The sequence below is a fragment of the Lytechinus pictus genome, chromosome 7 (assembly GCF_037042905.1).
Source record: "Lytechinus pictus isolate F3 Inbred chromosome 7, Lp3.0, whole genome shotgun sequence".
In the NCBI taxonomy this organism is placed as follows: domain Eukaryota; kingdom Metazoa; phylum Echinodermata; class Echinoidea; order Temnopleuroida; family Toxopneustidae; genus Lytechinus; species Lytechinus pictus.
Genome location: NC_087251.1, coordinates 26,213,868 through 26,358,046, shown reverse-complemented (window position 1 = coordinate 26,358,046; position 144,179 = coordinate 26,213,868). Strand labels below are relative to the sequence as shown.

General features: G+C 35.0%; 4 protein-coding genes, 2 long non-coding RNA genes and 1 pseudogene across 8 annotated transcripts in view; 4 read left to right on the top strand and 3 right to left on the bottom strand.

The window, feature by feature from the left end:
- Window positions 1-5,843: 5,843 nt before the first annotated feature.
- LOC129264655 (uncharacterized) lies at window positions 5,844-26,077 on the top strand. Its single transcript, XM_054902570.2, has 3 exons — window positions 5,844-6,354; window positions 15,363-15,555; window positions 20,630-26,077. The coding sequence occupies exons 1-3, from the start codon at window positions 6,096-6,098 to the stop codon at window positions 20,778-20,780; spliced, it is 603 nt and encodes a 200-aa protein (XP_054758545.2). The 5' UTR covers window positions 5,844-6,095; the 3' UTR covers window positions 20,781-26,077.
- A 14,882-nt stretch (window positions 26,078-40,959) lies between these two features.
- On the top strand, window positions 40,960-64,209 carry LOC129265343 (WD repeat-containing protein 27-like). Of its 2 annotated transcripts, none has more exons than XM_064102356.1 (24): window positions 40,960-41,377; window positions 42,988-43,158; window positions 43,953-44,094; window positions 44,660-44,784; window positions 45,657-45,770; window positions 45,972-46,023; window positions 46,570-46,640; window positions 47,506-47,629; window positions 48,072-48,288; window positions 49,044-49,147; window positions 49,831-49,925; window positions 50,587-50,768; window positions 51,227-51,409; window positions 52,107-52,196; window positions 52,679-52,785; window positions 53,687-53,776; window positions 54,818-54,996; window positions 55,728-55,861; window positions 57,030-57,127; window positions 57,997-58,118; window positions 58,895-58,992; window positions 59,852-59,954; window positions 60,954-61,052; window positions 63,364-64,209. In XM_064102356.1, exons 2-24 carry the CDS (start codon window positions 43,018-43,020, stop codon window positions 63,412-63,414), a joined length of 2,721 nt encoding a protein of 906 aa, XP_063958426.1. In that variant the 5' UTR covers window positions 40,960-41,377; window positions 42,988-43,017; the 3' UTR covers window positions 63,415-64,209. The 2 variants fall into 2 exon arrangements, with proteins under 2 accessions (XP_063958426.1, XP_063958427.1); XM_064102357.1 differs by having other exon boundaries at window positions 40,985-41,377; window positions 42,994-43,158.
- A 4,256-nt stretch (window positions 64,210-68,465) lies between these two features.
- On the top strand, window positions 68,466-75,466 carry LOC129265874 (uncharacterized). The gene is made up of 2 exons (XR_010294147.1): window positions 68,466-68,707; window positions 72,777-75,466. It is a non-coding gene; the product is annotated as an uncharacterized LOC129265874 (long non-coding RNA).
- Window positions 75,467-84,162: 8,696 nt separating this feature from the next.
- Window positions 84,163-114,326, bottom strand: LOC135154746 (uncharacterized). Of its 2 annotated transcripts, none has more exons than XR_010294148.1 (9): window positions 114,110-114,320; window positions 108,280-108,552; window positions 106,371-106,534; window positions 99,270-99,440; window positions 98,623-98,954; window positions 94,951-95,041; window positions 94,096-94,265; window positions 86,768-86,933; window positions 84,163-86,321 (listed from the first exon to the last, which is right to left on the bottom strand). It is a non-coding gene; the product is annotated as an uncharacterized LOC135154746 (long non-coding RNA). The 2 variants fall into 2 exon arrangements; XR_010294149.1 differs by having other exon boundaries at window positions 84,554-86,321; window positions 86,768-86,930; window positions 106,371-106,507; window positions 108,292-108,528; window positions 114,110-114,326.
- On the top strand, window positions 99,835-102,602 carry LOC129265344 (uncharacterized; annotated as a pseudogene).
- Window positions 114,327-117,938: 3,612 nt separating the features above from the next.
- Window positions 117,939-130,294, bottom strand: LOC129265876 (calpain small subunit 2-like). The gene is made up of 10 exons (XM_064101430.1): window positions 130,178-130,294; window positions 129,954-129,990; window positions 129,059-129,133; window positions 127,960-128,017; window positions 126,684-126,742; window positions 125,930-125,998; window positions 125,022-125,100; window positions 124,065-124,181; window positions 121,124-121,176; window positions 117,939-119,843 (listed from the first exon to the last, which is right to left on the bottom strand). Exons 2-10 carry the CDS (start codon window positions 129,966-129,968, stop codon window positions 119,817-119,819), a joined length of 552 nt encoding a protein of 183 aa, XP_063957500.1. The 5' UTR covers window positions 129,969-129,990; window positions 130,178-130,294; the 3' UTR covers window positions 117,939-119,816.
- Window positions 130,295-133,195: 2,901 nt separating this feature from the next.
- The window catches only part of LOC129264656 (mdm2-binding protein-like), a 20,424-nt gene continuing 9,440 nt past the window's right edge, over window positions 133,196-144,179 (bottom strand). The window contains exons 9-16 of the mRNA XM_054902571.2: window positions 144,016-144,179; window positions 143,500-143,637; window positions 142,562-142,775; window positions 141,595-141,760; window positions 140,702-140,898; window positions 139,761-140,049; window positions 138,960-139,073; window positions 133,196-137,851 (exon numbers count right to left, since the gene is read on the bottom strand). The exon at window positions 144,016-144,179 is cut by the window's right edge and continues 133 nt beyond it. Coding sequence (XP_054758546.2) covers window positions 137,744-137,851; window positions 138,960-139,073; window positions 139,761-140,049; window positions 140,702-140,898; window positions 141,595-141,760; window positions 142,562-142,775; window positions 143,500-143,637; window positions 144,016-144,179 — 1,390 coding nt within the window. The 3' untranslated portion in view covers window positions 133,196-137,743. The remainder of the gene's footprint in view (window positions 137,852-138,959; window positions 139,074-139,760; window positions 140,050-140,701; window positions 140,899-141,594; window positions 141,761-142,561; window positions 142,776-143,499; window positions 143,638-144,015) is intronic.

The following is a 144,179-nucleotide window of genomic DNA, read 5'->3' as shown; positions in this document are numbered from 1 at the left end:
CATGAATTCTAGGTTTATCAATTATGTGTTTACTATCTCTGTACAAAGACTAAAAAAGAGGGGTACAGAGGTCGGTATTCAATGGACTAAAACACCGCATGAAATTCTATAAACCGTGTATTAAATTTATCTTTTATGCAATAAGTCATTGTGCATGTTTGATAATAACTCCTACCCCCTCCTCTACCCGTGTACCACACATCTCTCAGTATGCATTCATGCACACAATCGTTTTCATTCTCAAGCACATCATGCAAAATCTGGTAATTAATCAATACCATTATTACTATAGATTTTGTTCAGGGACCACCCACTCTTAGTAGGCAATCAGATATGTGAAATATTGAAGCTCAAACCTGCCTTGCAAACTTTTTTTTATGGGGTTTGTGAAACGTGACCCATTGACTACTAAATTCTGCATTCCTATCTAGGTTTTGTATTGGGTAGACAGTGGGGTAACCATACGCAGCATATCTCCCAATCATTTCTAATTTTCATTAAAGAATCTGAAGTTAGACAAGTCTGTGTTCTGCACACTCTCCTTTGGGAAATGTTGTTTCTTTCCTTTTGAACAAAATGATCCTACTTGCAATAAGAAAGATGGGTCCATATTCTAGACTTTATCAGGATTTGATCGTAGATCTCAGGGTTTCAGAATTTGAGATATTTTATCAGGATTTGATCATAGTTTGTGAGTAGTATAGTGTGCCCCAAGCAATCATTATCTCCATCTTCATCTGTGTTTTCAATTCCATACTATCATGTATTTAGCGTGTGAATCATATTATGACAACCTTAATCAAACTACTGGCCATGAGTCACCCATCGGAAAGAGAATGAAAGTGTGAACAAAATTTATGGAAAATATGAGTGTGAGCTATGACTTGTTGTCACAAGAGCTTTTGCCAGGGAAGTTGTTAAGTCAAGGGAATGCCCATGGAATAACAAAATTAGGGTATATAATACAAAAAATCACAGCCTGTAAGAAAAGTTTGGCATTTGTGTCAAACTATAAAGTGGAATTGGTATTACATTCTTCATTGGGCACTGTGAAGCTTGTTTCCTATTTTAGGGAATGCTTGTATAAGATGGAAAATATATTTAAATTAGGGGGGGGGGATGAATTCCATTATGTGATTTACAAAGTTTTGTTTATAATGCATTATGGTGTTATTTCTGTACATTTTTCTTAACACTATAAAGGGGGAAACAAGTTTTAATCTATATTTTGTAGCTTTTTTTAAGTTTGGCTTTCAGGAATAAACTATGGAAAAATTAAAAAAAGAAAGAAAATAAAGACAGAAAGATAAAAAGAAAGAATGCAATAACAATATATAGATATATAGGGACTACATGTATATCATGAGGTTAAGAGATACAATCCAAACGTGTAATGATTTACGATTGATTGAAACTTTTTATTTAAGGTTTTCCGTAGACCTCCAGTTACACTTAATTTTATAATTGATTGTGCCTTTTAGTGTGTAAAGGCCTTGCTCGGTAATTTCAAAACGCTTTAAATTCTTCATGTAATATTCAGAGAGAGCAAAACCCTAATGTGCCTTGACTGAACAACTGATCGGATGTAAAATTAAATGAATGAAAATATCACATGACAACCGTCTTCTATACATTCACAAAGAACTAGTTTTCCTGGCTAACTGAGTCATACTCCTGCCCCTTCCTAAACAACAACACTACTCCAAACCCACATTATTCCCTCAAGTTAGTTGAATTTGCCAACAAATCTGATTTAATCTTGCCTGCCAAAGGACAAGTTTCTCCATTCGAAGGTCTCCTGTTACATGAAAGAGTTGTTGACAGCTAAGAAAATATGAAGCAGGTCTAAACTGATAAAAACCTTTAATGGGTGATGTTAGTCATGGTGTGAAGATGTGTATTGGGTGATAACTTAAGATATTTATGTTTTTTGATGATGAGTTATTACCTGATGAGCAGGAAGGATTGGGGGCACTGGCAGTCCTGTAATGCGTGAATTCATTTTGATAACTTTAACATCTTTTGTGCATTGTATAGTGTGTACTGTAATGTAAACTTGAACTTGGTTATTCTTGTGGTGTGGCGAAATAGGTTATTTGCTGTAGTTTCCTTACTTTAAAAAAAAAATGTATTAAATGAATGAATACAAATAAGAATATTCAAGTAAATAGATGAAAATATTAATATATGAATTGATTAATTAATCAATAGGTTAAAGAATAATAAAGAAAATACATTGAGTGAAAATGATAAAGATAATAAACAAAGAAAGAACAAAAGTGCAACACTGTCTAACAACATGTACAGTAAGTATTAAAGAAAAAAATCCCACTTTCTTTGTCAAAACATTTCTTTATTCAGTCCCTTCTCCTAAGTAGTGGATATGTGACATCACAATTTATAAGACATCCACAACAACCTTGCAAGCTTTCTTGGAGATCATCACATGATCCCACCGCTTTGTGGTTACTTGAACCTTGGTGGAAATATTCTTCTCATTCAGAGTCATCGGGTTGATCTTTAGAACATGTGGTGATATTCAGGCATCTCTCAATGCTAACTGTAGACATGACATCTTGAGTCATACACAGAAAGGTTACAGAAAAAGAAGCCACCGTGCTCAGGGATTTACCGTTTAATTAGCTTAATTTGTTACTATGGAGATGAAATGGATTGGAGAAAATCATAGAGAGTTTAGAAATGGATAAATATAGAAAATGGCCAAAATTCTTTGAGCTGCATTTTGATTCCATGAACAAACTTCCTAAAGCCAGTATAATTGATTAGTATTTATGATATATCTATAACTATATTTTGATTGGGAACTGTAGCGATGTAATTAATTGGATGAATTTCTATATTACCTATAAAATAGATAATATAGAGAGATGAAGATATCATCCTGAGAGCTGCATTTTGATTAAAAAATAAAAATAAAATGCAAAGTCTTTAAAATTTATTTTGATTGGTAATTATGGTGATAAAAGTGACTTGGGGGGAAACTATAGATATAAATTCTTAAATCTACATTCTGATTTTAAAAATGAACATTATGAAGCCTGTGCATGATCTTTTTTTCTGGTTGCATTCACAGTGATTAAAACTCACTTAGCATCCTGAAATTATTTGGACTGCCACAAATGTAAAGACACATAAGATCTTTCAGGTAGAGACAGCCTTGAAGTTCTGTTTTCATTGTTTGTAGGGGATTGGCTCTAGACAAGGGATATCCAGTCTGATATCATAATAAAAGGATACTTGCGTGATAATCTTTGAGGATAAAGTTCCAGTTATCAAAGGTAACATCCAACATGTGGATAAATCACTTGACCATAATATTTAATTGAAATTTAAAAAGTGACTGAATTATTAATGAATTTTGTAAAACTTTTTTTTTTTCTAAGTTTTTTTATTTAAAAAAGATAGACATGTACAAGCATTCACAAACCAAAATATATCTAATACAATATAAAATAATCATAACACAGATAGGAATAATGACAAGAATAGTGCAGAGCCATGTCAGTGAAAATAATCGGTCATTGACTGAGAAAGATGAAGAACTATTATATACTGTTTGACTTACGTAATTGGAATTAATAGGGATTAAGGAGGTATAATAGCTCAGTCAGAGCGGGGATTTTGGATTCCAGTGATCTGAGTTTAATACCCACTTGGCTCGCCAGTGCCCTTTGGTAAGGTATTTATCCTCATTATTAGGTCCCTTGGAGAAAACCATAAGCATTTGGTCCTCGGGTTGCATACTTACAAAGCATTCATGCTTTCTCAGTAGTCAGGAAAATAACTGCATGGGAAATGAGCATAATATTGCATTATTTCCAGTTATGCTGAGATTCTGAAGATATCTTGATTGCACTTACAAATCTGGTTGGTTGACAGCAAATTTGTCAGTGAATACTGTGGAGAAGATTTTTCATGAAATTCTACCCAAGCCTAGACAAAGACCTGTCGCTAGGGGTGGTTATCACAAGTTCACACCTCAACACGGGGGAAGAGGGTCTAAACAATAATGAGGGGATATTGGCAGTCATTTACAGACAAGGATATAAGGGATTTTGGAGGTAGGCCATTGGACATGAAGCACTCTGTGCACTATGGGAGTCATCTGTGTGGTTGAGGAGATTTCTTGATGAAAGTGCTGCGTCACATTGGTCAAGCAATCTTGATCGTGCAGGAGCCTGTGTATGATGAGGATTGATATCCTTGTTTTACATGACCTGGGGCCCGTTGCAGAAAGAGTTGCGATCAAATGCAACTGAAAAAATCTTGCGCAACTTGATTTTCAGCCAATGAGGCACCCGTATTCGGGACTTGCTCTTGATAATTTGACTTGCGTTTAAACGCAACTCTTCTTGTAATAGGCCCCTGGACGTGTACCAGTGCCAAGTTTCACAAGAATGGTATTGCTCAGCTCTTGAGATAATCCCAAAAGTGATTTTTAACTTTGCGTACAGATTTAGGATGATATCAACCGGGATTACTGGTCTATGCGTAGCAATCTGAACCCATAAAGCATTTAGGAAGATTATCTCAAGAGCAATGAGAGTAAACTGACCTTTCTCATGTCAAATATAGGAAATTCTATTTTTTTATTTTTATTAATGTGCACAAAAAAGGTTACCAATCATGTGTAAAGTTGTGCATAACTTACAAACAGCTTTATGAAGTGCCCCCTAGGGTCATTCTCACTAGGTGTTAAAGTAATGAATGTAACTGTCTAGAAATAGGGGATTAGGTACGTGAGAGGGGTGTATCACATAGATCAAATAAAACCTCCCTATCCAGCTTAACATTTGAACTTGACTAATGGAAGGTAATTCATGGTAATTGGACTTTAGGAAGTGCAAATAAAGATTGCAGACTCTATGACCGTTAATAGAGGTGTCTTAATAGATGTCATACCTTTTTATTCTCCACAACATCCCTTGACGATGAGTAGTATGGTGCAGTTATAATAATTTAATAATTGAGGATATCTTTCTTATGTGTCAAATAACTTGAAACAATACAAGTCTGCTGGGAACAGAACCAATGAAGCAATTGAATGTGTCGATGTTGATGTGTATAGTAATGTAAGATTGTTAAAAGGATCGCTTTCATCACCAGTAAATACCAATACCAACCCCACCCCAAGTAAAAAAACATAAATAAAGACAGGTTGTAAGAACTTGCTATGATTAGTAAGCATGAAATATTTAGAATATGTCAATTTTTTGTATGTATTTTTTAAAGAAAACCTGCCTTTATTAATAATGAAACTAGAGGGGGGGGGGAGGTGGAGAGAGAAAAATATGAATAGCGATATTGGTCAATTTGAGAAATCAAAAACATGTGCTTCATGTCATCCATGATTACTAACCAGAAATATTTTTTGTTTAAAAACAACATGAGCTGTGGAAATGAGATTAAGTTGGTCATGATGAGACTATTAGCACGTAATTATCACGTCACTTGATTCTGGACCGAGGCCATTGATTCAATGACACAAGATCCATTTAATAGTTTTATCAAGGAGGCAATAGGGAAAGAACTCTGTCATAATTCAATCAGTGTTTGTTGTCCTGCTTTTGAGTGCTCTATTGCCCTGCTTTTACAACGGAACCCTGAGCCCTTGCCATGGAAGCAATAGATAATTTGTGGTAGACTTTTAACTGGGGGCATCCTGTGTGGAGTCGTGGTGGTAGAGCTCCCTCGTGTGGGGTCAGATGGTGAGGTTTTGTGCAGGGGAACGCAAACCCTGCCTGCATCGGTGAATGACTCACCCGGAGTGCACTTGTAACCACACGCGACGGTTAACTGGTGAATATCAGACCAGACAGCTCAAGCTTCGGCCTAGGATGCAGAGCTAACGAGTGCTGCGCAGCCATCGAGGGACGCTCGGATGTGATCGCCACCTCAGGACTCCCATGTTTCCTCTCTCTCTCGGACTCATGCATGATCCGCTGTGTTGTGTGCGGCTTAATAAAGACAACGACTAGGGGGAGGAGGGGAAAAAATAGCAGAATAGCAAGGGGAATTTGTCACCTGTCCTTGAGTTCTCTGGCTGGGACGTTGCGCCCGGTATTGGCATATCGATGAGAGAGTGTGCGTGTACGTGCCCACATATCTGCTGGCCTTGGTGCGTGTATAGGACGTATGGCCAGCGGGCTGAGATGCAGACTCTGGAAGACGAGGGATCGGTGGGTTGTGGACAGGCCACCTATTACCAGACCCAGGCTTTTGGCCGCTGGATCGCCAAGTGCGGCAACGCCACCATGAATTTCTTAATGGGATTATTCCAGCGCGGTTCCTACTACATTCCACATGATGAGGATTACTGCATCAGTAGAAAAAGTGAATATCTATTCCTTCTATAATATTCTGGTTTTGTGATGATTGATGATGGTAAATGGAATTAAGCCTTGAGGATTTCTTGAGTAATGTATGCATGACAGAAGTACATGTATGAAAAGGTAGAAGACAAGTAAAGGTAAAGTATGGAACATTTCTTTACATTTAGCCGGAAATGGTAACATAAATCAGACATTCTATTCGATCTTACGAAATTCTTAGTTCATGAATGTTTCAGTAAGTTGTAGTACTATTGCGGAAATGGTCATAATTCCCATGAGTTATGATTAGTCAGTACATATAAAACTTAGAACATGAGATGAAATTTCTATGAGTATAAGAAAACTGAAAAAGGAAGATGTTTGTTGCTTCAAATAATAGTGTAATGAAGTCATTTTTACAGCTATAATCAATTGAATGCATGTATTTGATGCACTAAAGTGTTTCTTTCATTAAGGAAGTTTCATATGGGCATTGGATGTATTAGTTAAAAAAATTCACATGCGAGATAATGATTAGGTATTTATATGCCATGGGTTGAAGCTAGGAATATGGCCAATGTGGGGATACTTTCTTCAATGCTGTTTTCAAGGAATTTGGATCATTGAATTGATATATTTTTAAAACAGATATTTGTAAAATTATGAATTTATGATTCAGAGATGATGCAAGAAGTACATTTTAAGAGATATTCTTTAGAAGGGGTTTTATAAAAAAAAAGCAATGGAAATAACTTTTCTTTACATTTTATAAGGTTTAAAAATATTATCTTCAACTCTTTCATTGGGAGTAGATTATAATTTGCGGATCCTAGAATTGTGGAAAGGCACTTTATTGTAATGCAAGTTACATCAATTAATCAGCAGAAATTATTGTAATGTAGGTTACATCAATTAATCAGCAGAAATTATTGTAATGCAAGTTACATCAATTAATCAGCAGAAATTATCATAATGCAAGTTCCATCAATTAATCGGCTAACTCAAGGTTCTATCAGTAGACATTCCTCAGCCTGAGTTTCAGGGCTCAATTAAGGAGAATGAAACAGTGATTTTCCTGTGTGAGGCAACCTATGTATTATGCAGTGCACGTTGCATAATATTCATTTCTCATAAAATTCTTTTCATCCTTGGTATTGGACAACACCTGTTACTGATAAGGAACCTGAATTAATTGTTTCAAATGTAACATGAATGCTGAAGACACTGGCTTTAAAATGAAACTCATGACAAATTTGCCAATGAATTCATTGTATATATCTCTAACAAAATCAAATTCATCCAGCTTGGAAGATGTGAAGTGTGAACGCTGTTCAGTCTCTTTAGCTGCATGTTTTCCTGAGTGAATCACGCGTTAAGGTTAGACCCGTTTGATCGATGGTTGGCCAAATTTAGCAAACATGGATAGAGAGAAAGAAAAAAATGCATCCTAGTCATCAGACGGTTGCAGTCTCTAGGGTGAGGAACAGAAGAGAGTTTTTCTTGAAGTTGGTAGGAACATGACTTTTTGAACTTGCTGAAGCCAGGGTACCTGAGAGTCACTGCCGTGACTCAAGATTCATGGAAAATGAATTGTATTTGTATATACACCATTTTCGCTTTAGGCATTAAGTCGCTGGAAATGCTGCAGTATCTGATATGCATATGAGATTACTGTATTTCTCTTTCTCTTGTTACTTCTGCAATGCTTCTTGAAAGTTTCAAGATGCCTTCCCTTGTTTTGATGTGTTGACACTGCAGGAAAATTTTTTGATTTTCCCCGCAAATAACACCTTACTCTCATAAGCTGCAAAATAGCCTCTGGATGTAGCTGTAAGGTTAAAACAAAATTTAATTTGAAATTACTAGTATAATTGTAACTTAACAATCTACATACACATTTGCCTTCATTTTTCTTGGTTTGGCACAATATGCCTCACACTCTTCTTTTCCATTGATGTCCATGGGAATATACATGCAGTTCCCCTTTTCCTCTGTTTATTCTTCAGTCTTTGGGGTCAGATGAAGACTAAGTAAACACTAATTGCAATTAAGCGTTGGTCATGGTTGGCCCGGTTGTCTCAAAATAGCTTCTTAACCAGTCCAAGCTGAGGTCAACCACAAAATTTCTTCTGAGCGTAATCAATTCCCCTGATGTCACCCATGATGATGATGCTGATGATGATGAGTCAAGGTTGACTCTACATCAGATAAAACTTAGTGAAACACCTTGTCAGTAATTTTCACCAACAAATTTGCCCTTGACCAATCAGATGCATGGATTTCAGTAGCTTATAACAGTTGTCAGTGACTATCTGTAACAAGAAGCTTCATGAATGCCCCCTTCATACGTTGATGACCGGTAGGTTGACCCACCTCTCTCTTGAAGGTCCATGATTGACTGGAGTGTATGGATATCCTGGTGGAGCAGGTGTTCTGTAGATTAAGACGTGGGCGAAGGGGAAGTCTACACCCTTTGACCCTAGTCTGCTGGGCAAACCCTTCACTCGAGTTAAGGGTCTGAATGTGCAGCCTACTCATGCCTTGTGTACTGAAGGCTCTCTCGCTTGGAACAGCAAGTTTTGTATGTGCTATTCTTTGCGTGGAGGCACACTTGTTGATCAAAGTTCCAATCAGGGTCTGTGCCTGCAGACTACTTTGACCCATGCCTTTTTCATTCATTTCATTTATTGTATTTGTTAAAACAGATAATCACTTGTTTATTTCCCATTTTTGCGATGTGGCACTTCTCTATTCATATCACTTCTGATGCATTTACTCAATGACCTCTAACCCATGGGAGTGATTAATTCATACAAACTCAATGTAAATAAATTATTTTGTGTTTTCAAAATGAATTTTAACTGTGCAAAATAGCTTTCATATAGGGTTTCGAGTTTTTGTGAATTATGTTATTCAAGTAGGAAGGACTTGACATTATTAGAACAACTCCATTCAAGACTTTTAACAGAAGTATTAACCTTGATCAAGTTTGAGCAAGCCTTTGTCTCCTTATGAATAAGCTGAGATATATTTGTTTATGATTGAGACGGTGCTAATTGACCAACTTTGAGGTGTCCAGACATGTTATGAAGGGAAGGAAGTAGTTTTCATTTGCTATTTGAGAAGTTGCAACTGTTGATTGCTCCAGCCGCTAGCCCAAATGCTGTCATCTGTCACTGCTCCTGCCTTCATAGTGCCTTTGATATCAGTGGCATTTGTACAGTTACATATGACTTCGGTTGTGAGCTGTTCATTAATACTTACAATATTATTCTTCTTTCTATAAGTATTAAACCAAAAGTTATGCTTGTGCTTTTATGGAGTGCCAGTTGTCAATTTATTCACCAAAAATAAATAATTTAGATTGTGCTGTGAAAATTTAGAAACGAAAGTAAAATGAAACACAGTATAATAAATCTTTAATTAAACAAATTTGAAAATGCATAAATCTTTCTTAAACCATTCATTTCTTGAATCTCTATAATATGCTTAAGATCTTTTCTAATAATGTGTATGTATCTGGTTAGGTGAAGGCATTATTTTGATAATTAGCACTATATTAAACTGATAAAGCTTGTAAGAAAGAGGGTCAGTCATCTGATTTTTATTTCAGGGTAGCTGATTTCAGGAAATACTATATATAGTTACCCTTAATTCAATCCATTCAAAGTCCTAGATGGCAAGATTTTCTTATTAATAGTGCTCTTTGCATGATGTAAAAATATTTTCTATTAAAAAAATGAAGGTCAAATTAAGTTATGGTATACAATATTTAAGGGTGAATGTACTTCGTGAATAGGGGTTTAAGCTCATATTCTTGTATTCTATTTCTGCAATGGAGATCATGTATTTCTTCATTTAGTTATCTTGCATTGTCATCTTTGTTAGTACTATTGACAAATTTAGCCATCAGAAGGTCCCAAGTCTTCTTTATGCTATTGGTTGATATTCCACTGCTGCATCAATGTCATTAATGAAAAGGTTGATAGTTTGATGGCAGTGGTTTGTATTCCCCTAGTGTCACTATAACACATTAATGAAAGAATCACTAGTTACTTCGATGCATTGTTTGGTATCCCACTGCTATTAGTAATGAATGAGTATCATTTGGGAAAATCACTCAAAATTATCCCACCGCTGCCACCATAACTGTAAGGGTAATGTCAGTAATGAGAGTGTACTAGTTACCTCAATGGTATTTGTCGGTACCCTGCTTCGCAAGGTTCTACGAGACAACATCCACTGTAACCACCTTGTTAATAATGAGATGATTACAAGTTCTTGATGGCATTGTCTAATATTGCACCAGTGCCACCATCTTAGTAATGAAACAGTTAATAGTTACTTTGATGGCATGGGTTCATTTTCCCCTGCTGCTTCCAGGCTAGCAATGAAAATGACACTAGTCATTTTGATAGCATGTGTTGACACCCCACTATTGTCACCTTATTAGCAATGAAAGAGTTACCTGTCATTGCAATAGCCTAGATTTGATCCTACCACACCCACCATGTCAGTAGTTTGTTGATTGCACTTCTGAAATACACTCTTAAATTAAAAAAAAAGTTGCTGGCACAAGAATAGATCACCTTGCTTTTCTATTTTTCATCTTTTCCACCCTAATTAAGGCTATTTTAATGTACCCAAGGATATCAGATTTAAGGAAGTTAACATAAAGTATTAGAAAAATCTGTGCCAGTATGAAAGTATGGGACAACATGTTCCAAGAATTCTACAATGTTTGATATACTTTTTGAAGTTTTCCCCTTTTCTGAATTTGGAATCTTTCAGTATAATGCAGAGATCTTGCAAAAGCTGGATTCCCTTTCTCTCCCCCCCCCCCCCTCTCTCCCAATCTCCATTTTGCCTTCATAAATCGGTTAAACCACAAAGAATCGAATATGGCTACCATCCAACTTTTGAAACAAACCCAAACATGACAGCAGTATCCTTTAAATAGTAACTAGATATCAACAGATAAAGAAGCTTTAGAAAAATGTTTTGTCTCAATATTTTTCAGGAAACTGTCTATTTCCGCCAGTTTGACTTCTGTGTTAGGAGACGCCATGCTAAACCAGTGTGTGATATCTTTCCAAAGAGATACTTTGGTGACCATTATCATTTGTACTTTAAGGGTTATTTCATTGGAGCTTAAATTAATCTCAAAGCTTTATCCTAATTTTCAGGCACCTAAAATTTGAATGAGGCTCCAGATATTTTAAACTAAAATGGACATTATATGCTTTCTGAAATTAAGAGATATATAAGGATGATCCTGTCCATAAGGTTATGCTGTTTATATATCCAGCAAATATTATTCTTTCCTTTATGTTGTGAAGTTATTCTGAGTAGTTATCAGAATGAGTTTGGACGTTGTCTTAACTTACAGATAAAACCTCACTTTTTAAATTTTCAGTAATGGATCTTTTGATTGTAATTGTATGAAGTTAAACTTATGCTATTTAATTTTTTTTTATGAGGGGGCTTATATTTTTCCAAGTTAGATCTTGACGGGATTTGATGATATTTTCAAAGAAAATAGGAGCCCCAACATACTTGTACTCCTAACACACAATGAAACATTCTAAATCTTCTTCATTTTCCCATTAGATTATCAAATGAATACGTTGTGTTTTGTAATTTAAAAGTTTGTTAGACTTATGCTTCTGTCTGTTATCTACCATCAAAGGTTTTGCTTAATCAGATTTTGTGAAAATTTGACAGCATTTTAAGGGACAGGGATGTTCCTCCAGAGATGTAAGCAAAAGGAAGAATACAATCTTTTCTTATAATCAGTTCCCTTTAAATGTAATTTAGAAGAGCTAGTGCATCTTGTTCAGTCCTTGCCTTCACATTCTTGCCAAGTCAGATCATGAGACAATTTAATGTTTTCAATCTAAGCAAGAGGAAACTGCAATCGCGAGCTATGTTCAGCGATCATGGAAGTAGTCAATGGAAAAGGGGATCTCCAGGGATCCTGTATTAAGCTTCACGTGAGCTTCTGCAGTCTTTTATCGCCAGGCAGGCTAACTTTCTAAAAATGTCTCGGCTTTTGTTTGGATGCCTAAATGTTACCCCCTTGAGAAATGTTGTGTGAGCAGCACATGAATATATCATAGGAATGTTTTGAATTTTTCCTTCAGGAACGTGTCTCTTTTCACCTTTACATGTTTTGATTTTTTTACTTCAGGAAATAAATCCCTTTTGGCTTTAGTTTATATCTTAAAAATGGCTATATTCTGGCAAAGTCCCCCCCCCCCAACCAACAAACAAACATACAAAACCACTCCCACAATATACTTTTTTTTATTTAATGTTTTTCATGTCTGAGTTATTCTAAAACTTATAGAAACCAAATGAAATAAAAAGAGGTGTAAATATTGAGGAATTTATCAAATTTTCTTGAAAAAATATGATAAGGGTTATAGTACATAACAACCAATATTGTTTAATCTTAATGCAAGGGAAAATTTGGGATGAGTCTATCAGTATTTCATCCAGCACAATAACACATACTAGTCATTTTCAAAGCTAGTTGTTACTTCCAAACACTGAATGAAATACCTCCCTGGTCTTGTGTTATGTTTATAAAAACCTTGCACTTGAACAATCAATCAGTTACAAGTATATAACACTGCATTTCCTCCTCCTTGAAGCTATTAGGTGATATGGTCACACTTCAAGGTATGAAATGTCGGCTAGCTTCACTGCGCAACTGAATGACATGTTAATGCTGGTCATGACTGAAGCAAGATATCAGTCTTGACCATGCATGCCTCCATGTGAAATTCCCATTTCCCTCAAGATATTTTGTCACCCAGTCTGTTGCCTATTTGAGGTCATCAAGTCCTATTAAATACTGGCTACCCGAACCATCGATCTGCTCTCTTGAGTTTGTTCGGGAAATTGGTCTGGGTTTAATTGAACTTTCAGATATCTCAATGTTTTTGCTTAAACTGGGAAGTACCAAAATAGAAATAATTTCACCTGCAATTTATTGAACCTGTGTGTAAGATTAAGAGGTGATGATATGACCTACATATCAGGATCATACTCTACATGCAGCTTTCAAATGCTGTATATTATATCAGTCTATTACGTTTCATTTTACGTCAAAAAAATCCATCCTGCAATCCTTAGACTTGTACAAAATATATATCATGTTCAAGTTTGCATGTCTGCTGAATTTTATTATGTGTTTACAAAAAGAATTCTGTAATTTCTGATATACTTTTCTATGGTACAAATTCACCCATCATATCTATCATAGAAAGGTTTTGCACATTTCCTTTGTGTGCACTTTGTTTTTGAGGGGGGGGGGCATTTGGTTTTCATTAGAATCTATTGCTCTTTGTTATGTTTGAAAATGGTTTGGTTTTGCTCAATCTAACAATGCATTTGAGTGTTTTACTTACAATATAGTTTTGCATGAATTATACTCTGATCTTGTTGCTCTGTTACTCTGCTGCTACTCTCCTTACCTATACTGAATTAAGCATGGTTAGTAGTTGATAGTTATATCGTTGTTGAGGTTGCAAGACCACATATTTCAAATTAATGGGGAAATTTCCTTTTTTATGACATAATCGATAATCTTGTCAGATGAGGTTTTGTCAAAATCCCAGATCTCTATCAAAATAATAATTTAAAAAAAGATGAAGTCACATTGCCATGTCAAAGGGAAGACCATCTAATCTGTTACAGTGTTGTTTTTGGCACCTTTGTTTTTTACAATCCTAAACATTTAGCCTTATTTGGATGCAAGATTTTGTCACACAAAGGCAATGTTTTACTTATTATTCCAGAGCTCTTTGCACTTTTTCAAATTGTTCTTTAAGACATTCAACTAAACCCCTCAAAAAAAGTTTGGAAATCTGTGTTTGGCCATTAATTTCTCCCAACTCCCAATTTCACACAATGCATATCTTACATCATTCAAAAGATCATTTAATTTTCTAAAAAATGAAAACATGCCTGTTATGATCATGCCGTCACGAAAAGAGTAGGATTCAAAAGTGTTGGATGAGGTCTGAATTGAAAAGCTGCAAAACGAGCAACAAAAGTTTGGAAATCTGACTTTGGCCATTAATTTCTCCCAACTCCCAGTTTTACACAATGTATATTTTACATCATTCAAAAGATCATTTAATTCTCTTTAAAATGAGATCATGCCATCACGAAAAGAGCAGGATTCAAAAGTGTTGGATGAGGTCTGAACTGAAAAGCTGCAAAACAAGCAGAAATAGTCATGAAGGGTCAATACAGAACATGATTCTTTTGTCTGTGTCAACATGGTCAATACAGATGAAAATCCATTCAAATCAAGCCCCTGCTTTATGGTTCTGTGAGATAACATGGTTTAAGTCGTGGTTTGAAATACCCATGCATGTTTGTTTGTTTGTTATGTGTTTGCTTGTGCAGAGGTGTGTTTGATTCCATGTTAATGTTGATGTTAAGGTGCATGAGAATAATTAAAAGAAACCGCTGAGAAATTCACTCATCACCACTGAAAAAAAAAAGTGACATTCAATATTGTGTCATTTTGCAACTTTTGACCTTGCCCCATATTTCAAGGCACTGCACCTCCATGTGAACGATAATCACATCATGTAGGGTATCATTTTAAAGAAAATTAAATTATATTAATTACACATTGATATTTACTAGAACCGATGTGGAATTATCGATCAAAGTCAAAACAAACCACTGAGAAACTCACTCATCACCAAGGAAAAAAGAACAGTGACCTCCAATATTGTGTCATTTTGCAACTTTTGAATTTTGACCTTGCCCCACATTTCAAGGCACAGCACCTCCATGTGAACCATAATCATATCATGTAGGGTATCATTTTAAAGAAAATTAAATGTTCTATTCATTGATATTAATTACACATTGATATTTAATAAAATCGAGGAGGGAGTATCGATCAAAGTCAGATTTCCAAACTTTTTTTGAGGAGTTTATTTCTCTTATTATTGTTTCAATATTTCAACTTTTCTGTTATCATTGTTTCTTTTTTTATCACAGGCATGGAGCAGTCCGCCTTCAAGTCCATATCCATCGACCACCTTGATGATGCTGATGATGCTATAGTTGGTGCTATCACCTTTGCAAACAATGCTGCCGTTGACAAGCGCATGAGCAAGAGCAGCGACTCTCTATCAGGAGGACTCACGCAAAGGAGATCACGGTCGACGAGTCTAGGGGAGAAAGACGCAGAGTATGTGTTTAGATTGTAAAATTTGATGAAAAAGTATTGGGGAACAGTTTCAAGCTGTTTTAGCCCATTTTTTATTTGTGTAATTGTAAACCTTTTACATATACTAATTTGATTTACAAGGTTTTATCTACCATTTTCATTTTTCTTTTCAATATCCAAATTATTCAAGGTTAATGTATATGTCATTTTATGGGAAAGATGAAGACAGAAAATTTTGAGCTTTCAAACTATTTTATGATAGGTGGAATTTCATTAGATAAATGATCCACTCCAAAGGATTTGGTCTTCAAGTTCCCTCAATATTTATTGTAATAGAAGAAAAACCCAGCTGAAACATCGTGGTGGACTGTTTATTTCTTATTCCTTCACTGCAATATTTTTTCCTTGTTTCATTTTTCACTTGATCTCTGTTTTCTTGAAGTGCTAATTTCTTATGAATCATAGATTTGTCGTGGGTGGATGACTTGATAACAGGGATTCAATGAGTACAGAGAACTCCAATGCTATTTCCTGTTGGAAAATATACAATTCTATTTACCCTGACATTCTGTTTCAAAATAACTAATACCAATGGTGCCTACATATTTTCTTTAGTCAAGGCTCTCTCTCTCTTTCTTGTATCTGCTTTACTTTGAAAGTGATCTTTAAACATATACGTCATCATAGACTTTTTTTTATAATTTTAAGATGACCTCCAGCAATGCAAATGTCATTACGACCTTGTACTTATGGGATTTCAAGTTTCATCTACTGTAGGGTATAATCAGTGGGAATTCAATCTAACCATGACTTTTAGAGTTGAATATTAAAGACTCATGTAAATTCATAAATTTGACAATGACCTGGTTATTGAAGATTGGATAGTACAATGTAGGTGTTTTCAAAGAACTGTTGACAGGAAGGAGTACTTATTCTTGAATATATCACATAATTATAAGCAATATGTTTTTCTTTTAAATCCTGCAAAATGTCACAGAAGTGAAGTACTGAATGAAAAGACAAGATTAATACGCACTCTTAAATATCTGTTGTTTCTAAAAGATTTCTTCCAGGTTCTGTGATTATTGATTTATTGCTGTCAGAATCTTGAAAATTTGGAAACGTCAATTCATAGCACTGCAATGAACTTCATAACAAAGACTGTTTGCACAAAGTACCCTCAATTTTTTTTTAGAAAAGGCTGTCACTATCTCTAAAGCCCTATTTCCCACTCTTCACCGTGGTGAGGTAAATGGGAACCCATTAGGAAGAATCTCACAAATGATTGTGGGCCTATTACAATAACCATGCTTAAGTTATAATAATATGCAGCACTTTTAGAAATTTTTTTTTATTATGTTTAATATTATCATCTTTATTATACAGTGTTTATCAAAAGATTTTACACTTATAAAAATCCTGTAAACTTATACATTTGTAATATCCTGAAGATTTTTCCATATTTTAACATTGGTACATATCCATTTAAGCAAATGACGGTATAACTGTCAACATTATTTTCGCTTGAGTGAGCACCACTTACTTTTGAAAAGTTAGTGAAAAATGATTTGCACAGAACTATGAAATAGTTTGTTTTTTTAATGCAAATAAAAGTAGACCTTAATCATGAAGAACATGTGGAATTTAGCTAGTAAAATTGTTTTGAAGATATCTTTTACCTTTTTTAACTTGTTTCCTTGCCCAAAACACTTCGAAGAGTACATTGCACCCCACCCCACTCCCCCACACACCGAGGCCATTGTGACATTATTTGCTTTACACTGAGCTGTGATTTACATGAAATGGCTTAGGCTTGATTTTTATTTTTGTTAATCATTGTCAAGCTTGGGAAAAGTGTGGAGAAACAAGTATTACCGGTAAATAAAAAATGAAATGTAAACCCACTTTAAAGGATAAAAACTTAGTGAAAAATGCTGGAGTTATGTCCTCAGATCCAGCTGGCACAAAAAGGGTAAAGGTTGTGCTTACTAAGTGTTGAAATTTCAATTTGGGTGGAAAAATTGTTACAAAATGCTTGAATGGTTTTATTTCAATTGACTAAAAGTGCAAGGGAAATGTATGAGAAATGTTTCGCTCAGTAAATTTGATTTCGCCCTTTCCCCTTGACACAGCGTGTAAAAAAGCATTTCTGCACAAACTGATTTCTGCGAGCTTTACAAAAATGGACAGTGCTCACTCAAGTGTAACATTCTTTTAAAACTTATACTTTCATTGGATAGATGAGACCCAAACACAAGAATATATGTGAAAAAATTACCCACATGTTTTATTTTTTTGAATTCCCAGGGCTTTTTCAAAGTGTAAACACTTTTTTTTTTATATGCACTGTAGTATTCAAATTTGAGTGAGGGAGGGGGGGGGGGCAAAGTTTGAGATGAATGACATGAAGGATAATTGCTTGAGCAGGGTGAAGGTTTGAGAATTATATTTCCGTTATCTGTAAATTCATCTTTTACAGGGGAAATTCGATTAAATACATAACTATGGTGTCAGGTGGGAAAGAGGTGATTTCCACACAAGATCTTTCTTTCCAGATTAATTAGTTGAAGTCATGTAAAATCTTTACTTAAAATTTTCAAGTAATTTAATTCAAACCCAACATCCTGGGTAATACATGTTGATGCAAAAGGCAGTTGAAGCCAAATAACTGAACTTAAAATTTACTTTGCCTCATATCATATCTGAAAATGGGAATCTTCAGATTTGTAAACTTACTTTTTTGCAGTTTGATATTTTGGTACCAAAATACTTACTCCAACCTACAGATTCTGAAAATCATAAGCCTAGTTGATTTAACTTAATGCCTATAAGCAAAATAACACGTCACCACCTCAAGGAAGACAACTTTGATTTCTAAAATATAACCTGAAGTTAAGTTAAAACCTTCTGTTTGTTGGAAATTATTTTCTCAAAATCACTCATTTTTAGTAAAGGCCTCTCAGTTGTCAACTCTCATTATTTTTATGCTTTTTATGCTTAACTTGCAAGTCATTATCAATTCTCATATATGATAATTCGAGCCTTTTTTACTGTCTTCTTATCTTTGAGCATGCATTGACATGTTCATGTACATACAAGTAATTTACACCACCTTTGCAGCTGTTCCCAAGCAGTTTGCCACTCAAGATAGCTTCGTTTGTGAATTAAGATGTCAATTAAGACACCCTCACTGTTCTCTGTAAATCCTCCTCACAGACGACTCCTCTTTGATGCGAATATTCAACTTCGCTGCATCTTTTACAAATCATTTGAAAGGTTAAATTATCAATTATGTGTCATATTTGCTGAACCAAGTGAGGAACTATTGCCAGAACCTGATCAGTTTGGATCTAATTAGCCTATTACTGCTTAATTTCTGATTAGTAGTGCTGTAATGATAGAACATGTGCTTCAAATGTTAAATACGATGTATTGAATAAGAATGCTAATGCTCCTATTGCCTTTATGAAGAAATTTAAGATCATGTTGAAAATTATTTTCTTATCACTTGCGCACATGTGTAGTCTAATAGAGTTAGAAAAGTCTGTGTGTCAGAGAAAGTAGAAGTATAAGTTAACTGAGAGGAAAGCAGTTGGAATGTTTTATTTGTTCTTTTAAGTTTTATTTTACTTTCCTCGACTGCTTTCTTGTAGTCTATATTTCTTCATCTGTTTGTCACTGTTCTTTTGTATGAGTAATTATTTCACCCTTTTTTCCTTCAACTTCTTTACAATGGTTTGCTTTATTTCTGTTGCCCAATATTTTTTTCTTATTTTACTTTCCCTTTCTGAAAATTTTCTTTCTCATGTTTCCCTTCTTCATTCCACTGCTGAGTCGAACTTCTTTCCTCCCCTTCTAGGGCATCTAATTTACAGTTTATATGCATTATGGAATTTAATGATTTAATTTATTTTAGCTGTTGTGAATTAACCTCCCTGGAATACAGGAATGTCTTCAAATGATTGACTAATTGCTCAAGACAGAAAGAAGTGGAAGGAGAAGGTGTCACAATGGCACAGGATTCTGCAACCCTCTCCTCAGAGGAAAAAATTCTAAATTGAATAAATGATGATCATGATATATGCTCAGTTAAGACCTCTCAATTTACCAAAAATATTCTTCTTATCTGCATTTCACACACTTTGACGTAAAAACCTTCAAACTTCCAGGAGTCGAGGCATGCATGTAGATCTTCATTCATTAACAAGATCTGCGTATTCTGTTTAATTTCATATGTCCCAGGCTATTAGTGTTCATTCGCCAAAGCAATACATTTGGTGGTTTAAATATAGAATACGAGGTGTTTGTAATCAATTTGTAGCACCCATATTTGACTCAACCTGGATTTGTCATGTAAAGCAGTAGTCTTGCTTCAAGGATGATACTCCCCACTGTGAATCAAAAATTGATTTAAGACTCAGGATATGATTTGGAGAGGCAAATTCGAAAGTAAAATGTAACCTGTCTTTCTTCAAGTCATGATTATTTAAGAGTAAAGTCCAGACATTAGAAATGAGGAAAAATCTTTGTTTTTTCTTTATTTTCAATCTTGAAGCTAGACTATAAACAACCTGGAAAAGATGCTCAAAAGATCCCCTATACATCCATGTTTATCCTGATAGGAAGGAAGAAATTATTCCCTCTGTGATTAAGACCCAATTCTGTTTGTTTTAGTAAAACTGATACTACTATTGATTGTTTGCAACCCTGAGTATACTGTAGATCAAGAAATGTGTATGCACCCTTTTTCTCCCCTTTCCCTCTGTATCTGTCTCTCAATTTCTTCCTTTTGTTCTCCATTCTATTTATTCTATTAATCTTCCCCCCCCCCTTTCCCTTTCTTTTCTCTCTCACTCTTTATCTCATCTTCTTTTTGCTTCTCACCAATGTCTTTATATTTTGCTCTCTTGCACTGATTTGATTCTATGTAGAGCTGAAAGATCTTTTTTATTCTGTTTACATTTTTTTTTTTTTTTCTAAGATTTCATTGTAACTTCATAATCCTCATATGAATAATTTCCAAATCTATACTGTAGTGCATTTGTGATTTGAAAATAATTACTTTCTTTCTTCTCTTGTTTGTTTTCTTTAACAGCAGTGCGTATGAAGAAGGACCTTCAGCAACATCAGCTCGGACAAAGAGTGAACTTGAAGTTGAACTCAGAAGACTGACACATCAATTAAATATGGTAAGGAAAGATGTGTTCCATGATTTATCTATTTTTTCAATGTCAATGCCATATTAGAAATAGGCATTTAAAGCAAGAGATTGTGAATCATTCATTGTTTAGTGTGGATGTATAAAAGAGGAAATATAGAAAGACAATATTTCTATTGACTTGAACTTGCTAAAAAGTCTGAAGTTCAACAAACTTGACTGAAATTACTCTTCAAAGGTGACTGTGAAAAAAGCTTTGACTGAGGCAAATTATAACTTGCATTACTTTATGCATGGTTGATTGAAAGAGAATTGGCATGAAAAATACTGAATCAGTTGTCAATATGAGAAAATTAAGCATTATATTGATAGAGGTTGTCTTCATCTCTCTCAAATTTAAACAACATAATGATATTCTTACGAATGTTCTAAGAAGGTGCATACATAATGAAGATGTTAGGAAATGATATATTATCTTTCTTCAAACACACATGAATGTACCATGCCAGGCCTTAATCCATCACCACCCACGTTCAAAATAGATCTAACATCATCTGGCGATGATCATTCTGGATTAGGATAACATTATCTCTATTGGGCTGTTGGCAAGCGTTAAGATGGGATTGAAACGTAGAGGTGAGGTAGAACATGAACATGAGCCCTATGGGTGTGGGTGTGAAGGGAAACCCAGGGACAGACGGTGTCAGCATGACTAATGGCAAACAGTAACAAAGGGAAGACCCTGACGGGTGTGTTCACATTCCATGTCAAAGTATGATTTAAAGAATGTTTTGTAACGCCTCTTATGATTGATCGTACACTTAAACATCAAGGAAATAAAAGTAAATATGTAGAAAAAAACAATGGAAAGCGGAGAAAGAATTTATAGCTAGAAACACAATCATCGAACTAAGCATTCCAGTTTAAGATTCTTGTAGAATGGTTAGTCTGACAACAACAAGAACATCAACAAGAGTTTTACAATTTTCATATGCTAAAATGTCCTGTTTATTGACTGGTATATTGATTGGTATTTCACAGACCATGGACATTAATAAAAGGTAAATTTATCATATAGCAACTTGCCATGGAGGTTCAAGAGATGATAACTTACAGTTTTAATAATATCATTTTCTTAATCAGTGGGTAAAATAGTGCTGGGTATTGATGCTGTACAGTTAAGAAATAGGAAGGGGCTGTAAGATCAACAGGAAACACTCTCCATTCCATTAGGAATGACAATTCCAATTACCAGTCTCAAAATGATTTCTTTAAAAAAGAATAGATCAAAATGATAGGAATAAAAGTCAATAAGCTTTGATATGTACTTCCTCCAGTGAGTCTTCAGTACATTAAAAAAAAGCAGAACCAAAAGAAAAACTGATATTACATATTTTCTTAGACACTTTTGAAAGTTGGCATACTTGTTTTAATGTAGTTTCCAGCATTTCTAGACAAACTATATAACTTAGAACCCAGAAAATTAGGCAATAAAGCACAGAACAATAGGATTAGTGAAACAAATCTTTTGTTCTTGGTCTCCTAGTATATGAGTGTTGTAAGAAAATGCTAACTGTGCTGGTACCTTTTGGTTCATGTGGTAACTCTATAGGAATGAAAGAAATTGGCAGTGAATGGGTTAAAAATCACAAATGAAGTTTCGGAAGAGTACTCCATCTCAGACGATGTTTCCTGGACGCTGTAGATGTAAAGCAGGTGCGGGGAATGTCTGTTGCCATGGCGTTACTTGTACATTCCAGATGCTTTCCGAAAGTAGGGCTAGCTCTCACCTCGACAGGAAAAACACTCATCTTCTATGCCAATCATCCTCTCAGCTGCTAATAGGTTTAGGGAAGGGTTTTAATGATTTATGATTGCTCCACATTTCAAAATGGAAATGTGTTTTTCTGATGCAATCGGTTACATAAACATGGATATGTGTGTTGTTGAATTACAACCCTTCAATTTAGATATTCCCTAAAAGTGAAATGATCTGAAAAATGATATTACGAGTATAAAGCAAACTGTATTTATTATTATAGCTGCTGTATGGGACTAAATATAATATTTTAAGAGCAACAACAAATAACATGATCATCATCACCAAAATGCAGGTAGAATATTTTTTGTTTGTGGAGTCCTTGTTGTCACATGACCAGATAGTATCACGTTAGGTGACCTTTAGCAAACCTCTGGTGACGGAAATAGATGTAGACTGATTTACTCTACCTGATTGGAACAAAAATAGAGAGCGAAGGCTTTGTTGTGAGTGGGTGTATTCTTTGAAATCTGTACATGTAGGAATGATCATATTCAAGGACTTGGGTGTCCTGGGGCTTGTTGCCGAAAGAATTTCAATCAAATGCAACTACAAAAAAAAAAGCAAGACAACTTTGTTTTCAACCAATAAGAATCACATGCTCGGGGCTTGGATTGAGTTTTGCTTGAGTGCATCTCTTTCTGGACTCCAGAGACGGGTTGCATTAAAAAAAAAACTCTGGCAATTTTTTTACCAGAGTTTTTAATGTGTTAAATGTCAATGGCTTTTTTAAAATGTTTTTTTATGCAACAGACTCCAGATCAGGGAGAGGGGTTGTGGTTGTCTTTTAGTTGTTAGAAAAAATATAATAAACCGTTAATTTTCTCTTTGAAAATAGAATAGAGAATTTGAAAAAGAAATGAAAATACAAAATGTACAAATATTTACTTGGAGTCACACACTTACTCAAAGAAAGCTTAGACAGAAATATTCATTATATGTGTCCTTTTATATTTTTGAAGCATGACAAGGAGGGGGAAAAGATATTTCCGAATGGGGAATACTTTTGCCTATAATAAATTTTATTTTTATTGCAGCAAAGTGATAAATTACAGGGCTTAATCGTTATTTTACTAGGGCCTTTTTCAAAATATTTTGGGGGTAATTGCCCTTTGCCCTTTTGTATCTTTTTTATGCAGATGACCACTCAAATGAATCATTACAGACTTTATTTAATGAAAGAAAAAGCCTAATAATGAACCAGAATTCAAAAACATCATTTTAATTTAATTGAGGTCATTGAACTTGGTTCAGAATACTTGTAAGTTAACCCTTTGCGTGCGACGGGCTTCCACAGAAGCCCAGCGAGTTGTTCACTTAGCTACGACGGGCTTCTACAGAAGCCGATATTTTTTTGGTCTAATTCGATGAAGTTTTTCAGCTTTTTCGTAATTGTTATGTACTAAAACCTCTGCCATTATTTTCTTTATAAACCTATTTCGATAACAGAATGAAAAAAATATACAGCTACGTGGGAAAAATCCCGAAAATAGGAAATCATTTCAACTTTACCCGATTTTTTCGTTGGATTCAGACGGGGACGAATAAATTTGGTGACGAGCACGTACGCGCGCGCAAAAGGCCTGATCACGTGACATGTTCGGATCACGTGATTTGATCCATATCGTACACCAACATCTTTTCTGCAAGATCGTCACGTAATAAGCTACGCGTTTATTCACCATTTCCGTCTTATTATTTGTTTCATCAAGGAGATTTCACTCTAGAATAATATCTCCTCGGTTTCATCGATTGATTGTATTTTCAGAAAAACAGAAAAGCTTGTACGAGAGTAATGTCTTAGTACTTTGAGCTGATCTCGGTACACTTTTGAACTTTTTCACTCCCCATAATATAATCATCTCTCTTCTTCTCATTATTTTTGTCTACTATTCTGTAAAAAAAAAAAAGAGAAAATAAAGCAGTTTAGCGCACCATTCATCTTATGCTGTTTTCAAAAGGAAAACGTCCATGTTTTTCATGATATCCGCACTACCCGAACAAAAGAAGGTTAGGGCGGCCACTCAAACAAAATCCTTCCGAAAAGAGCAGGATACAGATGGTCAACGCCCCGAACAAAAGGAAGATTAGTGTTTATCGAGAGGATGACTTATTGAATGCTTTTCGTACTTAGCAATACAAAAAGCTTTTATGAATACTTTTTTTTATTTCGACCAACATACCGGAACTAAAAACAACAAACTTTGTCTCATTTACCAACAACTCGTAGGTGCTTATGACATCCGTCAGTGATTCAAAGCGCTTCCCCTTGGTGATGATGCATATAAGGATGAAAGAAGAACCATTTAGGGAAATTGTAGAAAAAAATGTTCAGATGTCACGGAGAACGAGAGAGAATGAGAGACAGAAAATAAAAGGGTTAATAGACAAGTGCGCTTTGCTAAAATCCATGAATATCCACTTAAACGAATAACAACATGACTTTATTTTTGGTTATAGATTACTAAAAAAAATCCCACAACGTTTGTTTGTCGCAACTCGGTCCTCAGACCCTTGTCAAACTGATGACTTTTTTTTTATTATTCTTGTTTGACATACCCCTTCCCCCTCCAGATAGAAATGTTCTGACCTGCACTCTAATATTGCTTGTTTGTCTCCTCTCTCCGATTTTCTGGGGTTTTTTTCGCCAATTTCTTATTTTTTATTTAACCGGCGAAAAGCGTGGTAGAAAAGATTCATTTAGAAAAAAATCCGACCCACCCGTTTTTGTTCCCGTTACTGCAAACAAACATTTGGGTCGCTTACCCTGGTTAGCATCAAAACTGAAATATCTTATTTCTTACATAAAAAAAACAGGGGCCGCTGAGCGTTTTTGATAATGGAGGGGTTGAGCCGATAGTTGGAGGGAGTGCACCGGCTAAAAGAAAAATTACAAATTTATATAGACTTCGGATTTTTTGTACATGTTTGCTGAAGGGGAGAGGACTGAAACTTCCTACCAACTCCGCCGCTTCTGTACTATTAGATTGAACGATTAAAACGATAGAGGCAAAAGTGAATTATATTATAATACTAATAATAATGATATGCAACATTTATATAGCAATTATAATACAAATGTTTCTAAGCGCTGCATACTATTACTATTATGATTTGTTTTAATGATTTATTTATTACCATGATTATTTCATGTGGTTTTGGTTGTGAAATCAAGGAGACACATAAAAAATAGAACAAAACGAAAGAACAAATAAAAAACACTTTTAATTGCAGATGTTATAATTTATTCAAGAAAAAATAATTTCTCTTACTTTTAGTAGTTGCTAGCATGGCTCTTTTTGAGGGAAAAGTAAAATAAAGAAAGAAACGTAGAAAGTGACAAGGAGAGAGTCGGGAGGTATGATTTCAGACTTACAATTTTAGTCACTCGTACTCGTGTAACTTTGAAATAATTTCAGGATATTACAAATCGAATACTGGTGCGCAAACTTCAGGAAGAAAATTATTTTACTATTACAATAGCTGCGTGGCAAACTGAATTAATTGAGACATATAATTAACGAAAAAAAATCTCTTAGGAATACTGCTTTTCATATTACGACAATAACATTTAAACAATGTAAATGTCTACTTGTTTATTGACAAACCATGCAGGCGCTTAAAAATGGCAAGAACGTTTTCTTCTTGAGCATGACAGCACTTTATAAAAAAAGAAATACTTCCCCTTTTTGTATACGTTTCCTGAAGGGGAGGGGGGGGGGTGGACTCCCGCCTCCTACCAACTCCAACACCCCTGTACTGTTTTAATTGAACGATTAAAAAGAAAGAGACAAAAAGTGATACAAATTTTTCATAATTTATTTATTAATTTTGTTTTCGATTGTGAAAAAAACCAGAGCGGTTAAAAAATGAATAAAATGGAGGAACATAATAAAACACTTTTAATTTAGATGTTACAATTTCATTAGATGAAAATAATTTACTTTCTCTCATTGTGACGAACAGTAGTCGGTAGCATGGTTATTTTGGAGGGAAAAAGAAGATAAGAAAAATGAAACGTAGAACGAGACGAGGAGAGCGTTGGGAGGTATGATTTCAGATCCTCTATATAATTTGAAACTTATTTACACCCTTCACTCTTTGAAATTGCAATGGAAAACATATCGAATACTGGTATGTAATCTTCAGGAACAAAATTGTTTTTTTTTAATACAAACCATAATTTATGAAAAGATACCAAAGACGATATTTAGTGAAACGTTGAGGCCACCCTCTTGAAGCCCCCAAAAAATCACAAAATAGTTTCGGACTTTCGTTGCGCGGCATCATCATCGCACTTGCAAGGGAAAATTCGCGCTTTTTTGTTCATTCTGGAAAATAAAGGTATATGGTATGCTGTGATTTCACCCAAAACGGATTATCGTTGTAATTATACACTTTGCAAATGATCTCTCTACAAGGAGGTAAAGAGACAATTCATGAGTAGCGGGACAATAGGCAATGAAAAAAAGCACTAGAGCAGACAACAAAGCGGTATCGATCGAACCCGACCTGTCCGCGCGTGCTGATTGCCCTTACGCATTTTTGTACACAGTGCCTATTGACTTGGGGGAAAACGAAGCTTTTACAAAATAACACGACTTTTTCCTCATAAATTTCTTAACTATTCTGTTGATTTGAGAAGCGAAATCTGTATTTCTAGAAAGAAAAATGTCTGATCTTTCATCTTTACATTTACTAAAAATCCTGAAAATACATCAGTTTGGCGCAATTAGCAATTGATTGGGAAAACACCGCCACAGATCCAAATACCAGCAATGTACCAAAACGGCTCCGCCGCAGGGAGAGGTATCGGGATTCACGGGTCCGCACGCAAAGGGTTAAATATAAGTCATCAAACTCGTTCATTTGACGTAAGCATCCGTCTCCCATTTCATGGCTTAGCCTTGTTTTGATGCAAAGAAAATAATTCACATCAGGTCAGAGACCTCTATATACTAGCAATAATTAGCAAGAAAACATTTGAGTTTAACTGTTTTTATAGGAACCTGTTCACATGATGTGATTATGTGGATTGTTTTGATTCTTAGGGTTTCCAAGCATGCTCTTAATTTCTTCAGCTATGGAGATTTTGACCAAAATTGATCTGTGTACAGATTAGCCCCCCAAATGCCCTAAAGAGTCCTTGAAATTCCCATAGGATCTAATATAAAGTGAAATACAATGTAGCAAAAAGCTCAAAAAGTCGTCTCGGAAAGGAGTTTTTTTTCCCTGGTGTACATGGTACCTGTTCATATCACTTTAAAACTGAAGTCCCCATTTTTCTGTGGTACATGGAAATGGTGATTTGAACATTAAATTGAAGAGGTGCCAAATCAGTTTATCCTCACTCCATTTCTCAGCCCAAACCTTAGTTAAAAAACCTAATACCAAACATCAGCCTCATTGATTCAATCAACAATAAAATCTTCTGTAAGTTACTTGCCAGGAAGTTAATTTTGGAAAAATTTGTGTGAACATAACATGAGAAGGGTTTTGTATATAGAGACATGTCAAGTGTTTGTCATGGATGTTATACACCAAACCCAGTGTGATGGTAGGGCTAGGAACGATTGATGAGTGATTGAGAGGAAATGACGCTTGGAGGAAGAGAGAACATGAGTGTCGTAGGATTAGAAAAAAGGAGGGCATGTAGTATTGGGGAAAGTATGTCAATAAGGTTCAGGATTTCATAGAATTTTCCCCTCAGTATTATTATTTTTGTTGTTGTTGAAATTATTGAGTAATATTTTAATAGCGATGAGTTAGTGCTTGGATGTCAAAATCTGTTTGTCTTTGACCTCACTGCTTTTGGGAATTACTGGAACAAGTAAAAGGGTTACGAGTCTTTGGGATTTAGTATAAACTTTTACAGAATGAGTACTAGTACTTTCTGTTGAACCAAACATATCTCAGATAGGTAATTGAAAATTCTTGCCAAAATGTAGATTTAATGCTTTCTGTTTGTATTTATCAACTCTCTAATTATCGTGCATTAATTCTTATTATTTTTAGTTTTTTTTTAAACAATGAATTCCTTTGTTTTATAGTGCTAACAAGTTTATCAAGGTTGCTCAATTTCTCCAGGAATAATATGAAGGATGGCAAAACAACAATAGTTTGGCAGCTGTATACAGGCAGTTGTTTAATTAATTGAGGCGTTTGTAGGTTAACGTTTACCAGAACAATATCGTTTGTTGGCATGTATGTAGACTTTTTAATGCAGCTCACTTTAAGGTTTTTAGACTTTTTAATGTAGCTCACTTTAAGGTTGACAAAGTAAACAAACTTTGCACTAATTCATTAAGTGTAAATGAGTGTAGAATTTTTAGTATGTTTTGGATGTGTTATGAATTCACAAGGTAAAACACAACAATGCAAAAACACTATGTCAAATATAAAAGTAAGTTGTAAATGATAAGGATTAACGTTTGTATGGAGACCAAAATTTGGGTTTCCCTCAAATATTTCTCCTTTAAAATATGTGTAAAAGGTACCTGTCAATGAATTCCACCTGCTCATAAAGGCTATTTTTCTAAACATATCTAAGATGGTCTTTTCATTGTATTTTCATTTTAAAATACTCAATTTTTGCACATCTACCTCTCCCAAAATATGTTGACAGTACTACCCTGTCTCATTCAATAATATAAAGCTATTCAGATATCAGAATTGAAAGAGACAGATAAATGAATGACATACACATTTAAAGTCACTGTCAAGGATGAATCTAGACCAGTTGACCTGTTAGATAGTACTAAAATTGGTTTAACAGTTGTCATTTCACATTCTGTATCTGGGATATCTTTGTCATGATTAATTAGATGTTTTATAGACAGCTCCACCACTTGTTTTATTCAATTATGGGGCATCTTGTCATGAAAAAACTATTACTGTCTAAAAATATCTGTGACTTGAGTCTTCAGATATCTGCATCATTCACCAATGTAAACTAAAGTTCCTGTAAAGAGTTGTATGCCAATATTTTGTAGTTTAGTGGATAATCCTCTAGACATTAAGTATTGGGTTCACATCACACCTTAGCATCATATCCTTTAGCAAGGCAATCTATCTCCATTTGCCACTCTACCCAAGTGGAATAGCAAACTACCAGTTGCAGGGATTCAATCCTTGAAGTCCTTGTGCTTGAGAAGTGGCAACTGCACTGAATCCTAATTTAGTTCAGCACCTTAGGTTCATGGGAAATTTCTTTGACACTGTCCATCAAATACTGCAGGGGTGTAGTTCATTATCACAAGTTTATGACCGATTGTCAAGAGTGACAGCTCTACAAGATCATTTAATCAGTGTTTATAATCACTGAGGGTAGGACACACTGGGCTTGGAAGTGCTTAGATTTCCATGTATGGGGTTAAAAAGAGAAAAGCAGGGGAAATGACTGAAAGTGCTCTAAAGATCCTTTTAGTGGACATCTAATTCTTCGATGGTATCCATTTCGTGAAAGTCGGAAAGGGACAATTACATGATTCACATGGTGTTCAGCAGCATCACTTGCCATGTATGTTTTACTCATCACATCTTTAAATAAATGAAAATGTTGTGAAAGTAGGGCGAATCAAAAGTAGAAGGGTTGTCCTCAAAGATAGACAAAAGCATCTTACAAGGCGATGACAAGCAGAATCAACACCTCCATGTGACCGTGGAGTTGCCATGAGGATTGAAGAGCTCCTATTGTCTTAGATCCCATCTGTTCTTGTCTTACATATATGTCTGGACCTGTTAAGAACTACTCATCACTCTCTCCCTGTTAGTCCCCATTGGTAATCTCTTCACTAATCCTTCATCCCATGTGCCTGTGTTCCCCTGTTTATCCCCATGTCTGGATAACGAGGGTAAGTCGGGAAGGCCAAAGAGCTTAAATGTTTAGTCCAGAGGCGTAAGGGATGATCCAGAAATGCGGAAGCTCTGGAACATTTCAGGAAAGATGTCTTAGAAATGTGAAATGTTACTTTTTTATGTTGGTGAATTCGAAATGTTGTCAATCAGCAATGCTTGAGCACCAAATCTGTGTCAGCCAATGCTGTTCGAAAATAAAGGCCCTACATACATTTCCAGTATAATCCATAGATTTATTGCAAAGAAGGTTTTCGGGTCATCATACTGTATTTATATACCTGGTCTTTTTGTAATGGAGTGATGAATATCTTATTCTGTGATTTTTTTTCCTTCCTCTACTTGCAAACACTTTGATGAAATGAAGAGAATGCCATTTTCATGGTGCCATTTCACACTGTCTGAGAATATTATATTAAACTAAGTAAGATACTATACAGAGGATTTACATCTTGTCATTCTTTTAATTTTGGCTAAGAGCAAAGTCTATGATAGTCATAAGCTGCGTGTATATAATGATAGTACAAGAAAATAAATAAATGGTTGAGCTACAGTGTGTGACAAACATTCAGTATGGCATCACTTGGCTAGATCCCAATTCTTAACAGTGCTTGGAGCTCTGAAAATAGATATTTACTGGTAATTGAATACAAAGCAACATTGTTTCTTTATGAATTGCTCTTAATAGTAAGAGAGAAATTTTGGGGAATATATTTAAACAAAATCATTTGGAAATTTTGAATGACAATACTGTTTGAAGTTGATATGGGATATCATTCTTTGAATAACCATCTTTATCTGTAAAGTGCTTAGAGACATCATTCTGATGTATACAGTGCTATATAAAAACATAATAATTATCCTTGAATTAAATTTAAGGCTACCTACTTTAGTTTATAATGAGACACATGAAGTGATCACTTCCTGTCAAAACATGCCTAAAATCCTTTCCATAATTCCAACTATTGACATTGAAAATGTGTAGATTGCCTTAAAGTAGGATTATATTTGTGTGAGTACTATTAGCCTTGATGAAATATAAGAGTCATAATTTTTCAAGAGACCTGGCCAAGACTCAAAGACCTTCCTCACTTTCTCTTTTTAGATGGAAAATGAAGAAACAGATTACTTGAAAAGTTGAACTTTTATTGTCTATCAATCATTTCTACATTTTACCTTTCTATGTAAATGTAGAAGCTACATTATCTTTGTGAAAGTTTTTTTTTGTAATTTAGTATCTCTTACCATGTTTCTTTAGCTGATTTCAGTGAGATTGGTTGATTTATCAACTGCATCATAATTGGGTTGTTCTATCTAGTCACATATCAACTGTGGGAGACAGAGACTATGCCACTGTATACTTCCCCATGCAGACTCTGAAATAATATTAGAAGGTTACTATTAAAATGGAAATTAACGACATGTATATTGTTTACATTATAGAAGGATGTATTATTTTTTTTATTGACAAACATTTACATTTTGCTAATAGGCTTGAGTGCTGAGAACCCAAGAAAACAACCCAAAAAAGTGGAATATGATTTTTTTTTTAATTGAGCGGTAAATATTATATGCAGGGAAGGGAAACTTGTGAAAAGAAAAAGCCCCGAGATAGTTAGATTTAATTGAATTATTCCGTCTGCCTTCTTTTACAGTAACTTCATTAATTAATGTTGTCGGAAGCTGGGATTGAGTTTGGAACAATAGACTTTGTAAACCTTGAGGTACAACAGATCAGAAATGTTGAATGTTTTTAATGAAAATTGTTACTCCTTTCTTGAGTGGGCCTCTAAGTAGCAGACATAGGTCGCCTCGTTCCAAGGTGCAGTGAAGGAGAGGCTCTAACATTTATGCTTCATATTCAGGAAATAAGTCTCAACTTCATTCATTACAGCCAACATTTTGGTTTGCCTAAAAAGTCTTAATGTACCTTGATATACCAAAATAGTTCATGGAGAACATGTGATTCATAGGAAGTTTTGAATGGTGGGGGCATAAGAGTTTTTCTTTTCCCAAAAAATAATGTACTACCTACTGTAAGTGCAGATTCTGTCAACACCAAATATATATGAAAGCAAATTAGGAGAACAAAAGGCTTAACATTTTGAATGGAAGGAAAAGGCAAAGTTATTGTGGAAGGACCCTGCTGTTACTCTGGGCTCAGTAATTCAAAAGCCTAGCAATTGATTAACATTATTTATGACAAGATTGGATTGGACACAAAATATGTTCCTGCTTGGTGATTATGAGTAGGATAATTGTATAGGATCTGAATCATATATGAATAATACATGAATTATGACCCCTCTTCATGTGCATTAAGCAGATAAGACACGCAAGCTTAAAGTTCTAGGTGTGGCTCAAAAAAATATAACATTCTTCCTTGGAGAATACAAACAAATACATATAGTGCATGGTTTAATCATTTTGTTGAGTGAATTTAATGCAATGGCTTTAAAAAGAGTATTCATATTGATTGAAAAGAGATAGACAAGGAAAAAGAAAAAAAAAATGAGTGTGCATTTTGGGGCGTGTGTATGTCTGTTTATTTTGTTTTTAAATGTGTTTTCACATATCTGTATTTGTTTTTAAATTGTGATGAGGATGTGTAATTTTCAAATTTGTGTTTAGAAAATGAAAACTAAATTCTGTTGAAAAAGAAAGAAATATCTTTTGAAATGTAAAGTATAAAATTTGTACTAATTTGATATTGAAAGTGAGAACTTTCTACACTACATATCGCAAAATATATTGCAATACTCATGTACTATTGTTTTTGTTTTTTAACATGATGACATAACATGATCCCCATCCCCAGTTTCCCAACCTTTGCTTTACTACAGGCTACTTCAAATCCCCTAAATATGATTGTCTATTTCCCCCCTCTTTTAACCCCAGGAACGCAAACAGAAGGAAGACATGCAGAGCAAAATCAGCCAACTCCAGGATGAACGCATGAGGTTGCAAGGTGAATCTGCATCCGCAGCAGTCCAACTCAAACAGATCAAGGATTGGATTTACCAAGGGGATAAACCAGTCAAGTAGCTTATCCTTCTGATCTTAGAAAAGAACTTAGAACACTGATGTTCCCTGTTGGTATAGTAATACAGACAGTCTAGCCTGTGGCATATGTGGTCTTTGAGAGCTTCATAGATGTCATCAACAGTTGTTCCCAGTTTCATCATAATCCTGGAAAGATTCTGAACTGTACACAACCATCTGTGGTCTTTGAGAGCTCATGGATGTCATCGACGTATGAAACTTGCTCCTTGCTTCTTGATTCTCATGGAAAGAATCGCATCTTTTCATGACCATCTGTGGTCTTCGATGGCCTGTGGATATCCTCAGCACTTGATCCTTGAGCCTGATTGTCCTGATAATAATCCTGGTCTCTAAACCATCACATTGCCAAATAATTTTAAACATGCTTTGATGATCACCTATGTAAAAGAACCACATATCTACCATTCATATTTCAGGTGATAATTTTGTTTCTCATTTAGAAACATTTAGAAAGAACCTGAATAGACCACCTTATACTCTTAGGCATGTAGACAATGTTTGTAGTCTCCCTATGTGGTCTTCTTAACAGGGTTTATTGTACTATCATTGTGTCGATCTGATAAACTGTTGAATAATTTTTCCAAATTGTAAATTGGTGTGTCACATCTTTAGATTCCCTGCCTTCTGTGCGCCAAATGCCTTTTCCACTTTAGAGGTGAGGGTCACAAATACAGACTTACATGTGTATTTTAAAAAATATTCAATTTCAGTGCTTTCTCCATAATGTTGACCACAAATGGCTGGTTATTTATTGTGACTTATGAGATGGTGGTGATTTTTTTTTAACCTTATTATTTATTGTCAGTTGGAAATACTCTATTTAGGACTTATAAAGTATGTTCAAATAACAGTGGAAACACATTATAAAAAGATCCTTAGCATCAATGGCATACTGTACCTTTTTGTTTTCGGAAGTTGAATTAGTGAAATATTTCATAAGACTTTTTATAAGAAATATGCTTTGTTGGCAATTTTACCATCAGCCAGGCAAATTTGATCATCAGCCAGGCAAATTTGATAGCAAGTTTCATTGGAGGTTGTCATTGATAAAGTTTCATGATTTCAGTTTCAGATACAAGATACTCTGCTCAGTTTATTATTATTACTATGCTATGTATAGTAACAATAGTGTATTATTAGTATGCTATGTACAGATATACTACCCTTTCTCCATAAGCCCCAAAGTACTTAATAAATAAATTACATTGGGTACAGTTATTGGGAGACTGATACTCTGAGAAATACAAACTTCTGTAAACATGAAGTTTCAGTGCCATTTTGAAACGATAACCCATGAAGACTGTTTTATTGTAAGTGGCAAATTATTATACTATGTTGATATGTATTCTTACAAGAAACCTTTAAATCCAATATAATGCAAGTTTGTTGATGAACAGCCATTCTTGGTTGAAGCAGGAACAACATTTGGGGGCAATGCTCAGCTTATTGTTCTTTGTCTGTCTTTTTAGTCACCATGATGTGATGATCCAAAAGTCTGGATTAGTTAATCCTTGGGGAAATCATAGGGATGTGGATTAAGGGCTTGGAAGATCATTGTGACAGATAGGTAGACAACCAGTAGATATGCTTGGGGTTGACTTCTGAAAATGAATCAATCTTGAAATAAATTTCTTTGCAACAACCATGGGAAATGATTTAACATAATCAGAGATTATAACTGAATGTTCTACTTATAGATGAAGGTCTATGAACTGCAATGACATGAGTTTGGTTCATTCATGCAGTGAGATACTGTATAGGCATGCTTTTTTGTAGCTTTAAGCAGCTTCTGCAATATTAAGTGATTTGGTAACTTTGAAAATTTGAGCTACATGACCTCAATACATGCTATGTAAAAGCTTTTATATAGTGGTAAGATAAAGCCCTGAAAAAAATCATTTGAAAGAATCATTTTGCTTGTGCTTGTAAAAGTGTGCAAGTAACAAGAATTGCTTGATGATTTTTTTCCCATACAAGGTACCACAGGACCATTTCATGATTGGTAATGTTGAGTCATACATATCTTTATGATAATGTAATTTAGTACAAAAACTCTCATATTTCTGTAGGACATTTCATAAAGCTACTTGTTAGTTGCACACAACTGAAATCCAGCATGAATTATATAACAAGTCAGGATACAAGGCTTTATTGCAAATTTGAAGTCCTTTGAAAGACATCAATCTATGTTTGCCACTCCCAAACTGGGCATTAAATGATTACCAATGAGAATGAAGTACTTAAATCTTGTGCAGAGCTTGGCCCTGTATCAAAAAGACTTGTGATTAATCACAGAATGGCAATGGCCAATCAAAATTATTGTTTCATACACTTACTTCTTAAAATAATAACCATCCACCAATCATACTCATTGTTACAATCATTAGATTAATCACAAACCTTTGTGTTGTAGGGCCTAAATGTGGGATAATATTGGAGCACTGCCAGCACCTTGCGTAGGAGTTTGTTGCGCTATGAAAGAAAATCCATATGTTTATTACAAGGTCACTATGAACGGTTAATGGTTCATAAATTTTCATACTATCTGCTGGGCAGAAACTAATGAAATATTGCTGCTGATTGGATAACTGAATTATTATACTCCCCAGGAGTGGAGCATGAGCAGTATCATACATTCATTATGAGGAAAATATTAATTAGTGACATCTTCACTAATACACAAGAACCAATGTAACATATGTTTTGCTATTGTTATTATGTATTTTGATATATTTTTATCCTTGTCAATGAATTGAAATAGGATATTTTCCTTTTACCTTGAGTCTAGAAAAATAAAGGGTTTAGATTTATTTTTAAGATTCAAACAAGTTTATTCTTAAACTGAATTCTTTAGACTTAAGAACACACACCCTTTTGGAGAGGAACTTCAACAGTATAGTTCAGGAAATTATTGTCAGGTGAGACAAACTGTGAAAGACTCTTAGGAATGCTGAGGTTGTGTATCAGTTATATTGAATGAAATGAAGAAATTTGTCAAGTCATATGATCTCTATCTTAAAGTATTGGTTATCTCAGAAACAGCTCATAGTTACTGCTGAAATTGACCCTTTTAATCAATGCACTTAATGTCACTTACAGTAAATAAAACCTATTTAAAGTTTAAATTGAATTACATGATGATTGCATTTACAGTGCAAGTTGTGATTTTAGAAGAAGTAATTTTCCCATGTTTTGCAGCTAATATCTGTAGCCAACCAACGTCCATAAATTGTGTGGTTTGAATGAGATGAAATTATGCCTACTTAATGTCTAGGTTGGAAACTTACTTAATTTAGGGTTAGAATCTACTTAACTTAAGAGGTAGAAGAATCTTACTTTAAAGGTTGATAGAAACTGAAACTACTGTGTTCAACTCTCCTTGTGTAGTATGTACTACATGAATAGCAATTGTATGTTCAATTTACTGTATTGCACTGTTGTACAGGAATGAAATCATGTTCTGAGTGAACAAAAGGAAAGTTGGAAATGGTTTGAAGACATTGGATTAAGGAGATATCCTTGATATTTCATCAACATTCTTCATGCCAATATGAGATCATGTGATCAGGCTCTGCCTTACCATGTCTGTCAAACATGCTATTCATGGAACAAGTATGTAGAAATGACAAAATGATAAGAACTCCTTGCAGACGATACATCCTTTCAAGATTATAGCACTTTTTTTATATTCATAATTCAATTTAAAAAACAAAGGGGTATTCTTACTAAGTTCAAGTAAAAGTTTTAATACCAAGATTATTTATTAAATCTGGCATTACATATTGTGGTGTCTTCACTCTTCAAAACATATGATTGCAATACACAATTACATGTATTTAACCATTGGTTTCTCCACTATGCTGATTGTATTGGTATCCTATCATTTATTTGTATAATAAAAAAATAGTCTTCCTTATGTTGACTCAGCATAAGTTGAATAATGGCCCAAGTCAACTTCATTTTCAGATTAGTGCCCTGTATTAGACAGCTTTAATAGCAATCAATCCATCATACAACTTATTTTTATGATTAATTTAATACATGTAATGAACAAAGCAAGTCAGTTGTAAAACTAAGCCCTCTTGTGAAACATGCTTTTATTATTGTCAGACCCCGATAATGCATTTACTTATTTCCCTATTTTCAAAAAGTAGATTGAATAGATTTTGATGGTCAGAAGAAATTTAGCTTAAATACTTAAAGTTAACAACATGTTGAACTGCCTAATATATTGGTAACTACAATTTCTTGGGACCACAGAATCCAGACTGGATGGACTCTATTTATTTTGCTGTAAACTGATTTGAACTGTCATGGGTTTGGTAGGAAAGACTCAAGCCTGAAGGTGAAGAAAAAGCAAGATTCATATCTGACCCTTTTAATCTTCCACCTCCCTGCGCTATGCTGACATCCTGTCTGCTCCATTACAAGAACAAAAGAAAGTCCTCAAGCAAATCCTTCTTCATTTAGATCCTAGACGTCCATTTGGTTACCTGTAGAGGAGGGCATAATACTCAAAAGCTTGCGTGTTGACTGGTCATTCTGTGTTGCATGAAAAAGAAAACCCTCTAGCAAATCCTTGTTTACTTAGATCCTAGACGTTCATTTGATGACCTGGAGAGGGGAGCATTAACTCAAAACTCTTGGTCATTCTCTGTTGCTTAAAGAAAACCCTCAACTCAAGCAAATTCTTTCTTAATTTGATCTTGAAGGTCCATTCATTTTTCTTGATATTTGGAGGATATATTCATACTTAACTATTCATGTTTGATACAAAGAACATCTGTTATATTCAAAATATTTCCATGAAAATAGTTACATTTTTTATTGGGGGGCGTTTAAAGAGTTTAGAGTGTTGCTCTCTTGATGAGGAGTGGATAGATTTCACTGAGTTGTTTTAAACATTGGATATAGTGCATTTATGTATTGTGAGTATGAAGGCACATATCAAGTCCTGAACATTAGGTCAAGTGGTAGGCCTGTACATGATTATGACATTAATGGCAGCATTTTATTTGATAGATGGACATTGCTGGCATTCATCATTATGCACCCTTATCATCATTAGAACCTTGCGATGTAGTTTTCATTTGTTCTTGCATGTGCTATCCAATCATACACCATAGTATAATATAATTTACTTGTTAGGGATACCTGAAATATATCGCAATGTATGAATGTGGTACCCTTCTTGGGGCAGTCCAACACTTATGACATGGTTCATCCTGTTAATTAATTTTTTTAATGAGAGTCTTTTTTAGGGAAGTTATCGTGTTAGAGAATGTAATAATGAAAATGAGCATAATCTATGTGTGTGATGATATATTAAAGGAGCAAATGTGAATGATGGAGAATAAGCGTGTTGTGTCATTATGAAGCAGGACCAATAGTCTGAAAAACGATTGTTTTCAGCATTCTTTTTAAAATACATGTTGATGAAGGATGACAAACCTTGCATTGCAAAATCAATGTTTCCCATATGACATCTATGCATCGTTTCATCAGGGAACTATGTACATATAAAAACTAAAGAAATATATCTTTATATATATATATTTGTATGATCTTTATCATGTACGATATAAATCATGCTATGAAATGTACAATTTTGTTTCAGTTTCCAATCATTATTTATTTTCTAATTATGATTATATAATGTAGATGATAATGCCTTGAGTTCTTAATGGATATAGCTTTTTGTTGATATATACTGAATGGCATTAAAATTATTACTCCCTTGACTAGAAATTATTAATTAGATTATGTTAGTGTTGATTTCATTCTATATCATTCTGATCATTCTCATAATCAAAATTTCTGTTTGCTGTATAATTTCTGTCCCAATGTCAAATATGTGTAAATGTACATTTAGTATGTAAGATATAATATTGTATTTTTGTGAATATCTTTCCATGTGATGATAGAACTGCAAGCCTACTTGAAAATATTTGCAGTATGAAAATCTGTTTTAATACATAAAGACCAAAAATGAACCAATCTTTGTTTACTTGTGTAGCAGTTTTTGTCATGATTCAAAAATCATTATGTAAAGTTGAGTGTGATGGATGTGAAAGTGATGCTGATGTTGTGTGGACACTCGATGAAATGAGACCTTGGAAATGATGAACACTAACTTAATGTAATGCACTAGGAAATATTTGTTTCATTTTGAAAAACACTGGGATTGGATAAATGAGAGTGGAAGAAAATACACAAGTATGAAAGGGGCAATATGTTTTATTGATATTTGTTTAAAAGAAATCCCATTGATTTATATTTTTTTTAAGTGTGTGGAACCACTTTTTGATATTACATTTCACTGACAGAATTTCTGACTGTATGGATTTGAGGACATCAAATATTGTTTTTAAGAGAACTGATAGAGAGAGGGAACAGGAGGGAGAAGAAAGTAAATTGACATTAAGGAGAATCGTTATGAGAGAGATTGGGAGATAAGAAGGGAAAATAGAAACTGAGAAATGAAGGAGAAGGGATGATAATGGCTCTTGGAAGGAGAGAGTTGGTGAGGGGAGACAGAGGGGGTCAGAGACCAAGACAAGGAAAATAATGCAAAGGAGAAGTGATTAAACAGCTCGGGGAAGGAGAGAGTGGGTGAGGAGAGACAGAGACCAAGACAAAAGGAAAAGAATGCAAAGGAGAAGTGATAAAACAGCTGTGGGAAGGGAAGAGTTGGTGAGAAAAGAAAGAGAAAGACCCAGAAAAGGAGAACAGTGAGAAGGAGAGGGGAATAATAATACCAGGCCTGCTAACTACTCTTTTCTTAAAGGAGTTACTCCATTTTTTTTTTTTTTTGGGGGGGGGATTTTAAAGTTACATTTTATCATATAGGGAGAGAAAATTCCTTTTTTGTCCAGATATTATGTATAGTCATCTATGGGAAATATGCTGTAACTCCTATTTTTTCAATGAATCACTCCTACTTTGTATGTTTACAGGTTGGTAGGCCTGTAATACATCTCTGGAAGGATAGATTGGGGAACAAAGAGGGAGAGAGGAAGGGAAGTGAGAGGCTGGCCGGGAGGGGGGGGGGGTGAGTACGCGGGCATGAATTTAAGATTTCTGCAACAACACATATTTCAATATACAGAGGTATATTAAGCATTTTACATAGTTGCGAAAAGTATGTAACAATTTTTTTTCTCCCAATCACAAAATGATAAAATAGCCTCCCCCAAACATATGTTGAAAAGAAGAATTAAGAATGCGGAACGAGTCGGGGGAAGAGGGGCTGGGGAGGAGCTTATAACACTTAGAAGAAAAGGAGGAGGCACATAAATGTACCAACTAGAGCAGGTTTATTAATCTTTTTCTTCATTAAATAATTCATTCATCAATCCATCCATTTATTCGTTTGTTCATTCATTCATTTGTTTACTTGTTTATTCTGGCATTGGGGACTTTACAATTATCCTTTTTTTTTAATTCAAACTGGATTGGTTTCAAACTAATCACTTCCTGGTACCACCCCCCCCCCCCCCTCCCTTCCCAAAAAGCAAACATGTGTGAAAACGAATCTAAAATAAAAGATAAAGTTTAGACAGCTAGCTAGCTAGGGACGTGAGTATACGTACACAGTACACGTACGTACACGTACACACAGACTGTACTATAAGTACTACTAGTACTAGAATAGACGGAGTCGAATGAAAAATGAGGCACAGACGGAATTCATTGCCATAGAAATGAGACGCTAGGAGGTCCTCGGAATAAATAGACCTAGCGACATGGGCTTGCTCTGGGGTATTTGTTTCTAACTGTTTACAGATATCGGTCGATTGTTTCAATACACGTTTTATTTCGTATTTTCTCCATCGTGTGGAATACCAGTAGCTGTTATTCAGTTATCAAAGAGGCAGCAAGAGCAAGACGAACATGTCATAAAATGACGATAGTACCGGTATACTACAGTCCCATACACTGATTTACACGTGAGTAAATGAATATGTCCTGAAAGTGTTTGTTTTGCAAATGCAATGATGGGTAGCGATTTATAATTCTGTCTTAGAAAGTTTTGATTTAATTGGTCTAACATTAAGAATAAAACCTCCTTGAAAAATCAATGAAAAGGTAAATATATTTGTCTTATTATGTAGTTTGTTGCCACGGATTGACAATTGTAGCTACATGTATGGACCTCATAGGCGACATCAGTAGTATTTTTGGTTAGAAATCTCTGAGAACAGGATATTTATATATTATATCACAAGTACAAGCTATATTCCTTTCTCTTATTTAAATTATAATTTTATAGTGTAAATGCATCGTTAGCAACAACAAAAAATGAAAGAAATGAAGGGGAACTTACATTTTCACGGCTTTTTCCTGATTTTCTGGGCAGCTGCTCTTCTCTTCTGACTCGCGATCGAAGCTGATATGAAGATCACGTGATTCGCGTTCTCGTCAGCTGATCGGTTGGTTATTCTTTTCGTCAGACGTTAATAATATATATTTTATAATGCTAGCATTCATCGCTAATTTAGGTGAAAGAGATTGAAGTTAAACAGCGCCAGGTCGGAATCATAATTATTTTGGAAGAGTATTTATACACTCGATCTCATACCTGACGTAGACGGCGCTATTCAACAAATGCACAATCTTCAATATAAAAAATAAAACAGAAAGAACGCCTTGAACACAGGCCAAAATGCCTAACGATTTCTCCGCGGCATTAACAACTATCGTAAAGGGCGCTCCATTTATCAATAAAGATGGATGCTAAGCTGTCTATGGCGACAAAATTTGCCGCAAATATTTACGAAGAATTGTGAGAAATGGTCTGAAAATGCAACAAAAGAACCGGTGAGTACCGATTAAACATTATCAATTTATTTAATAGAACATATTTAATGACTACAATGTAACAATTTCTAGATAATATTGCTTAGTTCTAAGCTAGGGCGGCCCAAATGCGCGTGAGTGGAGTCCCAGTTTATTAGCACGGGTAAGTATTGGGGTGTCGCCTAGAGTGGTGCAGTGTAAGTTACGTTAGAATTACTCAATTAGATGTTATTTTCTTGGTTTTTTTTTTCAGTTTGACAATAGTTTGAGCCTAAATGAAATTAAAAATTCATACCAATTCAACATTGAGAACGGGAAATTGTACTTAAAGTCCTAAACAAATATGAAAAGAGGATGAGAAATAAGTGCATCCAAAATTACACCTATTCATTTCTAATCGAGGGTCATGTAGAATTAACTAATCCTTTTGTTATAACTTATACAATTGAGAAAAAAATAGTTTGGGTCATCTACTACCCTCAGTCTCACCTCTATACATTGGCATCACCCCTGAATGAATGGGATTGTAGAATTCTTATGATGATGCCTTGTTATGCAATTTATGTTTAAATTTTATTGATAGAATCGATTCTGACTATGAAATCAGTTGATGCCAGTCTACTTGACAGAAGAATAAAAAAATAAGTAATGGAAAACTTTTATCACGTGGGAGAGAGATTAGTACAGGGTTAATTTATTTAATGATTCTCTAGTATAATTTTTATTTCATTATTTTTTCTTTTTGTCTTTTTTCGGATAGAGATAGCGGTAATAAAGTTGAAAGAGGAATATGTCTACAACTCATAAATTCAGCATTCGCACACCATATCCGATCTCACAAAACCAGTTGAGCAACAATGGCACCTACTTGGCTGTTCCATTCACTAAATCTTCCATTGGGGTTTGGAGTCTGCAAAGCTGGCAGTCAAAGGTTATTATTAACTTCTTTCTTTTTAATTGTATTGAAATTCAGTTGAATCTCAGATCAGATACCAGAGTACTCCCTCCCCTCAAAAACAAGCCTAGAGTCGATGCTTAAAAATCATTCTAGTAGATCATCTTTTCTCTTCAATATAAATTTGGTAACTTGTGTATTAAATCATGTGTTGGAACTTTGTACTTTAAACTTTTTTTTTATTAGTGTTTTTCTAATTTGTATTTTCAGTAAATTAAATGTTGTATTACTTATACACTTAAATTTTTTTATCTAATGATTTCCTTTGTTAAATGCTTAGAGAATATGTAAATTTTCATGAACTTAACCTATTTTTTTTAACCATCCCAAGATATTGGACCAATGCTGGCAAGAGCACATTTTTTGTGCTGCTCCAAAAACATAAAATAGTTTAATTCACTCTGTCAAGAATGCAGTTTCATTTTATATTCTGTAAAAAAAATGTTATTAGTTTATGTCCTCTTTTCAGCACTTGTTACTATGCATCCTTTTTCTTTATCTTTTTTCAGTTTTTAATTTTAAAAAGGTACCAACCAACGCATATGTTATTAATGACACTAATGACTTTTAAAAATTTGAAAGACAGGAATTAGAGTCTGTGGTGTTACATTTTATATTTCATTATTCAATTTAATATACAAACATCATACCTAGTATATCTATCTCTGTATTTTTTTCTAATCATTATTATTTTTAGTACGATATATAGGTATTATGGACAAACTTTATGCGTGAAATAAACTTGTTGAAAATATTTGTTTCTTGTACAGCCCTTGGAGTTGGTAGCTCACAAAAGACGAGTGTCTGCTATTGCATTTGGCTTCAGACACAATCCTACTCTCCTCTGCACTGCTGGATCAGATTACATCATAGTGTGGAATATTGAGAAATCAAGGGAAACCCATGATACAGGTGAAATCTTCATTCAAATTTCAACCTATCTATAGCCACGGATGAACATTTGAGACAATATATTATAAATCAAGGTTAAGATAAGAGTCGGTAAAGTAAACTTGAGTAAAGATATTGAGAGCAAAGCTGTCATGCTTTCCTGTCCCCCTATAAAAAAAAGAACACCCACATGTTATTCAATGCTTGAGAAATACAAAATGCTAAAATTTGAATTGTTATGACTTTTGTCTCTTTATTATAGTTTATATCATATAATATTTTCAATTTATAATAAATGGAATTTTACACTAAATGCATTTTTAACTCATAATTTCATTAGAATGAAGTGTTCCCAACCCACCCCATCTCTTATCAAATGAAGACAACAGAATAAAATTTGTCTGTAAAATCTGAATGTTGGTGTGTTTGAAAAATTTTCAATATAGAAGACTAAATTGAAATAGACTTTTCATTGGATTGCAAAATTACTGAAGACATGAAATGACTATGTGAAGTATATAACTAGTACAAGTGCCATAGCATGCAGTGTCATATTTTTTTTTTTTTAATCGCCCTTTTGATTTAGGTCATCAAATAAGGGGGACCATCATAGGCACCAACTATGAAGAACCGCAGTATGTAAGCTTTAATCCAGATGAGAATCTGGTTGCTCTGTGTGTGGAGAATGAGGTTCTTATTCTAGATGCTCAGGTAAGAAATTTGTATGGCTTTCTTGGAAAGTTCAGGGCCCTGTTGCATAAAATTTACTTTTATGATAGCTTCGCCATCCAATGGTAACTTCTATGGTATCCTTGTTTGATTGGCTGCTGAGCAAATGGACAGCAAATTTACCATAATTTTTTTAATGCAATGTAGCCCAGATTGGGGAAAAAACTACAATCAGTTTACAAGTTCTGATATATTCTCCATCTCATTCAGAAATGTTATGAAGTTTCCTGCAACAGACTGTTCTCCAAATGCACTCATCATGCAAATATGACAAAATATACCTTATATTATAAAACACTTCCAGTGTGTGTAGTCTTTGAATTTGTGTGTAGTCCTGTATATCCTTCATATATTTTTTGTGAGCAGTGCAACTTACTTTCAGGGAGAATGAGTAAATTTCCTATCAATTCAGAAAATCTAAAATTTCTCACCCCATATACCTTCTCAATTGCTTTAAAACAGTTTCTTTGACACAAGAATTATATGCTCAGAAAGCACTCAACCATTAAAAATTAATATTAAAATTGAATGCAATCAAACCTTGAGAATGGATGAATGCTATAAAAAATATTTTAGGAGGAATTAGATCTTTATTTTCATCTTTGTATATTATAAAGATTAAAAAAAGCTTTCTTATCCCGAGATATTTGATAAAGTATTCTATAGAGACTTGATCTTTCTCTTCCATTATGATAGAGGAGTGTGTAAGTTTTATCTACCTGATCAGTTGTTGGATTGATGTGACAGTATTAAAAAACTACCGTACCCAAATACACTGCTATATATAGAACTACTCAAATTATAAATTGGTAAAGAGTATTTTTGGAATGTCACATATTGTATTTGTTTTTCAGAGAGAGAGGCTTGATACAAGGCTAGAAGGTCACACTTCTCTGGTGACCTGTGCTGAGTTTTGTCCCCATTCACCGGACACTGTGGTGTCTGCTTCTGAAGATAGAACATTCAAAGTAAGTTGATTTATTAAGAAAATTTAGGGAATTAACCTTAAAGCACGTCCTAAGATTCGGTAAAGGGTCAGTAATGTGAATTATACTTGAGTTTCATCTAAAATCTCAATCTTACAAATGTTTAGTGGCCATTGAAACTAGTTTCAACAATGTTTTGTTTAATACATTTCTCTGGAATATATATTTTTTTGTTTTGATTAGGTATGGGACATTGCAACGCAGTGCCTCATCTACCAATCCAGTATAATATCAGGTTTGTAATTTGAAATTGTAAGCTTTGTTATCTGTCAAGTTTTGGCAATGAAAATCAATTATTAGATTTAAAAAATAAAAACCCTCTTTGATTAAGAATTACATATTACCATATGTTTTTTTTATTTAATGGTTTTGACTTTGCTTATAAAGCTAGGCCAAACAGTAAATAAAAGGGTTGGTAAAAATTATCATAAAAATCACAAATTTTTTACAACTACTGCATAATGATCTCAATAGACATATTAATTAATTTGTTAACTATGCATCATAAGTGATTTCAAGAATAAAATTTTACTTTCGGTCATTTTGTTTTAGTGAAAGTACATTAAATTGCATAATGCAGTACTTAGTCATTTTCATCAATTTCCCACTGAAGCAAATTGCTCTAGTTTAGTTGCAGATAAGAACAATATCTTGAGGGCATTACCTATTAATTCATTGACTACTGAAATCTGTGATTTCTAAAGACTTAAATGTATTACAAAGACCACTAGGTATCTCCAGTCAACTTGATAACATTCTTCTCATCTTTTTTCCCTCTCAGCTTCTCCATTTATTTCTCTCACCATTGACCCTTACTGCCAGTGTGTAGCATTGGGAACTACAGATGGTCAGGTTAGTTAATGATGTTAATATGCCTAGTTGGTTAAAGGCCTACAAGACCGAAGCCTATGTGATCAATAAATGTGTTACCTTCAGCAGTACATCAGTACATTTTTGCTTTGATATACTGTGCTAATTAAAGCTCTTACCCCTATTTTATATGGGGCCCTTGGCTTTTTCAGAGCAAGCTTTGGCAGGGGGTGAGTTTCATTAACAGTGTGCTTTAACAGGGGGGTAGGTCTCATCGCAAATTGTGTTTTGGGGATCAAATTGACCAGCTTCCAATTGGTTTATGGTGAAATATTTCTATGAACATGGATTTGAAGAATCTTTGAGAAAAGAGACAAAACAAGACAATTATGAAAAAATTGTGCAAGCAGGCATTCTGTTTCATTGACTCTTGGTCAAGTGGTTACACTCCAATATTTTCTTGCCAATGTCTTATTTTCTCTTTTTAAGTTAATGTAAAATAAAACCTTCTGTTATATGATGTACTCTTTCCATTCTGTCAATGGAGCTACTTCCAAAATTCTGTTTTAAGCATGTGCATGTACATACATTAATACTTGATGTGCAATATCATTCCTTATTGCATGGTCTAAGTAATAATGATGATTAAAGATAATAAATCTATTAGATTGTGTTATTCATGAAGAAAACAGAGATATATTACACTCATCTTCACTTTGTGTAATATTCCCTAACTTATAATTTTTTTTTCTGTTATCTGATGCTGAGCTATCCAATATAATATAATTATGCAATTGCAGCATAGGGGTATTAAATTGACAATTTTAATTATTACACCACCCACCGCCATCCAACCCCTTCTATAAATTCTGAATTAAAATTTGTATTATATTTATTCTACTTGTAGGTCAGGATATATGACTTATCAGAAGGAAAGGGATACAGATGTCTACACCATATTGATATAGCAAAACATATTAGACAACAGAATAGGCTCAAGGCAGAACAAAAGGCTTCAACTACGTCACAAGGTCTTTATTAGTTTTACTCAGTATGATTGTGTTGTTTGAAGTTTGTTAATTTTGTAATCCTTCTAGATAATATGATTTTAGTTCATTTCTATTATTCATGATAGTGAGATATCTGACATTTCTCATTGTGTACAGGGTATTGAGCTGAGCAAACTTTCTTTCTGACAAGAATTTTCTTCACTTACATATTTAAAATATTGTTTTTTCTTGAGTTTTCAATTTTTAAGAGGTGAGAAATTACTTGCATGTATTCAACTTTACCAATGTCTTTCCCTAATAAAATCAATAACGGCAAGTAACCCCATTAAAATTTCTATTGTAGTTCCAATTACAGTAAATAAACTCTATTTATTTAATGCCTGAAATAGAACCAAATGATGATATGTGGCTTTGAGTCCTATCCTAGGGACTTGGTAATATATGAAGACTATTGTCTTTTCAGGTCCTGCTACTATCAGTAGCAAACCATCATGGAAGAAACAGGAAACAGACCAATCCATGATCGATGGTGAGGATGACGACGATGCAGTGGAGTGTGGGGAGAGCATCCTTGGTCTTGGGTTCTCCAGCCCCAAAACGGCGCCAAAGGCTGGAACAAAAGAAAAGGGTGATCATTCTAATGTTCCTGCATTCCTCTTACCAGACACCTCTCTTGTAGAGTAAGTACATGTTTACATTTCATTATATTTCTTCTTTGTGTTGATGAGTATTGAAGATATGCAAAAAAAGAAAGTCAATCAAATTGTTTTGAGAAATTAGTGCAAAATCATTTCTCAGAATTACATGGACAAACTCATGAAAACATTCAACCATGTCTTCTAATATAACAAAAGGGATGTGATGTCATACATTTTCTGTGCAACTCTTAAAATTTGAACTTCCTTTTTAAGCTTTGTATCATAATATTTCAGTACATTGTTTGATTGTGATATGATTATGATACAGTAGACAAATTGATGTTCTTTTGATTGAACACTTGAATTTGAATGCAAACAGTATGAAATGTTTCTAACAATTACCACTTATTTCCTTTTGCCAATCAGATGCTTAAAGCATTGAATATTAGTTTTGACTGTAATATAGAAAGATTCGTATTTGTAATTAAGGGGGGTATAGTGAGATGATGCCAAAAGTGAAATAAAGAGGATAGAATATGAAGATAGGAAAAGAGAATAAAGAGTTTTAGAATTGAATATCAAAAGATACAGAGAAAGAATTGAAAGTTGTTGTGCATCACAATACTATACCAGAAGAAAAGGATGAGAATAACAAATAGAGTTACAGAAGAGGAATAAACATACACCAATTTATATTTCTAAAAATCCTTAGAAATACAGGATAGCACCATTTATTATTATATTTAGATAGTATTGGCAGAATAATATTTGTTTTATCTCCTTCGGTGCTTTTGTAGAGAACTCAGTGATAGTACGTCTCATCTAATGATAGGAACTCCAGGTGCCTTAATCCAACTCAATGCTGCTAGCTGTATGGTAGAACAGTATGTTGACTTCCAAGGTAAGTAGTTTCACTTTAATAGATCATGAGATGTATCCAACAGTGTCCATTAGAACGTTTAAATTGAGGCCATAGGGTAAAGTCTTTGACTTTGCATATGTATTATCTGTCATGCAAACTTGATTACCTGCACTAGTAAGGGGGAGAGACAAACAGAAGTCACAGTGAGTCGATTCACTTACTGCCTCCAAACAGCTAGTAGCCAATGATTATTATGATGAGGAGGGGGATAATGATGGTAATGATGATGACGATGATGATGATGATGAGGAGGAGGATGATGTTGATGATGATGATGATGATGATGCTGCTGCTGATGATGATGATGATGATGATGAAGATGATGATGAGGGTGATGATTATGGTGATGATAAAGATGATGATGATGATGATGATGAAGATGATGATGAAGATGATGATGAGGGTGATGACCATGAGGAGGATGATGATTATGGTGATGATAAAGATGAAGATGATGACTCTGATGATGATGTTAAGGTTGACCATGAGGATGATGTTGATGATTTTCATGATGACGATGATGAATGTGATGGTGATTTTGATGATGTTTATTATTATGATAATGATGATGATCACAATGACATTTTTCAAACCCAGATATATGAGCAGAGTCTGTATTAACTGATTTTTTTTTTTAACTAAAACTTTTCTTTTTTTGGTAGGACCAGTGCAATCAGAGGAAAACATCGATCAGGAGGATGTAGTTTTAGGAGTAGCAGGGAATTATTCATTTTCGTCAAGTCTTCAGCCATCTCAGGTAATGGCTAGTAATTGTGCAGAAATGAAATGCTTGACAAATCAGGACCATGTTTCTGAAAAGTTATTAGTAGTAACAGTGTACTTGCTATTGTGAACTAATGGAAGTTTTTCATTTGATGTACTAAAAACATATTTATAATTTAAAAATGTAATTCTTATTCACTCTATTTTATCTTTAAGCCCCATATTCTGAACTATGGTCTAACTCTGTACTAAAAATTATGGGAATATGATATGTCGAATTTTGTGTACATTGTATGATGTCTTCTGTAACTTTGTACTTTCCCCATGCTTAAATAGTGGAGAAAACTATTCTAGTTATTATTTTTTTGAAAGCTATGAAAGAATTGAGCAAAAAATGTAATGATAAATTGAACCTCTACTGCTAGAGATTAGTGTCTGTAATTGGCTATCGTTTTTAAAAATGAACCACATTTATAGATCAGAGATTAGATAAAACCCGAGTTCACAAAACAGGCATAAGAGTCTAAATTTACTTAACCGTGTCAATATCCTAGGTGAACAATTTATCCCCTGCGGCGTATTTTCATCATCAATTGATTCTTTAACATGCTCAAACTTGATTTAGGCTGAGTTTTCTTAATATAAATCTGTTGAAATGATTAATAGATAAATACTATCATATATTCTCTAACCAGGTAACATGTCTGATTGGTAGTCTGTTCCACAACTCTGTACACACCCTGACCATCAGATGTGATGTCAGTAGGAAACCAGAATCAGACCCAGTCAACAAGCTCTCTCAGATGATGGGTAAATCCTTGGATATCAATGCTACAGAGTCAGATGGAAGCAGCGCTAAAGTCTCTGTCATTCCCAAGTAAGTTGTATTGAATGGTTAATAGCAAAATGAGTCATTTTTGTTGAATTGGAAATTATACAAAATTTATGGTACTGTTAACAAGGAATATTTTACACTATATTATTTGTTTATTTATTACTTATTTATTTATTTATTTTTTTTTTTTGGGGGGGGGCTTTTTTCATAGCACATAGATCATTATGCTTGTTAATACACGTTTGCACATACATATAGATCTTACTTTCCTTAAAATTTCAATTGGTGTTCTACTCAGCTTGGAGCTATAAAAAATTGTGTGACTGGACCCATATGGATTTGGGGCGCACAGGGCTTCTAAAAAAAAATTACGGGAAAATACACCTTGTATTAAGTGGTGGTGACCTTTTACTTGTTTTCTTGCCACAACTATATTTTATAAAACGTGACACCCCCCCCCCCCCCCCGGGCCTTGTCTCTGTATATTTTTTATCTTTCAGTGTACCCCTTGCTGATAAATCATTCCTGCGTTCCGAACTGGTGCCCAAATCCAGCAAACAGACAGCTTCTGGGTCTACGACTAAGAAGTCTAAATCAGCAGAAAGTAAGAATACAAAGACCAAAGATCAGCCTTTGACCTTCAAGACTAAAGTGCGTTCATCAGGGTACACAGAAACTTCTAGGTAACTGATGTGAATGATAGAATTTTGGCACCTTGAAATATATGTCACATCTGTTTGCTTGAATCCTGCTCAGTATCTTTCATAACAGCTTTCATACATTCCTCATTGAATGGGATGATAAGCTAGAAAATTACAAAAACTAATGATAAAGATTTGAGGAATCCAGGAGGAAGATGCAGCTCTTATTTTGTTAATGTGCATTATTTTTTGTGTGTTCTCTTTATATTATGAATGTTCATGTTAAAAAGGAAAGTCATTTGATTTTAAATTGCAAAATCAAATTTCAATATGCCTGGATGCATCTTTTTTTTGTCTCTCTCTCTCTCTTTCCTTCTGTCTGTTTTTTTTTCTGTCTCTCACAATTGGACTTTCTCTCCTATTTCTCCTCTATTTCTCACTTTCTCTTTCATCTTTCCCTCTCTGGCAGAGTAACTCTTTTTGTTAAATTCAGGTTAATTATTCTTTGTTTCCTCATTTCAATAGGCATTGTTTTTTTTTGAAAAATGAGTTTGATGTTTTGTTATTTGTCACAGTGAAACATTATTACACACTTGTTAAAAAAAATGAATTGCCTTTTGAAGGCTATTATATTGTATGCTAATATATATATTAATGCTTCAAGTAATCCATTGCTCCATGTATTAGTTTGTAAAGATGTTTTTATTACATATTATTATCTTTGTTTTATTTTTTTCAGAACCAAGATGTTTACTCCCCAAACTAAGCAGACATCAACTAAGAAGGCAAGCAGCTCATTGCAGAAATCCTCCTCTGCTCCAGGAATGAGGTAAATGCACATTTACTATAAGTGATATATTCAGTATCACTTACCAGTATAAATAATGGAATATAAGATCTCAATAAGCAAAAAACTGCCAGTTAACACCATATATAAGACCTGAAGGCTGTAGAGCTCAGTTGTCATGCACTTTTGAGGAAGTGAAGCTTTATAGGAATTTTTTCCTATTGATATATCTTGTGTTTTGTTTTAGACTAAATTACTAAAACTACTCAAGAGGATATCACACTTTTGAAAGAAAATATATAATTTGGAGAAAACTTGTAATTGAAGAAAATATTCATTTATGTCGTCGGTTATGTATTAATAGATTTGGGGGGTGGGGTCGCAGGTAAATTTATGTGTTGAGTCATCATTAATCTGTTTCTATTTATTTATGGAATTTTTATGTGGGACTTTTTCTTGAGTTTTCTTCAATAACTATTTCAGTTTGTGTTTCTATTTTGTATTCATTTTTTCATTTTATTCAGGTCATTATTAAAAGAGTATCCCATTGATTCTGAGCCCCCTGAGACTCTGAAAACCAAGCTGGTCTTGAGTGAACGAGGGTCTCCAATCAATGCAATCAGTTTCTCTGGTAAGTGTTGTGTTAAAGAATTTAATGTCAATCTATATACTTCATGTGAAGTTTTTTCCTATTTGTGCAATGGCATTGCTACTTTAGGCTCAGGTAATTATTGAAATGATGGTTATTCACATTTGTCTCAATCTCCATTTCAAATTGACTTATTGATACTTATTGAAAGATTCCTGATTATAATTTACAACTTTTTTTTTACAATATTGTTCCATTTCAGATATATTGAAGAAGATCTCTGCCACTTTCTGGCAGTGGAAATATAAGATCAATAAATTTTACATGTATTCTCCTCTTCAAAGTAATCATCAGCAACCCCTTCCAGAAAATGACATCTTGTCAGGAGCAAGATTTTAATAGAAAAACTCCATTTTGAATGTGATGCCCATATTATCAGATCAAAGCACCCATTCAAGCCAGCTTTGGAAATTACATTATGTATGTTTTTGTAATTTCCATGGCTCTTATTTTATATCAATATGAATTCATTTCATCATAATGAGTTGGAAACTTAACATCGATCCTGTTTCATACAGCTGTTTGCAGAGATTAGCAACTGGTTTATGAACTGCCAAAATGGCCAGAGCTCAAACATTTGACAATTTATAAATACATTTTTAACTATTTAATTTCTATTTTGCCAAAAATTATATGCTCTTATAAATATGTGTTGAAAGTAAAAATGCCAATGTAAATCTGCATATTGTAACTTTACCTAATGAAATTCATTGAAGTGTTAAAACCTTGGTTTGGCAATAATCGTTCATAAATTTATTTGTTTGCTCTGTGAAATAACCAAAATGAATTTAATAAATTTTAGTACATATTTTAATTTTCACATGATAAGGAATTTCAACTCTATTCTTAAATTGTTTAATTGTTTTTGAACCATTATTTAAAGATGATGGTCAGAGTCTAGCCTGTGCAATGGCGGACAAATCAGCCCAGATTCTGAAGATGCCCCTTACTGGCAAAGGAACTGCGTTCTCAGGTATGTTAAAGCATATTTTTATAAATCACAGGCCAGTTACAGAAAGAGTTGCAATCAAATGCAACTCCACAAATCAATCGCAACTTTATTATCAACCAATCAGAAGCAAGCATATGGGACTTGTGCTTAATTTTATGAGTTTCATTTAAAGGCGATTCTTTCAGCAGCAGGCCCCAGATATTGTTCTGTTGAGAATGCTGGTTCACCATGTGGTCAGTCCTTGTAAGAGTAAAGATATAAAATATGGAATAATTTAGAGGGAAGAAATTATCATTATTAGAGAGAGTAGAGTATCTTTCCATGAAACTGAGTTCTGAAACTGAAAAAGAATGTGCATGTGAAAAAAAGGAATATATGAGATTAGAAAAGTCCTTGTTGTCAGTGTTGCGTAGAAGATGAGGTGGGACTGTTTAAGTAGGTGCAGCAATGATAAGATGAGAAGGCTCAACATCCCTTGCAGTTTGTCAGTTTTTAAGACCACATTGTGAACTTTAAACTTGTCATTATTCCTTCTTCCGTGAACATACTCAAAGGTCTGAAAAAAATATCTCCGATGCTCTTAGAAATATGTTTTTTTATACCTATTATTCCGTGTGTTGTGACATATTTCAAATTTACTAAGGAATTGTACAGTTGTATTCCTGATAGGTAATTGAAAGGAATCCACATGAGATCCCCCCCAAAAAAAAAATCACAGCGTTTGCATTATTGATAGTTAAATAAAAAGTATCCTATTAATTTTCATATGTTTGTTCATTTTTTATGATTTAAGTATCTTGTTTTTCTTTGTCCAGCAAGTCTAGGTGTTGGTGATAGACTTGGGTGTACTACTTGTTCATAAATTATGTTTTAAAAAGTTGTTGTGTAATTAAACATCACGTTTTATTTGTTATTTAATAGTGGAATATACATTTTCAAACATTACATGGGATAGTCATAATACATAATATAGTTGTCACATGGTCATTTGTAACTAAAACTCTTTAAAATGATATGATAATACTCAATGCAACTTTGTTTAAACGTCACTTCCTCTTCCAGGTCATAACGGTGTATTAAACAGTGCAAGATGGAGTCATGATAACCAATGGCTATTAACTACATCAGATGATAAGACGGCTCGGGTATGGACCAGAGGGCTGGCGGATCCTGTCATGACCTTTGACCGGGTCAATAACAACTTTGGTTCAGACAAAGAGAAACCCACCATGGGTGACAAAGTAAGAAAGATCATTGGACATATGTGATTCATATCGCCATATCAACACCATCACAATGTATTCTTTAAGGATACATTGTTACGGGTTTGCGTTGTCCTGAATGCTAGCAATCAGAAAATGGAATATGATAAGAAAAGGCAAAATGTATCTTGAAAAAGAGATACTATTTCCAGTGCAATATGTGTTGCTGTTCCTGAATAAAAACCATCCCACTTAAGCTATCTGATCATTACACTCAAAATTGGCAATGTAATAAATACATTAAAATCACTTTGTTAATGCAAATTGGCAACTTTTCTTTAGAATTTTGCTATTGTCATACATTTTGAATGATGTTACAACCACATTTGATTTTTTTTTCAGAGTTTATCTATGAAAATGAATAGAAAATTGTTTAATGTTGTCAATTAGAGAAGCAAATGCAGATTAATCTTGACCTTATGAAAGCTGTTTACATCTATGAAAAGATACAAGGATTTTATCTTATTTTTATTTTTGTTATTTATATGATTGAATGATGCTACTGGTTGTTTAATCACAACTGGATTTTTCAGAAAAGGCCCTAGTTGTTTACTTTAATGCACCTTTTTCTTTTACAAAACATTTCATGCTATTAGTTATTTTCATTCCCTTTGTATCAATTCTTATTTTCATCCCAGTATCTTACATCAAAATGATTTTAGTGATATATACTAATCTACTTGTTCTTATTTTTGTATTTCGTGATGCAGAGTAATCCACTATTTGAAAGAGAAATCAAGCTCGGTCAGTTCTATTATGTGGATCGCTTTGTATTGTTGATGTCTTCTAGTTCGCTTTTCATGTATAAATGTCATCTGGATACCAAGGTGGATGACATTAAAAGGTAAAGGATATTGAACCACTAGATTTAATTCTTGACATTTTTAAGGCAAATCCACTTTTCTTCAAGACACATTTCTGGGCCCTGTCTTACAAAGAGTTACGATTGATCCAATCAATCATAACTCTATGGAAATCCATCAGTATCATAATTTTTTCTATAGGAAATTTGCACAATGTCCTTTGTAAACAAAGAGAAGCACAGTGAATTTTCAAGAAAACAACGAATGCATGAATATACATCATAGTTAGAAAATATTTTGAACAAACATGAATAATACATGTTGACGTTGCTGGCCATTCATAGTTGTGATTGATCGGATCAATCGTAACTCTTTGTAAGACAAGGCCAGTACTACAAGCATAAATTTGAAAAAGAAAAATGTGCACAAAAATCTCCATATCAATGAGATGGGCATTAATTGATGCCAGTCAAAAGGGCATTCACTGCCATGGTTCTTGATGACCTTGGTTTAATTAAAGCCCTGAAACCAAAACCAGCAGAGTATTTTGGTTATAATGGTCCAGTCTTCTCGAAGAAGTAAAAAGTTCACTATCCCTTTATATATTTAAATATAAACTTAAAACATTTCTTCTACAAAAACTTTAATTCCCTAGACTAAGTTACCTCAATCACATTTTATTTTCCCCTAGCCTTTCTCTGGAAAACTCAAACTTTTATTGACAAAATCGGGATTATATTTTTTTTATAACTTTTTAAATGATCCCCACATTTGCATACAGTATACTGTTTCTCTTTTTTGTCTGATTATAAATAAGTATTGTTCAGATTTTGGTTTATTGTTTCGTGTAGCGTATATTTTCCTTTTGCATTGGAATATTCATATGTATATATTGTACTGTATTCTGTAATACCTTCTTTACACTGCTTGTATTGTTCCTTTTATGGAGTGTGGAAATAAATGAATCAATCAATTTTGAAGGAATTAAAATTAGTTTGGGTGACAATGCCATGATGAGTCAGATAGGCGTTTATTGTCTTTTTATATAATTTAAATCATTGTTTTTCCAACAAAATTTCACTGCCAATCTCCTGTTTTTTACTTGTTTTCTTTTCAAGAAAATCAACATCATCATGAAACTCTCTTTTATTACTGTCAAAATTAAATGTTTAACATAAGTTTATTTTAATTCATATTTCTGTCTATCAGGTATCAAACTAATTCCCGCTACAAGCTTGTGAAGCAGTTTCAGCTGGAAAAAGCCCAGCAGATCACTGCCATGTCAGCTATAAATACCTTCAACTCTTGTATCCTTTGTAAACATTATACATGTATAGAACCTAAAATTAACTAAATTATATCATTAAATGACTTTGACAATAACAAAATTTTAATTATGCAGATGTAATTCAACATTAGTACTATCAGCACATTTTCATTTCTAAGTAGTTTATTTGCCATAATTAAAATGTGATAATTATAAACAATTATGAACCTTCTTATTTTGTCAGAAAAACGGTACTACATTTTTAGTCATCTCTAAAGTAGGATGTGTGAATAAGTATACTCCAATAATAATAGTAGTAGTTACATTTATATAGCGCTTATTACACTTTGTTTCTAAGTGCTTTACATTGCAATTATTATTAACCCGATCATCGGATCCTGGTATGCCCGCACACAGTGTATGCACATTATCCACTCCCTGGGGTGTATTCCGACAAGAGTTCCAAGACTCAATTGCAAGGCATGCTACATAGGTTTTCGCATCTTACCGGGTACCCTTTTAACACCTGGGTGGAGAGTGGCAAACTGTGGATTGACGCCTTGCCAAAGGACACAAGGCCGCGATGGGCTTCGAACACACTACCCTCTGATTGAAAGACAAGAGTCCGAACTGCTAAACCATGACGCTTCCACACAGTGTTTTGGTGTTGTAGATTAGGTTAATTTTTTTTACATCAAATTAAAATTCTGGTATTATACAATTGTATATACAGCCGCCATGTACTTATTATAAAAAAATATTTAAAAAGATTGGTTAGATTATATTTACAGGTGGTGCTCTACCATGTAATAATTAATAAGATTATGCATAAGATATCATGTATGCATTAGCACTTAATCATATTTTTTTGCTGTGATACTATCCCTTAACCTTATTCTTTACAATCAGACATTGTTTTGTGTGCTGGTTCTGATAAATCAATTGAAGTCTTGGATATGAATGTAGGAAAGACTGCTACACGCATCCCTGATGTTCAAAGTAGAGCTGTACATGCGATAGCCCAGAATCAGGTATGAGGACTGGTATAGTTAGTACAGGGCTAATCTTCTGTTGTATATTGCATGAGTAATCTCCAATGAAGGAGTGTCAATTCTTTGTAGTAACATGCAATTTAAGACTTTAAGAATGGGTGCTTTTCAATTCCATCCTGTTATGTGTCATTGCCACAGCATGTAATGTACATCTGTCCTGGTCTAGTGGGACATCAGGCCGATAGAATGTTCATCTGACTTTTCTAAATACCCTCAGATTTTCTTGAAGCCTGGCTAAAGCATGTCATCTAACATTCCAATCATACACAAGTAAGGTGGCCATTCAATCTTTTTTTAAGCCTTTGAATTCAAATTTGGCATTTGAGTGATGCTTTTTTATTTTTCTTTAAAAAAGGGTTCTTTGAGCTATTATCAAATTATCAATTGTTAATTTATCATGGCTTGAGCAGTTCTTAAATTGAAATAAGAATGGAGATAAATGAGGGTCGAACATTTAAAAAGGTTGATTATATTATGCAATTACCAGTCAGCAACATTTAGCTAGTCTAGCTCTCCCTGCCAAAAATAGATCCAAATAAAGGTTATCTATTCGTTTGCTTCTGTTAAGAAAAAGTGAAGATATTGAATATAAAATACATAATAAGTGGATGGTTTTAATGAAGAAGTTAAGAAAAAATAAAATTAGCATGCACACGCTGGTTTGGTCAGGTGTCTTAGACCACTCAGGTATGGCACCCCTGTCAGCTATGATACTTACATTTACGGGATGTCCCTTTATATTTGTCTCCCTCTAGGGGTCAATATATGCCAGTCATCAATCCAGTAGCTATGATCTCTTTGCAACATCCGCAGTCACAGATGGAATTAAAGTATGGGATCTAAGGTCAAATAAGTAAGATATTAATTTGCTTTTCTGATTTTCCAAACAATATTACAAAGAGAAAGAATGATTCTGTCATTATTTCATTTCATTTGAATGTACAACTGTGAACATATAAATATGGGAGCAAGGCTGTCGTGGAAATTATTCTTTTTATAATGAAGTTCTTCATTTATGAAAATGTTATGACAAAAACAAAAATGTTCAAGAAGTTGATAATCTTGCAAAACTTGTTTAATAAATATACCGTATGGGTACTAGTATTCAACCCGGCATAATTCAAAGATTTTGACATATTCCCCAAAATATTTAGAAATGGGGAATTTATCTTAATTTCACACCTTTTTTATTTCCAGGGTAATCTGTTGTCAATATTTTCTTTGTCAATCTGTCGACTGTATGCGCGGAGGATCGAATTATGCGGCGATGGCCTTTTGCACTGAATGGTATTCTATATTTCTATATATTTGAGGAAACTCTCCAAACGGGTTGAATACTAGTGCCCTTACGGTATGTCTTTGAAAGTGTTTTGCAAAGTAAGATACCAAAAATGAATTGGTGGATTATAAAGTTTAATAAACAAACAAATTAGTGAAATAATATATTGGTTGAAAAATGTAATTGCTAAAAAAATAGGTTGATTAATGAATACATTAATAAGTAATGGGCTAATAAATAAGTTAATCAACCAATATTTGCCCCCCTCCGTTCAAATTTATAATTGGAGAGAAAAACAGTGGAGAGTATCACTGCAATATTTCTTCTTTCTTAACTCTAAATCTTCTGTTTTTATTGTCTCTTCTTTACAATCTTTCCGTTAATCTCTTTTCAATAATTAAACATGAAATATTCTTTTTTTTACATTACGTAGATGTGTGAAGCACTTAGAGGGTCATCTTAACAGAGCCCATCATTGTGGATTATGCTTTAGTCCATGTGGAAAGTACATCGCTACAGGAGCTGAAGATAGATCCGTGAGTTAGCAATAGCATTCACGTTATTACTGTTAATTACTTTTAATTATGTGTCATTCCAAAGGTCAATATCAAAATATCTTTAATTCAATATTTCAAAATGTCTTCTGTTTTGGACTTGTTCGCCTGTATTCTGAACTCGGTTTTAATTTAAAATAAGGTCTAAATTTGTGGTTCAACTATTTTATTGCCAACTGTGACAAAAAATCTCTTAACAGTACTTGAATAATGTATCAGAACATTTGACGCTCAAATCATTTATAGCTGTCTGAGAGAGTAATAGTTTTCTCCATCATAGCAGCATGGGGAGAACAGTTTACACAGTAAACATACAGTGTACTAAATGTTTTAACATTTTTTGCTTCCCATAATTTTAGTAGAGTTTGACAAGGACCTACTTTAAACCAAACTTAGGAAAACAGGCCAATAAGTGTATACAATTCTGTTTTTGACGCCATTAATCAGATATGACTATTTATGCCTGGGATCAACATTTAATATTATCAAACAATGATGTGACTCAGTTGGGTGCTATTTTATTATGCTGTATTTAAAGTTATGCATCAAATAAATGGAATATCTTTTAGTTCTGAATCAGTTTCTTATTCAGCTAACTCCATATTGCTTTAGTCGATGTTCTCTTTTTATCAACGAATGACCGATCGTAGTTTTTTATATGAAAGACATGCACTGAATTGTACTTGATAAAAACAAAACAGCCACTAAAGTAAGACGAGAGGGAATAGGCGGTGGTTGCTTTGCACCTACTGTTGTCTCGCTGCATCAGGTGATCACTTACATTTAGCATGAGAGAGGCATGATATAGCTACAGTCTCCACCTAGATAAAAGGCTATGATAGGATTTGAACACATGATGCTCTGAGTCAAAGACAAAAGGCTGAACCACTAGACCATGATGTTTTGATGATAAAATAGTTGATTGGACAGGAACCATCAAGTATCTTACTACCCTCCTTTATTTGTTTCTTGTATTTATAGGCTTATGTATATGACTTGAGAGGTGGGACGTACTTGAGGAAGCTGTCGGGTCACACGGAGGTCGTATCAGATGTGACCTTTCACCCCCTCTACCCTGAGGTAAATGAGAGTGTGCAGTCAGCGCCATTGCTCTTTTCTTTCTGTCTCTGTTTCTCCCTCTCATTCTCTATCATCATGCCATATTGAAGTTAAAAAAAGGGTTTCTATTATACCACTGAAAATGGATTCTTCTAAAAATGTTGAGGATAAGTTTTGATTTATTTTGATTTCTGAATATATAAGATTTTAGGAAGTCGTTTTCTTGGATTTAATCTGCTTTAGTATTTGATAAATCATTCAAAATAGATATTTTCTGGCTTGAGGTATGATTTTAAGTACTTGTTTATATGAGGTAATGTGTTAATCTGATTTTGTGATAATTGGGATAGAAGTAATTATTTTAATATCTAATATAAATTACAGTTTATAATCAAAAGGGGTGTGAGAGTTCAGATTTTTATCTGATTTCAGATTTTTTTTTCCAGCTTATTTTTGGCCTTCCTCTGTACAAAAAGTATGGGAGCTCTTTCTATTTCAGACTTTTTCAACACTCTTCAGCTTTTTTCAGATCTTTTTATTTGTGACCACTCACACCCCTGAATCAATGAGCTTAAACTTGTGTAAGAGTTAGTAAGATTTGTAGAAAAGTTTGTCATTTCTGATAAGAATTCAGATAAGAAACAAGACATTATACTCAGTGAAGCTAGGCTTCATATTCAGGAAAGCACTTTTGACCCCTTCATTAATATGCTGCATTAAGAATAGAAATCATGAAAAAAATTAAATAGTTAATCATACAATATTTTTTACTTTTAGATGTAGCATATTCATATAAAGATAGTAAACGCAGTGAATTTATTTTTTCAATTGTATTTTTAAGCCCCAGTCACATATAGACCCCGGACCACCCCGGACCATCCCGGATCTGATCCGGGGTGGTCCGGGGAGAGATCCGTGTTGGCGCCTTGGGCATCCTTGGAGGTCCGGGGTGGTCCGTGTTGGTCCTTGAACGTCCGGGAGGCCAACACGGCAGTTTTTGACTGTCAAAAACATCCGGCGTCATCCGTGGACTGCCGGGTTGGCAAAGCCATCCGGGATGGTCCGTGTAGCTGCCGTGTAGGTCCGTGTGGCTGCCGTGTAGGTCCGTGTAGCTGCCGTGTAAGTCCGTGTGGCTGCCTGGAGTATCCTTGGCAGTCCGTGTTCTTTTTTCCCATCAAATATTTACAACGCTATTTACTTTATGAACTTTTCAGTAGTTGTTAAACAGTTGACACAAACATGCTCAATTTATTTATGATTAAATGGATGATTAAATGATTCAGGATATTTTCTTACGCTTTGGATATTGGCCCCAACCTAATATTTGTAAACTTAGTGCATGTATGAATATTTTTTTTTTCTCTTTTTTTTCTAATATTTACCCCAACTTTGTCTGTTATTATTATTTCACATTTCATTTTTTTTTAAATATGTTATATGTATATAATTTATGTAATGTACCTGTTACATCGAAATTGTACATTAAGTGTTATACTACTGCCCTGCATCGACAGTTATGCGTCATGACCTGGGCCTATCTTAATCTTTATTATGTTTTCTATTGACTTTGTAAATTTCTTTCCTTTATTGTGATTTCAATAAAGTGATATCAAATCAAATCGATATTAAATTTATCGTTCAAGATTTAAAGTACTTAACAACTACTTTTAAAACAGTAAACTGTGTTTTTACTGGTTAAGGAAGTTTTGAGTTTTGATATATTTTTTAAAAACAACATAATATAATGTTGCGACAAGGATGAGAAAAAATAAATAAATAGATAAATAAATAAAAAATCAAATAAATAAATATCAGCTCATTATTATGAACAGATTTTCATTTGCCGTGCTGGTCAATATAGCTGCCGTGTTGGTCCTTGAGCTGACGTGTTGATCCGTGTAGCTGACGTGTTGGTCCGTGTAGCTGACGTGATGGTCCGTGTTGCTGACGCGTTGGTCCGTGTTGGTCCTTGTAGCTGACGTGTTGGTCCGTGTTGCTGACGTGTTGGTCCGTGTAGCTGACGTGATGGTCCGTGTTGCTGACGTGTTGTCCGTGTTGCTGACGTGTTGGTCCGTGTAGCTGACGTGTAGGTCCGTGTTGCTGACGTGTCGGTCCGTGTTGACGACGTGCTCTGCCGGCATGGTCCGTGTAGATCCGTGTGAAGCTGCCGTGTTGATGCCGTGTTTACAGTCATCCGGGGCAAAGCTATCCCGGACCTCCCCGGATCATGCCGGCGTTGCCGTGTTGATCCGTGAGGATCCGTGTCTATATGTGACTGGGGCTTTAGATTAAAAAACATCTGGTGTTTCGTATTTCAAATCTTTCTATGCAGATTGTCACAGCAACGTTAGATGGCAAACTCCGGCTGTACAGTGACAGATGACAATGAACAAGACTCAAAAGGGTGTCGAGGGGCAGAGATTGAAAGGGGGATAGTGAAAGAGGGAGATATAATTAATTAGAGATAAAAAGGCCTCACTTTCATTAAACAGTAACAAGTGTATTTTTTTATCTATGACAAATTTGCTTAAGCTAATCAAATATCACAGTGTTTTGACTGTTTCAAAGGTACAGAGTGTGTATAAGTATACTATTGCCCCTACAAAGGGGTGTGTAGGATTAGTTATACACATCTTCAAAGGCATTAGTAAGAATTAATTGCACGATCACATTTAGAACAGTTCTTACACTATGCCTTTGGTGTTTGGACTGGTTTGTCAAATAATGATATACATCTCCATCTTTTAAAACACAATATGATAGACATAATAGGCTCGGGTTTTAGAATAATTTCACGATTTGAAAAGGTCAAAATGCCCTCAACCATGCCTCAGACATGTTTATACCTATTCAAAAGGTATTCTACCTTGTGCTTGTAATTCTTACAAAAATGCCCTTGATGGCCCATCATTTTAAGGATGATGATGAAGAAGATGATGATATGAATAATAATAAATATATTTTTGTTAATTTGATTGATGTGCTAGATGGTTTCTTCTAAAGAGTAATATATTAAAAGTGTCATTTCTCCGACTATCTATTTTCTGCCAAGACTGTCCGTCCATTTTTTTTCTTATTATTCCAACAGCAATATTCATTGTATGTATTTTTAATAAAATTTATGCAAATTCTATATTTGCATTATTGTGAGAAAAAGTGTGAATAAAAAACAATTTTACTAATATGGCATCTAATAATGATTTCTTATTTATTTGTTTGAAAGGTGAATGTAGGTGTGTACATGTGAGAGTGAGGGTGTGGAGAGACATGGAGAAAGAGAGATAGAGAAAGATCAATAGAGAGCAAGAAAGAGGGGATTGATAATGACAAGTTTTACAAATTCATGAACTGGATAAGTCTCTCAGTAAAACAAAAAAGAGTGAGTGCGAGCCGCAAGCAAACTTTTAGTTCTACACAGGACTAAAAATGAGACATTTATAAAGTCTGAAAGGTTTGTTATTTGCCAATTCTTCCCCTTATCTCATTCTCTTATTTTTTCTTCCTTCTATTATATTTTCTCTTCTTTTCTTTATTATCTCATTCCTTTTCATCTTTTTCTTTGTCATACTTTTTTTTCGCCCCCACCTTTTCTCTTTTTTTCTGCAACGCCAATAGGCCCATAAGATCCACATCCATTTTTCAATTTCCCTTTCATATTTTTGTGTACTGTATGTATTCGGTACAAGTGGAGGCAGTCTGAGGTTTGAAGTCATTTTGTGACGAAAATGAACCACTGATTTTTCTTCCCTTACACGCTATATTTTTCGGCTAGTAATTTTTTTCCTCTTCCTTTATTTATTTCTTTCTTTATTGTCTTTCCATTCCCCCTTTGTGTTTTATTATAATATCCTTCATGATCTCTGTATATCTGAATTACTGGGAGTGGTCAGCCAGCAACGTTTGGATTAATACGTTTCTACCTCGTACTCCTTCATTTCTTTTCCCTTTCCTTCCCCCTTTTTTGTTTTGCTAGGGGCAAGGACCCCCCCCCCCCCCGATCCGTGCCTACCAATTGCAAGGTCCAGTGGCACTCAGACTTCCTGTTTCCTTTTCATTAAAAAAATGATAAGATAAAATGAGAGAAAAATTCAGCTTTTTTTTCCTCCTCCCTTACTTTTCCCCTCTTGCTCTCTTTTCCCCTGACTTTTCTTTCCACCCTTCCTTACGTTCTTTTGATTTTCTTTCTCTTTTCCTTTCACTTTTTATTAATTTCCTTACTTTTGTCTCCCTCTCTTTCCTTTCTCTCCCTTCCTCCATTTCTCTTTCCTCTTCCTGGCTTTTCTTTCCTTTCTCCATTTCCATTCATTTGCTTCTCTTTTCCCTTCCTTTTTTCCTTTTCTCGCTTTCATTCCTTTCTCCCCCTCTCCGTTTCTCAAATGTTGCTTCTCTCTCCCCTTCTCTTTCTCTTGAAATACTTTTGCTTCTTTCACTTTTTCGCCGTCCTTTTTTCTTCCATCTCCCTTTCCGTCTTTTCTTGTCTTTATCCTCATTTCGTTTTATTCTTCATCTACCCCCATCTACCTTCCCTTACTTTCTTTCTCTTGTCTCGTTTCCGGGTGAGGAGGGTAAAAGGACAACCCTCGCCCCCTACCCATGTACAGGCGCCCCCCCCCCCCAAAAAAAAAAAAAAAAAAAAAAAAAAAAAAAACGTCCCCAAAAAGAAAAAAAAGAAGGGAAAAAAGAGAGGAGAAAAGGAAAAGGGAAGAAAGGTAGCTTTGTCGGGTTTTTTTTTCTTTTCATTCTTTATTTTTTTTCTCAAAAGAGAAACTCCTTCACTCTTGCTCTAAATTTATATATGAATTTTGCTCCCGCGCTGCGCGCGGTTAATGACAATATTGAAGTTCTCCATTGTTTCCCCCATCCTTTCTCTAACCCTGTTTTTCCACCTCAGCTATATGTGTTTCTTGCCAGTTAAAGTTCAAATGTATACATTACGGCATGGAATTAGAATAAGGTTAGGCTGAAGTCAAGTATATGAAGTTATCTTTTTTTTAATTGATCGCGCAACTTCTGGTCGGGTCGGCTCCGGGCGGGTAAAATCTTTATATCAATTTCTGCCGTCACCTCCATAAAGTCAACTTCTCCCGCTTTTCAGCTCATTACTAAACAACCATAATTTTGGGGCAAACAGGTTCCTAATTTTAAAAGAGGAATGTATAAAATTCGTGTCGTATTAAATAAAAAAGTACAATATCTTTTTATCAAATTCTATTAATCTTCATGTCATTTCCCTGCACATTCATCTCCTGTCCTGTTTTACGCCCTCAGTTTGAAATTTTGAATGACACTTTCTTTATAATTCAAAATGAAGAGCTTCAGGATAAGTCAAAGAAATTAGACATCCTTTTTTATATAATTTCAATAAATCACAGAAGTTTCAACTTTTTGCGCACTATTTTCCATGTAATGAAGTTCAATAATCTTAGGAAATCAATTGAATTCGAGCCGATGGGGTATTAGAGATATCTGCATTTGATGAAACGTCCGCCCTTTGAAATTTCAGAGTTTTATTGCTCTGCGCGGGGAGATATCTTCCTCCCGGCATATACACTTCTTCTCCTCTGTTTTGCGAGTTAAAGATATGCACTGTTGCTAAATTGTTTGTAATCAAATCTGATCTTTCCAAGGCAAGTATTCAATATATCTTTGAGAATACCCTTTTCTCGGGACCCTTTTCATGGCAAAAAAATGATAAAACGCTTTAGCTTCCGCGCTTCGCGCGGGGTTATGATTTTAATTTCCTCCATTGTATTCCTTTTTGTGCGTTCACAATCACTTTTGAAAACAAGGTTCAAAATCACAATATAGTCAACTGAATTGGAGCTGATATAGGTACTAGAGACAAGGGAGACGGCTCCTTTTCATTTTAATTTATGAAACACCAAAAGCTTCGCGTCTTTTTACCGCCCCCTCCAAAATGAAATCCTGGCTACGCGGTTGCCCATGTATCCCTTCATCCGAACCATGCAGTGGCGGATCCAGTCGGATAAGAGAAAATACCATTTGACTGAAACTTTGTGCACTATGGTGGGCGCATCCAAAGCATCGCGTCTATGCAAGATCCACCCCTTACCCGACTTCGCCACAATATAAGTTAAAGTAAATTAAATAAAAATTCCAAGTGTAAACTTCAATTCTTAAGATTGTAAGTTATGAACGATAAGATGTTGCATTGAATAACAAATAAAAATGCTATAGATAAATTGTTTAAAGTTTTTGCAGTCCAATTATGTTGTTGGGAGGGGGGGGCGAGGGGTAAGTCTGTAATGTGAAAAGATTGCGGGGCGATATTTCATGACACTATCAAAGAAAAAGATACGAAATTCAAATAAAATACAGAAGATTTTTTTTTTAAATTGATATCGTCATTTTTAATATACATTTGGTAAGAATCCTCAAAAGAGTGCCCAGACCAAACTTTAGCAGTTTTTGAGCTATATTTAAAGATGTACCGCCGAATTATGATTTTGTGCATTAATGAGCATAATTAATCAATTAAAAAATAAATTTGAATAATTTGGGTACAGACTACAGTTAACTACCAAAGTTTGGAGATTACGTCATGGGAGACGTGCGTGTCAATAGCTCACACTTCGCGCTTGCAATTTTTGATAAGTGAGATACACATCCTCTTCATGCATTCCTTCATAAAATACTCAAAATGTCCCTTTTTCAGGTCAGTATGATATTGATAAAAGTAAAATTAGCTCGCGCTTCCCTTTTCGCTATTTTCTTAACAGTATATCAGCTTGCACTTTGCGCTTGCAGTAATTGTTTAGTGAGATGAATATATCCTCTTTTTTTATTTTGGAAGGTGATTCTAAAGTGTTTTCAAGTAAGAATATAAAAAAAATCAGCTGGCGCTCTATTTATTCGAATAGTGATATATCTTGTTGATGAATTCATACAAAGAGTTATTTAAATATTCTGTTTACAGATTCGGCTCGCGCTTCGCGCTCGCATTATTAATTTAAACTTTATGAGATAAAGGCCCTATATTTTTTTCCATACTTTCACGTCGCTATTTAGCAGAATACAAAACATCGGAGACTTAAAAGGGTATGGAAAACCAAGGAGCTTCCAAAGGAGGAGCAAAGTTAAAAAATGTTGTACAGATCTCCGCCTATTGAATATCGAGCAGGAACACCACGGATAAGATTCATAAGAACAATTCATCACCACGGGACACCAGGGCCCCGTTTCACAAAGCGTTACGACAGATACAAATCAAACTCGATTGTAATTGATCTGCAATTCCTATCTCTTATCTACACAAATTCAGATCAATCGCAAGTTAATACTGATTTGAATCCATCAAAACTTTTTGTTAGAAGGGCCCCAGGCATGCTCGAATAAGTAATGTCGATCGCCATTGACAACTCTTTGTTCCAACTTCTTTTCAATTCCAATATCCTGGTATCAACGCGAATAATAGGCCTTTACACGATGTTTTAAGAATCTTGCGGACCACTCTCAGAACGCAATACGGGACAGTGATCTCGTATAGGGCATATACATACATAAATTATGCCATTAAAATGAATTAAGGTATATAAAACTCATTTTTAGGAGATCATAAACCGATTGGACTGAATAAGAGGGGACAGCTGAAAATAGACGCCCAGTCCGATGCATCATTTTCTTCTTCAATGAAAAGATGACAGTGAAAGGAGCGGGTAAGTGATTTTAGAAAATCTTCAGGAATAAAAATGAAACTCATTCCTTGCAGCTGGAGAAAGGTGCAATTTATGGCGCAGCTAATTAATGTTATGGATTCTGATTGTCATTCATTGGCCTAATTCTATAGGATCCTTTTATTTTGGATAGGATTGAGGGAATTTATTGTTTTGCTTCATATTAATGTTCTATTTTTTGTTTTTGTTCAAAAATTGTTCTAATTAACCAGGGGCGGCGCCAGTGTATTTTGTTTTTGGTTTATAACCTGTATTCATTGTCTTCTCTCAAATCAAATATACAATAACAATATAAATCTCATAAGCAAATTTTATTTTACTAAAACAGATATCACAGAATTATACAATAGTACAGTGGTCATTGACAATGAAAAATATAAAATGATAATGAAGAACATGCAACTTATTTGTCTCTAATACAGATTGAAATTCGTTAAAATCTTAATGATACTGAGAGAGAGAGAAAAAACAAAGATAAATTTTTGGATACGATCGATATAGACGACTCAAAGATGGGGTCATTTTTATCAGTTGAATAACACTGGGTGCATATAGCGTCACACAACCTTTCTTTTTCCCCTATTTTCTTTACTGCGCAAAAAAAAATGGGGCATTTGCCCCCATGTAGGCCTATTGCCACCCCTGATTCTAACATGTACATGGGAAAAAGCTAGCCTTGAGGACTCCATGATATTTTTTAATATGTTGACATATATATGTCAAAATATTAAAAAATATCATCATGGAGTCCTCAAGGCTAGGAAAAAGCTATAATGGGCAGATTATTTATGTTTATGATTACATGACAGTCATGGGAAAATTGTTTGCATATGTGATGTCACAGAATATAAGTTGTTACAAATCACTCATGTTCTTTTATGCGAAAACAAATTTGACTTCAGGGTCGTTATCCATTTGAATGTATTAAACAAAATTAATGTGCCAGTCAATGCATTTTGAATGAAATTGAAACTGTATTTACCACAATCTTCATTAAAAAAACATACAAATCAAGAAATATTTCAATAAAATACATTATAACACAAGTGAGTATATTTAAGAATAGTGGAAGGATCACTGAAAAGTTACAAAGAAATTATAAATTAGCGATCCTGAAATTAACACAAAACAACACAATTAAAAAACAAATGCAGTCAGGAAATCAGAACAAACAAACATAACATGTATACAATTGTATCTATATCAGTATTACTATTAGGCTTTCTGCATTAAATGGATTTTAAAATGCCTTCAAAGCTTTGAAGAGTTTTGCACTGTTTAATATTTTTAGGGTGTCAAAATATTCCAAATAATGGGACCTACATAAAAATATGTTGTTTGAGAAAGACTAATGACCATAATATTGCACGAGTATCTGCTGAATTTCTAGTATTATATCTATGTATATCTCTATTGGTTTGAAAAATATAGTCAAAATTATCAGGCAAAAGGTTGTTATAATAGGAATACATTAAAACAGATAATTGAAAAACATGTAGTAAAGAAATTGGGAGTATATTTAAATTTAAGAAAAGGGGTCTGCTATGACTTAAAAAGGATTTATGGCATACATTATACGAACTTGTCTCTTTTGAAGAAGAAAGGTACGATTCAGTGCGGAGTGTTGCTTGCAGAATCCCCAAATAATATTGCAATAAGATATGTAAGGTAAAATCAATGAATTATACAATGTAAGAAGAACATTTTGTGGTAAAATGTCTTTAAGTTTACTCATTATTCGTATTATTTTTGGAAACTTTCATTAAGACCTCATAATTGTGTCTTCCATTTTAAATCCTTATCTATACTAATTCCTAAAAAATGTGTAGTTTTTGCATGTTGAATTAAGTTGCCATTAAAATATATATTTATTTTATTTGCACTAATTTTCGGAGATTTGAAAAGCATCACTTGGGTCATTTCAGAATTAAGTTGTAATTTATTCGCTTCAACCCATTTGCTAACCTTTGGAAGTTCACAATTAAAGTTTTGAGTAAGACATTCTACATCACTGTGTTTATTCTATATATTGCTGTCGTCTGCAAATAAACAATTTAATAGTGGATATACTGAATTTAAATCATTGATGTAAATCAAAAAAGTATGGCACCGAGAATTGATCCTTGCGGAATACCGCAAGAAATAGTTTGATAATCAGAGTTTTTAGAATTGTACACTGTAAATTGTTTGCGGCTATACTCAAATAACAATGATATAATTTTAAAGTAACACCACGGATTCCATAATGAAAAAGTTTTTTTTAAGTATTTTGTGATTTATGGAGTCGAATGCTTTTTTTAATTCTAAGAACAGTCCAATAATAATATCTTTGTTTTCAATTGCTTTTTATACATTCATTAAAAAAAATCTAAGATAGCATGATTAGTGGAATGTCCAGCTCTGAAACCAAACTGTTTATTATAAAGAATTTTGTTTTTAATAAGAAACTTTTGAAGTCGTGTATAGATGCATCTTTCAAAAAATTTCGAAAACGGTGGTAGTAAGGAAATGGGTCTATAATTTATACATAAATCATTTGGTCCCTTTTTATGTATAGGAATAACTTTAGCAACTTTCAGACCTTGAGGTACAATACCCTTTTCAATACTTAAATTAAAAATACTGCAAAATGGTTTAGAAATAACATGACTCTTTTAACAACAGTACAATCAATAGAGTCAAAACCAGGAGCTTTCCCATTTTTTAAAGACAAAACAATATTAATTATTTCTTTTTCTGTAATAGGTAAAATAAAAATGAGCTGTATAGGGACAACTTTTACCCAAGAATGATGCAAAGTTATTGCAAGTGTTGTTGCGAATGAAATCTTTGATAATTATTTCGGAAATTAAAAATTACTAGGCCTATATGCTAATTTTATGAAAGTCTCACATTATGTGTGCCTATTTAGAGTGAGCCAGAAAAAAAATGTCCCATCAGTTTGAAGTTGTCTTGTCTGAGGCATGTATCTCACACACACACACACACACCCTCTCACACACCCACACACACACCACCACCCACACACACTCTTGTGAAGGGTGAACAGTAGGTCTGTGAGATATTTTTATATCGTGACATGAAAAAGAGTTTTTAAATCTAAGAATTCATTATAAGGATAGGTCTCCCTTAACAAAATGCGAGCGCGCAGAGCGAGCTTCAATGTTTTATATTAAATAAAAAAGGGGACATTTTAAGTAAGTTTTTGTTATCATAGACATTGTTCAAAATATAATTACAGCTTGAAGCGCGAACAGATTTTTTTATTTTTTACTTCAAACGGTATTTTGAGTGCCATCTAATCTCCGTAAATATGATAATGTATCTCATTGAACATAACAGGTAAAGCAATCCTTTAATTTGATAAAGTGACCAGAAAGGTTTGCTATTTGGTAACTCTCCTAATTTTCTTAATTTTTCCCGATTTTATTTGTTTCTTCCTCTTTTCTTTATCACTTCCTTCCTTTTTTTTCTTTTTCCATGTCTTCATTTTCTCTTCTATCGCGCCTTTCTCCTTTTTTTGGGGGGCAACGTCAATAGGGGGCCACATCGGTTTCGGCCCCCTGGATCCACATAAATATCTTACAATATTTATTTCCCTTCCTAATGTATTTATTTTGTACAAGAAAATGCACGGGCCTTTAGGCTCCTAGATTCACAATTTTGTGGAAAAAATATCAATATACATTAATGATTTGAATTCAGAACTGTGCATCATTATGAATTGGATTGCAGGGGTCAATTAAATTGATAGGAGACAAAGAAAAATGGCGGGTCAGGTCGATTGGAAGCCATTCCTTTGTGGTTATTCCCAGATTTAAAAAATCAGAGTTATGACTTTGACGTATTTACTATTGTTTTTATTACAATGGAAACCTTGATTGTGATTGGCTGCTGACCCCTGTTACCATGGTAGTTGCCATAATGAAAAAGTTACCAGATAGGCACAACTCATTGTGAAGTGGGCTAAAGGTCTGTTATGTTGGAAGAGAAACGGAACGTATATGTATAAGACTTGTTTCACTTCTTTCCTTTTTTATCCATCCATCAGCTCAAGAATTAAAATGGTGTTGACCAGGACTTCTACTTCATTGAATACTGTCACCCAGGGACTGTCACCTAATGCAAGTGCCGGCCAGCGAATAGCGATGAAGGTTTTCATCAGGATGTAATGACGGTCAGGTATATGAGAGGATGCTACTTGGAAAGCATCCGCGTGTGGTTATGAAGACGCAGTTTTACCATGAAAGGGAGGGGAATGTGGATAATTGACTTGGGTTGACGAATATACCAAGCCGATACCATGATTGTAAAGTTTACCTGATGTATCATGGTGAGGGGTGATCAAGGATCCAGTGGATGGTCTTCGGCGGCTCAAGCCCGAGGACCCATACGTTACATGAAGGAAATGTTCATGTTAAAGGTCGAGTTATTTTGAATAAATAATAGAGGAAAATCGAACCAACATAATGCTTTAAAAAAATCAGCAAAATCGGATGTAAAATAAGAAAGTAATGACATTTTAAAATTACGCTTATTTTACACAAAAAACATCACAGTGATGTGCAAATGAGAGAGTCGATGCTGTCACACACTCACCCTCTTTTAAAAAAAATATTTCAATCTTTGCAGAATAGAAAATGATGATAAATCCAGTTGATCAGAGGTTACAAAATGCCATTTTCACGTTTCACATTAAATGAGGATATAGAATTGTGAAATCAAGCGAAATTTAAAATATAAGAACCTCCTAATTTTACATCCAACTTGATTAATTTTTCATCATTATGCATTCAGTGGTCTTTTGAGACTTTAAATAGCAATGTTTTCTATAGTTTGATTGCTTCCTTCATTGCATGATTTCATATCAAAATCTCGCCGATCTTCTAAAAGTTTCACACCCTTGTTCTAAAACTACATTTATTTCATCGGCACATTTGAGGTATAGAAAGGTAAAACATTCAATACAGATGTTAACCAAGAGCAGCAATTTTATAGGGTGTAGAAACTGCAAAAGAAAGAAAAAAAAGGGTAAAGATGAAAAATGAGAAGTTTTGTGATACAAAATGTAAATGCATCAAAATGAAGCGTCCCCCTTCTTTTCAGGATCTCATAAGATTTTACAACACTTGTAACGTAAAGGTTAGATAATTTGCTATGGAAAATGTTTGTTATTATTTTTATCATCTCTACTATTTAATTAAAGTGTATTTTTGTCAACGAGAGATAGGCGCCGCTTTTCCAGCGGCGTCGTCAACATTAAGGTCAAGTTTTTGAAACATCATTAATGTAAAAGGACCTATTTCATGAAACTTGAACATAAAGGCAATCAAGATATCACTGATCATCTTAAATAAGTTTCACGTCATAGGATGAAGGTAAAAGGTCATTTAGGGTCAATGGACTTTGACCATGTTTTGGTATAGTAACCAAGTTTATGGTTTGCAAAATAATAATCCGGAGGCACTTTCGGTGCCCAGAGAAATTTCGATAATAATTTTTGTTTCGTGAATCTTAATTTGTTCATTTAGATATAATTATTTCAGCCCAGAGTACCCCTTTAAAGTGATGTAGACACGGTATAACGCCAATATTAAGGTGCACTTGCCCCTTCCCTCCAAAAAAGGCGATGTAGAGTAACTTCATTTATCTCATATTGTTCATAAATACACAATAGTTTATACTTTGCGATATCCTAAAGTAAGCTATATCGGTTATCATTGTATAGCAACACAATGATGTGTGGTATACATAATTATGTGACAGACACATTGTAGAGCTACAAAAATGAATTTGTAAGCATATTAAACTTAATACACACATTTTGACCGTATTTGGAAGATTTCTTGGTCGTTTCTGAAAATTAGAGAAATTTACATTTACTTCAATTAAAAAATGTGTCTTTTTTACATAACCACTGTATTGCCATTCGGGTCAAATTTTAACCTACTGAAATGAAACTAAATGAACTGCGTGATGGCATGAAATGATACTAAAAATGTTATATAATTTTCTAGTGACATTAAATCTCAAAAGACACAGTCTGAAGTGCAAATGTTTAATAACCAAAAGTGTTTTTTAATCCCTATTTTACAATTTTTACATAACCAACCTACGAGAAACCCGAACAAAAGTTGCTTCCTGATGGAACAACAGATCCCATAGACTTCTGGTCCTGATACAAGAGTTGCTCCCTGATCTTGGCTATACTTTAGTTATATATTTTCTTTAAATCAAAGAATATCTTACTTTGGGTGCCATTACAGAGGTGTCGATCCGGGTGGTTGAGGCGATGTGATCGGCCCCAATGAACATATGGGGGGCAAACATATCGTTCTTCCCCAGATAATTTTGACAACTTGAGAAATTTACAAAATAATGCAGTGCCAATAAGTATTAAAAATCATTAGAAAGCAATATAAAATATTATTATACACAAAATTGTCAATTTTTCTGCCCCAATCCGACTCATTGATCGACGCCTCTTGGCATCGTTTTAAGAACGGTTGTACATGATTGTGTAGTAATTTTTTTTCTCTTGTTTGTATTTGTTACAACTATTGGGTCACAATTTTGCTGTGTAATCTGTTGAACCTTGTAGAAATGAAATGATTAAATGAACGATTGAATGAATGCATGGGTGAATGGATGAATGAATGAATATTGCCTAGTTACTACCTCATTCATTCATTTATTTATCCATTCATACATGTATTCAATTAAATGACCTTGTTACACCTCCATTTGGCTACTTCTATTTATTATCGTACAGGCTTTACATAAAACTTGTGCGTCTCTCACCCCCTCTTCTTTATCTCTCCCTCCCTCTTCTTTATCTCTCCCTCCCTCATCTCTATCTCACTTTTTCCCATTTTCTTCAACATTGCTTAATATTTCACTTGAATCATATTCCTATATATTCCTCCGTTTCTCTACTTCCTTTTCTCTGCTTGTTTCTGTTAATTTGCATTCATACTTTCAACACTCCTTCTTTGTAAAACTCCCACTTTCCCTTTTATCCAATTAAAAATGCACCCTTTCTCTTCCTTTTAAAGGGTGATCTTTCCTATTAACCCTTCATAAACAATAATTTAACAGATATTTATTTACTCTATCTGTTATGGATTTCTAATTCAAACTTTATTGTTTAAAAATAAAAATAAAGTTATCAATACCTCACCCTCTTCACATCCGGGTTATCTTAAAAGCATCTCCTTCCTCGTTGATTACGGATTTTGCATTACAACTTTTCAGTAATCCTCCACCTTTTTTATTATCAATTCATAAATGTTCTCCTCTGATCGATGTTGATCTATCACTATAGCCTAAAATCACACCCAACCAAATTGATTTCTCCCTTGTCAAACAATCTCATCATGCGATGCACGCGTCTCTGACAACCTCATTTTTGCCCGTTCCTCACGCCTTTCTCTCTTTTTGTCTCTCTCCCACCTCTTCTTTGCACTCTAACATTTTTCTCTCTCTTTCTATCAGTCCCTCTTACCCCTCCTCTCCCTCCCCTCTCTCCACCCCCCCCCTCTTTGTTTGATTCTTCTTTGAACTAGTATGAGCAAAGAAGATGATGATCACTCTCTAAAGGGACTTTCACTCTTGGTTGTTTTATATAATGGCTGTGCTCACAGTCAAACGACCAATTTTGAAAGCCCCTTTATGTATGTATTTTCACCCTGGAAAAAAGAGTGAACTTCATGAAACACGTGTTCACATCAATAAACCTGGCCCAACAATCAATTCAGCCAATAAATGAACAAACTTCCAATTGCCAATTTGAAATTTTTTTGGTAAAAATAATTTCTTGTATTATTTATGTATTGCATATCTAAATGCATTATTATTCATAAATAAAAATTGAAATGTGCTGCAAAATTTACAGCACATTGTAGGAATATCAAGATGAAAATTAAAAAAATAATGATCACTTGGTGAAGTTCACTCTTGTTAAATGAAATATCCCCTATTTGAAATAAGTTATACCTGGAATGTTGCAAAGTGCATTGTTATTGTGGTATTCACTATGAATTTGGAAAAAACTTTGGAACTAGCCAAGCTTACTTTCATTTGAGTGGATATTGAATTATTTCATATCAAAATAATAGAATAATGCAATATTGGTTGTCATGGCATTATAAATTGTGTTTTGAAAAGAGGAAAAGTGCCAGAAATTTCAATCCACATTGCAACAGTTTACCCGGTATACAATCTGGATGGGACGGGATGGGGTGGCTTTGAATCTTAAGCCTGATGCACACTACACAATCTGACCCAGTGCAAATCTGATTTTCAAAGCACTTGTAATACCATTTAATGTACATTCCAACCTATATCAAAATCTTATTAAGTTGTATGAAAATTGAAATTCCATTCTATTTTGAGCCTCCCTGTGGAGATAAAAGCAAATTCTTATGCCAACCACAAGGCTTGCGGTAAAGCTGAATTCTAATTTTAATATTCCCAGCATTATACCAAACTTCAAAGAAAATAATTTTACTACTTTAGAACTTTCATAAAATTGTATCAGATTGTGTAGAGTGTGGCGGGCTTAATTGCTGCAAGCCAAAATATGACGTTCTTGAAGTATAAGCTGAAATGATCAAGGTTTAACATTTCACCAATGTCCACCTTGAAATATTTTTTGCATGCTTCAAATGAAACAAAAAGGTAATTGAAATAATGAGGGTTGATGATATAAAATTTTTAAAATATAAAAAAATATCAAGGCATCAAGTTTCATCTTGGCCTTGTACCTGAAAAAAAAATTGTACAATGATGCATGTCAACCTTCTAAATTTGGACTACCTTTTACACTCTGTAATCTGTATAGTACCATGACCAGTGGCGGATCCAGGATTTAAAAATAGAGGGGGCACAAAGAGCACATTTCATCATAAAGGGGCTCGAACAAAAACTATCCTAGATTTAGCTATATACATGCAGGCCTATGTCCAATGGGAGATTATCAAAATATAAAGGATGGGGGGGGGGGGGGCAGTGCTCCCACCTGGATCCGCGACTGGTGACAAATTCAAGAGCAGATATCAGGAACGTCGGTTTTGGCTTGCAAAAAATAAAGAGGGGGGGGGCAGGGGGTAGGGGACATCACCATGGATAAAAATGGGACAGACACACTATGTGTACAAACAAGCAAAACAATAAGGCAAGACATAGAAATATACCAAAAAAAAACAATAAGGCAAGAATGTTCATTTTCCAAGTGATTTATTGGATATTCTCTCAAAGAAAAAACGAACCAAAAAAAAATGACCAGCAGCCCAGAAGATTCATCCAAGTCATATCACCATAGCAACTGACCCCTTGATTGAATGGAACAAACCCTAACCCTCACAAAATGACCTCCAGCCTGATCTGAGCTGGGGTCTTCTCACCAAAATCACTAAACTGTGACACCATTACCAATAGTCCTATTTTTAAGTGAACTGAGTGGAACACTGGACACCATCATGCATGGTATACCGCATCTTTAATGCAGGTGCTTTATTTCAAGTTCAATGATACTTTGTATAGCCATAAGTATGCAAGACAATGCAATGACTTAGTATAACATTACTAAGGGCAACAATTGAATGGGGGGGGGGGGGGTGACTTTCCTCACCTTCTTGTCTTACCCCACCCTCTTATCTTACTTATCCCACCTCCTAGTCTTACCCCAACCCCTTGTCTTACCCCACCCTATCCTCCATACCATATGAATTAGCCTGTTAATCTCCTCTGTAGTCTTTGTATTCATCCTTGAACAAAGCCACCACCTTATTTCCTTTAATCTGCTCCCTTCCTCACTACCATCTTCCCCTCCCCTCTATTCCCACCTTTCTTCTCCTTTTTACAAGTTTAGCAGTTAATCCACTAATTGTGCTCTCTCTCCACAACTTCCTGTACTATCCATCCAAGAAACCATTTCATGAATATTTTTTCCATTGATTTTCATGGACAAAATTCTTGCATGTGATTGGCTGAGAGTAAATTAGTCTGTGATAATCACTGAAAAAACTCTTCATGAAATGCTCCCTATATCTGTCAATCTTCCATCATTTCACATCATTTCAACATTTATTATCCATGACTGATATTACTATGTTCTAAATAATTGATAATAACTCTTCTTTGAGTTGCAGCTTAAAAAAAATAAAATTATTTTTTTTAGTATAATATTCAAAATTTATTTGGATGTGCCATCTTTTGTTTTGCTTGATTTTTTTAACAAATTTGTTATCTATTATAATTCTTTAAAATTTTATCTCATTTTATCACTATTTATTTCTTATTTTGTTTATTTATTTACATAAACATTTAATCATTAACTTTTAATATTTACTTTTATTTTTTTTTGGGGTAGTGTTTTTTTTTTTTTTTTTAATGAGCATATGAAATATATTTCAATTTTGGAAATATACCCTTTTCTGTACATAATTCATTTGTGTTCCTATGAACTGAACACTGCAATGTTCAAATATTTAGATATATGCAAATAAGAAAAAGAATACCTTGTTTTGGGGTTTTTTTTCTGTGAAGGTCATTCATTCATTCACCATCATAAAGGAACCAAATTTTTGTGTTTTTATACTACAGTTTCGCCACGGTTTTGAAAGTGGGGGGCTGACCATGCAAAAAAATCATGAGATGGTCATTTTTCAATTTTTTACACATTAAAAAAAAAGGCCCCCCACCCCAAGTTGAGGCCCCTGTATTGTATCCATCACTCCACCACACAACTCTGAGAGATAAGGCGAAAAGAAGTGGCGCTGGCAAGGTATGTGAATCTAGATCTAATAGGTTGGACCCTCAACATAGGCCCATCCTGAGAAAGTGCACTTTATTTCCCACAATGGTTTATAACCCCCTACCAGTCATTACAATACAATGCTTGTATCCTAGTCATGAAGTGCAATGTCAAATATCACAGACAGCAACCAATAAAATGTCTAACACTCGTTCAAAACTGGAAGAATCCATTTCTTTAGCCAAAGAGTTGTCAAACAGCAAATTCCTTGAGATGGCACACAGTAAATTTCTCAAACTGCATCCAGATGGCATGTGGAAGCATTGTCAAATTTCACAGGCAACACCCAATAAAATGTCTAAAACTCATTCCAGACTGGATGTAAGAAATCACTTCTCTAGTCAAAGGGTCATTGACAGTTGGAAAAATCTACCAATAAATCGAAAGACAACTGGATCAACTAAATACCTCCCCAACATGGCAACCTCTCTCACAAAAATCCAGCCAAGTGAACGAATTCAATTCTCATCACAAGGATATGAATTTACAAGGAAAAAAACCTGATGATGCAACAATTGATGAAACACTGAAATTGGAGAGTTCAGAAGGTTGAAAATCTGGCGGATCACGGCACCACTCGTAGACCGGTAGGTATATGAAGAGATTAGCATCTTCTGATGTCAAGCCCCAGGACCTGGTGATGAAGCTTCGACTTCCTTGAGACATGATCAGAGGGACCATGAACAAACTGAAGGAACTGATTCTATGATGGTCTGCAAATATGGTTTGAATGTCATCACAAAAAACAGCAAACAACTTGCAATCTCCCATGAAAGATTTCTAGATGGTACAGGATCAAGGGATGCAGATGTTGTCACTCTGGATCATTTCAATGGAAGGTCGATGAACAATCAATTACCCTGTAGTTTGGCATCACCAATACTTGCTTGGAAGATTCAACCAACCTGAATAACTAAGTGAAAGCCATAGGTCCAATATAACTGATGAGGGTAAGCAGGAGTACCTTGAGCACAAAAAACCAATGATTCCCCTCACTTTTAGGGACATTTCTGAAAGAACTAGATGAATTTCCTCTACACAGGAAATGTATTAAAAACTCCCTTCCAAGAAAAAAAAGTAGTTTGCTCCTAGACACAGAAAAGGAATGTTGACAAAGGCTTTAAAAATTATGTGACGTGCAAGATGTATCAAAGACCTCTAAATATCATGCATAAGCTGAAAAGAACACCATTCCTCATGGTCAGACACCCGGGGGGGGGGGGGGGGGAAGTCACACTCACCACACCATTTGCTTCCAAGCGTGTCCACAAACTTATGAAAATGAACCCGAACAGCGTTTTCCAATCGATTATACAAGATAAAATGTTTACCGCATATGGCGTATTTTAAGATACCACTTGGCCGAATTTGTACCCCTAATGGCGTACAAGTAACCACATTTTAAAATGGATGTTAATATATTACAATGATAATTAAAATCTGTAATTTTTGAAGGTTTCCATTAAAGTCAGCATTTCAATGTTCTAATGGGATTCAATTTAATACCCAACATCAAAGACGGGATTTCATTTTTGATACCCTAACATCGAATGAAGATTTAAAAAAACACCTCTTTTATCAGGAAAAGATCAATGAAGCATTCAGACTGAAAATATACCATTTTTGAAGCATTTTGTGGACGCACTTGCGAAGCACGCAATGTGGTGTACATGAATGATGAGGATCGTCAAATTTGCCAGATTTCTGAACGTCAAACACAAAGATGTCACATGCAAATGAAACAAAATTCTGAAAGTTGGCAACCCTCTCTTCTCTTCTTGTGTGCAGATACAAATAATACCCTCACTGGGCCAATTTGGGGTGCCAATCTGGATCGATCCTGATCAATGCCGAGTCCTCAAACTGTCTCTGTTAAACTGCTCAATTGATGAAATTTGACAAGCGTGTAAAAGTCCCAATACAAATATCAATAAGAGTTGACTAAAAAACATTACAACAGCAAGGATCTCGTAAAATGGCTTGAACAGCAAACGACAATTACAGGCAAGATGGAAATTAAAATTCGACATTGCACTTCTAAAACTAGATTCTTGACTAATATGTATTGCTCTGATTGAAGGAGCATTGTATTTTACTCATTGTGGAAAAACCATTGAAGCACACAATGCTCATACCAATGGGTTGAATTGTTACATCTGAAATTGAGTTAATAGAAATTTTTGGCAGATGAACCGATATTGAAGAGCTACCTTCATCACGGTACCTTTCCAACGGAGCCATTGAACCTCTACACATTCTGTGATTTCATGATGGATACGTGTATTATCACAAACGTGAGGCTTATGGTGAAAGGACCCAGATAAAATTTGAAATAAATTAATTTTAAATAAGTCTGTCCAAAAATTAACATGTACAGAAAAGGGAATATATTTATCACAAAATAATTCATACTACTCTATTATGGCTTTACAATTATTAAAAAAGAATAATGAGATCAAAGTGTGTATTAAATTTCCTTTAAAAAAATTCTGTCCTCTTAGCACATTATCATATCAGTCACGGAAAATATCTTGTTGCAACAGTGTGATACAAAGGTAGTTTAGAGCGACAGTTAGAACAGATAGTACAGGGATGTATATGAAGAAAGACTACAATTAATGGATCAACAGATAATGCAAGTATTGTCAAGGTGAAAGGAGAGGGAAAAGTGAAAAATGAGGGGAGGAGGGGGGGGGAGTAATGAGGAAGAAAGAGGATTAAAGAATAAGGTAATAGCTAGATGTACAAGGGAGAATAGTGAGACAACAATAAAGATCAACAGGAATGGGGAGAAGTAACATTAACGAGAAAGAAAGGTTTCAGTATTTTCTTTTAAGAGAAATAGCTATGAGTATTGGTATAAGTCCCATCATATTTATCAAAATTGCCGTCAGGCCTATTGTTTTGATAGATTTTCATAAAAATAATTTTATTCAAAAGATTAAAGAAAATGTCCTAATTCACAAAAAGCAATTGTGGCAAAAGCATGGATAAAATGCCCAATGTGGGTGATACTACTGCCCAATATTTCTAAAACAAATTTAACCCCAAATTAATAATTGCTGGAAAACCTATTGCATTGTCTCGCATACTCTAGGCTACACAAAATATCACTGAAATCACAAATAAAGCACTTACATTATGGAAGCTGTATACCATGCACAACAGTGTCCAGTGTCCTTCTCTGCACACCAAAAAATAGATCCCTTGGTAGTGACATCACTAATTGTGTGATTTTGGCAGGAAGACCCCAGCTCAAACCAGACTAGAAGCCACGTTTGTGAGTTCAAGGGCTCATTCCATCAATCGATGAGGTCAACTGCTATGGTCTTCCAACTTGGATAAATCTTCTGGGCTGCTGGTCTTACATTCTTTTCAGGCATAAAATTAAAAATGAAATCATGAATACAAAGCAAGTATAGACAAAGTATAGTACAGACAATCATAACACTCTAGGGCAGGTCCAAGCTATCTGACAAGGGAGGGATTTCACAAAGATACACATGACTAAAAGTCACTAAAAATTCCAAGTTACGTGTGGAAAATAAATATACTGATTAGATCACACTCCTGGAAATGCTTCACAGCATATTATCAATGAAACTTCACTTTAAATTGGTGTGCATTAACATTTAAGCATGACTTTTAGTCTGATTTAACTGTTTGTGAAAAACCTCCCCCAAGTTTGTTTTTCTCGTAGTGTCAAAAAAATTTGATGGGTTGAAAATGAACCAATAATATAAAGCACATTTGCAGCATTAGATGTTTTTTCTGAATATAAAAAAAAAGAAATGAAACATGACTTGTACCATCTGGGTATACCGGTATAGGAAATTCGAAAAAGAAATCTACAAAAAAAATCACCAATGAAAAGGTCCCAAAATATGGTCATGTATATCAATACATTATTTCACCTATAAAAACTCTCAAGAGTAATGAACACAGACATGCTTATATATTGACTTGACTCATATATCGTTTGCATTCATCCATTGCTATTGGTCAGCTTTGGGGTCAAATTATCAATTTTTAGATTTGATAGAAGAAAGTGGAAGACCCATTCTACAGTGTAAGTATACGTGGCGAAAATTCTGTGTTGTACATTTATGTTTAGTTTCCGAGATATAAATAGATATCCAATGCAAGGACACATAGCCTTACGAGTCGCGAGGAAAAAAATACTAGTCGAGAGGAAATATATAGATGGTAAACTGTCTTGAAATAAGTTTGCACTGTCTCATCAGTGAAAAGACACTTTGGATGAATGCAAATGATAATGACTGAATAACCACTACAGATTGAACATGAATTCAACAAGCAATATTGTACATTGAATGACCATCATGCAACATAAGTATATGTCTCAACCTTAAATGGCCTGGAGAAGGGGGAGAAGGGGTGCAGAATCCCCCAAACATTATGCACACTATGTTTGCGATGAAAAAGGCATCTGCAACATCATTGATAACTTTTTTTCAGTCTTGTGTGACTTGTGAGACAAAATTGGCAACAGGGTTCTAAAGTCACCTTTTTTGTAAGTGCATGCCAGAACCAAAATTGCTTAATGAATTGATTTCAATGTACAAATCTAATGCAAATTGTGTTTCTAGCCAAAATTCACAAATTGGATTTGATGTAGAAATTCAATCAAATTTGTGTTGTAAACTAAAATCTATACATAGGTTTGCTTAATACAGTATATATTGAAATATGTTTTAGGCCATTTATAATTGATGAAGTATTCATGACAAATTCCTTAAAAAAGAAAAGAAAAAGAAAGAGGTACAAAATCCTCTGGTTAATTTGGTTGACCTAAGCTAAGTTTTTGATTTACCTGACCACAGTCCACATGTGTATACTAGACAAGCTTAGAAACCATAGTTAGGAGTGTTCATATGACTGGTTTGAAAATAAGCTTTTGATCACAAACAGTTTACTCCTTTTTATGGATGTTAAATCTGATATTATGCCTATAACATGCAGTGTCCTGTATTCAGGCTTTTGTTGTTTTTGATTTACATTACTGACATTATCAATTCCTCTAAAATATCAAAATTAATTCTACTTGTATATGTTACTAATATAATTTTGCCACATACAGAATTTGAATAGCTAATAATGAATTTGTTTGTTGCTTATACGCCTACACAAATATGTTAAAACTTAACACAACACTATTTCTACTTTAGCTACTAAAAATAAAAATGTTCATATGATAAAATTTCTTGAAAATTGGACAGAAAATAAAAATATTAATGGAAAAATATGTACCGGTATATAGATATATTCAGGGGGGGGTGATGTTTGTGTCAAAGGAGAATCCAACCCAAATTAAAATGTTGTGTTTAGAGGAAAAGGAAAAATCAGACATGGAGATGAAGGTGAAAGTTTGAATATCAAATAAACAATAAGAAAGTTATGAATTTCTAAATGTTGTAAATAGTTGTAATAACTATAGATATGAAGACTTCAAACTGTCACCAAATTGCAATATAAATGCAAATTTCAAATTCAAATTTTCTTCTTAAAACAGTCGTAACTTCGGTAAGGCTTGTCTGATTTCTTTCAATCTTTCACCATTCTCATTATCTAATTTTTCTCTCACACGTCACTTTATGACCAAGGTTGAATTCCCCTTTAACAATTCTACGACAAGTAGACCCAGGGTAAAAAACCAGAGATAAAACTCAATAGGCGAAAACTCTGGAAAACCTTTGGATCCACTTTTGCAGAATAATCGAAACAAATAAACAGAAATAAAAATATCAAGATAAAGTTGAAAAGTAAACTTCACAAAGCTTAACCCTAATAAGAGTTGGGGAGGGGCAGGCCTAAAGCCCCCCTCCTCCCTTGAAATTTGTGCAATAAATCCATAATGTGAAAAGTCTGCGCAACGCAAAAATAGCATTTCAAGGGCTTCATTAATAGATTTACAGTTAAATTCTAATTCCATGGATAAATTAGCATAATCAATTATGTAAAAATTAATTTTCAGCATTTCAAAACAATCAAATGTACAACTTTCTTGAGTACATCATGGGTGACATGCATGTCGATTTTTGTCACAATCACGTGCAAACATCTTGTGGGGAGGAGCAGTCTTGCCAATATCCCAATACCCCAATCTCATTAGGCTTAAGTCTCACAATATTCAAGGCGAGTTCACCCCCAAAAGAGCCAATGAAAACTAAAAAAGAGCTCTGGATATTCCCTTAGGATTTAATGTAAACTGTAGTACAATCAAACTTCAGCTGGTGAGCTAAAAAGTAGCACCCCCCCCCCAAAAAAAAAAAAAATCTCTGGAATATTTGCAACTCATTTCCAAACTTATGTACAAATTAATGTCTTGACTCCTAGCAAGTATGCCTTTTAGAGTTCATAATTAAGATACCGTGAACTGATAGCAAAGTGATGATAGCTTGGACCTGCTCTACTGAGTTACATAAAAATCACTATAAAATCCATTTAAAAATTAGTAGAAAATGGTGTTTGCTCCTCTACACATCTGAGCCCTTTAACACAAATGTTTGATATGGAACGCACATATAAAACAACCATTCTGATTGGTTCCTGGTGCATGCAACAACGATCTTGATTGGACATTGCAATATGCAACTGATTGCAAACATTTGTGATACAGAGCCCTTATATAAACAAAAACACTGACATTCCATGTAGAGGGTGATTGTATCGTGTCCTTATCTCTGGTAGACTATCTCTCTTATCCACGCTTGGAAGATGATTAACATCAGATAGGGGGTGCATCCATGAGTCACAAGACTGTAGATGTAAAGTCAAAGAACAAAATAATATCTTAACACATTGCTTTTTTCAAAATACATTCATCTTACTGTGATACATGGACAGAGGAAATAATTAAACAATTGAATCAAAACTTTTGAACAGATTTTGATTGGAAGGGGTTTGCACCATTACATGTACATGCTCATGGTTAAGAAATTCTAACGTCAGAAGAGTCAGAGAAAGAGAAAATGTGTTCACATGTTACAGTTGTTGGGTCCAAGGTCATCAAATTGACACAAAATTCTGTAATTTATTTTCAAGGCCCACCAAAAAAAAATGAGGCAAATACATTATGTTTGTTTGTGCCATTTATTACATTTTTCTCGACAACATAAAAAAATGCAATGACAAGTGCTAGGTAATCCAGCAGGTTGTACAATTGTCACCAGATCAAATAATCAAGATTCATGCTCGAGACTTACATTATGATTCAACTAGTGCTTTCACAGCCTTCACAGTCTCTTTAACCTGTGTTGCACTCCTAAGCCTCTGTTGCAAGGTTGATAGATCCTTTATCTTTGGCAAGATAACTCAAAAGGTCAGAATCCATTTATCCCTCATCTAGCATTCTCTCCCTTCTTATAACTGCTATAGCAAAAAAGAAACAAAGGAAAAGAAAAAAGGATATTCAGTAAAATGATCAGTGATAATATGCTGAGAAATATCATAAATGCTTTTGTAATATTCAGCAACAATATGTAATTAACCATAATAGCAAGGAGGCCTCTTAGAAATGGGTCTTGTGACAAAAAGCTTTTATGATTGAGCATATATACTTGATTTGAACACTTGATTCTGCATAATGACAGCCCTATGATCAAGCATAATGCCTTTTTGTTACAGGACAATGATTAGAAAAGAAGGAAAATACTTTTAAAATGTGATTTTTTTTTTTTTTTTTGGGGGGGGGGCACAAAATACCTTTCAATGGAAGAAATTCTTATTTTTAGCAGAAATGTGTCATATCCACATGAGAGTAAAGTAAGAATGTGACATCAATTCTATTTGTTTCGTATACTTGCAGTGAAAGAGGATGAGAATGGTATTATGGATGAAATCAAATGTAAACATAAAATGCAATTGATGTGCATTGTTAGAACTTGGGCAGGTAATGTAAGTACAGTTTGATCAAGTTAAAGGAAGAATGTACCGACATCTGACAATATTTCATCTCCGGCAGCAGCATCATCAACACCACAATCAAAATCAATATCACCAACACTGCCACCACCACAGCGACCATCACCCCAAAATAACATCATCAGTATTATTATCAATATAATCATCACAAACTATACTCAGATGGCTATCAATAGGTAAGGATTTGCCAGGTAGCTTCTCTCTCAAGTGTTGGGTACTGTATATATCTATCCTATCCAGCCCTGATACCAATATCGGAATATTATATGAAATGAAGATGAGTTATATGACTATTATTGAAAGATCAACCAACAGTTATTAGCCTTGGATCATAAAACAGAAGAACTGGTTTCATATATAACTTTTCAAGTGAAAGAAATGGAAGAATTAGTCACGAAGGTAGAGAATCTACAAGAAGGAAGTGAATTTCAGGAGGAAAAAAATGAAATTGACAGACTTTCCTCAAACAAGTACATAGCACAGGACACCTTGTTTTCCTGGGGATCCCATTCCCAGAATATGGACAGAGGAGGAACAAATTAAGAAAAATTTGAACAAATTTCTCATAGAAGTTACAAAGGAAGATAAGTGAAAAAGATTTGAATATCAACAAGTTCGACATACCCATACAAACCATGCCTCATAAAGGCCAGGTTTTCTCTTATTCACTGACAATTAAGTCAACAATAGAATGCAATATGCTATCTTGCTTCAGGGGACCAATATGAACATAAACAAGATTTACCGACAAGAATAAGGTATAAGAGAGGAAAGCACAAGCTCCTGCATTGAAAGCAGTAAGAAGGACCGCAAAACTTGCTTATTTCTCGAAGGCTAAGCCAGCAAAACTCTATGTCACAGGCAAATGGTTCCATGCAAGAACCAAGAGGGGCATATTGCAATCTGGAGCAAACGGAGTAACGTTGGAGTGAATGGCACTTCCCTGCAGACCTCCTGGGATCCATGACATTTTAGGATGGAGCTGGAAGGAGAATAACATACAAAAGCAAGTAATAGGCAGCCAGTTATATCACAAGGAAGATATAGGTAAGGAGTGACCAGGTTTCGATTTGAGGAATCGTCGTAGCAATAGGAAATAATGGTGCTGATTCTGGAGTCGTTGCAACACACCAACGGTGATATCCAGGAGCAGTAGGAAGACAAAATGGAAAAGGTTCTTGATTCTGCAGCATATATTAATTCTATCTATCACCAATTGGTTGGTGAGTCTGCAGAAGTACTCAATATACAAATCCAGCTATATGGCAGGGAAAGGCAGTTAAAAATACAAAGAAAGTGGAAGTGGAAGGTTGCAAAAGAAATAGACCTGTCACCAATGGATAAGTAAATACTTTTCCTTTTCCTTACATTAGATCTCATCTTTAGCTGCAAATAAATCAATACTGAATTACATGTTTCGTAATATAGAGAAAGAGAAAAGTTTACATCACTTAAATTCGAATAAGTTAATTAATTAATGATAATTGATGCTGAAATAGTTGTTTTACAATTATGAGATAGACACCAGTACTGAAGGAAATAATATCTACAGAACAAATTTCAGTGCTCAAAAGCAAAATCCAGAAAAACCAAACCAAGTATCGGTGTAAAGAAAAGAAGAAGTACAGAGTAACCTACATAATATATTATTGTTTTCAACTGATGTCTGTGATTGTAATCAAGGATAGTTGGGCTAAATTTTATTAATTTTCAGATGGTGTTTATACTTATAGGAAACAGGGGCCATATTATTTTCTTCAAGAAACCTTCGGCACTTGAGATATAGTTCGTAATTGGAGCACTATGTGGGATGGGAATTGCGTTTATAGTCAACCAAGGTAAAGGTGTCACAAAAAATACTTTTCTTGATACTGAAGTCAGGTACATTTTCACGGTTAAGTAAAATCAGCAAGTAGTACTCGAAAATGTTTTCTTCCCAGTTAGTATTAAAGAGCAGGAACAGCTAGAGTTCTTGCATTCTATTATTCAGATTTTAGAAAGGAAGGAGTTCTAATTCAAATATTATTTTATAGGTCAGGTCACTTCAATATGTTCACGGATATATCTAGCTTAAATGAGGGAAGAAAGGTTTATACAAAGAAACCTAAACTCAGTATGTTTGGTTATTTCCTTATTGATAAGGCTTTAGACATATGGAATTTTAAGAATATTTCAAAGAAATAATATAGATATCTGTGCCACTTCTCTTTTTCAAGAACTAGTTACAGACCAGGGCCCCGTCTTACAAAGAGTTATGATCTGATCAATCGTAACTATGGACGGCCAGCAAATTCAACATCTATTATGCATGTTTGTTCAAAATATGTTCTAGCTATGATGTATATTCATGCATTCATTGTTTTCTTGAAAATTCACTGCGCTTCTCTTTGTTTACAGAGGACATTGCGCAAATTTTTCGTAGAAAAAAGTATGACACTGATGGATGTCCATAGAGTTACAATTGATCGGATCAATTGTAACTCTTTGTAAGACGGGGCTTAGATATCATCAACTTTGTTGTGCAGACACTGAACAGATCAACAACACTGATCTGTTGATATACATGTATGCCAATATACCAGGGCCCCGTCTTACAAAGAGTTGCAATTGATCCGATCAATCGCAACTATGGACGGCCAGCAATGTCAACATCTATTAGGCATGCTTGTTCAAAATATTTTCTAGCTATGATGTATATTCATGCATTAATTATTTTCTTAAAAATTCACTGCGCTTCTCTTTGTTTACAAAGGACATTGTGCAAATTTCCTGTAGAAAAATTTATGACACTGATGGATTTCCATAGAGTTACGATAAATTGGATCAATCGTAACTCTTTGTAAGACGGGCCCCAGGTCATACATAAAATGGGGGACCTGCACCATGATGTAATTACAACTGCAGAACACCCAGACATTGTCATTGTTGACACCGATAAGAAATCAGTTGATATGGGAATAAACTGTACGTTTTCAGCCTAACATAAAAAATATTAGGAGGAAATGTGAGAAATTTCAGACATTCAGGAAATTGCTTCTCATAAGCCTTAACAAGTTTGTTGTTCTGTTAAAGTTAAACCTTGAAAATATTTCCCACTCATGTCTAAGATTGCCATCCTAACATCATTCATAATCTGCAATGGAAGAGCTGAACAATCATGGGTTAAACCTGTGCTGCTGCTCCGTAAACATGATACCAATATTCGTTGCAGGGTCTGTTATGAACCCAACAAATGCTTCAGTTACTACACAAATGTCCCTGATGCTATTGATAGAAAAATTGTTAATTTCTGAAATTTCATTGTTTTTACTTGTCACTTGACAACTATTACTTGTCAAGGTCCCCTCGGACCTTGTTATGTCCTTTATTTTCTTCACTCAACAAGCATGCTGCCTTTTATCTATCTTCAGGTATTATTTAAGAACCAGTTATAATATTCTGATAATATTAATCAAGTACTACAAAAACTTAAGTTTTCTCTTTACAACATAATTTTCCTTGTCCCGTTGAAAATGTTATAACTTGTCAATTTGAAAGTCATGTATAGCATTAATGAAAATTAATGAAAATACTTTGAACAATGGCTTGCAAATATTTTCATTTAATAATCTAATCTTATCCATGTGTAATTCTAAAATTGTTATTTTGGGAGTACGAATACAGTTATAATTTATAACCACTTTCCATTGCTTAATGACGTTTATCAACATAATTTCATTATTCAGTAAATAATATTATATCTACATACCTGGCTGTACCAATAATTTTTTTCACTATATACTTCAAATCAAGATCCTTCTACACTATTGACCAAGTTTTATACATAATTCTTTTAGTGTTACTATGACTTCCCGGGGATTTTCCTTTGTGTAATTCACCTTTTCATGATGGCCATGTTAATTTTTGTTTAACTTTCTTTTAGTGTCACATATTTTTAGTGATTGATGTAATATGTGTATTTCATGTATATTTTGACATTCATATTTTCATTGATTATTATGTGCGAGTTATTGTGATAATCTTCATGTTTGAAGGGGAATAAATGAAATAAAAGAAAAACAAGTGGAATGCCTCTGGCGGTCTCATCTGAATCACGTGATTCAATATTGCAGCAGTGCTGACTTTGAAAACTACTATAAAATAATTATTCACAAAAAACACCATTCATATAATGAAACAATACTACGTTCATTGACATTTGACCTTGATTATGTGACCTAAAACTTGTCAGTGATACTTGATTACCCCTATATCCACATTTTATACACTATATCTATAAACTTTGAAAGTTATGACAGCAATCTAATAATTACATCTAAAACAGCCAAAGTCCATTGATCTTAAATGACCTTTGACCTTGGTCATGTGACCTGAAACTTGCACAGGATGTTTAAAGATACTTGATTACTCTTATGTCCAAGTTTCATGAATCAGATCCATAAACTTTCGAATTTATGATGGTAATTCAACAGATACCCCCATTATGGCCAAAGTTCATTGACCTTTGACATTGGTCATGTGACCTGAAATGCGCACAAGATGTTCAGTGATACTTGATTACTCTTATGTCCAAGTTTTATGAACCAGACCAATAAACTTTCAAAGTTATGATGGTAATTCAACAAATACCCCCAATTTGGCCAAAGTTCATTGACCCTAATTGACCTTTGACCTTAATCATGTGACCTGAAACTTGCACAGGATGTTCAGTGATACTTGATTACTCTTATGTCCAAGTTTCATGAATCAGATCCATAAACTTTTAAAGTTATGATGGTAATTCAACAAATACCCCCAATTTGGCCAAAGTTCATTGACCCTAAATGACCTTTGACCTTGGTCATGTGATGTGAAACTCAAGCAGGATGTTCAGTAATACTTCATCAACCTTATGTCCAAGTTTCATGAACTAGTTCCATATATTTTCTAAGTTATGATTACATTTAAAAAACTTAACCTTAGGTTAATATTTTGATGTTGATTCCCCCAACATGGTCTAAGTTTATTGACCCTAAGTGACCTTTGACCTTGGTCATGTGACTCAAAACTCAGGCAGGATGTTCAGTAATAAACCTTATGGCCAAGTTTCATGAACTAGGTCAATATAATCGCTGATGTGGTTTACGGTACACCATGTGAAGTGTTGTAGAAACAGTGGATAGGAGAAGAGAAGAAATGGATAGGCGAGAAAGTGGAGATTTGAGAGTAGAGTATTCTTTCTTGAAAGTAGTCCTGAAAAGGACTGTAAACCAGGAAAGATTGATGAGTTGAGAACAGCTTGAGTAGTAGAGCTAGTGAGGAGATGCTGGCTTGAGTCGGCGAGTAGAGATGATGAGTAGTAGAGAGACTCGACGTTTCGGGCAGGTTGACTGTCCGAAACGTCGAGTCTCTCTACTACTCATCATCTCTACTCGCCGACTCAAGCCAGCATCTCCTCACTAGCTCTACTACTCAAGCTGTTCTCAACTCATCAATCTTTCCTGGTTTACAGTCCTTTTCAGGACTACTTTCAAGAAAGAATACTCTACTCTCAAATCTCCACTTTCTCGCCTATCCATTTCTTCTCTTCTCCTATCCACTGTTTCTACAACACTTCACATGGTGTACCGTAAACCACATCAGCGATTGTACATACCACCATGCAAACCTTCAAACAACATCTAGGTCAATATACTTTCTAAGTTATGCTGTCATTTCAAAAACTTAACCGTCGGTTAAGATTTGGTGTTGACGCCGCCGCCGTCGGAAAAGCGGCGCCTATAGTCTATATGCAGGTGAGACAAAAACTATTACAAATACATGTGTATGTACACCTTTTATCTTTCTAGTTACACAGAAGTTCTCCTAGGTTATTCATTGTTAATATTCTGGCATTTAATCAGTAAAGTACATTTGCTTGGGGGAAAAAATCAAGGAAATACATGCAAAGTGGATTGGATTGCTAGGTGGTTTCAGATATTTGAAAAAGTTTGAAGTTTAACTGTAAAATGATACCTTCATTATAACTTGATCACTCTGCAATAGAATTTATATCACTTTTGTCTAATTTGATCAAACCTATGATGTAGACAGGTTACCAGAAATTTATTAACAGTTCATGAAAAGATGAAGAGAATATATGCGAGGACCAGGAAGGGTGAGCATAATAAATACATTTAGTTGTTCGGTTTTATTTGATCCCATTTGCTCAGCTGCAAATTGAACATTTTTGTAATGTTTTGCATAGACTATGTATTTGCTCAGATGCAAATTATATTCTCTAACGTTTTTAACTATGTATAATTTTGAAATGACTGATCAATAGACATTAATACACACATAAATTACCATTACCACTATCATCATCATCATCATTTTTTTCATCATCATCATCACCTTCATCATCATCATCATCATCATCATCATCAATCATCAATCATCATCATCATCACCATAATCATCATCATCATCATTATCATCATTATCACTGTCATCATCATCATAATCATGATAATGATCCCCATGGTCATCATTATTAGCAATATCGGATCACAAACATGACTGTACTGTTATCATCACCAAAATCTCATTCATTACCCACCACTGCCCTTCATATGTTTCTACTACTCACCGATGATTCCTTTCACTGGATTGAGTGAATTCATCTGAACACCAAACATCTCCAGTCAAGCCTTGTCCCTCAAGACACCCTTCTCAGTACTAGTGATGAAGTATTTTCACTCTTTGACAATTATGAAGCAGACGGTCAAGCTCGATTAGTCCACAGGTACCAACACTATGCTGTGAAGAAAGCAATGAAAGTTATCATTAAGTTTGTGATCACAAAATGAAAAAGTAATAGATAAAAAAATCTATTAAATAATAATAAGTGGAATGCCTCTGGAAGTCTTGCCTGCATCAGACAACTAAATATACACAGGAGTGTTTCATAGCGATACCGAATACAGCAATGAAATTTATAAAAAAATCATTGACTAGCCATTTTTTTTTGCAGTTCTTCAGTTTCCAAAACTCCATCCCTTGAATAAAAGAGAATGCGCAATCACATGATTTGATGATGCTAATGAAGTCAATGCCAGACAGTCTTCACCTTTAGAGATTGTACACCAAATTATCTCAGCATATCATAAAATTGACTGAAATTCATAATTTGGAATGACCACTGATGGACAAAATTATGGGATTTGTCAGATACAAATTATTCATTAAGAAAATGTTTTCTTCTTTCTATCTTATATCATCAAACAAATTTAAAGCCTAAAAACTCCTAGTAAAAACTGTCAGCTGACTTTTTTTTATGGTGCGAGTAAAATAAAATCTGAAATTTCTTCGAGTGCGAGTGCAAAAATATACAATAATAGAATGTATTGTATTATATTGCATCTAAACACAATATTCAATCAGCCCCTCTAGACATCGAAAGAAATGAAAAATACTGGAGGAATAAAATATTAGTTATGATTACCTTTTGTACATAGGCCAACTCCGTGGAGTAATACTGTGATACACTGACCACATCAGGGTTATTCGCTTGGTTGATCCGGATCGATGGCAAGCTACAAAGAGATGAAACATTTAATTGTAATTTTGAAATAAAAATAGAAGTAAACAAAAATGGTTGTAATTTACATCTGTAAAATAGGAATGTTACAGTCTATCCTCTACTAGCCATCAGTGTTGGTATCTTCGAACATGTCTCTCGAGATTGTGATTGTGTCTCTTGGCTTGGCCTTGGACGCTTATCTCTTGGGTTAGGTTACTGTCTTGAATGGAAATGTCTTGTCTCAGAGGCTGAGATATTGGCAAGACACTGAAAGTAAGCTTGATTTTGATAAGTTAATCTGGCTGCTTTACTTCAACCTTTAGTGTCTTGAGACCTGTCTAAAGACAGTGAGAGTGTCTCATGTCTCATCTTGGTTTCAGCTGATTCTTGATGCAAGTATCTCTGCCTCTGCCTTGGGTGTCATTGTCTCTCATCTGAGAACTTCTCGGACTGTACACAAACCTTACATGATTTACATAATGCCGCTGAAATACACAAATTATCAATTACTGTCCCTATAATAATAATTTGTTCACAAAACATATGAAATATTCATAAAACAGTGAATTATCACTTGCATATGATAAATCTGGTGACTGTTATACCAAGTGTATACACGTACACAACATTGAACATTTGAAAACCCACGGTTGAGTCCATGGTTTATGCAGATTTCCTATACAGTGCATATAAAAAACAAGTAAAATGCCTCTGGCGGTCTCACCTGCATCACTTTGAAAACTACTATAACTCGCACAAGATGTTCAGTGATAATTGGTTACTCTTATGTCCACGATTTATGAACTAGACCAATACACTTACAGAGATATGATGGTAATTTAACAGATACCCCCAACATGGCAAAAAGTTCATTGACCTTACATGACCTTTGACCTTGAACATGTGACCTAAAACTCGCACAGGATGTTCAGTGATACTTGATTACTCTTATGTCCAAGTTTCATGAGTCATATCCATAAACTTTCAAAGTTATGATGGTAATTCAACAGATACCCCCAATTCGGCCAAAGTTCATTGACCCTAAATGACCTTTGACCTTGGTCATGTGACGTGGAACTCATGCAGGATGTTTAGTGATGTTTGATTAACCTTATGTCTAAGTTTCATGAACTAGGTCCATATATTTTTTAAGTTATGATGACATTTCAAAAACTTAACCTTAGGTTAAGATTTTGATGTTGATTCCCCCAACATGGTCTAAGTTCATTGACCCTAGATGACCTTTGACCTTGGTCATGTGATGTGAAACTCAGGCAGGGTGTTCAGTAATACTTGATTAACCTTATGGCCAAGTTTCATGAACTAGGTCCATATACTTTCTAAGTTATGCTGTCATTTCAAAAACTTAACCTTCGGTTAAGATTGGGTGTTGACGCCGCCGCCGTCGGAAAAGCGGCGCCTATAGTCTCACTCTACTATGCAGGTGAGACAAAAACGGGACAGTTTTCAAATGTCTATAAAAAAATTGTTTCAAATTATGATATCTATATTTTGATGTTAAGAGATGCTTTCAAATCTTATCTTTGAAATGCCATTTAAATAAATAAATTTTGTTAATGCTTGAGCGAACATGGGATGTTTTAGTCTGAGGTTCAAAAAGAGGCTTGCGCCAGAATGGCAAGCAGAAATGAGAAATTTGATGATCAGACTTCTTATTAATCAGCAGACTTCCTCTTAACATTTTCATTATCTTTGATTTGATTTTTGAATTATGCTGTCAAATTTCATTTACAGATTTATTTATTTACTTGAATTATCTTCTTTTTTTTTTTCATTAAAACTTCTTTAACCTTTGAATTTTCCTTCATAAGTAAGAAAAGAAGACTTTTTGTCAACCCAAGCAAGAAGATTTGCATTATCAATTGGGAGAACTTGTATTTATTCAAATCGGATTTTATTATGTGAAACAAATTATGTTATGGTACCTTTAAAAAAATGAATCCTATTTTCAAGGGGTTATTGATTCTTTGACCAAATTTAATTGAGTGCTTGACAGGACAAACATGAAAGGATTCATGTCTTTCAATGGCAATGGTGTATTGAGTCAATTTTGAAGGAGCTCGATATGGCAGATCGGATAAAATGTATTTTAAAAGTTGTGAGCGAGCGAAGAGAGCAAGCAAAATTTTCCACTTTTTTATTAAAATACCCAATTTTGTGATAGATTTTGACATAATATTCAGAAAAAAAACATATTTCACTTCCTATCTTTCCTTTTATATCCTTTCCACTTTTATTTTCGGGGGGGGGGGGGGGGGGACACTCTGAGCCCCTGCCCATCTGTATGCCACTGTTCAAAGGCACCATAACCTTTGTAGCACACAATGAAAGGATTTGAAGAAAAAAATACACGCTCTCCCATACTTCGGTTGAAAATAAATTGTTTTTTCTTAAAGAAGGAATATTGAAAGCTAAAAGAGAGCATATTAAAAAGAAACAACAGAACAATTCAAGCAAATAAACAGATTTGAAAATGAATTTTGACCGTATAATTCTAAAATTATGACAAAGATAATGAAAAGGTTAAAAGGCAGTCTGCTGATAAGCAAGAGGTCCGATCATCATATTTATCAGTTTATGCCATTTTGGCGCAAGCCTCCTTTTTAACCCCAGACAAAAACATTCTGTGTTCACTCAAGCATGAACGAAACTAATGGCATTTGAAAGATAAGACTTTAGAGCACCTATCAACACCAAAATATAGACATCATAATTTGAAACAAAAAAATTATAGACTTTTCAAATCTGTCCCGTTTTTTTTAATACGCACTGTATAACTTACACTTAATTTAGCGCGCATAGGGTGCGTGTATAAAAAATTCCATTGCTGATGCGCGCTTTTGTCAGTGCGCCATATGGACGCCTGTTGCCGTTGTTATTCATGCTATTTTTTCATGAGTCCATTGTTTTTATTCATGAGTCCACTCTTCAAACAGTGGACTCATGAATAAAATAGCGTATCTAACCATGGTAACAGGCATCAATTTGGCGCAATGTGACAAAAGCGTGCATCAGCATTGGACATTTTTGATACACGCGCCCGATACGTGCTAAATTAAGCGTAATTTATACATGAAATCTGCATAAACCATGGATTCAACCGTGGATTTTCAAAACCACCTGTGAATTCGGGCCTAAAGATTTGCCAAGCTTTAATTTGTGATACTTGTTTCTTCTCTGAAAACCAAACCCCTAAAATCATAGCATCAAAATGTAAAAAGTACCCCAAAAAAATAACAAGAGTAATAGATCAAGGGCAATTTATACTGATGTCATGGGGCTAAATATGTAGGTATTTATGTGCCACATCCTGGGCCCCCATGGACCAATTCCCACCAAAGTTGGGTTGGAGTTGTTTTTTATGCATGCAAACATTAAAAGGTGTAGGATACAGCAAGAGCTGATGGTACCTACTTATCAATGACCTATCAGGTATCAACATTCTGCAAGTTGAAGTCTGCACCTATTACAAGCTTGATACAAAATACCCACACCACAATTACAAAGTGTAAAGGAAGACCTGTCCATATCATTTTCAAAGTGCAAGAGAAGGCTACAGTTAATGGTACTTACTTGTCAACGATCTCCCAGGCAGAGGACACATCAGCAACCGTCCAGATGGCTTTGTAACCTTCCTCTCCGATGTTGATAGTCCAGTGGCCCATTTCATGAAGAGTTGCAACTTTTGTAACTTTGTCATGATGGCAACTACCATGGTAATGGGGCTTATAGCAGCCAATCATAATAAAGGTTTCCATGGTAGTTACAATAATGACAAAATTAAAAAATATAGTTGTTAGTCTTCATGAAACGGGCCACCTGATCATCTGATGAAGGAACTTCTTGGTCTTCACCAGGAATAGATGCAGCTGTATATTCCCCTCCAGCTTGTTGAACTCCTGCACCTGTTCACATGACCATGGAAAAGAAAAAAAAATTGTCATACATGCAAAATCTTACAAAAGCTATGCTGATTAATAAAATTGCCAAGCCTCTTTCAAAATAAGCACAACTTCACATGCTTGTATGAAATGTATATCATCATGAGAGGTATATTTCAATGCTGACAACGCCGCCGCTGTCGGAAAACAGGGCATGTAATCTTGCACTGCTAAGCTGGCAAGACAAAAATGTTTCATTTTTCAGGCAAGAAAAGACCAGAAAATTGTGAATTTGTAATTTAGTCCAACCCTGAAAGACAATAGCACATGTCTTCTTACCAGTCTGATCCAATGAAATCTGCTTCTCATCAATCCAGTGTCGAAACCTGATGATTGAATTCCTCACAGCCGAGGTGACAAGCAGGATCCAGTATTGTTGATGGCTCTAAATACATGTACACACTGTACATTGCATTCCTGTATCTCTACATGGAATTGCATGACACATACCTGCAAGTTGAGAGCAAGAATTAAAGATTAATTGAGCTGACCAATGGCATGTACACGTAGGTGAGGGCTACAGTGTGAAGGACAGCCTAGGAGAACACACCCTGGACTTGAATGATGATGGTGTCAAGCCATCAATATACACAGGCAAGGGGATTCTCACCCAACAACAAAGCAGCAAAAAAAGAACCAATTTGTCAAAACATTTGGCATGGTCATATTGTATTTTCACAAGGTTGGTAGTAGGCCTATCTTGGCAGTCCTATCAACCAGCAGGAAGGTGATTTACCGGCATTTTTTACATGAAGCAAAACCCTACAGAGCATGATGACTTTTAAAGAGAAGAGATTCCCGACTAACTCAGCTGAAAAGTGATAGTGGAGCTCACAGCTTACCAATGCAGTAGGTTCAGCAAGAATTTAACTCTAGTTTACTTCAAATTTGGTTTTACTGCTGCACTCACTGTCATGTTTTCTCATTGTTGTGATCTCAACAATTTAGAACGACTATCCTCGACAAAGAGAACAAACTCAACAAAACAAGAATTTTTTTTGGTAGTTTGCAAATGCATGTGTTTGTTTCTGTGTGTAGATTAAAAAAAAAAAAAAAACTTGCAACCAGGTATACTGAGACAAACAAACTCAATGTTTGGTGTGGTAGAATATATTTGTTTGTTCAAAGTTTTTGTTTTTAATGTTTCATTTGATTTTACTTTAGTTTACTTCTACTATCTCCAATGTCATGTGTTCTCTATTAGAATTTATATTGCTTTTCATCTTTCAGTGTGAACGCCACTTGCAAACACATTACTTCAGTATTACTTGCTTTGGTAGAGGCTGTGGAGTAAGGTGGCAAAACCTTATAAACTTTGCAACCAAGAGCACAAGGCCTCCCAGCTAAAAAGAGGCAGTTTGCTGAAGAGATAAAAGTTGTCGGTGTCAAGCCTGATGTGGTTCACCACAAACTCACAAGCAATAAACAACATCATTCAAATTTCAGTCTTACATAGATGGATTGCAGGCTGATAGTATATGGGATCTCAGTGAGCTACAGGCAATTTCCGTGACTGGTGACATTGAGAGAAATGAGAATGTTGTCTCAGTACTGTGACTTTGAATTGAATTGAAATTGAATTGAATTGAAATTGAATTTTGAAATTGAATTGAAATTGAATTGAATTTGAAATTGAATTGACTTCAGGGAAGAGTTAAAAAGAGTGGAGTTGAGCATCCAACAGGCCAACATAGCCCTAATAATATCCCATTCCTGATACACACTAGGATTATTTCTGTTGTCTACTTAAATTATTACTGTTAATAGAATTGTTATTGTGAATTGTAACTATTATTAATTGAAATTAGTATTGTCAGTTGGAATTATTATTGTAAATTTAAATTAATAATTGTAAATTTGAATTAAATTTGTAACATGGAATAAGCATTGTTTTTGTTATTGAAATTATCCTCATGCATGTGCAATTTACATGTTTATATTGAGAATTCAATGGCAATTCAGCCTTCGTGGCTGCAAAACTTGAATAAAATACATCTTCAATCTTAAATAAAAAGGCACAATGTAAGACGTATCTCCAGTGTCGCTAGAGATTGTGTAGATTCTGTCAGGAATGGAACTACCCATCCATAGACAATCGCAAATCGCAAGAGTATTGGGCTACTTCGGTTCGCCATGTTCGTCACCACTTGATTTGGGGAAAGAGTCAAGAAAACATAGCAGTCAAGCAATAATCTGCTTTCCATCAACTGAAATGCAAAAGCTCAAATCTGAAACATGTGAGGAGACAGGACGGTGGAGAAAAACAGCTTTCCCTGAAGCTATTATCTCTTGCAAGCAATGTGATGTAGGACTTTTAGAAATCAAGAATCAGAGATCTACAACTCATTGCGCAGGAGGGCATCTGTCTCTTTATACAAGAAGGTGGAGTTTCAGCTGTGGGCAACAGGAAAGAAGTGGTGTGACTTTGTAGTCAGATCAGTACCCAAGCATAATAATTCAAACATTGAAAGCCACATTCTCAATGAAAGGATTATTCTCTTTGCAGATTTACATGGAGAACATTCTGCCAAACATACACACATTCTTCCACAGCACAGAGACACTGTGCCAGAAGTGGACAAGTATTATAAACAATACTGTGCAGAAAACCATGGACTCAATGTTGATGAAACTAGAGAGAGGCTCCAGATTAAGATGACAAGGTAGCCTTTTGCCTGTGTGGCATTTGTAATGGAGAATAGGAGGCCAGATGATACAAGCAAGAATTGCATTGGATGCAACTCAGGACACCGTATATGGTGCCATTAAAAAAATATAGACACTTTGTAAAATATTTTGCTTCTAAATTTTGCTTCTCTGAGAATGTAAAGGGCACTTCATGTAATAAAAAGGGACTTTTTCATTAGAAAGTTGTGAAGTTTTTTTTATATATAATTCTGAGATGTGTTTATGACAATTTTGAATAATATGAAAATGCCAAGCAGAATAATGCAATTAAAACTAGTACTAAACTGTAGTTAGGAGAGTCATAGATACCACAACTGTATGTCAATATTAAACTAAATTTTATCTATTCGAAACAGTTTGCCATGTTTCCTTGCTCAGATCAACAAATTAGAGAATAGGCGTGGATGGCACCTTCATACAGATCCATGGTGTTTGCCTTGGGGAAGCACAACGATCTTATACCAAGGGATTTTTAAGTATAAATGTTCAGTTGACATGTGACGCAGATTTCATCATCACTAGTGTTGCGGCTCGCATGGCCGGGAAGTACTCATGATAGCAGGACTTTTACGTAAGAATTGCATAGAAGGACTATTATTCTGAAAGTATAACACAATTTAACTACTAGTAGTAGAAGTGGTACAGGAGAGGTATCCTAATTCAATTATTGATAACCATTGATCTCAAATATCCACAAAAATGTCCATAGTTGTCAGTGTCAAGCCTGATGTGGTTCACCACGAATTCACAAATTTGAATCTTAGACTTCGCAGCAAGAAACTTATCAATTACTTTGACCTAGACTGGCTTGCATCGTTTACCAATGGAAAATAAAGATTGCTGGCAAATAGTAAATGGGATCTCAGTGAGCTACAGGCAATTTCCGAGATTGGTGACATTGAGAAAAATGAGAATGTTGTCTAAGTAATGTGACTTTCTTTTGACTGTGCAGGAAGCACTGAAGGACCAGAGAAGAGTTAAAAGAGTGGAGTTGAGCAACAGGCCAACTCAGCCCAATTACTTCTAATATCCAGTTCCTGATACACACTCAACGTTATGAATTATAATTATTTGAATTGTCAACTTACTGTTATTAAAATTGTTATTGCGAGTTGTAACTATTATTATTAATTGAAATTAGTGTTTTAAAGTAGAATTGTTAGCGTAAATTTGAGTTATTGTATAAATGAATAAGTATTGTCATCGTTATTGAAATTATCCTTATACTTGTGCAATTTACATGTGCAATTCATATGTTCTTATTGTGAATTCAATGGCAATTCAGCCTTCGTGGCTGCAAAAGTTGAATAAAATATACCTCGAATCTTGAATAAAAGGCACCATATTTATCACCAGTGTCACTAGATTGTGTAACGTCTATCAGGAATGGTACTATCCGTCCATAGTCATTCACAAATCAAACTTATCAAAGGATTAATGGGCTACTTTGGTTTGCCATCTTTGTCAGGACTTGATTTGGGGAAAGAGTCAAGAAAAAAAAAAACAGTCAAGCAATATTCTGCTTTACATCAACTGAAATGCAAAAACTCAAATGTAACATGTGAGGAGATGGGACTGTGCATTAAAGAACAGTTTCCCTACGGTCGATGCAGCTACCCCTGAAGCTATTATCTCTTGCAAGCACTGTGATGTAGGACTTTTCGAAGTCAAGAATCCATTCACCCATCAGAGAGCTACAACTCATTCCACAGAAGGGCATCAGTCCGTTACCAAATTGAATTAATCTTCTCAACAGACAATCTTTTCACAAGTACAGTTTCAGCTGTGGGCAACAGGAAAGAAGTGCGACTTTGTAGTCAGGACAGCCAAATTCTCAATGAAAGGATTATTCTTTTTGCAGATTTACATGGAGAACATTCTGCCAAACATACACACATTCTTCCACAGCACAGAGACATTGTGCCAGAAGTCAAAAGCAGACAAGTAAAATGATATTGTCATATTGCTGTGCAGAAAACCATGGACTCAATGTTGATGAAACTGGAGAGACCCCAGATTACGACAACATGGTAGCCTTTTAGTTTTACCCATGTGGCATTTTTAATGAAGAACAGGAGGCCATGCCAAATGATACAAGCAAGTATAGTATTGGATGCAACTCATGATACTGTAGATGAATACACTAAAAAATAGACTCTTTGTAAAAATAATGTATGTCTGTCACATTGTGCTTCTCTGAGAATGTAAAGGCACTTGTGTAATAAAAAGGGACACTTTCATTAGAAAATTGTGAAGTGTTTTTATTTGTACTTTTGAGATGTGTTTATGACAATTTTAATTATGAAAATGCCAAGCAGAATTATGCAAGTAAAACTAGTACTGATCTGAAGTTAGGAGAGTCATACAATGTAGATACCACAACTGTATATCAATAACTAAATTTTATCTATTTGAAACGGTTATCAATTATGTTTCCTTGCTCAGATCAACAAGTGAAAGAAGAGCAACTAAAATATTTCAGGCTGGCTGGGTTTCCGAAGGTTGTTGGACGGCACCCACATACAGATCCATGGTGCTTGCCTTTAGGAAGTCCGACGATCTTATATCAACCGGAAGGGATTTTTTAGTATCAACGTTCAGTTGACATGTGATGCGGATTTCATCATCACTAGTGTTGCGGCTCGCTGGCCGGGAAGTACTCATGATAGCAGGACTTTTACGTAAGAATTGCATAGGACTATTATTCTGAAAGTATAACATAATTCAACCACTAGTAGTAGAAATGGAGAGGAGAGGTATCCTCATTATCCTTCAATTATTAATAACCATTGATCTCAGATATCCACAAAAATGGTGCTTGTCCATAGTTGTCAGTGTCAAGCCGGATGAGGTTCACCACGAATTCACAAATTTGAATCTGAGACTTCGCAGCAAGAAACAAATCAATTATTTTGACCTACATGTAGACTGGCTTGCATCGTTTACCAATGGAAAACCACAGATTGCTGGCGATGGTAATATGGGATCTCATTCTCAGTGAGCTACATGTATATGCAATTTCCGAGACTAGTGATAGTGAGAGAAATGAGAATGTGGAATTACTGTGTCTTTCTTTTGACTGTGCAGGAAGCTCTGATGGATCAGGGAAGAGTGGAGCTGAGCATCCAACAGGCCAACTCAGCCCCATTACTTCTAATATCCGGTTCCTATTACACACTCAACTTTATGATTTACAATTATTTGAATTGTCTACTAATTGTTATTGCAAATTGTAACTATTATTATTAATTGAAATTAGTGTTGTAAAGTAGAATTGTTATTGTAAATTTGAGTTATTGTATAATTGAATAAGAATTGTTATTGAAATCATCCTTATGCATGTGCAATTGATATGTTCTTATTGTGAATTCAATGGCAATTCATCCTTCGTGGCTGCAAAACTTGAATGAATAGACCTTTAATTTTGAATAAAAGGCACCACATAAGACATACACGCGTCTCCAGTGTCGCTAGATATTGTGTAGCATCTGTCAGGAATGGGACTATCCATCCATAGTCACTGGCAAATCACAAGAGTAATATTAAAGCTACATGTACTTTGGTTTGCCATCTTCGTCAGCACTTGATTCGGGGAAAGAGTCAAGAAAAAAAACAACAGTCAAGCAATATTCTACTTTACATCAACTGAAATGCAAAAACTCAAATCTAACATATGAGACAGGACTGTGGATAAGCACACAGGTGCTACCCCTGAAGCTATTATCTCTTGCAAGCACTGTGGTGTAGGACTTTTAGAAGTCAAGAATCCTAACCCATCATTCACTCATCAAGCAAAAGGGCATCTTTTTGTTACAAGAAATTTAATAACTCTTTTCAACAGACAATATCCCTATTTTGCACAAGTATAGTTCAGCTGTGGGCAACAGGAAAGAAGTGGTGCAACCTTGTAGTTAGGACAGTAGCCAAGCGTAGGCCTAATATATGTAATTTAAACATTGACAGCCAGCCTCTCAATGAAAGGGTTATTCTTTATGCAGAGTTACATGGAGAACATTCTGTTGAACAAACACACACTCTCCCATGTAGCACATCTATGCAATGTACTAGAAGTCGGAAGTGGAAGCGTAAGAGACATTGTAACAAACAATGCTATGTAGATAACCACGGATTCAATGTTGATAAAACTGGAAATGATACAAGCAAGAATAGTACTGGATGCAACTCATGATAGTGTATATGGTTCCATTAAAAAATAGACTCTTTGTACAATAAGTCTGTAACATTGTGCTTCACTGAGAATGTAAAGGGCGCTTTGTGTAATAAAAACAGACACTTTCATGAGAAAAAAGGGCCTATTTTTACTTGAAGCCAGTAAAACATAGGCCAAGAAAGCCTTTTAATGACTGTCAAATCTTCAAACTGGCATCTTAAGTACTTGATGATGTGGCTATAAATTTTTCATTTATTTCAAACTGACATGTGAAGAAAAACTGAGAGTGACATTAAGGTACAGGTGTATTGACCAAATTTTTTTTAATGATTTCATCTCCTGTCAATTTGGTGCCAATCTAATCCCGGTGTCCGAAAAACATGTGGTTATTTTAAAAGAGAAGATTTTTTTTTTAATTCATATTTAAGATAATCACATGGATGTTGTAATGCTTGTGATTTTGTATTTCAACTAATGCCTGTTACCTATGCCAACTCAATTTAATACTGGATGTTACTTACTGGATATATCTCCACTCAGTTCTTGGGGCAGGCAGGGGCACAGGCGTCACAAGGTGTTGTTGGAGAGCGTACTCTGAGTCTCCAAGTAGTATTCCATTTAACACACCAGCTTCAACTCCAAGTCCAACCATGTTGTTCTGTAAAAGATAATGCATACAAATTTTCTATTGAATTTCATTTTAAGTTTGTAAATAGATATTTGTGTATGGACATTTGTATGGATATCTGAGATCAATGACAGATGTTACTGAATGAGGATACCTCTCCTCTACCATTTCTACTACTAGTAGTTTATTGAATTGTTATACTTTTAGAACAATATTCCCTCTAATGTTGTAACCCGCAAGTGAAAACCCGAACCGTACCGTCCCGTATAATCCAATAATTTGCAAGCGGGACCCGCTGACCCGTCGGGTTTTAACCCGCAAGTCAATTTATCTTTGAAAAATGAAAAATATTATTTCTGCAATCCCCACACTATACAGGCTCAAATCAGGAAAATATATGCCAACTACTAACCTAGCCTAGAGTGAATTTACTTACAATTTGCAAATTCGCCTTTTATTCCGGAGAGAAAATGTTTTTTGGGGTGACTTTGTACCACGAAATGGGTCCGCTCTGATCTCGAAATTGAAAGCATTACGCAATAAACTCCTCTGATTGGAGCCGCAGCTCAGCGCGTGCTAGCTAGCCCAGGCTGCCCAGCAAAGATCGGCAATGTTGTTTTTCAGTCCAGGTCGGTCGACACGGCGACTCACAACAATCGTAATTACAATATTCAATTCTATGGGACCTCGTCTGTAAATTAATCAAATTGAAATAAATACCAGGATAATGATACAGTCAATTTTTTCTTCTTGTATATCTCTATATTATTTCCTTCTGTTTTTGTATTTCTTCCAATTCTTTGTAAACTAATACAAACGTGCACGAGGGCGCCCATGAACTTACGTAAACAGCTTGTGTTACTTACTTACTAGTGCTTAGCTAGGCTTTTATTTATTTTCTATTTTTTATCTCTCTCGATCGATCGGTCAAGAGAGAGGTATTTGCAAGAAACTTGCAATCCATTGCAATCCAATTTTACATCTTCAGAAATCTTAAAGACTTTCAATCAATTGTACATCGGAAAAATTAAGAGATCTGGGCATTCAGGGTGCGGGGGCTTCAGTTATCATCACAAAATGTATGAAATAACGAAAAGGAGGGTTAGTTAGCCACTAGACTAGACCAGCTTAGCATGTCTTTAAAAAAAATACAAAAAAGGGCAGCTAACACTCTGACCTGACGGCACGCTCTATCAGGTCATGACCTAAGTTGGTAATCCAATAAGCAAACAACTGTCTCACTGCCGTGCACCGCAAATCCCTCGAGCTCAAACAGCGAGCGTTGCCGTGGAAACGGGCTCGACTCGCCCCACTCCAAGTCATAAAGCAATCCTTTCTCTACCACGTGGCCTATCACTCGCTCCTTGCCAGACATGATTACGAAATGTATTCTGGCTTCTGTCTACATTCTCCGAACACATCCCATCCCCTCCCCTCTCTCTCTCTCCCTCTCCCAGTCGTAAAACATTCCTTTCTCTGACTGCGCTGCACTGGCGCTCCTTTGAAAGAGCAACTCGATGTATTATGTCGAACTGTCTCAGTCCTGTTCACTGTTCACAAGACAAAAATACGCCGGCATTTTTTTAAAGGAAATATCTACGTCTCTAAAAGAATCCGCCACGTAAGAAGCACATGATCCTTACTCAATTTTCATTGTTAATGTTTTTATTATGCGTCGTTACTTCTCCCTTTTTTTCGTATGACGGTCTGCGGGTTTGAGAATGAACTCGGCCCGGCCCGCAACCCGCAATCGGGGGCATACCGGCAGGTTAACCCGTACCGCAACGGGTGCGGGTTACAACATTAATTCTTACCGTAAAAATCCTGCTATCATGAGTACTCCCCGGCTGCAACAATAGTGATGATAAAGTCTGCATCACATGTCAACTGTACGTCAATGTTGAAAAAACTTTTACAGCTTTATATAGACCGTTAGGCTGCCCCAAGGCAAACACCATGGATCTGTATGTAGGTGCAGTCGAAGTCATCCACAACCTTCGGAAATGCAGCTAGCCTGAAAAATTTCGGTTGCACTCCTCTCACTTGTTGATCTGAGCAAAAAAAAATGTGATGTACTGTTTTGAATGGATAAGATTTATTTATGGACATACAGTTGTGATATCTAAGACTCTCCTAATTTCACATTAGTGTTACTTTTATCTGCGCAATTCTGCTTGGCATTTTCTTATTGTCATTTAAACACATCCTAGTAGTATAAAAAATGTATCAAATTTATGCAGTATATATTCAGTTATTTTTATTGATATAAAAACGATATTCAATGCGATGATGTCTTGCCACGTGGATAAGTGTGGTGATAATCTTTGAAACAAGAAAGCAAAAGGTAAAATTGGAGATTGAAAAAAATCAATAGCTCTGGATTGTCCTGATATTCCACTGCCATACTAGGATAGGATGGAATTGTTTTTCCAACAAATGAAAATAGTTAATTGCCAATTCATCCATAGGTGGCGGAAGAAGCGAAATATTTATCTATTTTCAATTTTTAAAAATCATATTTGATTTTTTTTTGGGGGGGGGGGGTGGGGTGGAGCGAATGCAGAGACTTTAATGATGTTGAAACTTAGTTAACCATAGAATGGGAAAGAGTGAGTGTCTATGCGTTTTTCATAGGCTTAAGAGAAGATAAAGAAGACTATATATTTGGTGAAGGTAGCAGCATGCAGGGGGGGGGGTGTTGCATAATATCTCCTTGAAATTTATTTCAGTCTATCCCCTACCCTCAGTATTCAAGTGAGATTGTAAAAGCTGTCCTTGTCAACTCCTCTGCACACATTCCAGTCCTTAATACACTTCCAATTTTAAGTGAAAATAAAAGTCATACAAAATCTGAATTATTAGGGGTGGGGGATCAATGCTTTGATATTTTATAAATGCATATCATATGACTAGTATATTTCAGGGCAATGAGTGGCATCACTGAATTCCATGCACTGGATTTACTGAAGAGAGAGCATAAAAGTTTTGATAAATTCTTGGTGATATTGAATTGAAAAAAAAATACATTAAAGGAGAAATATATTGATTATAAATATGGTCTTATTATATATCAATAAAAAGGTAATGATGTGGGGATTTCATTAGGTCATTTGAAAATAACGAAAATAATACATAAGGTGTAAATTGCCAATTAAAAAGCACTATAATGCCTCTCAAAAATATGCCTCGCATCGGTCTCTGAATTGACTCGAATTTGATGACGTGTATGATGGTATACCAGCAGTAGAGGCGCACGGCCAATATGGGAGACTCTCTCCAATAAGGGAGACATTCTCCCATATTGGAGACTTGCTTTGCAAAAGAACAAAAGAAACAACACCAACAAAAGCATGATTTTTTCCACCCACAATTTTGTCCCACTGAGGTCAGAAGCCCATTTGTTTTGTGTGTGGATGACAACAAAAATCCTTATAAAAACAAAAGTAAACAGTGAATTTTTAAAGTAGACAATAGGGCCGTCTGCACCATCCCGAGTTTTCAAATTAGCGCGCTATTTCTGATCCGGCAAATTATCCCGATCTGAAAAATCTCGAGTTTGCAGTGGAGACGCAATTATCGCGCTAGTTCGTAGGATTAATCTCGAGATTGCAATCCCAAGTCAACTCGGGTTTATTTGCAAAATAGCGCGCTATTTTACGAATTATCCCGCTAATTCGTAGGTGCAGACGCACTCGAGATTGGACTTGGGGTAATTTATTCATGACGTCAGTCCATAATGCAATTCGCGTTCCACTTCCGCCTTGGTCAAAACATAAACACGTGCGAAAGTCAACTTTATACATGCGAATAGATATTATCGCGAATAGCGTTCATCAATTGCCTAATCAGCAACGATGGTGTCCCACCAGTGAATGGATTTTGGGAGAGACCAGACCGAAGGGGGAGGCGCTCATCGACGATGGTCATATTCAATAACAACACTGACAGCAGTGTCGTCTTATTCCTTCGCAAAATGTGAGCAAATAGCATTTCTTTCCTCCTTCTCTCCCTCTCTCTCTCTCTCTGTCGTTGCCTCCTACTCCGCCATCATATTTAACGAACAAAAAATCACTTCTTCACTCGCTGAGCTGAGAGGATTGTTGCATAACACCGGTCGAATTCGGCGAAAATGCTAGTAAAAGGAGTACATTGCTTGCATATCGCGGGAAGTTATTCAAAAGCGCGGCCGTTGAAACTCCAAGATCCGAAAGTGCGCATGCTCGGAATATCGGGCTTGTTGCCTCGCTCGAGAAGGAATCGCTCTTCTTGCGATGGTGGAGACGGGGTTTCTTGAATCTCCAGATTAATCGCGAAGTGGGCCGATCGGGCTAAAATCTCGAGATTGAGCAAACTCGGGATGGTGCAGCACCGCCAAGTGAAAAGGGGTAATTTTTCATGAGGAATCTGGTAGCTTATCACATTTTTATTTGCTGCCAAGATAATCCTTTTGCAGCAAATGTAAACAAAGAAAATTGGTCTCCCAAACTGGAGACTGTCTCTGAAATTGGATACCCAAATTCTTTATAAAAAGTCTCCGATATTGGAGATAATCTCTCTCATGGGAGACAGTCTCCCATATTGGCCGTGCGCCTCTACTGACCAGAGACTTGATTGACTCTCCCACATCAAGCTCCACTCACGTGCAAAACCTAGTACTATTGCAAATGCTCGTGAACTTACATTACTTTTAATTTAAGGACGTTCCACAGTTATATTTGTGCGCATTATGATCTGCGCATAGTTTACACTCTGCGCGCTGACGTCACAATGGATGAACAGGTATTAATTAGCTGCGGGTATGAGCTGATTTTTCTCATCTTCTGCACTTTAACTGCAGATCCGATGCGTTATTTCATGAAGCTAAAAAATTGAATTATTCCATGGACCATTAAAAAAAATATTCTCTACAATTTCAAAATACTTTACTCTGCAGTGCTGCCAAGAATCACGAATATTAGCCCGAGTTTGAATAAATGGTAGAGTGGTTTTGATTTTTTCTTCACATAGATACTAAGCATTCGGCCCATTTTTGGTGTTATAAAAAGCACATTTGCTCTAATAAAAATGCTGATAGTTTAAAAACAAGCACATGAACCCCTATTTTTTAATGTTTGTACCTCTTAGGTATACCTTCCTCTACAACTCTGCAAATTTTGGTGAAAATGACATGGATTTTGAATAAAGTGCAGCATTTATTGTACGTTTGTAGTTTGTTACTGAAATTTTACATTTTTCAGATTGGGATTTTGTTATCTTTTACGCCATTTTTAAGAACTGACAGTGCTGTTAAACTTAAAATTGCAAACAAATAGCACTATTAATAGATTCTCCATTTTAACGATACAATCATTAACTCTCTTGCGAAATTTGATGACCTTTTCATGTATTTTGAATGAGTAATGGAGGTTTAAACTCATTGTAGTAATCTTGGGCGGTCTAAAAATGCCAAATTCTTTTGAATGCGCAATTCTTAAGAACATCAATTTGGGTGAACTTTGAAGCTCTATAGCAAAAAATCAAGCACATGGACCTATGTTAATTTTTGCATATTTCGAATATTAAGGTTCTAAAGTATCTATGTGCAAAGTTTGGTGAAAATGACATGGATTTCACTTTAACTGTGGAACGTCCTTAAAAGTAGATAAAGAAGAAGAGGAAGAGAGAGAAGAGGAAAGAGAAAGAGAAGAAAAAAAGAAGTATGCGGAGAAATAGAAGAGATGGAGAAAGTAAATTTAAAAGAACAAAGAAAGCCGCTCCAATTCCAAACCAAAGGCTAAGCATAGCATTTTATTCTTATCGAGAAAAAAGAAAGAAATCCGTTCCAAAGCTTCACATATTATTTGCCCCGCCGTTCCAGCTGCATTGATCTGCATTTAATTTTGGTGAAAAAATTGGCCCGCAGAGTGCTGTCCGACCATCGCCTCTGTGCAGGCGACCCGTTCCATTCTAAGACCAAGCCCATTTTCACAAACATTTAAATGATTTGTAGTTCCGAGGACCCTCCTTCAGTCCTTTTTACAATTAGCCCGCTCTAATTAGGTAGGGCCCTAATTTTTTGTCTCGCCCGCCGCACATACCGGTACCTACCACTTTTGTGGTCGAGTACCCCGGCCCCCCGCGTTCATGCGCCTGCAACTAGAGCTGTAGATCTAACGTTAGCTGTGCCTGTGGTGTTGCCCCGGCCCCGGGGACCTCGACACAGTAGGATGGGGGGGTCGGATGTCCGGACACTTTATAATTTTTGAAGCATTCTTTTTTGTCTTTGGATTAGGCCTAGGGCCTACACTAAAAATATGAATTCAATAATTGTAATCATGTTCTAATTGTTCTATTTTGTTCTCTATAGGCCTAAATAATATTTCCTAACAATTTGTACTAAAAATTGATGAAACTTCGCCTGTAAAATTTTCAAAATGACTTTCTGAAATTGATCGTCCGGACACACAACCTGTCCGGACACACAACAACTGGGTTTACTGCGGCAGCCCGAACACGTACTGTGTTACAACTGGGTATACACTGTGTTCGGGCTGCCGCAGTAAGCTGTGGCTGTGGTGTAACTTACAGTTACAGCGCATGTTTGCTCACCGGTCACCTAGCCTGGAGGCGTCTGGGGAGTGAAAGACTTATACTGTACGTACGGTATGGTCACTCCCCTAACGCCTGGCACTGTCCCCTATACTATCCTACACACCGAGGGAAAATGCAACTATAGAAATGCGCCAAACTGCTAGTTATGTTTAGATTCTAGCTTTAAAACTTATGTACATGGGTAAAAATATTGGTTGGCAACGTTTGGCAAAAAATAAGTGTTGATGGATTTGAAATGACGAATAAATTAATATGAATAAGAAAAGTAGAAGAGAGTTCACTTACACTTGTTGACATCGCCATCTTTGATCCTTTGTAATTGCAACCTAGTTACGTGACGCGTATAGAGGGCGGCAAAATCATGAGCGGTGCTAGATTAAAAAGTGCTAAAATGTCCCGCTTCAACCACTGAACTAGAAATACGTGGAAGCCGTGTACACCCAAGCAAAACATCGCTGGCGAACTCGATAAGTCACATGACCGCCGCCATTTTGCTAGGTCAATTGTTCGAGAACGCGCCGCGCCGTAGAAGGCAAAATGCAATATGTTTTCTCTATGTATTTCTAGTTCAGTGGTTGAAGCGGGACATTTTAGCACTTTTTAATCTAGCACCGCTCATGATTTTGCCGCCCTCTATACGCGTCACGTAACTAGGTTGCAATTAAAAGGATCAAAGATGGCGATGTCAACAAGTGTAAGTGAACTCTCTTCTACTTTTCTTATTCATATTAATTTATTCGTCATTTCAAATCCATCAACACTTATTTTTTGCCAAACGTTGCCAACCAATATTTTTACCCATGTACATAAGTTTTAAAGCTAGAATCTAAACATAACTAGCAGTTACGCGCATTTCTATAGTTGCATTTTCCCTCGGTGTGTAGGATAGTATAGGGGACAGTGCCAGGCGTTAGGGGAGTGACCATACCGTACGTATAAGTCTTTCACTCCCCAGACGCCTCCAGGCTACGGTCACCCGGCCAAATGCGCTAGGCTTGGCCTGGGGCATCGGCCGGCGGTGGGAAAAGTGATGTGACTCACCTTCTTCGGCGCGGCAGGGATGACCCAGACTTCTACTTTTCAGGCGAATACTAAAGGGAGACAGGGTGGGAGATATTTAAACTCATCTTTGCTCAGAAAAGAGGAATCTAAAAGACTTGAAGAGATATCATGTTACATAACACAGCTCTAGTTTCAATCTCCTTTCAAATTTTGAGATTGCCGCCGTCGACCATCTTAGCTTTCTCAATTTGAAAGGGCGCCCTCAGAAAATCCATTAAAACACAGGAAAATTCCATCAAAATCGGATGTAAACCAACGAACGTAGAGGGCAGCAACACACAAGCGTGTTGCTCTAAGGAAGGTCAACTCCGCTCGAATTCTGTGACCACTCTAAAAAATAAGGTGGGGTTTTGGGAAATTTGTCGAGTTGATTTTTTTTTCATTTGTTAATTTCAAATATTTTTTAATGAACAATTATTAGATCGGTTATTTTGAGTATAAATATTAAAGATATTACTTTTATTTTTAAAGAAAATATTTAGCTTAAATAATCATGATTTTGACATTTTTCCTCATTTTGGAATATTAAGTCTATGACGAGGATACCTCATATCTCTTATTTTCTTCTGCTGAATTTCGCTGCACCACTAATAAATGCATAGAAAACCACCGTAATAATCGAGGTCATTTTTCTGGCCTGGGTGCGCCGAGTCTGGGCCGGTCGCGCAGCTAGCTAGTGACGTTGATGATGCGCTGGGGCTTCAGGCGACTCGTCATAGACCTTCTAGCAACATAGACAATGACGTCCAATTTGCCTAGTCTGATTTGAAGTGCAATTGCTTCAGGGCTGATGTTTATCAACGATTATTGTTCAAGGTTAGATTTCAAATTTTTAATTTCATTCGACTTTTAAATCTATAAATCTGAAATAAAGGCGCTGTTTCCCCGAAATCCGGGTCTAAATTTCAACTTCGAGTCCGAGACTATGGACGGCGAAAAAACCCATGCATCGGATGCATTGCATTGGCTGCGCGCTGCGCTGCAGCTGCACTGTGATGATGGGTTCAGCGAAGAGCTCAGAGAAAATAAGGTGGTCATATTCAATCCCGAAATGCTTTGCGAGTGGTCACAAAATCGTCTCGACGCAAATCACCTAATACAGCCGTCTGGTGAAATCGCTGATAACAACAATCACCGATTTGGTAATGATTTAGTTTCTAAAACTTGTAATATTTGTATAGTTTTAAATATCAACGTATGTTTTTAAATGTATGTATATTCTCCAACATAATTTTCTAATGTTATCTTTGATATCGTTGTAGTCATATTCTTTCATATTGTTTTCGTGATCGCTACTAATTTGTTGTTGTATTGGATCGGCGTATGATTTCGTTGGCATAAATGATAAAATATGCGCGTACCTCAGCTGCATGCGCGTATCGAGTTGACCTTCCTTAGAGCAACACGCTTGTGTGTTGCTGCCCTCTACGTTCGTTGATGTAAACTAAGAAAGTTACATAGAGATGTATATGCGTTATTAGTATACATCTCTATGGAAAGTTATGATATCTTAAAGTTTCTCTTAATTTCATTGGACAGTTATATGCACATCCTGTATGCAATGCACTTTTGAAATAAAAAACATTACTGAAATGAAAACAAGATTAAAAAAAAGGGTACCGTATTGAATACATATAAATAACAAATTCAAACATTATTTGAGATAAAACAAAAAGAAATACAGTATAACATGATAAGATCAAATTATTACAAAATTAATAAAAATTAATCTTAAATTGATTTCAATCAAACACTGTTGCAGTCCGGGTGGGGCAGAAGGGAGGAAGCACTAAATGTTACATGCAAAAGATCAGTAAACGGCAAACAAAATTTTCCTGCATAAAAACCTAAACCTTGATAAGGTTGATCTATTCGTTATGTCATTTGGATTTGGATTAGATCTTGGAATTTTAGTACAGATTCGATTAAGATGTGATTTCCAAGAAACAATTCACTTCGTTTTACCTAAGTTGAAGGGGAAAATGTTAATTGTTGTAAACAAACAAATTGCTAAATTTCCTCAATTCGTTGTTTGCTTATAGGACAAGATATAATTAAAACAATAAGATAAATAGTAAGTGGATGATATTATACTTACTTATGGATACTTATGGATGCTTCTGAACGCAGTCTAAGACTCTATATTCAGTTCCAAATTCTGTCTCCTCTTTAGGTTGGCCGGATCATGTCCTGGTGGGTCAGCGTCAAACTTGTACTTCACAGGTTCACATTTCCAATACTTATCCAGTTCATTCTCGAAGCTGTGGACACTGGGTGCATTTACTAATTCATTACTTAGGCTATTCCAAGGTTTCCTCATTCTTATGTAAAAAGAATTCTTACGTTTCTCAGTTACTGACCTCGGAATGTACAATTTCTTATCATGACCTCTGGTAGGCCCATGCACCTGGCCCAAATCTGGCACTATCTCTTGGTCATACCTGTGAAATAACTTGTATATTTCGATCATATCTCCTCGCGCACGGCGATATCAACTCTTTTATTTGCATATCGCTGAGTTGTGCACATAACTTTAAATATTTGAAATAAATAAATAAATAAATAAATAACTGTTCTGTGAAAAATAAGGGAAACTTTAAAACGTCGTAAGTTACTCATTTTACATCAGATTTGATGAATTTTCAGCGTTATGCTTGTTTGATTTTTTATTTTATTGATTCAATTTCAAATCAACATTTTCTGGGGTGGAATTGACTTTGAATAAATGTTTTTAACGATTGCCTCAAATTTCACTTTAAACAGTACGTTATTTCCACATTGAATGGGCATGATCGGTGACAATGGTTGGTGGGGGGGGGGGGGGGGTAGTACCGACACATAATTATGTAAGGGATTATTTTTTCTTCCTGTTTTTAGTTTAGAGGCGTTAGTGGCGTAATCAGCGAGTGCCATTTTTTTTTCAAACAGTCTATATTTATTTCTTTTATTCATAAAAAAAATCACTCCTGTGACAATAATGTTAAACCTCTTGACCATAAGCTGAACTGAACAATGGAATCACTCGTGCATGTAATGCACTCCTCAAAATGCAATATATAGGCATAATATCTGTATAACCATTGCACGAAATGTGTTCGTGGCACTCCAGTGGATGCACAAATGTGTTCATGCTGTCTTCTCTGAGTGGTTATCGGTAGGGGAGGGGAGGGGTGTCCTTTGAGTTCTTAAACCTTTATGCTCACAATGTTCCATTAAACTCTGAATTTATAGATTTAAAGTACACATTTTCATATAGGGATTTGGATACTGACGAGTCAAACTGTGGAATAATATTAAAACTTTAAAGATCTGAATTTACTAATTTTGATATTCATAAATCAATTTCTATACTAATGAAATCATATCCAAGTTTTAATCAGCAAATAGGCTTAGGCCTATATGCTTAACCACGATAATCGAGGGATAATTTTTATCAAAAATGTGATCACCTTTTAACCACGCAACTTCAGACATTTATATAAAAAATAATAAATTCAAGAGCGAACCCCTTGGCATTTTGGCAGAAAAGTAATTATTTTCAAACTTTTATAAAGTGCGTCCAAAATTAATAGCCTTCAAATCTATACATGGGATTGATCATGGGTCCTTATATAATCAGGGCATTTAATCATATAAAACCTGAGACTTGTTCTACTTCTTTCTTTCTTTCTTTCTTTCTCTCACTCTCTCTCTTCTCTTCCTCTGCAATATTCCCTCACATCCATATATATTTTCGTACATTTTTCTTTAGTAAGCCAATGAACAACAACAACAACAGCAACAAAGGAAGATGACGATATATATACAATTTTGTTTTTTTAGATGTTTAATATTAGAAAACACTTTAATTCAAAACTATTATTTTTGCAGGTTTGGAGAGAATGCTTACATTATTTCTGTTTGAAAAGGCGAAGCGTATATGAAATAAAGATTATACATTGACTATTTAATATTTCATTTCCTATTTCTCGTAATTCTTGCAGTGATTCAGTGTGCTTAACACACTCGTGCTAATAACGCAAAATATAACATGCAAAAAGGACATTTTCAATGCATTTATAGTTATAGTTATTATAAATCAAGAAACTGACACAGTATATACAGGTATATATAGGCCTACCTTGTTTTCACTTGATGACAGTAATTGACAATTTGACACACAGATGGCTCATGATCATGATTGAAACGATTAAGATTAAACATAAATATTTGGTGCGCAATTAGTGTTAGGTTTGATTAAAACATTTCTTTTTGAGAGAGAGGGCTCAATTAATTAGCTATATGGGATCAGTTTATGAAACAATTATAAGTCAACGATTTTCACCGACTATTGTTAACACCTATACTGAACCATTGCATCTAATTGAATCGGCAGATGAATATAAGTGAAATCACTGACAAAACTTCTCATGAAATGTTCCTCAGGATGAGTCAGGATATAAAACCATAATTCGCGTTTTGTGAAATATGAATATTCTCATCTTTTAGATTGAGGCACTTTAGGAAACTCAATGTCTTTTCAGGTTTGCTTGGTTCAGTAACACTATAACATAACAAGTTTAAGAGCACTGTTTTTTTTTTACAGGTATTCAAATATTCTAGAAAAAACAACATGTATACTAGGTTGGGAAAGGGGCCCGTAACAAAATGGATAGCAATCATAGAACACTTTTAACGATTGATTACATTGACTAATAGTTAATCGTGAAAGTCAAGCGTATCCGGATAATCGCTAACCTTTTGTGTACGGGACCCAGATTACCCTACTTAATTAATATCAATTAGGTAATTAGATTCTATGAATAATACTCACATTGCTCACTTTATCTATCATGACATAAAAGCTGTTTTTAAAAGAATTCCATTCACCACCATGTTCATATCTACTTCTGATTGTCACGTCACATACACCGAACGATAATTTGTTTAACGGATTAAAATTATTGATCGTAATCAGAGGCGGAGTCCGTTCGGGGCAAAGCGACCATTTTTACAAAAAACTCACAGTACATGGCTTTTTTTTTTGGTATGAGTTTATGACAACATTATCCTTTTCTTTATTTTATTAGTTATAGCTACGTTTACTCTTGATTTATTTTTAAAGATTTTGAAAGACAAATATTGCATCCTTTGTCAGGTGAAAACTCCTTTCTTGTACAAAAAAATGATCATTGATATTATCTCGGGGTGTTCCAAAATAATTTATGTAAGTATTGAATCCAACCTTGATCAAAACACCTACTTCTAGGTCGCATTGTATAAAAAAACAGGTGGTTATCGCCATGGTGAAAATGATCAGTGGCCAATCAAAATATAGGGTTTCTATAATATGTAAGTTAAATACCATCCAGTAGAACTGCCAGAATACCAAGGTTTTTTTTGCATCGAGAAGGAGATTATGAAGGATTAGAAAAAGACGAATACAGACAATGAAAAAAGATCAATCTAAAACGCTTACTACATTTTGAAACTCTCCTTTTCCTTTAAGCAGTTAAGAAAATACCTAATATACTAGATATAATAAAAATTATGATAATAGATATATAAACGCATTTCATCACGAAAAGATACAAGTAACTTTGTAATTTTTCATGCAACTATTTGCCTTTTAATATACCATTCTATGTCTATTTTGGTATGAAATCACCGAGCTGCGTCTAACAATCCACTTTGACATCGGGAGAATTTAAGAGTAGATCTCCGCAACGAGGAACTGAAATGAAGGATATTACAAACATTAAAACCCCGTGTCAGCAAATGTAAACTAAAATTTTAATTTTATTAATCAGATCTAATTAAACAGACTAAAGAACATGATGTTTCAATGCTTTGCACTTTCCGTATAAAAATAAATTATAATTATCTTCAAAAATAAATTAATACAAATTGTTTGAAAACGACACCTTGAAATAAATCTTGGTCGTTTCGAGTCTCGACTGTGACAGGGGTCGCAGAACGGCTTAAAAAGTGGGAGGGGGCCGACCGTGCAAAAATACCAATCGAATGTTCATATACGTTTTGAACAAGTTTATGGAATAAAACATAGGGTTGGGGTGTATGGAAGCTCCCCCAACCTCCCCGATTTTACGTCCCCAGTGTGCTACCTAAGTTTTTCATTTTAACTGAAATTTGTTAACGTTAATAAAGGTAAGCTATGTAATAAAATTTAATGGGATTCTGAACCATTGTCATATAATAAAAAACAACTACAGACATTCGTATCAAAATCACTACAGGGGGGGGGGGTCGGGTGTCCGGACACTTTATATTTTTGAAGCCTTCTTTTTTGTCTTCGGATTACACTAAAAATATGAACCGAATAGTTGTAATCATCTTCTATTTTGTTCTCTATAATATTTCCTAACATTTTGTACTAAAAGTTGATGAAACTTCGCCTGTAAATTTTTCCAAATGACTTTCTAAAATTGATCGTCCGGACACACAACCTGTCCGGACACACAACAACTGTATACTATCTGACCAAAATGACATTCAGCAAGCAGAATGGGTAAAATATCACATATGGTGAAATGAAATAGGTGATTAAGAAAAGAAATAACAAAGTTGATAAATTTCTCCCTAACAGATCAAGAAATAAGTATACATGATATGAATTAAAGAGTAATGTTTACTAATACAAACAATATAAATGTAAAGGAGTGCGGTTGGGGGAGGGGGGCTTCTTCCAGGGGGAAGAAAATAATCGTTGCAACAAGCCAAATCGTTAGATTTAAATTTTGTCTACATATTTAGGCTATTACCAAAAACCCCAAACATTTATGCTTATGAAAAACAACTAAAAAATTGACTTTAAAAGTAATAACATTTTTATCTTAAACCAAATCCAATTCCATATGATTTTTTTTTGACATACTATAGCCAACATTTTCCTTTATTTTTTTCACGTTGCTTCCCAAAGTATTATTTTTGTCAGGCAGAGTACCCAAGACTCTATATAGATAAAGGACAATGTTGTTTAACGTATACACCTACCTCTTCTGGGCTGAATCTAGCCTTATCACCGCGACACTTAGATTCGAAGGCATCTAGAAACAAACAAAAGAAGAAACAAACAATTTTTAATTGAAATTAATAGCTCATTCTGTAGATTTTGAGAAAATGAAATAATTAGGTCTACCTAATAACTTACCCTCATATAATAATGACAATGATGATAAAAATAATAATAATAATAGTAATAATAATTGAAGCTGTTTGGTAAGACACGAAGTGACTTGGAGTCTCTCATCAACACTGTGCGGATCTTCAGCGAAGACATCGGTATGCAGTTTGGGTTGGATAAATGTGCAATGATTACTCTCATAAGAGGTAAGCCAGCCAATGACAACAACTTCCAGATGCCGAACGGAGAAGAGATCAGATCAATCGAAGACGGTGGTAGCTATAAATATCTCGGAATATTAGAGGCAGATCAGCTGAAACATCAAGAAATGAAGAAGAAGATTGAGGCAGAGTATATCAGGAGAATTCGGAAGGTGCTCAAATCCAAACTAAATGCTGGAAACATGGTGAAGGCTGTTAACACTTGGGCAGTAGCCCTAGTGAGATATGCTGCTGGCATAGTTGAATGGAACAAGCTTGAACTCGAAACCCTGGACAGGAAGACAAGGAAGTTGCTAACTATGCATGGGATGTTTCACCCAAAGTCTGATGTAGATAGACTTTATGTGTCAAGAGAGAAGGGAGGACGTGGTCTGGCTGGAATAGAGGAGACTGTAAGATATGAGGAACAAAGCCTATACTGCTATATTGAAGGCCAGATGGATACCATCATGACGGCAGTCAAAGAGTCGATGAGGAAAGGAAAGGATGTGACAGCGAAACAGCTGAAGGCTGATCAAAGGAAAATGAGACTGGAAGGATGGAAAGAGAAGGTGATGCACGGGCAGCATTTAAGACAGACAGAGGAGTTTGCTGGCCCAGAGAGTTGGCAGTGGCTGAAACGAGGAAGTTTAAAGAAGGAGACGGAAAGTATGCTAGTTGCTGCTCAGGACCAAGCAATTAGAACAAATTACCGAAGAGCCAAAGTTGAAAAGGAGCATACATCTTCCTCATGTAGAATGTGTCATGACAAAGACGAAACGGTGTCTCATCTGGTGAGTGAATGCAGCAAAATGGCACAGACAGAGTACAAAGGAAGGCACGACAGAGTAGCAGCTGCAGTTCATTGGGGTCTAGCCAAGAAGTACCATTTACCCCATGCGGAAAAATGGTACGAACATCGGGCAGAGCCTGTAGTAGAGAACGACGATGTAAAACTTTTATGGGATTTTAATATCCAGACAGACAAGGTCATTGAAGCTAGACGACCAGACATCGTTCTCTTAAAGAAGAAGGAAAAAGAATGTCTCATCATAGATATTGCGATTCCGGGAGACTGCAGAGCTTGGCGTAAAGAGGAGTAAAAGATACAGAAGTATAACGATTTGGCATGGGAGCTGAGAAGGATATGGAAGGTGAAGACGAAGGTGGTACCAATAGTCATCGGAGCCTTAGGAACAGTGACAACAAGACACAGAAGCTTTCTGGCTGTTCTAGGAGTCGAGGTGTCCTTTGAAACGATACAGAAGGCAAGCTTGCTTGGAACAGCTCATATCTTACGGAAGGTCTTGAATTAGAAAGAGAAGTGAACAATGAGAAGAGGACCCATTTGATAGAATATAGAACAATAACCCTAGATTTCTGGAAGAAGTCCGGTTGCTGTTTAATATACCAAAATAACATCAAGTTGTGGACAATGGAAATAATAATGATAATAATAACAATGAGAAGAGGACCCATTTGATAGAATATAGAACAATAACCCTAGATTTCTGGAAGAAGTCCGGTTGCTGTTTAATATACCAACATAACATCAAGTTGTGGACAATGGAAATAATAGTAATAATAATAATGTGACTTGTAAAGCGCCAAATCCAATCTGCAGACTGCTCAAGGCGCATAAAGAGCTAAGAGTTAGATAAAAGAGTTTTCAGAAGATTTTTAAGTCTTGATAGAGATGCATTTTTTATGTCTTCAGGAAGGCTATACCACAAAGTGGGGCATGCATAAGCAAATGATCTTTTCCCCCAAGTTTTTGAAACGTTTTGAAATAACAAGGTAACCAGAAGAGGATGAGCGCAAAGACCTGCTTGGTCTGTAGCAATTAATAAAGGAAAAACTGTATTGTGGTGTTTTATCGCGATTTATCGCTAATCTCCGAAGAGCGGAGGATCAAAACAGAGAGAGAGGTGTGCTGATCCGTGAATGATGAAAAGCAAGCACAAAATCTTAAAGATAATCCGATATTTGATCGGGAGCCAATGCAGCGAATTCAAGATGGAAATGATATGAGAGCGTTTATTTGACGATGCGAGCAGCTGCATTTTGAAGCTTAAATAAATGAGCCTGGGGAAGATTGAAAAAAAACGGACATTACAGAAATCAGGGCGAGAAGAAATCAAGGCATGGACTATCTTTTCGGTGGCAGATCACGGAGACTTGTGTCTTTGTTATACTATGTTTGTTATATTTTTGTTACACCTTGTTGTAATCTTCATGGGAAGAGGGGGTGCTGAAGCCGATCAGCACCCCCAAAAGTTTCCTTTGGGGTGCTCCGTGTATTATTCTCCAAAGGCAGCACCCCCAGGTATTCTTGAAGACGAAACCCCCTTTTTTTGCTTTTCAAATTTCTCTGGACCAATGTGGAGTGAAAACCTTTTTTTTTTGCTTTTCAAATTTACATCAGCACCCCCTGTAAAAAAAAATTGTTCCCAGGACCCTAATAATTATTTACATTTTGTGAATAAGTACAAAGGACCTGCACATTAAAAGTTGTCACGACTGTTCATGAATTCACACCTAGATAAAAGAAGTGTAAATAGATGAGCAATTCATGGTGATAAATGAAGGAATTCATAAATGGTCAACTTACTGTGAATATATTTGACTCTAATGACCACGTGGATAAAATTAGCAAATGAGAGGTTACCATCCTTATCTCCGTATGTCAAACCTAATCCTTTGATGACGTCACTCTTTAGCTTGAAGCCTGAGGGGCGGGAAAACGAAATAAATACTAGAAAACAAATCAATGATTGTTCTAAATAAAGAATCACTAGTACCAAATCACTAATAAAAATGAACACGCCATTATCATTGTCATTTTTCAAAATAATATATTTACATTGTAAAACACGAGACAAATACAAAACATACGCACTTTACTTGCAAATTCTTAAGGTTCTTGCAGTTGAAATTGGTATATTAATGAAAACTTGTGCGGTGAGCTTTCAATGAAATATCTAATTCTTTCACAAATTAAAGCATGAAATTTACACTATTTATCTGTTGTGGATAAAATAAAAACAATGGGCCGGAAACGTGATTATCAAATGACGTTTCCATGGATATTTGATTTTATCACGGACATAACTTATAATATGAACTTTACAATTTGAATCTTACTGAATCTTATTGAATCTTGTAAAATACATGTCATTATTAAATATTTTTACCATAACTTTGTTCAATTCGTAAATTATGTTTTTCTTTGATAATAGTCATTAGATCGCAAAAAAAATAATAAATAGCTTTGTATTCATATTGACATTTTTGACAACTCGATGAATATTGGCTGAAACCTGTTTGACAATCAAAATTATATAGCGAAAAAAATTATATGAGAATAGCGATAATATTATTTCGTCAGACCAGCTAGGCTTCATGGTTCCGGACACGTGCCTCACCCCCCCCCCTCTGCTACTCCTTACATACGCCACTTTAGTCCCAAATGCGTGCTTCTGATTGGTTCTAAATCAAGTTGCATTTGATTTTAGGAGTTATAGGTGTGATTGCAACTCTTTCCATGTCAACAGGTCTATGATCTTACCAAGGGATGCTAAAGCCACTCTCATCTCGTTCGTGTTAATCATCCCAGAATTATCAGAATCTGCCTTCTGGAATAAGTCCTGCATCCAAAAAGAAAAATAAATAAATGAAGAAAACGAATAAAATTGTCAAATCAATTAATTTTGTTAGTTAAAATCAATCTTGAATATAATGAAGAGGGCGGATCATTTAATAAAAAAGGGTTTTAGTAATCTACAATAGAACGATATAGTATATTAGATTAAGATTCATTATTTCAATCTAATTTCTATTTGAATCCCAACCACAATTCAATGAATTTAGAGTGCTCCTTGATTATCATACGGGTATTGCAACATTAATCTGAATCGGGGATGATTTATGTAAAAAAAAAAAAACATGTTCGCATTTTATCGAAAGAAAATTCAAAGAGGGCAGAATTTGAATAAATCAATTTTAGTTTGACAAAAAAGGGTAAATTGTGAGTTTGAAGAATAAATGCTAAAATAACGATTGACACTTCTATCGACAATTTATGGAATTCTTATCGCATACACGTTTTGGCACCCAAAATCAGAGTTATATATTCTCAAATAATTGAACAGAGTAAACTTAGTTTTGATGCCAATTGTATTAGAAGCATTTTGCATTAAAAGCTGTACATTATCTTTTAGTGAAGATTTGTCATCACTCATCAGTTCAAAATGACAGCCATTAAATATGAATTTCACTCTTGAATTTTAATAAAAAAATTCAGACTGCATACAAAAAGTGGTGGCGCTATAGCGGCTATACAGGGGGGCAAAAAAAATCCTCAAACATTGCCAAGCATATAGCAGCGTGTACAGTACTGGATTACATTCGGTTGCATTTATATATATATATATAAAAAATATAAATAAATCAACTTAGTCACTAGGTTGTCAGTACCTTGAATTCGCAGATTTTGTCCCAAAGCTCTCTGAACTCATTAAAGCTAAGTTTGCCAGTGCGATCATCCTGAGTGGTTAAGTTCAGGAAATTATCAATGGAAAAAAAGACTTCTTCATTCGGCAAAAACATGGGGCTACATGGTGGTGGTGGTGGTGGTGGTGGTGGTGGTGATGATGATGATGGCAATGATGATGATGATGATGGTGATGGTAATGGTGGTGATGATGACGATGATGATGATAATGATGATGAAGATGGAACATGGATGTAATTATTGAGCTGATGTTGTTGAAACAGGAAGAAAAACATTCATGACAATAATTATGATAATAATGCAGATACGCTATGTGTGAGGAGTTACTGAATCGTTTTGATTTTTATTTCTGAAATTAATAGGGAGTACCGCGGGGTCGTTTAAAGGGGAAGTCTCAAATAATTACGGTTTCATTCTCCCGATGCATTCAAGGTGCACAACAAAATATAGGAAATAACATCAAATCCAAAACTACACCAATATAACGTCCACTCCATTCTTTTTGTCATTCCAAATCCATTTTCAGTCTAATAGTCAACTTATGATGGGCAGTAAAATCGAATCAGGACATTCCTTTCAAATATGTTTTATTGAAAAAAAAAAATCTTTATTGAATACGAAGTTATTCCACCCACACACCACTTTTATTCTAGCGCTATCATAAGCACTTGCTATGTTTATTCATTATTTTCTTCTTACAAAATAGAAAAAGGATACATCGCTGAGAGCCACCATACTCTTGCAGGATTCAAGGCTAAAACGTTCACGACGTAGATCTGAAGAGGAAAAGAAAACAAAAAAGAAAATTGATTTTCGACAATGTTTGCTGTGATTCTAAGGTTTGGGGAAGAATGCTTTTATAGCTTTCATAAGTATTATCAACAAAATAAAAGAAAATCATAAATATAATACATAGTACAAAGTTATAAACAAATATACGACTTCAAAGCATCTGATTTTTCTTTCATATATTCCCACATGCAATATTTGAACAATAACTTCAATTAAGATGTAAAAAATAGTCTTAAGCAAGCTGAGCGGTCGACGAAAATTAAGCAGGTTTTTTTTTCTTTTTTTAAAATACATACATGATATAAGGCATCAAACGTAGATGAATTTCATTCTGTCCTGTGATTTTTTGTACAGAACTGAATTAAAGGTAATAGCCAGTATTGCAAATATCACGTCGAAAATGAAATTTTGTTTATGATGCAACTAAAAATAAATATGTATATTTTGATATCATATCACGTCGACCATTCAGTCTAATTTATCAGATTGCTGTTTCATAAAACTTGTTCCTAAAGTGACAGTATTTAAAGGTCAAGTCCACCCCACAAAAATATTGATTTGAATAAACACGGGAATAAACATAGAAAAATCAAACTAGCATAACGCTAAACATTTCATCAAAATCGGATGTAAAATAAAAAAAGTTATGACATTTTAAAGTTTCGCTTATTTTTCACAAAACAGTAATATGCACATCTCAGTGACATGCAAATGAGACGGTCAATGATAATTATCCCTCACTCACTATTTCTTTTGTTTTCTATTGTTTGAAATATACAATATTTCATTTTTTACAGATTTTACAATAAGGATCAACTTGACTGAACCATATAGTATTAAACAATGCTAATTCCACAGGTTCAGGGAGGAATTAATCGTTGTTTCACTTTACAAAGAGGAGAAAATTAGAATATTTCATATAATAAAATACAAAAGAAATAGTGAGTGGATGATATACAGACCAGGATGTGCATATAACTGTTTTGTGAAATTAAAGCGAAACTTTAAAATGTCACAACTTTCTTATTTTGCATCTGATTTTGATGAAATTTTCAGCATAATGCTTGTTTGATTTTTCTCTATTTATTCAAATCAACATTCGTCTGGGGTGGACTTGACCTTTAAAAATGTAGCATATAAAAATAAACTCGTATGTGCTTGTATAACAGATTTGACGAAAGATTCCAAAACACACTTTTACCTTGTCGTAGAGCTGAATTTAGAATGTCCCGAAGTTCCCAGGCATCAACCTCCATATCCTATATAAAAAACAAAGATATTACTAGTAAATCAACTTTTATACACCCCCCCCCCCAAAAAAAAAGAGAAAAATGTGCTTGTATGAGTCGCTTGGAAAGTGAGATGACAAAAAAAATAAAAACGCTTTCGCAATAATGCTTTGGTAGTTTATGTGAAAAAATATAATATCATTTAATTAAAGTTCATAAAAATTGATCTAATTTGGGAAATATACCCAATCATCTTAAAACAAAAGAAGGAATGTTTGTATTGCATGGTTTAACCCTTGAAAATAATATCCATTGCTGCAATTCAATCAATAGTTATACGTGTACTGCAAAATTTGTTAAATATCCAAGTCCTACCCTAGCGCATATAATTTTATAGATGAGCAGAGCAGTGTGGGAATTGTTTAAATTTTCCTTTGTTACAACCCTTATCAAAAGTAACTGCCAAATCTTTTGAGGTTGGGCATAAAGTGTGAACCCTCTGTGGTTTGTGAATATGATGTATTCTGTAGATTTCTGTTTTGTTTTCATAACGCTTCGCATAAAATTGTTTTGTCTGAAAGGCCTTCGAAAGGTCCAAGCATCTTGCCTGCAGTGTCACATAATTGTCAGTACAGTTTTTTTAATTTAAAGTCATTGTATATACTATCAAAATAATATATTGCATATATAGAACGAACTTGAAAATTTTCTTTTTTTACTTTCAATAGAATATCCAATATCCATGATCGTTAGTTTATGAACAAAGGCTCCAAAATATAGATTTTTATGTGAAATGTTAATGTACATGTATATGTACCAATCAGAAATTAGTATAATTGCTATATCTAATTTGTTTGGGCTATACGTTGGCGAAAACTCTTCTTCAGAACTTGATTTCTAGTTGCAATCTGTCGTGTTTTGATCCCCCCTCTAACTCTCATTTTCCTCTCCCCTTCTCCTTTTTCATATTCCCCTCTAATATACAATCGTCATTTTACATTCTCCTTGCATTCTCACATACAATCTCTTCCCAATTCTGTCTTTTGTAATAAACAATTAATATTTTCTTACCGGACCCGAAACTTCCTTGAAAATTTTTCTGAACCGAATTGTCTCCCGATCCTCCTCTTCTTCATTCTCTCTTTGCTATCAAATAAACCAAATTAGTATCATCGTAAATACATAAATATGATAAGTCAATATGTGATAAATCTTTATGTCATAAAAAAATTAAGCCATTAAAAATCTGCTCAACAAATCTTCCATTTAACAAACACAGTTTTCATTTACCACTTAGTCATAACTTTCGAATTACTTTTCATGTTCAAAACCAAGATTTAATATACTACTACTACTACTACTACTACTACTACTACTGCTACTGCTACTAATGCCACTACTGCTACTACTACTACTACTACTACTACTACTACTTCTACTGCTACTACTGCTACTACTACTACTACTATATACTACCACCACCACCATACTACTACTACTACTACTACTACTACTACTACTACTACTACTACTACTACTACTACTACTACTACTACTATTACTATTACTACTACTACTACTACTACTACTACTACTACTTCTACTACTACTACCACTACTACTACTACTACTACTAAATAAATATGATGAATCAATATGTGATAAATCTTTATGTTATTAAACAAAATTAAGCCATTAAAAATCTGCTCAACAAATCTTCCTTTTAACAAACACAGTTTTCATTAACACTTAGTCATAACTTTCGAATTACTTTTCATGTTCAAAACCAAGATTTAATATACTACTACTACCACCACCACCACTACTACCACTACTACTAGCACTACTACCATCTACTACTACTACTACTACTACTATACTACTACTACTACTACTACTACTACTACTACTACTACTACTACTACTACTTGTTAAATTTTAGACAATATAGATAAATATTCCTTACCTGTCTGTAAGACATTGTGGATTTTCCTTTTGTTGATCTAAAGATGTAAGAAATTTAGTTTTAACAATAATTTTGTGACATTCGAAATTATTGCAACAAGGAAGTGAAAACAGTAAGAGAGATGACGGAGCAGATTTTATCTCAGAAATCTGTCATAAGAACTAATGATTAATACATGAATAATTAGTGAAAGAACCATAAGAATAATGTTTTTTTTTACTTACTTTTCTACAAAAATAGGATAAGTTGCCCTTTTGCCGACTTAAAATAAACCCAAAAGGGAAATCACGCCGCAGTTTAGCCCTGTGGTATGCTGAAAGCCTCTAGCCCGTCGCCTCTATAGGTAAAAAAAAAATGGGCGTGGCATCCTGGAAATACTTGACAGGCACTTAAATTACATATAGCCGAGCTTCTTTGTCCAAAGTTCAAGTGGTTTCCAGACATATAAGTAAATTAAAAGTAGGAAAAGTCATTCATTTGTTCCGGCCAAATGCATGAAAAAGATTAAAAGATGGGGGAACGGAAATATATATGCATGGCTCGAAATGTATGGATTGTAAATGACGGCGATGCTTATTCGAGGGTTCATAATAATTTTCTGGTTGTTAATTTTTCCTGATATCCTTGAATAATACTTGCAAAATGATGAGCCGTGACGTCTATGACATCTCTGTCGCGCATTTTTTTTTCACAAATTAGATTCATTAGAAATTGCAAATCATAAATTATAATGAAGGCGTAATAATTCGATTAGCATATATTTGTGATATGTTACAAAATTTTATCTTGGTAATAGGGCGGTGGGGGAATGATATTTGGAAGTTGATTTTTATGGTTTTAAGCAGAACGCATTCTTTCCATGTATCACTTCTTTCTTACACTGTTCACATTCCGATTCGTAGATCAAACAATTTGTATTTTATATCACTTGGAATCAACATTCGGAGATGTATTGCATTCAATCTCCATACCCTGGGTCTTTGGTAGGCCGCTGCCGTGCGTGTATCGGGTAAGCTTCTCCTGTTGCCATTAATGGTTAATTCCCTGGATGCAAAGCAACACTATCCTATTTACATGATCGACAAACAAACACAAAGTAAAAAATAGGCCTAATGTAATTCTGCTAGCAATTAAAGCAACAAGCAAAAGCTGCTTTAACCAAAGCCCCCCCCCCTAAAAAAACCCCACTCAGCACAGCAATCATCCCCAAAAAAACTTAACAAATATATACAAATGCTTAAACGCTGAAATAATTTAATTTTTCTCCATATCCCTTTAATACCTATTTTCCTACTTCATTATCATAATTTGTATGTTTGTTTATTTTTTTTTGCAAAAATAATATAGAAATTGTTATGTCAATATTGATTACTAAATAACATTTGTCATAATCATTTCATCATCACTTTTTTTTAGTGTTTCTTTCTTCTGTCTGCCTATTCCCCCTCCTCGCCCCCCTCTCTCTCTCTAGCTCTTGTCCATTTATCTCCTTTCTTTCTGTCTATTGCTCTCTGCAATCTATCTCTGATATTGGACTCTTCTACAAATACTTCACATGTATATATATTTCTCAGCCAATGCTTGTAAGTTTCACTAATTAAATGTAAATATAACAATTGTCCATACCCTATCAAGATTCTTCACATTGCCATGATCACAAACAGAAGCTATATTGGTCTTCAAGGATCCAACTATCCACCCTACCCCACTCAGGCCTAACCCCTCCAGTCAATCAGCTCAGTTTGGTGTTAATTAAATAAAACAAATTATAGCTTAAATGCACTTAAATTGCTTGATAAAGTGTAAAACTGAATAATAGTAGAGAACACCGTTCATCCTTGTAACATAAAATTTCTTCAATGAAGGCTTTGAAATAATAAAAATTTCAATCAATTTAATTAATCTTCATTTCCTGTATATTTTCACCCCAGAATAAATCTTAGAGATCCAGGAATATAATGACAATTATTGGATTTATATGGGGCTTTTTTTCAGAGGAATCTTATACAAAAGGGCGCTCTGAATAAACATTGCAAATTCAAAACCTCTCTGACCAAATCAAAATGGACGAGTATCATTACTAACAAATCATTTTGAGCTTGATATATTCAATACGACTGATATGATGGTCTCATCAGAAAACTAAAAAATGAGTGTTACATAAACAAAATATAAACTTCGATAGATACAATGTCAAACAACTTGAATGTCTGAATTGATAAAATAAATAAATCATGAGTGATGGAATGAGATGAATGAATATTTGAAATATTAAATACCAATATTTTTCAATAACTATAGACAGAATACATTTTGTCATTTGTTAAATAATTTTATTTTGAATTCTAATATCGGGACAGAGCCTGGCATCAGAGCATGGAGTTGAAGTTGGAGCTGGTAGTTATCTCTTTAAGCAATGAAGTCTATAAAGCTGATGAGAGAAGTCTAACAGCAGAGAAGAGGGCTCTGGCCATCAATCAAAGGAACATTGACTCGGACATGAACATCCAAGTCCTGGAGGAAGAGCTGGCTGAAGCCAGCGGGATACTGCTATCCAACAACTCCTCGTAAATTACCGTTTGTGTCGATTCAACATCAACTTCATTGGGTACTTGAATCGTGATACGATTTCTCAACAGAAAAGACAGTTATTTCTGTCTATTAATTCCTTTTAGAAAGAATATCACACACACACACATATATATAAATATATAAAGTGGTACCACTCATTAGCTTGCTGTTTCATAAAGCTGTTCGTAAGTTAAGAGCCACTTTAAGAACGACTGGTGAACCTTTCTTATGCCCTGAATAATCACCAATGAACATTAATGGTGAATATCATTACCACAAGAAAGGATCACCAAAGTCGTTCTTAACTTACGAACAGCTTTATGAAATGGCCCCCTGGGCTCCATCTTACAAAGAGTTACGATTGATCCAATCAATCTAAACTGTATGGAAATCCATCCATACCATAGTTTTTTTTACAGGAAATTTGCAAAATCTCCTTAGTAAACAAAGAGAATCACACCGATTCTTCAAGAGAATGATGAATGTATGAATATACATCATATCCAGAAAATATTTTGAACAAATTTGCATTTTAGATGTTGACATTGCTAGCCATCCATACTTGTGATTGATCGGATCAATCGCAACTCTTTGTAAGACGGGGCCCTGATTTGGAGTCTATTATTCATTCATGAAAGATAAAACCACATAAATAAAAAACACAAGCATTTGCATCTTTTCATAAAATTCATGCTTTTTAATAATATTTTTCTCAAAACAAATTCTAATCTAATGACCTCTTTGTATTTCATTATTTACAGCTTTGTAACAGAAATAATTAACTTTGAAAGGTTTTTCTTTTTCTTCCAAAACATTTCTTATAACACACAGTAGAATTTTGCACCTTTAATCTTTAGAGGCACCCACATGATGTTTAGAAAGTCTTCTTGGTTGCAGGAAGAGCTGCGATCAGACTTCATTCCTAAAATCAAACACAACTTGATTTTCAACCAATAAGAAACATGCAAGAGGGACTTGTGTTTGATTCTTTGAGCTGTGTTTAAATGAATCTCTTCCTAACACAGGTGGGCATTTCATATAGCTGTCCGTAAGTTACAAGCAACTTAACGAATGACTGGTGATCCTTTCGTAGGAACTACATGAACACCAATTAAAATCTGGTTTGTATCATTTACCTCAAGAAAGATTCACCGATCGTTTGTAAAGTTGCTCAAAACTTAAGAACAGCTTTATGAAGCACCCAGCTGGTCCATTATCTGAATGGATGAATCTAACAGCTGTTAACATGGCTCACAAATGATTAACTATGGATACAAAAGTTTGTGTTTCAAGCTCCTTAAATTATTAAAGGTGAATTGTCTGGTAACATTACCAATTAAAATCTGGTTAATATATCTAGGGTGCTCAGTGAAATAATATCCAAATACTTGGCTTGGCTTACAGACTATTATTACCCTGCCATGGATTTAGTCAGTCTTAGTTGCATACAGTGGGTGATTTCAAGTAGTGTGTTGGTGCAGGTGTTGAGAGCGTGAAAAAGCTGCTGAATCATGCTCCAACACCGGACTGAGCTAAGTAAGAAAATTTTAAATACATCATTGATAGCTCAATACTGAGTAATATCACAGCTGTGCAATCATCTCAACTTCACACAAAAAGTCTTGACAATGAAAGCGACAATGGGGAGAAATTGCACTTAAATCTCATCATATGGAATGCAAAAACCCATTTAGAAATCAAAAGAGTTATATTCTTACTTGTTAAACTCATTAGAAATATGATAATTTGCACTCATCTTTGCTGTAAAAGCTAATTTCAGTGTTGTTTTCATTCTGTTCATGAGCTGGAAATTGCCAACACCATCATCAAACCCTGAACCAATCCTTAGGGTCTAGAACAGGGGTTCTCAAACTACGGCCCGCGAGACTGCTGGCTTTTTTCCATCACTTTTCAGTCACAATATGATTACATTGTGTATCCATGACACCGTAATAAAAGTAATGACAGTCAAACTAATTTAACTTTTAAATCAAGTTTAGTGGAATCTTTTCTGTCTGTTCTACTTTAGAAGACCAGCGCGGCGCTACATTGAAAAAACATTGATAACACATAGCATTTGAAAACACGCGCGCACACATTGCAACACGCGATCTATTTGGTTAAAACGTAAACTTAATTGTCGGTTCAGTTCTGCGGATTTTCTCAGGGTTAAATTAGTCATCATTAATTGTTAGCCAGGTCAAGATGGCATCAAATTCTGCGAAGAAAAGAAAGGTGGATGCTGAAAATCTTGTTTTCCATGAAGAATGGACAGACAAGTATGCATTCATTTTACCGCAATCGAGCACGAGACCAATATGTTGGCCAATCTACTTTGACTACAAAAAAATATTGATAGGCCTTCTACAAAACTTTATCTTTCTCTTCAATTCCAGGTATGTGTTAAAATTGACATAGGTACAATCTACATTCCTTTTAACAAAGAACTACAATTTCGTTGTCATTACTATTGACTCTCGCTGTATTTTATTTATTGCCTGTGTTCCATATGAAACTTATAAATTTGTTGGATTAAATTCTCCAAAAATAAGGACCAGATTGCACCAGAGAGCATCTAGGACCCCGGCCGCAAGGGTATTCGCGCTTCGCGCACATTTTATTTTTCTAAGTATCCACTTCACCCTGGCCCTTTCAGGTTTACTGGTATTTCGAATCTCATCTGGCCCTTCAAAGAAAAAGTTTGAGAACCCCTGGTCTAGAATTAGTCAATTGTACAATGCATGTAGATCATCAACGCCAACTATGATACTTGGTTCAGAAGATCACATCAAACATTGGCCTAAATTCAACTACAGTGTTATTGCTAGTGATGGTGTTGAGCAACACCAACACCTGCTTTCAACACTATACTTGACACCACTCAATGTAGGAGTAAATCAAGTTGTGTAGAAATCGAAAAACAGTAAAGGATGTTTCTAGCACCCTGAAAACAAACAAAAAAATATGTTCCCAAAACAATATTTTTAGCAACTGTCCAAAATTTAACTTTCAAGGAGTGAAGATCAGATATAGATTCAAACTTTTCTTGGACTAAAATGGGAATATAAAGTTAATACACAATGAATATTTTCTTACACATTTGAGACAGGATTTGCTGCCTATGGTAAAGTAATAAATAAAACATGGATTATGGTCTTTGAAATTTGTTGCCACTAAAAATTATTTATGAATCATCCAGATGTTTTTATAGAAGGTATATCATTTGTAATAAATAGTCTTTAACTAGCACATATCACTTAAGGCTGAAAACACTATGACTGGTCTGCAACCCCACTTTTAGGATAAAAATGTACAACGCTTATTTGACCATGGAACATTCTACTATCCAAAGATCGAAATTTTGATGAGAATATTGTAATTCAATTCATGACAATTGCATTCCTTTTTATAAGTATAAAGCAAATTCAATGCGTAATTGTAATGAAGTCATAGCAATCATACAATCTGCTAAGTCATGTACAGGTAACCATAATTCTGAGTAAATTCATATCTGAGTCTACTGTACAGAGATATACATGTATCAAGGAAGGGGAAATGGGAAAATCCTCCCCATGAAAATGAAAAGTTAAAAAGGAATGCATAATTGCATAGAGGTAATATATTTTATATTAGTATTAATTATCTTGTGTACATTGACTAGAAAACAAATTTTCATCCTCCTTTAACCAGCAGGTACTCAAGATTAGGGCTGCACGATTGCCAGCTGTAAAATCCATGATGTGGAGATAACCCATCCCAACTGAATAATTGTTTAAGTGTTAAAGAATGTTAATAAACCACCCTTTTTCAGGAAAGACTAAAAGTATAATACATTTGAGTAGGGAATATATATTGCTTGAATAGGGATGACATTTTTATGACTCTTTCCCAGGGACCCTAGTGAGTTGGATTGGGGTAATGGGATAATGTCTGGGTTTTATAGCATTTCAAGGTAGATTTCTGTACAAAACACATTGAAACCTCAATTGTTAGCAATATGAAAGGTGATACACCATGGACCCAATCTGATCTATTCATTCAATTTTCAATGACACAATATTATTGTTATATCGTATTGTGCAACACTACTTCAGATTATCTGCATGTCCAGAGTGTCATATAAAGTGATGCTGTAGACTCAGTGAATAAGACATTCAGGGTAGCTTTCCACAAAGTGATTTGTCAGGGATTTACATTAGCAACTGTTATAAACTACTGAAACACTCGATTTTGATTGATTGAGAAGAATAGTGAAATCACTGAAAGATGTGCCATAAGATGCTGTCCAGGTACACAGTGAAAAATGTCTCAACCAATGTATAGAATAAATCATGTCACTGCAATGCGAGATGGGGGGGGGGGTGGTGGCATAGGGGTCTTAAAAGGTTAACAAAGCATCCAATAATTGATTAGAGTATACAGCTAGTTGGCTAAAAATCTGAATTTTAACAAAAATATAGACACTGGTTGAGGTGGCTCTCTTTCACCAAAACTTGAGACTGTCCATTTTAATAGGGATAGTTGGTAGGTTATGTGAATAGACCCGTCGGTGACTTTCACTAAGTCTGATAGAAGGGTTTCAGTAGCTTAAACTGTGCGCATAAGAATAAAAATTATCCAATTTAGAAGGTTAATACATTAAAGAATATTATTGAAGATTATGATCTTGATTAACCATGACACGAAAAAGCAACTCCTCATCATTTCCTGATATAATACATTTCTTACATCACTCATGAGTGAATAAATTAATCAGGAAGACAACAGGTACAGATTATATTTTTTCCAAGTGGAAGTGAAGAAACCTATGCTGCCTTGCATTCATTAACAATGTCCATGGTCAAAGAACATACTCAGCTGAAGCAGGCATCGGTAAAAGTTTTATTTTAATCTTACTTGCCAAAACTTGGAGTTTGTACCTTTTTTCATCAACACTAAATTGGGGGAGTCATGCATTATGATAGAGGTGCAGGAAATATGACAGTGAAGAGTTACTGAGATGTTCTTTCATACTTTGATGAAGTCATTTCAAATTTGGATTACCACCTTCTCTATATACATCCTCTGAAATACCTAACAAATGCCATCGTGAAATGCTCCCCTAAAAGATTTTGAACATCACAAAGGAACCTATTTCTTGTTGCATCTTTCTCTTTCTCTCTCTCTCTCAAAGAAAAAACTATTACAATGTACTACTTGATCTGTGCAAAGGACAGTGATCATGATTTTGTTACTACTCTATTCTGTTCAAAGGTGATTACAAAGTCAGCATTGGCTTCAGCAATCTTCCTCATCTCATCATACAGACCCTTTGATGACTTCAGATCCTGGATAAAACAATAAAATACAGATCCAATTCATACATTAATTACTGAATTGCTTTCATAGAATGCAGAGGAAGTCATCGTGAACATTAGTAACTCCATGTGAAGCAAAGGTGCATACACTGTATGCGGGCATGCCAGGATCCGACGACCGGGGTAATAATATATCTGTAAAGCACTTAGAGACGTTTTGATGTATTAAGCGCTATTTAACAGCGGATTATTATTATTATTATTTATAAATCATTTAGAAAAAGTAAAGATTTTTAAGAATCTTTCTCAGTTGTGCACTGGTTGCCTTCCCCTCTTTGAAGTTAGCAAGTTTCTAGCTTTTCTATTGTCATGTTTATTTTGGTGACACAATATTTGCTCTGGCGACAATTGCTCCGGGATTTATATTGTCTAAGATATATGGTTGGGGTAAGGGTTGCAATAGTGTTTTATGTTAGGTTTAGGGTCCTGTTTAGGATAGGGTAAAGTATTAAATCCAGGGTTGAAGTTGGTCATTCCATTTGTGTGTAAAAATAACAGCGGAGCAAATGTCACCGGAGCAAATGCCATGGAACTGTTTATTTCTATTACTTTTCATTTCTAACGGTGTCACTTCATATTTACCCTTTCAGTTATGATCAATTTTATATTTGTGTCAATTATCCTAATACTATTGATCCTTATAAAACTGAATAAAATACGATTTCTACCTCCTTTGAAAAGATTATTCAGACAACATATACAGATTTTTTCTGGCGTTATAAATTTTAAATGATGAACATTAAAAAATAATCTTAAAAGCATAACTGTCCTCTCATCTTTTAATAAATATCAGAAGCACCTAATCCCTTTGGAAATTTTAGGTTCAGTGTAGGTATTGGTGTTGAGAGTGAAAAACAATGCTTATGATTCTGACTACAGCATTGAACATAGGTAAAATGAAGTTATACTAATCACTTTACTGACATCTCAACACCGTGTGACATTGATTCTTGAACCGGATCAATTTCAGGTCTGGTATAGAGGCTGGTGCAAAATTGCCATAACACCAACACTGCTTCCAATGCCAACATTAGCTTTTAACTCTGAACATGTAATCATTAAAAATGTCCTATCTTACCTTTACAAACATCTTAGTTTGTGTATATAGTCTTGTAACACAAGGTTTAAAGCACACATGACTAGAATCAATCCCCTTGGCTGCTAGGGTCTCCTCAACAATGGAACGTAATTTCTATAAAAATGGTTTAAAGAAATGAAAGACAAAAATTACAATGAATGCAATGAACATATAAGGCAATGGAATGTGTGTGTGTGGTAAATGTTTAATAATGATATGCCACTTTTTAAAGGTCAATAAATGTCAAGTCCACCCCAACAATAAGTTGAAATGAACCAATATTCAAAATTTAGTTGAGAATAGCACTGAAATTTTGATCAAAATCTGATGTAAAATAAGAAATTTATGGCATCTCTGAGCTCTGCTTATTTTCACAGAAACAGTTATTGGCAAATCCCAGTCAGTAATGATAATAATAGGCATTTGTATAGCGCCATCTATCTCGAAACATCTGTTCCGAGGCCCATTGTTATTATTATTACCCCAGCTATAGCTCGAGCTGCCTGTCAGCGCTCGTGCATTCAAGGAATTAATCCTGCCGGGTACCCATTCACTTCACCTGGGTCAAGTGCAGCACAGTGAGGATAAATTTCTTGCTGAAGGAAAACACGCCATGGCTAGGATTTGAACCCACGATCGTCTGTTTGGAAGGCCCGAGTCAGAACCAATAGACCACGACGCGCCGACAGTAGGCAAGTGATGATGGCACACACTCATTTCTTTTGCATTTAGATTTGAATGATAAAAAACGTTTTTACTTTGCGAAAGACAGAGGGAAAAGATTCGTGCAGAATTTCTTACCATTTTATGCTTCTCTGATCTCGACACTGAGGACCTCCTTGCTTTCTTGGATTCCGCGCTCTTGACAGTAACTTTGGCATGCTTCTGAGTTCTCTTAGATGGTGTCGATGATGATGCAGCTGATGATGATGAGGGTTGGTGGGTGGAGGAGGTAGATGGAGAGGTGAAGGAGGAGATGGTGGTGTTGGTGGTGGCAGGATGGAGATCCTTGGCAAGCTTCCTGGCTGACCGCCGAGGAGAGGTCATCTCTTCAGGTTTGGTTGATTTGACAGGGGTGGAGCGCCTAAGTCTGGGAAAAATTACATCAAACGAAAGTTACAGCAAGTGACAATCCACTTTAAGGCCTTTACGCTCTTAAAGTATGATTTAAGCATGTATAGCAAGAATTCAGAAGTGCATTGAATGCGCAAGATTGTATGTTTATCTTGGAAATAAAATATTTCTTACTTGTCCTTTTGTATTTTCATTTTTCCTTTTACGTTTCTACTTTTCTACTCTACACATTTACAGTGATAGAATGGAATAACATTATTTCAAAATGAAATCTGCAGTATACACGTTTCCTCTTTAAGCGATAAAAAAACCAAATCAAAACAAAAGGGAACTAAAAAAATATGGTTTACAAATCTCATTATTAACAACATATTTCTTATGTTGATTAATGACTTACCTCTGATTCCTTATTCTCCATGAATTAAGTAAACTATTTAGATCTAATATCTGAATAAATCAGCATTGCACATTTCCCAAACCAGGGAAGACCGAGACACAAAGAAAGCTGAAAGGGCAATAAATTTGGGAACAGTTACTGCTGGTTCGTCATGAAACTAATGCATGAAACTGATGAAAGAGCCCAATATTCATCACCCACACCTCTCAATTGTTCTGACAGTTCTGTTTGATATACCATGGATGTTCACCACATAACAATATTTACTTACCTCTTTGGAGTAAGCCCCCCTGAGGTTGATATCCGAGCCCTTTTCTTTCTTGATCTGGGTGTGGATGCGCCATTCTTAGGCGTTGAACCCACAACCTTCTGAGGTGTTTTAGCTGTCCTACCAGGCATGATTCTTTTCCTAGGAGTGCTTTGGGAGGACTTCTTTTTGGCAGATGGAGAGAGCTTTCTTGTCTTTGACTGTTTGGCATGACAATATGGATAAATAGTTATCAAGATTTATATATAATTCAAATTCTTTCAAGTGGTAGAAATTATGATGTTAAGCTCTCTGTTGCACTAAACTTCAAATAAGCCCATGTTTGGAAGGTGCATATTTAAACAAGAAACAGAAAATAGCAAAGAAATGAGATATTACTTCAATAGTGTTGAGCATAAAAAGGATGAAGAAAAATAAATAAAACTAGATTAAAAAATAAAATGATCTGCATTAAGGACTGAATCACCTGACAAATTCTTTTTCAGGAACATTTACAATGGTAAAATATGAGATTGAGACTCTCAACTAACAATTTTATAAGTGTTGGTATTTTAAGAAAGATATCTTCATAATTCAAATGTATTGGATTTTTTTATTTATTTCTGGCTTAGTATTTACTACTATAATAACTTTGAGCAGCAAAACCATTTTGGGGCAGGGGGGGGGGGGGAGGAGTGATCAACTGATCTACTATGTGTCACCTGTCTGTACCTGTGGTATTTACCCAAATGAACACTTGGATATAACCCCCCCCCCCCAAAAAAAAAAGTTCAATAATTTATCAAAATAAATGCCCAACAAAGTAAACAATTCCTTTTATACAAAATTAATTTCATGTACTACCTGTTTCGCTTGTCAGCGACTCAACCTTGCAACACTGCAGTAGTCAGACCTACCTGTTGTGTGCTTGGTGATTCTGAGTGTTTCCTCTTGGTCCTGATAGCCAGAGTAGAATGATGGTGAGAGGTGAACGTACAAGACATCTCTTGACGGACGCATCGCTGCTGAAGACGCATCATCTTCTGGTCTATACTTTGAGAATCGGGCTTCTCTTTGCAGTAACTATGAAATAAATGGATAAACATGATTATTTGTCAGTGTGAATATTGCACTGAATACATATCATTGTAAATACAACTTAGTGTTAATAAATCTAAGTTTGACAGAGTACTTTTACATGTTGGATGCATTGCTGCTGGAGATGTATCATCTTCTGATCTATGCTTTGAGAACCAGGCTTCTCTTTGCAGTATCTATCAGATAAATGAGTACACCAATATGTAAGTGTGAATATATTCAAATGCACTGGCTAAATATAATTTAAAACACATCTTAATGTGAATAAATCTAAGTTGGACTGAGTGCTTTTGTGTTGGATGCACACAGCTATAATAAATTTAAAATGATAAATGATAAAATTATCTTTCAACAATTAATTTTAGTAAGTTGGTATGGGCAATGTACTATGGAAGGATGAATGGCATGTCCTAATAAGAGCTTCTGAGTTTGAGGTGAGTGGTTCAAGGAGGGGACAGCCAAGAAGACAGAGGTGAAGCAAGAGGAGAGTAGCGAGTATACAATGAATTGTGCAAAGAGAATGGAGGGGGTAAGGGTGACTTCAGCAAATATGGGGCCTATTGCATAAAACTTTTTGACAGAGTTTTTTAATGTGTAAATTTCAATGGCATAATTTTGTTTGCCAGAGTTGTTGTTTATTTGCCAGATTTTTTATGGCAAAAGTTTTATGCAACGGGCCTCTGAGGTGAATCTTGCCACCCCAGTTTGACTGGGGCAAATCCAGATTTAAACCTTTGTACTAATAAATGACTGACAGATTCCATTAACCCCAATTTTTACACTCACCTGATACCATGGTACTTGAGTTTAAGTGAATCTGAGAACTCTGTCTGCATCAGTTCCTGGACTGTTGGTCCGTTGTTATGATGACCAGCTACCGATGATCTCGTCCTTGGACTATGCCGGACACCAGAGGGTGGGACAATGACCAGGTCATCTCGCTTGGGCTGGCCGTTGGGTTTGAAATGACTACGGAACTCTTTGGCACTCAAGGTGATTGCTGGTGAGAGAGAGAAAAAAAGAATGAAATTGACATATGATGTTTCAATGTGTGAAGGCTTTCAATATCTATTACGCTAAAAGACCCTAAAACATAAATTGGCATATTTCTTCTAATTTACCTTGGTTCCACAAATATCGAGATAAATATCACTTCAAACTGATACTGATACAATCCGGATTCATCCAAGGATAGACTCAACTACAATTTAATAATGTAAAAAATCAATCTTGTCAACTGTACTTATGATTTATGGATGGGAAACCATTCTCGGTTAAATCAGAAGTCAAGTTGAAAAGATTTGTTTTATGCTTTTTAAAAAGGCTTCCGGGCAATTAGACCATATATTTATCAGACAAACTAAGGGTAAAGTAAATGGGATACAACCATAACAGATGAGGCCAAAAAGCCAATAACCAACATGTGATATTAAGATCAGAGAGAAATTTAATCATTCTTGAGAGGTGAATCAACATCAATAAAAATGTTGGGGCATATCATTTACTCCAAGATAGGTACACCAGTCATGGGTAAAGTCACACTGCGTAACTTACAAAGAGCTTCATGAAACGACCCTGGGTTGAGTGCAACACAATATGGATAAATCTCTTGCTATAAGAAATAAACGCCTGGTATAGGATTCAAATCCAAAACCCTTGGATTAAGAGATGGGAGCCTGAACCAATACACCATGATGTATGCATACTACCAATATAATACTTACTGTTGCTGTCTGTGGACGGTACAGCAAATCCTCCTAAGGTTAGATCCTCTGATCGGATTCTTCTTAAACGATTGGCAATCGATTCCCTATTCTGCAAGGCCTGTCTCTCAACCCATTGGGATGGACTCTGTGTCAATTCTACAGAATGATTTGAAGGAAGAAAGAAAATTAATAGAGAATATACAAACATGTTATGAAACAAGGGTAATACCACATAAGAAAATTAGTGAGTTGCTTCATATACATAGTACAAACAAATCATTTGACTAGGAATTGCTTCATAATAGTCATTACTGCTTGAATGACGTGGAGAGAGTGTATACACTGAAGGGGGCATGCCAGGATATGATGACCAGGGTAATAATATACATGAACCTGTAAATTGTTTTGAGGTGTAATTCAATGTATAAAGCGCTATGTTTTTGCGGATTATCAATATTATTATCATTCTTATCTGGCTTCGATATCTTTTATGGCTGTTGTTTGATACCTCCAATCTGACATAACTAAACCTACCTGTTGGTAAGGTCCTGAGGTCTATCCTAGCTGGTCTAGGCTCACTTGCATTCTCAGCTTCCGCCACACCACCCTCATCTCTCCTCTCAACATCCATAGCTTCCTCTTCATTTCTACTTTCTGCCTCAAGGGTCGGTCTTTGTTCTGGAGTGTCCGTTGATGGC

Coding starts and splice junctions, on each gene's coding strand:
- LOC129264655 (XM_054902570.2), top strand. CDS start 6,096: ATGAGAGAGTGTGCGTGTACGTGCCCACATATCTGCTGGCCTTGGTGC. Junction 6,355..15,362: donor TTACTGCATCAGTAGAAAAA/GTGAATATCTAT, acceptor TTTTTATCACAG/GCATGGAGCAGTCCGCCTTC. Junction 15,556..20,629: donor CTAGGGGAGAAAGACGCAGA/GTATGTGTTTAG, acceptor TTTCTTTAACAG/CAGTGCGTATGAAGAAGGAC.
- LOC129265343 (XM_064102356.1), top strand. CDS start 43,018: ATGTCTACAACTCATAAATTCAGCATTCGCACACCATATCCGATCTCA. Junction 45,771..45,971: donor CTGAAGATAGAACATTCAAA/GTAAGTTGATTT, acceptor TGTTTTGATTAG/GTATGGGACATTGCAACGCA. Junction 50,769..51,226: donor AAAGTCTCTGTCATTCCCAA/GTAAGTTGTATT, acceptor TTTATCTTTCAG/TGTACCCCTTGCTGATAAAT.
- LOC129265876 (XM_064101430.1), bottom strand. Junction 128,018..129,058: donor TCAAGGAAGTTTCGGGTCCG/GTAAGAAAATAT, acceptor TTTTTTATATAG/GATATGGAGGTTGATGCCTG. Junction 125,101..125,929: donor ACAAAATCTGCGAATTCAAG/GTACTGACAACC, acceptor TTTTGGATGCAG/GACTTATTCCAGAAGGCAGA.